The sequence below is a fragment of the Rhinolophus sinicus genome, chromosome X (genome assembly GCF_036562045.2).
Source record: "Rhinolophus sinicus isolate RSC01 chromosome X, ASM3656204v1, whole genome shotgun sequence".
Classification (NCBI taxonomy): Eukaryota; Metazoa; Chordata; class Mammalia; order Chiroptera; family Rhinolophidae; genus Rhinolophus; species Rhinolophus sinicus.
In genome coordinates this window covers 44288076-44432254 of record NC_133768.1, presented here as the reverse complement: position 1 = coordinate 44432254, position 144179 = coordinate 44288076, and the positions used below count along the sequence as shown (strand labels likewise).

General features: G+C 38.6%; 1 protein-coding gene across 6 annotated transcripts; it reads left to right on the top strand.

The window, feature by feature from the left end:
- The first annotated feature begins 33100 nt into the window (after positions 1-33100).
- Positions 33101-121126, top strand: HEPH (hephaestin). Of its 6 annotated transcripts, none has more exons than XM_019717518.2 (21): positions 33101-33266; positions 41983-42162; positions 43802-44046; positions 45368-45580; positions 46694-46876; positions 47943-48197; positions 50451-50619; positions 51889-52025; positions 66532-66663; positions 69481-69692; positions 70649-70799; positions 73218-73430; positions 80266-80479; positions 82165-82304; positions 83108-83239; positions 110039-110145; positions 111233-111458; positions 113890-114029; positions 115036-115198; positions 118138-118182; positions 120195-121126. In XM_019717518.2, exons 1-21 carry the CDS (start codon positions 33112-33114, stop codon positions 120425-120427), a joined length of 3645 nt encoding a protein of 1214 aa, XP_019573077.2. In that variant the 5' UTR covers positions 33101-33111; the 3' UTR covers positions 120428-121126. The 6 variants fall into 6 exon arrangements, with proteins under 6 accessions (XP_019573077.2, XP_019573080.2, XP_019573081.2 ...); XM_019717521.2 differs by having other exon boundaries at positions 33143-33266; positions 41957-42162; XM_019717522.2 differs by having other exon boundaries at positions 33148-33266; positions 41960-42162.
- The last annotated feature ends 23053 nt before the right edge of the window (positions 121127-144179 follow it).

Below are 144179 nucleotides of genomic sequence, written 5' to 3'. Positions count from 1 at the left end.
TACACTGTTGGTGGGAATGCAGACTATTGCAGCTGCTACAGAAGGCAGTGTGGAGGTTCCTCAAAAATTACGAATAGAATTGTCGTGTGACACAGCAATCCCTCTCCTGAGGATCTGTGTGGACAGAGCCAGGAGTGCAGTTTCCAGGCTCTCGGCCTCACGTGGAAAGGTGCTGGCTCAGATAGTAAATGGCCATCAACTGTGATTGGATGGCCATCAGCTGTGGCTAGTTGCCGTCATCTGTAACCAGTGAGCCATTGGACACTAATATAACTGTCGTGGCTACACTAGCAGCAAAAAGGGGGTAGCAAGAAGATGGTGTCTGAGAGCTAGCAAGAGTGGATTGCAATTGGCAGGGCGGATTGCAGCTAGCAAGTGAGTTTGCTTGGCAGAAAGAGGTAGACGGCTGGTTTTGTATTTTGTGGCTCCTGCTTCCTGTGTCTCCAACCCAGCCACCAGCGAGACTATAGTGGTATGACTCTATCAATGTATAGTGGTATGACCCTATCAATGGCTCCGTGGGCGTTCCTTTTTGGCTTCACCATGTCCTGCATTCTTATGTGGGGAGTGGGACCAGAGACCCCTCAGGACACCCTGTATGACAGTATCTACCCAAAAAGTCTGAACACAATTATACATAAAGACACGTGTGCACCAATGTTCATTGCAGGTTTATTTACAGTGGCCAAGACATGGAAACACCAAAATATCCTTCAATAGATGAATGGATAAAGAAGCTGTAGTATACATACACAATGGAATACTATTTGGTGGTAAGAAAAGATGAAATAAGTCCATTTATGACAACATGGATGGATAATTGTCACCCCATTAAACTTTAATTAAAAAGAAATAAGAAGAATCTTGATCCTTACTATAAAAGTATGTCTTTTTGTAACATCTTTATATCTATTATTTCATTTTTTTAATTAAAATTTATTGGGATGACAATTGCTAGTAAAGCTACATAGATTTCAGGTGTACAATTCTGTATTACATCATCTATAAATCACATTGTGTGTTCACCAGCCAGAGTCAGTTCTCCTTCCATCACCATGTATTTGATCCCCTTTACCCTCATCTTCAACACCCTCCTCCCTTACACTCTGGTAACCACTAAACTATTGTCTGTGTCTATGAGTTTTTGTTTCTCATTAGTTTGTCTTGGTCTTTTGTTGCTTTCAGTTTTACATGCCACATATCAGTGAAATCATATGGTTCTAGACTTTTTCTGTATGACTTATTTTGCTTGGCATAATAATCTAAAGACCCATCTATGTTGTAGCAAATGGCACTATTTCATCTTTTCTTATGGCAGAATATTACTCCATTGTGTATATACACCACAATTTCTTTATCCAATTATCTATCAAGGTACACTTTGTTTGTTTCCATGTCTTGACCACCATAAATAAAGCTGCAGTGAACATCAGTGCACATATATCTGTATGAGAAAATGTTTTCAGGTTTTTTGGGTAGATACCCAGGAGAGGGATTCCTAGGTCATATGATAATTCTATTCCTAATTTTTTGAGGAACCTCAAAACAGCGTTGCATAGCGGCTGCACCAATCTGCATTTCCACTAACAGCATATGAGGACTCCTATTTCTCCACAGCCTCTCCAACACTTGTTATTGTTTGTCTTGCTGATGATAGCCATTGTAACTGGTGTGAGGTGATATCTCATTGTGGTATTTATTTGCATTTTTTAATTTGTCTGTTGGCCATTTTTATGTCTTCTTCGGAGAAATGTCTATTCAGGTCCTCTGCCCATATATTACTAGGATTATTTATTTTGTTGTTGTTGAGTGGTACGTGTTCCTTATATATTTTGGATATTAGCCCCTTATCTAAGGGATTGTTTACAAAAATCTTCTCCCGTTTGGTTAGTTGCCTCTTTGTTTGGTCCATGGTTTCTTTTGCTGTGCAGAAGACTTTCAGTTTGATATAGTCCCATTAATTTATTTTAGCTTTTATTTCCCTTGCCTATGATGTGAAATTCATAAAATCCTCTTTGAACCCAAGGTCCATAAGTTTAGTACCTATGTTTTCTTCTATGCAATTTATTGTTTCAGATCTCATTTTTAGGTCTTTGATCCATGCTGAGTTTACTTTGGTACATGGTGACAGATAGCAGTCCAGTTTCATTCTTTTGCATGTGGCTTTCCAGTACTCTCCACACCATTTATTGAAGAGGCAGCATTTTGTACAGTGTATGTTTTTGGCTTCTTTGTCGAAAATTATCTGTCCATATTTTTGGTGTTTTTTTTTTCTGTGCTCTCAGTTCTATTCCATTGATCTGCGTGTTTGTTTTTCTGCCAAGGCGATACTGTTTTGATTATTGTAGCCCTGTAGTACAAGCTGAAGTGAGGCAGTGTGATCCCTCCAGTATTGTTCTTTTTTTCTTAGCATTACCTTGGCTATTCGGGGTCATTTGTGGTTCCATACAAATTTGATTTTTTGTTCTGTTTCTTTAAAACGTGCCATTGGAATTTTGATGGGAATTGCATTAAATCTGTATATTGCTTTTGGTAATATGGTCATTATAATTATGTTGATTAATCCACTCCATGAATAAGGAATGTCTTCCCATTTCTTTATGTCTTCTTCAATTTCTGTAAAAAATGTCTTATAGTTTTCAGTGTGTAGGTCTTTCACATCCTTGGTTAAGTTCATTCCTAGGTATTTTATTCTTTTTGCTGCAATTGCAAAAGGAGGTTTTTTTAAATTTATTTTTCTGAGATTTCATTGTTAGTATATAAGAATGCAACGGACTTTTGTATGTTGATTTTATAGCCAGCAAATTTACTGTATTGATTTATTGTTTTTAATAGCTTTCTGTTGGAGTCTTTAGGGTTTTTTACATATATATTATCATGTCGTTTGTAAAGAGTGACAATTTAACTTCTACTTTCTCAACTTCGATGATTTTTATTTATTTCTTTTGTCGGATGCTCTGGTGAGGACTTCCAATACTATGTTGAAAAGCAGAGGTGATAGGGGACTGCCCAGTTGTCTTTCTGAACTTAGAGCAAAGAGTTTCAGTTTTTCACCATTAATTATGACATTAGCTGAGGGTTTGTCATATATGGCCTTTATTATGTTGAGCTATTTTTCTTCTATACCGATTTTATTAAGTGTTTAATCAAATGGATGGTATATCTTTTCAAACACTTGTTCTGCATCTATTGATATAATCATGTGATTTTTGTCCTTTATTTTGTTCATGTGGTGTACCACATTGATGGATTTACCTATGTTGAACCATTCTTGTGCCACTGGGATGAAGCCCATTTGGTTGTGATGTACAATCTTTTTGATGCATTGTTGTATTCTACTTGCTGGAGTTTTGTTTAGGATTTTTGTTTCTGTATTCATCAGAGATATTGGCCTGTAATTTTCTTTTTTGTGTGTTATCCTTACCAGGTTTTGGCAACAGGGTAATGTTGGCCTCATAAAACGAGTTAGGGAGTATTGTCTCTTCAGTTTTTTGGAAGAATTTGAGTAGTGCTGATGTTAGATCTTCTTTGAATGTTTGGTAGGTTTCACTAGAGAAGCCATCTGATTCTGAACTTTTACTTTTGGGAAAGTTTGGATGAACTATTATATTTCCTATCGGTTGATCGATCAATTTAGATTTTCCAGTTGTTTGCAATTCAGACCAGGAAGGCTACGTGTCACTAAGAACATATCCACTTCCTCTAGGTTGTTGATTTAGGTGGCATATAGTCCTTCATAGAATTCTTGGATGATCCTTTGTATTTTTGTGGCTGAAGTGGTAAATTACCCTTTCATTATCATTTTGTTTATTAGTGTCTTCTCTCTTTTTATCTCAGTGAAACTGGTTAAGGGTTTGTCAATTTTTTTTTAAATTTATTGGGGTGACAATTGTTAGTGCAATTATATAGATTTCAGAACTACAATTCTGTATTACATCATCTATAAATCCCATTGTGTGTTCACCACCCAGAGTCAGTTCCCCTTCCATCACCATATACTTGATCCCCTTTACCCTCATTTCCCACCCTCCACCCCACTTACCCTCTGGTAACTACTAAACTATTCTCTGTGTCTATGAGTTTTTGTTTCTCATTTGTTTTTCTTGTTGTTTTGCTGTTTTTGGTTTATATACCACATATTAGTGAAATCATATGGTTCTCTGCGTTTTCTCTCTGACTTATTTCACTTAGCATCACACTCTCAAGATCCATCCATGTTGTCACAAATGTTCCTATATCATCTTTTCTTACTGCCAAATAGTATTCCATTGTGTATATATTCCACAACTTCTTTAACCATTCATCTATCGTAGGACACTTTGGTTGTTTCCATGTCTTGCCCACTGTAAGCAAAGCTGAAATGAACTTTGGAGCACACGTGTCTTTATGTATAAATGTTTTCAGATTTTTTGGGAAGATACACAGGAAAGGGACTGCTGGGTCATATGGTAATTCTATTCATAATTTTTTGAGGAAATTCCACACTGCCTTCCATAACAGCTGCACCAGTCTGCATTCCCACCAACAGTGTATGAGGGTTCCTTTTTCTCCACACCCTTCCAACACTTGTTACTATTTGTCTTGTTGATGATAGCCATTCTGACAGGGGTGAGGTGATATCTCATTGTGGTTTTGATTTGCATTTCTCTGATGATTAGAGATGTTGAGCATGTTCTCATATGTCTTCTTGACATTTGTTTGTCTTGTTCTTTTGTTGTTTTTGGTTTATATACCACATGTCAGTGAAATCACATGGTTCTCTGCTTTTTCTGTCTGACTTATTTCGCTCAGCATTACACTCTCAAGATCCATCAACGTTGTCACAAATGTTCCTATATCATCTTTTCTTATTGCCAAACAGTATTCCATTGTGTATATATACCACAACTTCTTTATCCATTCATCTATCGAAGGACATTTTGGTAGTTTGCATTTATTGGCCACGGTAAACAAAGCTGCAATGAACATTGGAGCACACGTGTCTTTATGTATAAATGTTTTCAGATTTTTTGGGTAGATACCCAGGAGAGGGATTGCTGGGTCATATGGCAATTCTATTCGTAATTTTTTGAGGAACCTGCACACTGCCTTCCATAATGGCTGCACTAGTCTGCATTAACACCAACAGTGTATGGGGATTCCTTTTTCTCCACATCCTCTCCAACATTTGTTACTGTTTGTCTTGTTGATGATAGCCATTCTGACTGGGGTGAGGTGATATCTCATTGTGGTTTTGATTTGCATTTCTCTGATGATTAGTGATGTTGAGCATTTTTTCATATGTCTATTTGCCATTTGTATGTCCTCTTTGGAGAAATGTCTCTTCAAGTCCTCGGCCCATTTTTCAATTGGGTTGTTTGTTTTTTTGTTGTTGAGTTGCATGAGTTCCTTGTATATTTTGGATATTAGCCCCTTATCGGAGGCACTGTTTGCAAAAATCTTCTCCCATTCAGTTGGTTGCCTCTTTATTTTGTCGATGGTTTCTTTTGCTGTGCAGAAGCTTTTAAGTTTCATATAGTCCCATTCGTTTATTTTAGCTTTTACTTCCATTGCCTTTGGAGTCAAATTCATAAAATGCTCTTTGAACCCAAGGTCCATAAGTTTAGTACCTATGTTTTCTTCTATGCAGTTTATTGTGTCAGGTCTTATGCTTAAGTCTTTGATCCATTTTGAATTAACTTTGGTACATGGTGACAAATAGCAGTCCAGTTTCATTCTTTTGCGTGGCTATCAATTCTCCCAGCACCATTTATTGAAGAGGCTGTCTTTCCTCCATTGTATGATTTTAGCTTCTTTGTCAAAATTATCTGTCCATATTTATGTGGTTTTATTTCTGGGTTCTCAATTCTATTCCATTGGTCTATGTGTCTGTTTTCTGCCAATACCATGCTGTTTTGATTATTGTAGCCCTGTAGTACAAGCCAAAGTCAGGAAGTGTGATACCTCCATTATTGTTCTTTTTTCTTAAGATTGCTTTGGCTATTCGGGGTCTTTTGTGGTTCCAAACAAATCTGATGATTTTTTGTTCTATTTCTTTAAAATATGCCATTGGGATTTTGATGGGGATTGCATTGAATCTGTATATTGCTTTGGGTAATATGGCCATTTTAACTATGTTGATTCTTCCAATCCATGAGCATGGAATGTCTTTCCATTTCTTTGTGTCTTCTTCAATTTCTTTCAAAAATGTCTTATAGTTTTCAGCATATAGGTCTTTCACATCCTTGGTTAAGTTTATTCCTAGGTATTTTATTCTTTTTGCTGCAATTGCAAAAGGAATTGTTTTTATTTCTTTTTCTGAGATTTCATTGTTACTATATAGGAAAGCAATGGACTTTTGTACGTTGATTTTGTAGCCAGCAACTTTACTGTATTCGTTGATTGTTTCTAATAGCTTTTTGGTGGAGTCTTTAGGGTTTTCTATATCTAGCATCATGTCATCTGCAAAGAGTGATAATTTAACTTCTTCATTCCCAATTTGGATGCCTTTTATTTCTTTCTCTTGCCTGATTGCTCTGGCAAGGACTTCCAACACTATGTTGAAAAGCAGAGGTGATAGGGGACAGCCCTGTCGTGTTCCTGAACGTAGAGCAAAGGGCTTCAGTTTTTCACCATTAATTATGAGATTAGCAGAGGGCTTGTCATATATGGCCTTTATTATGTTAAGGTATTTTCCTTCTATACCTATTTTATTAAGTGTTTTAATCATAAATGGATGTTGTATCTTGTCAAATGCTTTGTCTGCATCAATTGATATAATCATATGATTTTGTCCTTTATTTTGTTTATGTGATGTATCACATTGATGGATTCTTGGATGTTGAACCATCCTTGTGCCCCGGGATGAACCCCACTTGGTCGTGATGAATAATCTTTTTAATGCATTGTTGTATTCGATTTGCTAGAATTTTGTTTAGGATTTTTGCATCTGTATTCATCAGAGATATTGGTCTGTAGTTTTCTTTTTTGTTCTCCTTCTGGTATGCCCATTATTCTTATATTGCTCTTTCTGATGGAGTCAGAAAGTTCTTGTAGAGTTCTTTCATTTCTTTTAAGTCTCAAGTCTCTTTCTTCTTCCATCTGTGTCATTTCCAGGTTTCTATCTTTGATGTCACTGATTCTTTCCTCCATCTGGTCAACTCTACTACCTAAGCTGGTTATTTCATTCTTAATTTCTTCTATTGAGTTCTTAGTCTCCAGAAATTCTATTTGGTTCTATTTTAAAATTTCAATCTCTTTTGTGTAATGCTCATGCTGTTCTTTGATTGTGTTTCTGAGTTCATTAAACTGCCTTTCTGTGTTTTCTTGCATCTCGTTGAGTTTTTTCAGAACTGCAATCTTGAATTCTCTGTCATTTAAGTCACATATTTCCGTGTCTTTAAGTTCCTTTTCTGGAGACTTTTCACTTTCTTTCTGAGCTGTCTTGTTGCCTTGGTTATTCATAGCAAGTACTGATTTATTATTTCTCTTCCTAGACATCTACAGGAGTGACTTTTGTAACAGGTTGAAAGGAAGAGGTGTTTCTTTTGTTTTCCAGTACTTGTTGATAGAATGTTTTATTTTCTCTCTCACTGCAGCCTTTTTTTCTCTCTCACACTGTAGTGCTATGTTTTCTCTGCACTATTCCAGCTTCTCACACAATGGGGGATTTCCCTGGGAGATGGGCTTCTTCTCTGTTAATAGTTGGCATAGGTCACAGGGCGCAGTGTCCGTGTGGGTATGCAGAGAGCTTTTGAAGTTCCAAAGCTCTTCCTGCACCAGATTGAGAGCCGGTATGTTTCAGCAGTTCTGTTTACTCCTGCAGAGATCTTCCATATAGGTGGGGCCAGGGGCAGAGTGTGTTGTGAGAGGTCGCCCAGAGCAATGTCGGCGACCACCACCACAGCCAGTACTGCTTCTACAGCTCCCTTCCCTTTGCCGGAACTAGTTGTGCTGCGAATCTCTGTCTGCGGTCCATAGTTCTCAGAACAGCAAATATTCTGTTCTTTTGATCTGACACTGCTACTCTTCTGCTTCTAGCACCGGGCAGGTGGGGGCGGGGCGAACTCTGGGAGGGTATGGAGGGTCCGGCTAGTCTCGGTGCCTAAGGCTTCTGTTCTCTGCTCGGCATTGAATTCTCAAACCACCGTTTTCAGCTTTCTTCCCTCAGTCTTTTCTCCGAGGTCTCTGCCATGATTGTTCAGTTCAGCCGTGTTATATGCTGCCCCCTCAGCCCTGTGGGCCATAAGGGGAGCCCTAGCAGTCCGAATTCTTCCCTCTCCTGCAGCTATGGTAGTTCTGCGATTCAGCAAGTTGGAGTTCTGAGCTAGGTTTGCGTCCTGCGCCCGCATGTTTCCATCTCCGCACTTCTGCCTTCCCTCCTCCCTCGCTCGCTAGATTCGCCCACCTTTAGGTGAATTCAGTGGTGGGCCTCTTCGTCTTGCCTGTCTGCTGTGCAGGGTGTCCTTTGTGGAGTTATTTTTGTTTGATTAGCTGTAAATTCCAGGGGAACTTTACAGACGCTCACCTCACTCTGCCATTTTGATGATGTCTTGGGTTTGTCAATTTTATTAATCGTTTCAAAGAACCAGCTGTTTGTTGGATTAATATTTTCTCTTGTCTGTTTGTTCTCCATTTCATTTATTTCCGCTCTGATTTTTTATTATTTCCTTCCTTTTGCTGACTTTGGGTTTTATTTGTTCTTCTTATTCTAGTTCTTTAAGGTGTAACTTGAGGTTATTCATTGGGATTTTTCTTCTTTCTTGAAATAGGCCTCTGGTGATATAAATTTCCCTCTTAAAACTTTCACTGCATCCCCAAAATTTGGTAGGATGTGTTTTCATTTTCATTTGTTTCTATGTAGCTCTTGGTCTCTCCTCTTATTTCTTCTTTTACCCAGTTGTTCTTTAAAAGTATGCTGTTTAATTTCCACATGTTTGTAGTTTCTCTTGCTTTCTTTTTGCTGTTGATATTCAATTTCAAAGTCTTGTGATCAGAGAATATGTTTGGTATGATTTCAATCTTAAATTTGCTGAAGCTAGTTTTATGTCACACTATATGGTCTACCCGTGACAATGTTCCATGTACACTGGAAAGAATGTATAGTGTGATATTCTCGGATGAAGCACGCTGTAAATGCCAATTATGTCCATTCCATCTAATGTGTCATTTAAGGGAGATATGTCTTTATTTATTTTCAGTTTCAATGATCTATGCATGGCTTTCAATGATGTATTTAGGTCCCCTAGTATAATTGTGTTCCGGTCAATTTCTCCATTTAGTTTGGTTAGTAGTTGCTTTGTATACTTCAGTGATCCCTGACTGGAGGCATAAATATTGATGACTGTTAAGTCTTCTTGTTGTATGGTCCCCTTTATCGTTATGAAATGACCATCTTTGTCTCTTGTTGCCTGTTTTATCCAGAAGTCTGTTTCATCTGATATCAGTATTCGACATCTGCTTTTCTCTGAATATCATTTGGTTGGAGTGTCAATTTCCACCCTTTCACTGTGAGTCTATATTTGTCCTTGTAGCTGGGATGTGTCTCTTGGAGGCAGAATATGGTTGGGTTTAGTTTTTTGATCCAATCTGCTACTCTGTGCCTTTTTATTGGTGAGTTCAGTCCATTTGTATTTATGGTGATTATTGATATATGAGGATTTCCTGTTATTCTATCTTTGGTTTTCTGGTGTTTCCGTTGTTTCTTTGCCTTTTTCTTGTTGTCTATTATTTCTGTGTGGTGGTATTCTATGACTTGCTCCTCGGTTTCTTCTTTTATTATTATTGTTTTTATTAAGTTAGAGTAATCCATTTTTTTTAAAGATTTTATTGGGGAAGGGGAACCGGACTTTACTGGGGAACAGTGTGTATTTCCAACACTTCTTTTTTTTATTGGGAACAGTGGCGTGTTTTTCCCAGGACTCATCAGCTCCATCCAAGTCTAGTTGTTATCCTTTCAATCTTGGTTGTGGAGGGCACAGCTCAGCTCCAGGTCCAGTAGCCATTGTCAGTTGCAGGGGGCACAGCCCACCATCCCTTGCCGAAGTCGAAACGGCGACATCGTGGTTGAGAACACGTGCTCCAACCATCTGAGCCATCTGGCCATTCAGGAGCTCAGCGGCAGTTCATTGACTTTATTCTAGTTGCAGAGGGTGCAGCTCAGTGGCCATGTGGGAATGTAACTGGCAGCCCTGTTGCCCAGAGATCATGCTCTAACCAATTTAGCCACACATCCGCCCCCGGTTTCTTCTTTTATTATGTTGTGTAGTTCAGTTCTGGATTTTTTTTTGAGTGGTTACCATTAAGTTTATGTAAAAGAAAGTTTTATATTTAGAGTATTCCATTTTCTTCATCATGCTTACTTTCTCCTTTCCCATGTTCCATTTCAGGCCTTTGCTCTCCCCCCCCCCCCATTTTATGTTTTGGTTTTGTCAAGTTTTCCCTATTTATGCTAGTCGAATAGCCTCCTTCAGTATTTCTGGTAGTGCAGGTCATGTGTTAGAAAATTCCCTCAGCTTCTCTATGTCTGGAATTGTCTTTATTCCTCCTTCATATCTAAAGGATATCTTTGCTGGATATATTATTCTTGGCTCATAATTTCTCTCTTTCAATAGTTTGAATGTTTGATTCCACTCCCTTGTAGCTTCTGCTGAAAAATCTGGTGATAATCTAATGGGTTTTCCTTTGTTGGTTACAATCTTCTTTTCCCTGGCTGCCTTGAGGATTCTTTCTTTGTCATTAATTTTTCTCAGCTTCAACTCAATGTGTCTTGTATAAGGTCTGTTGGGATTGAGGTAATTAGGTGTTCTATTTGCGTCTTGGATTTGAATATCCTGTTCTTTCCACAAGTTTGGGACATTCTCAAGGACTATTTGTTTGAATATACTCTCTGTTCCCTTCGCACTTTTTTCTCCATCTGGCATTCCCATTATTCTTATATTGCTCTTTCTGATGGAGTCAGAAAGTTCCTGTAGAGTTCTTTCATTTCTTTTAACTCTCAAGTCTCTCTCTTTTCCATGTGTCTCATTTCCAGATCTCTATCTTCGATGTTACTGATTCTTTTCTTCATCTGGTCAAGTCTACTACCTAAGCTAACTATTTCAATCTTCATTTCTTTTATTGAGTTGTTATTCTCCAGAAATTCTATTTGCTTCTGTTTTAAAATTTCAGTGTCTTTGGTAAAATGTTCATTTTTTTCTTTGATTGTATTTCTGAGTTCATTAAACTGCCTCTTTGTGTTTTATTGCATCTCATTGTGTCTTTTCAGAACTGCAATCTTGAATTCTCTGTCATTTATGTCACACATTTGCATGTCTTTAAGTTCATTTTGTGGAGACTTTTCATTTTCTTTCTGAGCTGCCTTGTTACCTTGATTATTCATGCTAATTAGTGATTTATTATTTCTCTTCCTAGGCATCTGAAAGACTGCATTCTGCAACAGGTTGATAGGAAGAAATCTTTCTTTTGCTTTATAGTAGGTGTTGGTAGAATATTTTATTTTCTCTCTTTCTGCAGCCTTTTATCTCTCTTACAGTGTAGTGTTGTATTTTCTCTGCACTGTTCCTGTTTCTCACACAATGGGGGGTTTCCCTGGAAGGTGGGCTTCTCCTCTGTAATCAAGTTGCCTGTGTCTCACGGCACTCCTTTGTTGGGCAATGTGGAGAGTTTGTGACGTTCCAAAACTCTTCCTGCACCAGTTTCAGGGCCGGTGTGTTTCCTCAGCTCTGTTTACCCCTGCAGCAATCCACCAGATAGTTGTGGGCATGGGCAGGATGGGTTCTGAGAGGTGCCTCTGAGCAATTGTGGCGACCACCAGCACAGCCTATCCTGCACCCAAGGCTCCTTTGACTTCACTAGAACTAGTTGGGCCATGAATTTGGCTGCAGGCCACAGTTCTCAGAACTGTCAATACAATATTCTCTTCTTTTTATTGGACCTGCTACTGTTCGACTTTTAGCACTGGAAAGGTGGGGGTTGGGTGAGATCTTGGAGTGTATGGAGGGGGAGGCCAGACTCCGTGCCTATGTCTTCTCTGTCCTCTGCTGCAGTGAGGGCTTAAACTACCATTCTCACCCTTCTTCACTCAGGCTTTGCTCCATAGTCTCTGTCATGGGCGTCGAGTTCAGCCATGTTATATGCTGATCCTTAAGGCCGTTTGATGGCCAGAAGGGGAGCGCTAGCAGTCTGTATTCTTCCCTCTGCCATGAGTGCTGTAGTTCCAGAATGCAGTGAGCTGGGAGCTCTCGCCTGTGTCCCGCGGCCCTTGTAGCCCACTTCTTCACATTTCCACCTTCCCTCCAACCCCTCACATAATTTGTCCACCTTTAGATGATTTCAATTGCGTTTCTCTTAGTCTTGCCTGTCTGCTGTGCAGGGAGTCCTTTGTGGAATTATAGCTGTTCAATTTGTTGTAAATTCCAGGGGAGACTTCAAAAGGTTCACCTCATGCCACCATTTCTATGATGTAATCTCACAAAATATGTGTATTTTAAGCTAAGTGTTAGTACAAAAGCAAAAAGTTTAAAAAATTGAAATGTTTATAAAGTAAAAATGTTACAATTAGCTAAGGTTATTTTATTATTAAAAATATGTTTTTATAAATTTAGTGTACAGTGTTTATAAAGTCTACAACAATGCACAGTAATGTCTTAGGCCTTCACATTCATTCACCACTCATTGACTCATTCAGAGCAACTTCAAGTCTTGCAAGCTCCATTTACAGTAAGTGCTTTATACTGGTGTACTCTTTTTATATTTTATACCATAATTTTACTGTACCTTTTCAATGTTTAAGTATGTTTAGACACACAGACACTTACCACTTTTTTTTTACAATTGTGTACAGCATTCAGTATAGTAACATGCTGTACAGGTTTGTAGCCTAGATATACCATATAGCCTAGGTGTATAGTAGTCTATACCTTCTAGGTTTGAGTAAGTGCATTCTATAATGTTCACACAATGATGAAATCACCTAGATGCCTTTCTCAGCACTTATTCTCACTGTTAAGCAATGTATGACTTAGTGGAGGAGAGGAACAAATGAGAAACAAGAAAGTAGGCAGATGAAGAAGGAAGAGGAAAATATTTTTTTTTTAAGTAAGAAAGCTATGAGATATAAAAAAGGTCATCTAGATCCTTTATATTTTCATTTTTAAATGTATTTCAGATACAGAATTGTGAAATGAGGCACTGTATTTTGGTCAGAACCACAGCTATAGAATGACATTTAAGTGACTGGGAGATTTGAGCAGTGGAGGAATACCAACAAAAGTTCTTGTGTTTATATATCACTTTAACATATCCCTTTAAAAGTCAGAGGGACAGAGGCAGCATTCCAGCCTGAGTGGCTAGTCCATGTTTTGGCTGAGCCCAGTGACAGGGTCAGAGGTATGGCTGCTGCAGTCAGGTGCCATTACAAGAGAAGAAATAAAGTTACAGAAGCATGAACTTGCCTTCACTCAACTTCCCATTGCCAGCCCAGCTCCAGCTGACGTGGTGGCATTGGACATATTGAATTGCAACCCTTATTGGGCAGCCTGGAGAGGGGCAGAAGAAACATTCTGGTCTGAGTGATCAATACACATTGTAGCTAAACCCAGTAACATGGGCAGAGAAATGATACAGAGGTGTGGTAGCTATGGTCTAGCAGCGACCATTACCAGGGAACAAAACAAAGCTGCAGACATGTGAACCCACCTTCTCCACTGCCCATCCCTCCCCTACCAATCACATTAATCCAGTAGAGGCAGCTGGGACACCTCAAAGAGTACGTGTGGATGGAAGCCTCTGGTTACAGGAGTCAGCACCAGGAACTCACAGGCCTGGAATGCCATTGACTCATACATCCTACCACTAAAGTGGTACCCTGAGACTGAGGTGATCTGGAGACAGAGGGGATGCCCACTTCCTTGGGGAATATGAGGGATTTCCCCCAACCTAGGCAACACCACCCCAGGGAGATCCTGGAAATCCCAGCAGTGCAGGTGAGAAAAAACATAAACTTGAGTTATAGCACCATCTACTGAAAAACAAAAGAAAGAACTCTACATATAAAGATGCTGAATCGCTCAAAGCAAAATAGTACCTAAAAAATAACAGTTCAATACCTCAAATGCCCAGGAAGAGAAATAACCTATCAAGTGCCATGAATAAACAAGGTAACAAAGTAACTCAGAAAGAAAATGAAAAGTCTCCAGAAAAAAATCAAAGACAATGGAAGACTGATTTAAATGACAGATAATTCAAGATTGCATTTTAGAAAGAACTAAACGAGATATAAGAAAACTCAGGAATAACATCAATAAAAAAAGAAGTACTTTACCAAAGAATATGAAAGTGTAAAAAAGAACCAAACAGAAATTTTGGAGCTGAAAAACTCATTAAATGAGATGAAGAATGAATTACAGAGCATAGGAAAAACGGAAGCCAGGTGTAAAAGAGATTAGTGATCTTGAAGATATAAATGAAGAAATGATTCAGGCGGAAGAAGAGGGAAAATTGAGAGTGAAAAAAGAAAAGAGCTCTATGAGAACTACCATATCTAACTCGATTAGAAAGAGGAATATAAGAATAATGAGTTTATATACCACATATCAGTGAAATCACATGGTTCTCTGCTTTTTCTGTCTGACTTATTTCGCTCAGCATTACACTCTCAAGATCCATCAACGTTGTCACAAATGTTCCTATATCATCTTTTCTTACCGCCGAATAGTATTCCATTGTGTATATATACCACAACTTCTTTATCCATTCATCTATCGAAGGACATTTTGGTTGTTTCCATGTCTTGACCACCGTAAACAAAGCTGCAATGAACATTGGAGCACACATGTCTTTATGTATAAATGTTTTGAAATTTTTTGGGTAGATACCCAGGAGAGGGATTGCTGGGTCATATGGCAATTCTATTCGTCATTTTTTGAGGAACCTCCACACTGCCTTCCATAACGGCTGCACCAGTCTGCATTCCCACCAACAGTGTATGAGGGTTCCTTTTTCTCCACAGCCTCTCCAACACTTGTTACTATTGTCTTGTTGATGATAGCCATTCTAACTGGGGTGAGGTGATATCTCATTGTGGTTTTGATTTGCATTTCTCTGATGATTAGTGATGTTGAGCATTTTTTCATATGTCTATTTGCCATTTGTATGTCCTCTTTGGAGAAATGTCTCTTCAAGTCCTCGGCCCATTTTTCAATTGGGTTGTTTGTTTTTTTGTTGTTGAGTTGCATGAGTTCCTTGTATATTCTGGATATTAGCCCCTTATCGGAGGCACTGTTTGCAAAAATCTTCTCCCATTCAGTTGGTTGCCTCTTTATTTTGTCGATGGTTTCTCTTGCTGTACAGAAGCTTTTAAGTTTCATACAGTCCCATTCGTTTATTTTAGCTTTTACTTCCATTGCATTTGGAGTCAAATTCATAAAATGCTCTTTGAACGCAAGGTCCATAAGTTTAGTACCTATGTTTTCTTCTATGCAGTTTATTGTGTCAGGCCTTATGCTTAAGTCTTTGATCCGTTTTGAATTAATTTTGGTACATGGTGACAAACAGCAGTCCAGTTTCATTCTTTTGCACGTGGTTATCCAACTCTCCCAGCACCATTTATTGAAGAGGCTGTCTTTCCTCCATTGTATGTTTTTAGCTTCTTTGTCAACAATTATCTGTCCATATTTATGTGGTTTTATTTCTCGGTTCTCAATACTATTCCATTGGTCTATGTGTCTGTTTTTCTGCAAATACCATGCTGTTTTGATTATTGTTGTCCTGTAGTACAAGCCAAAGTCAGGAAGTGTGATGCCTCCATTATTGTTCTTTTTTCTTAAGATTGCTTTGGCTATTTGGGGTCTTTTGTGATTCCCAACAAATCTCATGAGTTTTTGTTCTATTTCTTTAAAAAATGCCAGAGGGTAAGGGGGGTGGGGGGTGGGGGGTGGGAGATGAGGGTAAGGGAGATCGAATATATGGTGATGGAAGGAGAAGTGACTCTGGGTGATGAACACACAATGGGATTTATAGATGATGTAATACAGAATTGTACACCTGAAATCTATGTAATTTTACTAACAATTGTCACCCCAATAAATTTAATAAAATTAAATTAAAAAAAAAATGCCATTAGGATTTTGATGGGGATTGCATTAAATCTGTATATTGCTTTGGGTAATATGGCCATTTTAATTATGTTGATTCTTCCAATCCATGAACACGGAATGTCTTTGCATTTCTTTGTGTCTTCTTCAATTTCTTTCAAAAATGTCTTACAGTTTTCAGCATATAGGTCTTTCACATCCTTGGTTAAGTTTATTCCTAGGTATTTTATTCTTTTTGCTGCAATTGCAAAGGGAATTGTTTTTTGTATTTCTTTTTCTGAGATTTCATTGTTAGTATATAGGAAAGCAATGGACTTTCGTACGTTGATTTTGTAGCCAGCAACTTTACTGTATTCGTTGATTGTTTCTAATAGCTTTTTGGTAGAGTCTCTAGGGTTTTCTATATATAGCATCATGTCATCTGCAAAGAGTGATAATTTAAGTTCTTCATTCCCAATTTGGATGCCTTTTATTTCTTTCTCTTGCCTGATTGCTCTGGCTAGGACTTCCAATAATATATTGAATGGCAGAAGTGTTAGGGGACAGCCATCTTGTGTTCCTGAACGTAGAGCAAAGGGCTTCAGATTTCACCATTAATTATAATATTAGCGGAGGGTTTGTCATATATGGACTTTAATATGTTAAGGTATTTTCCTTCTATACTTATTTTATTAAGTGTTTTGATCATAAATGGATGTTGTATCTTGTCAAATGCTTTTTCTGCATCTATTAATATAATGATATGATTTTTGTAATTTATTTTGTTTGTGTGGTTTATCACAGTGATTGATTTGTGTATATTGAACCATCCTTGTGCCTCAGGGATGAACCCCACTTGTTCATGATGTATAATATTTTTAATGCATTGTTATATTTGATTAGCTAGAATGTACTGTACGATTTTTGCATGTGTATTCATCAGAGATACTGGTCTGTAACTTTTTGGGGTTATCCTTACCAGGTTTTGGTAGCAGGGTAATGCTGGCCTCATAGAATGAGTTAGGGAGTACTGTCTCTTCTTCAATTTTTTTGGAAGAGTTTGAGAAGGGCAGGTGTTAGATCCTCTTTGAATGTTTGATAGAATTCACTAGTGAAGCCATCTGGTCCCAGATTTTTGCTTTTGGGAAGGTTTCGGATGACCTATTCAATTTCTTTAATGTTAGTCCGTCAATTTAGATTTTCCAGTTCTTTGTGATTCAGCCTAGGAAGGCATATATGTTTGTAAGAACATGTCCACTTCCTCTAGGTTATTGGTTTAGGTGTCATATAGTCCTTCATAGTATCCGTGGATGATCCTTTATATGTCTGTGTCATCCGTGGTAACTTCCCCACTTCCATTGCTGATTGTGTTTATTTGTGTCTTTTCTGTTTTTAACTTAGTGATTTTAGCCAAGGGTTTGTCAATTTTATTAATCTTTTCAAAGAACCAGTTCTTTGTTGCGTTAATTTTCCCTATTGTCTTTTTAATCTCTATTTCGTTTAGTTCTGTTCTGGTTTTTATTATTTTTTGCTTTCTGCTGATGTTGAAATTGAATATTGCATGAAAAAAAAGCAGGAAAAAACACAAATACATGGAGATTAAACAACATACTTTTAAAGAACGACTGGGTCAAAGAAGAAATAAGAGGAGAGATCTAAAGATACATAGAAACAAATGAAAATGAAAATACATCCTATCAAAATTTTTGGGATGCAGCAAAAGCAGTTTTAAGAGGGAAATTTATATCATTACAGGCCTATCTCAAGAAACAAGAAAAATCTCAAATAAATAACCTCATGTTACACCCTAAAGAACTAGAAAAAGAAGAACAAATGAAACCTAAGGTCAGCAAAGGAAAGGAAATAATAAAAATCAGATCAGAACTAAATGAAATAGAGAAAAAAAGACAATAGAAAAATTAATGTGACAAAGAGCTGGTTCTTTGAAAAGATAAACAAAATTGACAAACCCTTGGCTAAGCTCACTAAGATACAAAGAGAGAAGACACTAATAAACAAAAGCAGAAACGAAAAAGGGGAAGTTATCACGGATGCCACAGAAATACAAAGGATCATCCAAGAATACTATGAAGGACTATATGCAACCAAATTCAATAACCTAGAAGAAATGGACAAGTTATTAGAAACATATAACCTTCCTAGGCTGAACCATGAAGAACTGGAAAATCTAAACAGACCGATCACCAGTAAGGAAATTGAATCAGTCATCCAAAATCTTCCCAAATGCAAAAGTCCAGAACTAGATGGCTTCATTAGTCAACTCTACCAAACCTTGAAAGAGGATCTAATACCAATCCTGCTCAAACTCTTCCAAAAAATTGAAGAAGACACAGTACTCCCCAGCTCATTTGATGAGGCCAACATTACCCTGATACCAAAACCTGGCAAGGACAACACAATAAAAGAGAACTACAGACCAATATCTCTAATGAATACAGATGCAGAAATCCTAAACAAAATTCTAGCAAATCTAATGCAACAATGCATTGAAAAGATTATTCATCACGGCCAAGTGGTGTTTATCACAGAGACACAAGGATGGTTCAAGATACAGACATCCATCAATGTGACACATCACATAAACAAAATAAAGGACAAAAAACATATGATTATATCAAATGATGCAGAAAAAGAGTTTGACAAGATACAACATCCATTTATGATTAAAACACTTAATAAAATAGGTTTAGAAGGAAAATACCTTAACATAATAAAGGCCATATATGACAAACCCTCAGCTAATCTCATAATTAATGGTGAAAACTGAAGCCCTTTGCTCTATATTCAGGAACACGACCAAGCTGTCCCCTATTACCCCTCTTTTCAACATAGTGTTGGTAGTCCTTGCCAGAGCAATCAGGCAAGAGAAAGAAATAAAAGGTATCCATATTGGAAATGAATAATTTGAACTGTCACTCTTTGCAGATGACATGATGCTGTATATAGAAAACCCTAAAGACTCCACTGAAAAACTATTAGAAACAATCAATGAATACAGTAATGTGGCTGGCTACAAATTCAAAGTACAAAAGTCCATTGCATTCCTATATACTAACAATGAAATCTCAGAAAAAGAAATATGTAAAACCATTCCTTTTGCAATTGCAGCAAAAAGAATAAAATACCTAGGAATAAACTTAACCAAGGATGAGAAAGACCTATATGTTGAAAACTATAAGACAGTTTTCAAAGAAATTGAAGAAGACACAAAGAAATGGAAAAACATTCCGTGTTCATGGATTGGAAGAATCAACATAGTTAAAATGGCCATGTTACCCAAAGCAATATACAGATTTAATGCAATCCCCGTCAAAATCCCAATGACTTTTTTCAAAGAAATAGAACAAAAAGTCATCAGATTTGTTTGGAACCACAAAAGACCCCGAATACCCAAAGCAATCTTAAGAATAAAGAATGATGCTGGAGGTATCACACTCCCTGACTTTAGCGTGTACTACAGGGCAACAATAATCAAAACATCATGGTATTGGCAGAAAAACAGACACGTAGACCAATGGAACAGAATTGAAAACCAAGGAATAAAACCCCATAAATATGGACATATAATTTTTGACAAACAAGCAAAAAACATACACTGGAGAAAAGACCTTCAATAAATGGTGTTGGCAGAATTGGAAAGCCATGTACAAAATAATGAAACTGCACTGCTATCTGTCACCATGTACCAAAATTAATTCAAAATGGATCAAAGGCTTAAGCATAAGACCTGACACAATAAACTGCATAGAAGAAAACATAGGTACTAAACTTATGGACCTTGGGTTCAAAGAGCATTTTATGAATTTGACTCCAAAGGTAAGGGAAGTAAAAGCTAAAATAAATGAATGGGATTATATCAAACTTAAAAGCTTCTCCACAGCAAAAGAAACCATTGACAAAATAAAGAGGCAACCAACTGAATGGGAGAAGATATTTGCCAACAGTGCCTCCGATAAGGGGCTAATATCCAAAACATACAAGGAACTCATGCAACTCAACAACAAAAAAACAAACAACCCAATTGAAAAATGGGCAGAGGACCTGAAGAGACATTTCTCCAAAGAGGACATACAAATGGCAAATAGACATATGAAAGAATGCTCAACATCACTAATCATCAGAGAAATGCAAATCAAAACCACAATGAGATATCATCTCACCCCAGTCTGAATGGCTATCATCAACAAGACAAATAGTAACAAATGTTGGAGAGGCTGTGGAGAAAAAGGAACCCTCATACACTGTTCGTGGGACTGCAGACTAGTGCAGCCGTTTTGGAAGGCAGTGTGGAGGTTCCTCAAAAAATTACGAATAGAATTGCCATATGACCCAGCAATCCCTCTCCTGGGTCTCTACCCAAAAAATCTGAAAACATTTAGAGATAAAGACACGTGTGCTCCAATGTTCATTGCAGCTTTGTATACGGTGGCCAAGACATGGAAACAACCAAAATGTCCTTCGATAGATGAATGGCAATTGGTTCTTTTACTTTCTTTCTTATTTTCTTCTTCTTGGATTTGAGGTTCCAGTTCTTTCCACAAGTTTGGGAAGTTCTCATCAAGTATTTATTAGAATGTACCCTCTCTTCCCGTCTCACTTTCTTCTCCTGCTGGTATGCCCGTTATTCTTATATTGCCCTTTCTGATGGAGTCTGAAATTTCTTTTTTTTTAATTTTATTAAATTTATTGGGGTGACAATTGTTAGTAAAATTACATAGATTTTAGGTGTACAATTCTGTATTACATCATCTATAAATCCCATTGTGTGTTCATCACCCAGAGTCAGTTCTCCTTCCATCACCATGTATTCGATCCCCCTTACCCTCATCTCACCCCCCTCACCCCCGCCCCCCTTACCCTCTGGCAACCACCAAACCATTGTCTGTGTCTATGAGTTTCTGTTTCTCATTTGTTTGTCTTGTTCTTTTGTTGCTTTTGGTTTATATACCACATATCAGTGAAATCACATGGTTCTCTGCTTTTTCTGTCTGACTTATTTTTGCAAACAGTGCCTCCGATAAGGGGCTAGTATCCAGAATATACAAGGAACTCATGCAACTCAACAACAAAAAAACAAACAACCCAATTGAAAAATGGGCAGAGGACTTGAAGAGACATTTCTCCAAAGAGGACATACAAATGGCAAATAGACATATGAAAAAATGCTCAACCTCACTAATCATCAGAGAAATGCAAATCAAAACCACAATGAGATATCACCTCACCCCAGTCAGAATGTCGATCATCAACAAGACAAATAGTAACAAATGTTGGAGAGGCTGTGGAGAAAAAGGAACCCTCATACACTGTTGGTGGGAATGCAGACTGGTGCAGCTGTTATGGAAGGCGGCGTGGAGGTTCCTCAAAAAATTACGAGTCTGAAATTTCTTGTAGAGTTCTTCCATTTCTTTTAAGTCTCAATTCTCTCTCTTCTTCCATCTGTGTCATTTTCAGATTTCTATCTTCAATGTCACTGATCTTTCCTCCATCTGGTCAGCTCAGTAGAGCTTAGGTAGTACAGAAGCTGGCTATTTCGTTCTTCATTTCTTTTATTGAGTTCTTCATCTCCAGAAATTCTATTTGGTTCTTTTTTATAATTTCTGTCTCTTTGGCAAAATGTTCATTTTGTTCTTTGATTGTATTTCTGAGTTCATTAAACTGCCTGTCTGTGTTTTCTTGCAGCTTGTTGATTTTTAAAATAACTGCAATCTTGAATTCTTTGTCATTTAAGTCACACATTTCCCTGTCTTTAAGTTCATTTTCTGGATATTTTCATTTCCTTTCTGAGCTGCCTTGTTACCTTGGTTATTCATGGCAATTAATTAATTATTATTTCTCTTCCTAGACATCTACAGGAATGGCTTCTGCAACAGGTTGATAGGAAGTGGTCTTTTTTTTTTTTTTTTTTGCTTTCCAGTAGGTGTTAGTATATATTTTTATTTTCTCTCCGATCTCTGCCTTTTATTCTCTCTTACACTGTAGTGCTATGTCTTCTCTGCACTGTTCCAACTTCTCACACAATGGGGGCATTCCCTGGAAGGTGGACTTCTCCTCTGTCATTAAGTCACCTTGGTCTCTGGGCACAGCATCCATGGGGAGATGTGGAGAGCTTCTGACGTTTCAAAGCTCTTCTTGCACCAGTTTCAGGGCCTGTGTGTTTCAGTGGCTTTGTTTACCCCTGCAAGGATCTGTCCAGATAGGTGTGGGCAGGGGTGGTGTGGGTTGTGAGAGGTGGCTCTGAGCAATGGTGGCGACCACCAGCACAGCCAATCCTGCACCCATAGCTCCCTCCACTTCACTGTAACTAGTTGGGCCATGAGTCTGTGGCTGAAGGCCGCAGTTCTTAGAACTGCAAATATTCTGTTCTTTTGATCTGACACTGCTACCAGTCTGCTCTAGCCCTGAGAAGGGTGGGGTGTGGCGAGCTCTGGGAGGGTAAGGAGGGGGCAGCTAGGCTCCGTGCCTAAGCCTTCCATCCTCTGCTTTGCAGTGAGGGCTTAAACCACTATTTTCACCCTTCTTCCCTCAGTCTTTGCTCTGAGGTCTCTGCTGTGAGCATTGGATCCAGCCGTGTCATATGCTGATTCCTCAGGCAGGACTGTGGGCCATAAGGGGAGCACTAGCAGTCCAAATTCTTCCCTTTCCTGCCACTGCAGTAGCTCCGGAATGCAGGGAGCTCAGAGCTCCAAGCTAGGTCTGTGTCCTGAGGCCTGAGCGGCCCATGTCTCCACACTTCCCCTTCTCTCCTCCCCCTCTAGCCCAACTTGCCCACCTTTAGATGATTTCACTTGCACATCTCTTAGTCTTGCCTGTCTGCCCTGCAGTGATTCCTTTGTGGAATTATAGCTGTTCAATTTGTTATAAATTCCAGGGGAGATCAAGAGGCTCACCTCACACTGCCATTTCTATGACTGCTAACTTTTTTTTATATCAGAGGGATTATTCATTATGAATTTGTACCAACTGGACAAACAGTTAACCAAGTTTACTCTTTGGAAGTGCTGAAAAGGCTGCTGGAAAAAGTTAGGTGACCTGAACTTTTTGTCAACAATTCATAGCTTTTCATCGAGACAATGCACCACCTCACACGGCACTCTTTGTGAAGGAGTTTTTAGCCAATAAACAAATAATTGAATTGGAAAACCCTCCCTACTCACCTGATCTGGCCCCCAGTGACTTCTTTCTTTACCCGAAGATAAAGGAAATATTGAAAGGAAGACATTTTTATGACATTCAGAACATCAAGGGTAATACGATGACAGCTCTGATGGCCATTCCAGAAAAAAAGTTCCAAAATTGCTGTGAAGGATGGACTAGGTGCTGTTGTCAATGCATAGTTTCCCAAGGGAAGTACTTCAAAGGTGACCCTAGTGATATTCAGCAATGAGATATGTAGCACTTTTTCTAGGATGAGTTCTTGAACTTAATTATCCGACCTCGTGTGTGTGTGTGTGTGTGTGTGTGTGTGTGTGTGTGTGTGTTTGAATTTTCTTATACTATATACATTTTGGATAGTAATTCATTACCTGTTATATATGTGGCAGTTATTATTTCTGTTATATTGCTCATCTTTCCACTTTTCTTATGATGGTTTTATTGTACAGAACTATTCCACCTTACATTTCTATGGCACTTTTACTTTATTTGATTTTCAGGTCTTCTTGTGATATTAACAAGCAAGGTGGTTATTCCACATTTTACAGATGAGGACTCTAAATCTTAGAGAGGTAAAGAAATCTGCCCAATATCACATAGCTAGTATGTGACAACAGCAGGACTTAGTTTAAGGTCATTGACTATTGTATTATTTTCCTATTTCTGCTGCAACGAATTAGCAAAACTTGGTTGCTTAAAATCATACATACTTGTTACATTACAATTCTAATAGCTTAGATGTCTAAAATAGGCTAAAATCGAAGTGTCTCACAGGGCTGCCTTTTCTTTTTTCTTTTCTTTTTTTTTTTTTTTTTGAAGTCCCTTTATTTATTTTTTGCACCTTCCAGAGACTGGATTTCCTGGCTCTTGGCTCCCTTCCCCCATCTTCAAAGCCTACAACTTCCAGTTGAATCCTTCTCACACTTCATCACTCTGACCTTCTCTGCTTTCCTCTTCCACTTTATAGTACTCTTATGATAACACTGGGCCCACCCAGATAATCTAGGATAATCTCATTTTTAAAACTTATTTTTAATTTAAATATAGTTGGCATTTTTTTGTTTTGTTTTGTTTTTTCGAGGAATCACCACAGTTTTCAAAAGGGGCTGCACCAGTTTTCTTTCCCACCAATAGTGCACAAGAGTTCCCTTTTCTCCACATCCTCACCAATGCATGTTATTTGTTGACTTTTTGATAATAGCCATTCTAACTGGTGTGAGGTGGTATCCCTTTGTGGTTTTGATTTGCATTTCCTTGATGATTAGTAATGTTGAACATCTTTTCATGTATCTGTTGGCCATCCATATGTCTATGACAAAGGAGGTGAAAATATATACTGGAGTAATGACAGTATTTTCAAGAAGTGGTGCTGGGAAAACTGAACAAACACACGCAAAAAATGAAACTGGACAACTTTCTTAAACCATATACAAAAATCAACTCAAAATGGGTCAAAGACTTAAATGTAAGGGCTTAAACCATTTAAAAGAAAACATAGGAAAGAAACTATTTGACATCAGTCTGAGTAATATCATTTTGGATATGTCCCCTCAAACAAGGGAAACAAAAACAAAACTAAACAAATGAGACTTCACCAAACTAAAAAGCTTCTGCACAGCAAAGGAACCATCAACAGAAGAAAAAGAAAACCTATTGAATGGGAGAATATATTCAATGGGAAAATATATTTGTAAATGACATATCTGATAAGGGGTTGATATCCAAAATATATAAGAAACTTATACAACTCAATAGCAAAAAAATAACCAGATCATAAAATGGGCAGAGGACATGGAAAGACATTTCTCCAAGACAATCTCATTTTAGAAACAGCTGATTGGCAGCTTTAATTTCATCTGTAACCTTATCTCCTGTTTGTCATGTAACATATTTCTAGGTTCTGGGGATTGGGACCTGAACATCTTTGGGGGAGGCATTCTTCTGCCTACCTCATACACCAAATCCATTGTCTTTTCCATTGCAACAGAGTAACAAGTAGCCAAATGGAGAGATCAACTGGTTTTGAAAGTAAGGCTGAGAAGGGACCCATCTGGCACAGCCTGGGTTATACCTTGAACAATGATTATGCTCACATTTCCTGGAAGAGCAGTTTTATTGTCAGAATACCTGTGTTTTCTGTATGCTAATAGAGACCCAGGGTTTGAAGCTGCACACAGTTCATTTTTTCCAAATGGTGAACTCTTCAGAAAGCCATTCATGCAAACACAAAGTAGTTGTGTTCAGACACCTGCACATGCTTTCTGGATACTGATGGGATTTAATCCAAAAACCTGAATCGTAGAAATGTAGGATGTGAGAGCTGAAAGGGGTATCAAAATCCACCTAATACAAAGCTCTCATTTTACAAGTGAGAAGACTTAGGCCAGAGAAGTAAAATAGCCCACTCCAGGTGACACACAGGATTGTGTTGTAGTGAGGGTTCTCAATACTGAGTCTAATTTCACTAAGCTGTCATTTTTGTAGACAGGGAAGGTTTTTTTAGTTGTTGTTTCTTAAACCATATTATGTTGATCACCACTTCCTCCAGCCAGTGGTTAGGCCAGCAACCATTGTGATATTTTCTAACACAGTTCTCTGGGAATTAAGAAAGTATTGACATGAGAAGAACGACAACAACAAAAATGGAGCTTGAGAGCCATTGCTGAATTATAGGTGCTCAGGAGTAGAAAACTCCACAAGAGAGCTTGTTCTTTTGCAGTTAAAAATGGGTGAGATGGCATTGACTAGGGCGGGGGGTGGGGGGTGGGAGATGAGGGTAAGGGGGATCGAATATATGGTGATGGAAAGAGAACTGACTCTGGGTGGTGAACACACAATGGGATTTATAGATGATGTAATACAGAATTGTACACCTGAAATCTATGTAATTTTACTAACAATTGTCACCCCAATAAATTTAATTAAAAAAAAAAAAAAAGAATTTTTGCTCAGGAGTCCTGAATTCAATAATAAAAAAAGGGAGACGGCTGGTTGGTTCAGTGGTTGGAGCATAGTATTCATAACACCAAGGTCACCAGTTTGATTCCCACATAGACCAGTGAATTGCACCCTCCACAACTAGGTTGAAAAAAAAACAACGACTTGACCTGGAACTGAGCTGCACCCCCAACAACTAGATTGAAAACAATGACTTGACATGGAGCTGAAGGGTCCTGGAAAAACACATTGTTCCCCAATATTCCCTAGTAAAAAATTTAAAAAATAATAATAAAAACAAAGGAACCAATGAACATAAGACAGAAAAATGCAGATGTTTGATTATTGAATATAAAAAAAAAAGTGTCACACAGAGTTGCCTTGGCAGATCATGAGCTCTCAGTTATTGGAGGTATCCAAGCAGAGTTTGTATAGTCATTTGGAAAGAATGCTGTATTGGGAGTTTTCAGGTTTATTTTGTCAAGAATTCTTTCTTTGAATGAAAGTCTACATGGCTGCTTAAACCAGAATATAAAACTGGTAATTGCGGCTCCTGTAGAGCCCTGTAAATCAACCAAATCTGGAAGCAAACACCCTCTATGCCTTCTGGGGCCTCGTTTTGCTCACTGTTCTTATAAAACGAGGTAACCCAGGAGGATTCAGGGGTCAAGTGTTTAGAGGAACAGGGCTGGGCCAGTTATAATGGGTCATATATATATAGGGCCTGGCAGTGACATACACACAGGCCTTTTGGGAGAGGCTTGTTGGTCAAACAGTGAAAATATTAGATACAACTAAGTCAACCTTAAAACTAGAAGAATCCCGTCTAAGTCGTCTTCTCAAACATGAAGTTTACAAATACAGCTGTTTTCTAGCAGGATTTTGCAGGTCATGAAACCCAGCTCAAAGATTGTCTTATTCTTTCTTTTGCTCATAATTCATTGACCTAGCAAATATTTATTGAACAACAAGTCTGTATCAAGAGCTGTGCTAGGTTTTGAAGCTACAATGGGAAGCAAGAAATATGTGACCCCTGATCTCACAAAGCTTCCATTATAAACTGTGAAAACAGGCAGTTAAAGAAGGCATTTCAATAAACTGCGGTTAAATATACAGGGTGCATTGGGAACACATGGCAGGAGCACCTAACTGAGAAACACAGGAAATCCAGGAAGACTTCTTAGAGGAAGGGAATTCTAAACTGAGACCCTAAAGGTGAGTGAACGGAAGAATAGGGTATAGAGTGTTTGAGCCAGATAGAACAACATAATGCCCTTGAAAACTGACAGAACTCTGGCATGGGTGAAGTACAGAGTATGAGGTGAAGAAGGGCAAACTATGGGACAGCTGGTTGGCTCAGTTGGTTGGAGCGTAGTGCTCTGAACAACAAGGTTGCTTGTTCGATCCCCATGTGGGCTGCTGTGAGCTGCGCCCTCCACGACTACTTGACTTGGAGCTGGGTCCTGGAAAAACACACTTAAAATAAAAATTTTTAAAAAAGGGGCCGGTCCGGTGGCTCAGGCGGTTGGAGCTCCGTGCTTCTAATGCCAAAGGCTGCCGGTTCGATTCCCACATGGGCCAGTGAGAATCGACTCCCGCAAGGGATGGTGGGCTCCGCCCCCTGCAACTGAGATTGAACATGGCACCTTGAGCTGAGCTGCCGCTGAGCTCCCGGATGGCTCAGTTCGTTGGAGCGCTGGCTCACAACCAGATGGTTTCCAGTTACAAGGTTGCCAGTTCCTCGACTCCTGCAAGGGATGGTGGGCTGTGCCCCCTGAAACTAACAACAGCAACTGGACCTGGAGCTGAACTGTGCTCTCCACAACTATGATTGAAAGGACAACAAATTGATTTGGAAAAAATCCTGGAAGTACACACTGTTCCTCAATAAAGTCTTGTTCCCCTTCACCAATAAGATCTTTAAAAAATTTTTTTTAGAAAAGAAGGGCAAGCTACAAGCTAGAAAGATTAAGAGGGGCCTAATCACAAAGGGCCATATAGGCCATGTTAAAGAGTTTGACCTTTATCTTAGTGACAATGAGGCATCATTAATTTTCTTAATATAGCAGATATAAGTTTTTTCCATCACACATAGAAATAGACAGAAAAAAAACAAAAGTGAATTTATATGCACTTTCTTAATAATTGTTTTAAAATAAGAATGTATGAGGTTTGAAAATTCAAACAGTTCAAAATGAAAAATTAAAATCACCCTCCATCCTCCTCCCCACCAGACCATTCTCCCTAAAGAAACCAGTTAAAAATATTTTTGTGATGGTTGCCAGGAGAAAAAAATGTTTATCCTGCCATACTAGTATATACAAATAAGTGTGTGTGTGTGTGTGTGTGTGTGTGTGTGTGTGTGTGTGTAGCAAATACAAGATGCTCACTCTTATGTACTTTGCCTTTAACTTAATGATATATCTTGGAGATTCCATTTGTGTGTACACACACACACACACACACACACACACACGGAACATTTCACCAGTTTGAATGTCTTTCTTACCCAGGGGCCCTACTAATCTCTGCATTACTCTAATTTCAGTCTATAAGGCAAGCACTGCTGGAGGGTTTTAAGTAAGGGGGAGATATAACTACCTTTGGGTTTTGGGAAAAAACTAGCTTTGACTATTGTTTGAAAAGCAGATTTTGAGGAGCAAGAATAAAGGCAAAAAGAACAGTGAGGAGGTTATTACAGTGATCCAATTTAGAGATGAGCATGGCTCAGACCAAGGCTATGGCAGTGGAGATGTAGAAAAGTGGGTGGATTCAAAAGGTATTTAGAATATAAATATGATGGGATTTGACAATGGAATGGGTGTGGAAAGTAAGAGAGAAGGCAGGAATCTTGGATGACATTCAGGTTTGTGGCTCAAGACATGGGAGTGGGAGGGAAAATTATATCATTCTGTCATTCATGAAGATCCTGACGCCCACCCATTAAAAATGACCTCTCCCTTCTTCTTAAATGTTATATCACTTTGTATGGACCTCCCTTCTCTCACTTACCATGCCTTTTTATACTAGTGAAAAACTTGATTTCTACATTATGTTATGTTTCTTATTTCCTGCCAGCTCCTTAGTAGTAGGAGTGGAGGTTGGCAGGGATGAAGAAATTTGAGGAAGTAAGGAAAAAGACACTAGCATTTACTGATCACTTATTATGTGACAGGTGCTGCACTAGGCCTTTTTATGTACATTCATTCACTTTGTTTTCACAGCCTGACTTTACAGATGATAAACTGAGTCTCAGAGAAACCAAGTGACTTTCCCAAGATCGCACACTTTAAGTACAGGCAGAGTCAATATTCAAACCCAGACTGTGTGTGCCCAGAGCTCACAATCAGAAAACCACATGAGAATGTAGAGGAGAGTTGGAAGGAAGAGTTGATGCCATTCATAGAGCTGTTCAAGGAAGACATGTTAACTGAGCATGGAGGGTAAAGGGAGGATCACTGAGGTAGGCAGGAAGGGTCCGGAGCCAAGGGAGAGGACAAATAAGTGCTGGGAGGATGCTCAGGTAGATGCCACATGAGTGAGGTACCAGGAGACTGAAATAAATATACATTTTTTAAATTAAAGTTTATTGGGGTGACAATTCTTAGTAAAGTTACATAGTTTTCAAGTGTACAATTCTGTAATACATCATCTGTATATCACTTTGTATGTTCACCACCCAGAGTCAGTTCTCTTTCCATCACCATATATTTGATCCCTTTTACCATCATCTACCACCCTCCTTCCCCCTTACCCTCTGGTAACCACTAAACTGTTATTTGTGTCTATGAGTTTTTGTTTCTTCATTTGTTTGTCTTGTTCTTTTGTTGTATTCAGTTTTATATCCCACATATCAGTGAAATCATATGGTCCTCAAATTTTTCTGTCTGACTTATTTTGCTTAACGTAAGACTCTCAAGATCAATCCATGTTGTCCCAAATGGCACTATTTCATCTTTTTTTTATGGCAGAATAGTATTTCATTGTGCACCACTAATCATCAGAGAAATGCCAATAAAAACCACAATGAGATATCACCTCACCCCAGTCAGAATGGCTGTCATCAACAAGACAAATAACAACAAGTGTTGAAGAGGCTGTGGAGAAAAAGGAACCCTCATGCACTGTTGGTGGGAATGCAGACTGGTGCAGCCACTATGGAAGGCAGTGTGGAGGTTCCTCAAAAAAATAAGAGTAGAATTACCATATGACCCAGCAATCCCTCTCCTGGGCATCTACCCCAAAAATCCGAAAACATTTATCCATAAAGATATATGTGCTCTGATGTTCATTGCAGCTTTATTTATGGTGGCTAAGACATAAAAATGACCAAAGTGTCCTCTGATAGATGATTGGATAAAGAAGATGTATATATACACAATGGAAATAAATATACTTTTGACCTTGGGCCAAAGATTGGATACCTGAAGGCCAGGCATGGCAAGAGCTCAAGAATCAGTCTGCAGATACAAGTTAGCTGACATGGGGTGAGCTTCAGAACAAGAGTTCCTTCGACTTGAGCAGTGGTTCTTAAAGTGCAGTTCTCAGGCCAGCAGCATCAGCATCACCTGGGAACTGTCATAAATGTGCATTATCAGGCCTCACCCGAGATTTATTGAAACAGAAACTGTCTCCAAGGGATTCTGGTGCATGAAATCCAAGTATGAATTCCATTACCTTGGAGGACTGAAGAAAGCAGCAAATAGAATTCAGGAAACAGAATTCAAGAACGAGATAGTTTCCTCCCCAGCCAGCCCAGAACAATTACACATCACTGCAGTGTGTAATGATCCTTTCAAGGCAAGGCATGATGAAGCCTCCTGGTCAGAGTGGTGGTGGGGAATGAAAAAGGAGGGCAATGGCTTCAGAAGTGTGATCTCTAGGGGCCAATCTCTCCCCCCTGCACCCATCCACCAGAAGACTTCTTTTTCAGAACTGCTAAGGGAAGCTCATCAGAGGGTCCTGAAATAAAGCATGTAGAGTGGCTATGACAGGGTACTGCCCATAGCTTTTTATTCTCACCAGGTACCTGATACTGTCATTAAATTTCAGTTAGGAAAATGGGAAGGAAAGTAACATTAATTGAAGTTCCCTAAAGTATTGAGCACTGTGCTAAGTGTTCAGGAATTGACAGCTTATTTAATTCTCATAATATTCCAGCCATGAAACTGTTATTGTTCCTGTTTTACAGATGAGGAACCAGAGGCTCACAAAGCTTAAGTGTATCCCCAAGGTCACACAGTTCAGAAGGATACAAATCCTGGTCTTTCTGATTCCAGTGCTTCTCACACTAGACAGCATTGCTCCTAACCTGAGGATACCTGTGATCCTCTCATCTCAGCACTCCCAGGGCCATACCTTTGAGATTGTCCATACACAGATAACCTTGAAATATTAACTGAGTACATAAATAAATGAAGAGACGGGTTAGTGACAAAATTTAAGTCTTGATGGACTCTTAAGCGCATTCTGGTCTTGTGCTTCTCAAACATCCTTTCATTGACATTGAGGTTCTATGATGGTATTCAAGGGTTAACCACATTGTCTGGGTGGACAGGCACACAGGTCCCCTCAGTCCTGCTCATTTCCTTTCTTCCTCATAGCCTTACCAGAAGAGCACCACTTTCATTTTCCATACATAGTGGGTGTTTACTGTAAGATTCTGTTTAGGGAAATAGTTTTGCTGTCAAAAATAATTTTGAAAAATGGTAAGTCTTGATCATCTCCACTTTACAGGTGAGGGAACTGAGCCTCATAAAGGCAAACTATCTTGTCCAAAAATACTGTGTTTTCTTTAGTAGCATCACTAGAACTTAGAGTCAGGATTCTTCAAGCATTCTTCTTTTCATCATGAATTAATACAACTTATTTTCTAAGAATGAGGAGATAAGAATTTAAAATTATTTCTTTATTGAAAATTAAAAAGTGATTACTCCTTTTGGGCATTTACTATGTGCCAGTCACTGTGCTAAATATAGTTCATATGAATAATTTTATTTCAGTTCTCATAATGGCCTTATGAAATAGGTACTATCGTTATCCACATTTTACAATGGCAAAACTGAGTTTTAGAAGGATTGAAAGCATTTTTCAAAGTCGCAGAATCAGGAAGTGTCAGAGTTGATATTTTTCAATCCAGGATGTCTGCTTCTAGTTTCCATGCTCTTAATAACATTACCATATTGTAAATGTCTATATTGCAAAACCACTTTATAGTAGAGGTTTTCAAACTACAGGTCGTGGGCTAAATCTGGTCTGCAGCTTATTTTTGTAACTTAACTTTTATTGGTACATAGATATACCCAACATGCTACAATGGCCTATTTTAGTAGTTATGGCAGAGGCTGCATGTTTTGCAAATAAAATATTTACTAACTGTCCCTTTACTGAAACAGTTTACCAATCCCTGGTCTATAGGAGTCAATTTAAACTTTTTTTGGTTGATGCCTGATGAAAGTAACCAGAAACATATCCAGGATTTGCAGAAGAGGAAGACACTGTGTGCCCTCTCAGTGAATTGCTGAATGAATAATACAAACTCCGAAACTGGCCTAGCGGGCTTCCTGCAGCTTTTACTGTGTTGACTCAAGTGTGTCTATACAACCTGGCTCTTGTTGCCTTTCATGAGTCAGAGCAAAGACCTTATCCTTTCCCCTCCCTGTCATAAATGCCTTAGAGCCTGGACTTAGATCCTAGCTAAGAGGGTTTGATCTCCACCTTCCCCTTCTAGCTTCAAGGTCCACATTAGTGCCAAGTGGGGGGGAAAAGGCAGATAACTGCAGACGCTGCTATATCCTGATCCAGCTTCCCTTGATCACTGAGCATTTTTGAGGGAGCTGAGGCTGGTGGCTTCTCCTTTCTCCCTATTGGTTCTTCTACTTGGCTGGGTCTGGAGTGCAGTCTGTGGGGCAGCTCATAAGTGTCTAGGAACCCTTAAGCACCTCCAATGGTTTATGGCCTGGACTTTGCCCCACCAGCTCAGTCTTTGAAAGTCCTCCTCCCTGGACCCTGCCCCAGACACTTTAAATTCAGGAGAGAAAAATGTGTCGAGTCTGCGTGGAGAACCGTATCTGCTCCTAGCCAAGATCTCCTCATCACAAAGTAAGGATTCTAGGTGGTAGAACCGCCATCATACCTGTCTCCTTCTTATGCTTGGGTCTGGTGGGTAGATGTAGTCTTTTCCAAAGAGGTGTGGATTTCTCCATCTTTTCTCCACTATTTACTCTGCACTCATTCTTTCCTTGTACTTTGCATATTTGAAACCTATTTCTCTTCCACTCTTAATATCAAGAATGTGTCTTCTTCATGGAATGCTATATATGTAAATTTATACAGCCAAGTGGGTCCGTAGCTAGTTAGTTCAAGGCCTTCATACAAATGAAAAGACACTTGCCCTGAAAAGAGAAAAGCCCACATAGCTGATTACTGACAGAGCAAGCTGGGCTGGAACTTAGGTCACTTGACTCAGGCCAGTGATTTTTTTTTCTTTTTTTACTACCCCCTCTTTCCAGCAGAAACAAGGATGGCCTTTGGTCTTAAAGAAACCCAAACTCCAGTTTCCCTAGAAATTTTAGTGCCCATTTAAAAAAAATTTTTTGAATTTAATATTTCCAATTCTTCTGGGTCTTCTCAGTTTTCAGGATGCTGACCTATATTAATCCAGGCTATCTTCTAGCTGACTCCAGTCTCTTCTATGGAAAATATTAGTAATACAGCCCTGGAGTTTCACTCTAGAAGCTGTTAGAAATGGCAGAAGCAGAGTTAATATACATTTAAAAATATATTTAACAGGTGAACAGCAGGTACTCGATAATTGTGAAATCGCTTCCCTAATCTCAAAAGAGCTCTCTGTTTCTCCCCTGAGCAGCACAGTGTGGTAGTGTGGTAGCTAAGAGTCTAGACAGACCCAGTATAATTTCCCCCTTTTTTACTCCCTAATTGTACAACCTTGAATAAGTTACCTTCTCTCTTAGAGCCTGATTTTCTTCAGTTGTAAAGTAAGAATTAGAGTGTCCATTTCACAGCAGATCAGGAGACTTAAATGAGGGAATGCATGTTAAGTGGTTAACATAGGGCCTGGCATGCAGAAAGTTCTTTGTTTTATTCCTAGTTTAATTTTTCTTTGTCACCAAGCAACCATGGTTTCAGGATAACAGGCAAGGCTGATAAATGTGTTTCACAGCAAGAAGGGAAAAAATTGGGGATGGGGGCTCCTCTCATGTCTACTAACCCTTGCAAAGGGCCCCATTTCGGAAATGGGGCTGTTGGAATCCATCTGTGAGATTTGACTGGCCCCGCTGACAGTGCATTCTCCTCCCCCTCTCAGCAAAAGCCAACTAGCAAGCTGCGATAAGAAAATGCAGCCCACCCCCTTGTAATTCCTCCTGAGATCCTAACCAGGATTTGGAAAACACCCGGCTGTGTTCAAAGAACCATCCCAGGTTTTGTACCAAACCAGGCCGGAACAAGACATTCCAGTAGTTTAGTTTCTGGAAAGGAAGGCACCTAGCCCTACCCCCTCCTCCATTCACCCTGTCCCAGGAACACCCGCCAGATTGGAGCCTTGGACTTAATTTATGAGAAAGGCCCTGTAACCCAGGATACTGACTGAGCAGGGCTGGCAGACTCATGCTGGGGTCTGCAATTCAGCATCACTAGGCCGCTAACATGAATATGGAAGGAGTTTCTCTAGCAAAGGTAAGCTTTCTTTCCTCTCTTTCCAAACCCTACTTCACCTTATTTTCTCTGTAAAAGTCTTTATTCATCTGGCTTTTGGGGAGTCCTGGACCACTGGGAGAGAAATTCAGCTGCTGAGAAATTAGAAGAAGCTTGGCTGGGTGTGCAGGGAAGTTAAAGTGGACAATAGACTTCTTTTGTTCCTCTCTCCAAAATGGCCAGGAGCACACTGGCTTCACTGCTTCAAGAACAATCCTGGAGTTGTAGAGAGTAGTTAATAACGTGTTCATATTCCATTTCACAAGTTGAAGGGTTTGTTGAGGTGATGGATCTGGGGACTACATAAGTGGGAGGCTCAAACACTTTAAAACAACCACTGAGTTTAGTTTCATATTTTTGAGATCCATATTGGCATAGAGAAAGCAAATCAATGATAGCTGAACTAAGCTATCAACTCAAAATCTAAATTATTTCTCACACTGTCTAAATAACAGAAATATTTTAGAAAACATCAGTTCAAATTCTGGCTTTTCCAGTAACTGGCTGCTTGACTTTGAGTAAACCCCTTCACCCCTCTGACATCAGTTTTCTTTACATCACATTAAAAAGTTGAAAAAAGATGATTTCTAAAGGTTTTTATGGATATATACATCTATAATGCATTCAGTTTCTTACTGAGCATCTATTACATTCCAAGCCCTTTGCGAGGGGCTCAAATATCCATTTTTTTTTGAGCCTCAAAACAATTCTGTAAGATAAATATCATACCATATGGGGATAAAAAAATGAGGCTCAAATAGGTAAAAGTGACTTGAGATGTCACATAACTACTACAGGCAAGAGATAGCATTTGACTTTGGGTCTTGTAATTTCAAATTAATATGCTTTCTATGGTACCACAACTGGGGTGTGAGGAAATAAATCAGCTTTCTTAGTACAAATGCAAATGCAAAATATGTAGTAAAATCATATTGTCCCAGGAATGGTATGGTGATGGTATGATGGACATGATTGCTAGGCTGGGGGATCAGGAGTTAGATTCTAGTACTAACCTTCAGGACTTTAAGTGAGTCCTGTCCTCTCTGGGCCTCAATTTCATCATCTCTGACGTGCTAGAATACAGTGATAGTGATTCAAGAATAATATAAATTGCATTTGTATTATCTGGAATCTTGTGGGGCTTTCAACACTCTTGCTATTTTCCCTCCCAGTAAAGAAAGGCCTGTACTCACTAAAGGTGAGAAAATCCCCATTTGGGACCTATTTTGAGTCACAGGATGAAGAAAGAGCCAAAACGCATTAAGAAAGCAGAGGATCAAAATAGATGGAGGGTTTTATTATGTTGAGATTGAAGACAGGACCCCAAAGATAGCTCAGCATTCTTGTATTCAGTTGAGCAATCCTTTGCGTAGGGTGGGCCTGTCCAGCTCAGTTTAACCCAACTCAGAAAGGGAGATAAGGGAGATGGAGGGAAAGAAAAGAGCATTGTCACATTAAAGGAATGACTTGCAAATTATAGGGAAAGCAGTAATGCAAATTGTTATGAATGTTGGGATGACAGGAAGGTAAGGTAAAGGTGGGGCAGGCTTCATTTATTGTTAGCTGACTTTCTCCTCAGGCTAGTCTCAGTGTATATTAACTAAACTACATAGAGCAAAAATTCATTCATTCATTCATTCATTCATTCTTTATTCTCTCTCTCTCTCTCTCTCTCTCTCTCTCTCTCTCTCTCTCTCTCTCCCCCTCCCTCCCTCCCTTTTTACTTTTTCCTAAGATTTTGGCTCACCTTACCTATTTAATTTGTCCTTTTACCTTCCCCTTTTATTTTTCTTCCTCAGTCTGGCCTTTCTCTAAGACTTACTCCAGTGGGCTCAGCTGAAAGAAACTAGCCCTACCCAAGTGAAAAGTTTACATAGGGCTTTCACATCCTTCATCACATTTGATCTTCATAGCAAACTAATGAGGATCCCAAAGCAGAGATTATCTTCACTTATAAGATGAGGAAACTGAAGCTTAGGAAATTAGGTGACTTGCTCAATGTCATACAACTAATAAATGATTAATGCCGAACTAGAACCTATTTTTCTAGGGTCTGAAGTCTTTCAATTTTACCATGAAATACCGAAGTGAATCTAAAGGACTTTTATGGGTTTTCCTTTCTTCTGTTTTAATAGTTTATGATAAAACTAAATTAAAAATAACAACAACAATAATGACAACAATAGCAACAACAAATGCAGTTAGAAAGAAAGAAAACAAATATTTATCAGGTGCCCTGATGCTATTTCTTTCAAACACAACTGAAAAGAGTACTCAAACTTAAGTTTATCTGACTCAGAAGTTCTGGTTCCTTTCATTATATCATACTGCTTCCAAAGAGGCTAATCTGAGCCATATGTATGTACCTTTATGCTCAGTATGTGTTACTGTATACAGGAACTTATGAGTGTGTACATATTGTGGCTATCCACAAAATGCTAAAGCTTTGGGATCCTGGCAAGTTTCATTTCTAAAACTATTTCCTTATCTGTAATAATAATAGCCACTAATACTTTTTGATCACTGGTGCACTTGAACACCTATTTGTGTTCTGTGCACTTACAGATCATTTTTCTTTTCTTAATTGTTTTTAATTTTCAATTACAGTTGCTTTTTAAATTTTTTATTACAAAACCAATTATTACAACTACAAGCATTTATACAATGGAGTATTACTCGGTTGTAGAAAAGAATGAAATCTTACCATTTGCAACAACATGATGGACCTTGAGAACATTACACTAAGTGAAATAATTCAGACTGAGAAAGACAAATACTGTATGATCTCGTTTATATGTGGAATCTAAAGAATAGAATAAATGAGCAAACTAAACAGAAATAGACTCAGAGATATAGAAAAAAACGGTTGATTGTTAGATGGGAGAAGGTGAAGGGATTAGAAAGAGCAAATTAGTAGACACAGTATAGTCATGGGGATATGAAATACAGAATGGGGAATATAATTAACAATGTTGTAAAGATCATGTAAGGTGCCAGATGGGCAATGGACTTATCAAGGGGATCACTTCTTAGACTGTGCAAATGCATGACCAACGCACTGTACAGCAGAAGCTGAAGTAGAATGATATTGTATGTCAACTGTAAGAAAAAAAATATATATGTATATTCACGGGAGGTGGAGTAGAGTTGCTTTTTAAAAATATTTTTATTAAAATACAGCTAACATTCAATATTATATTAGTTTCAGGTGTACATTATACTTATTCAACAGTACCCACCTAGCATTTACATATCTTAGTTCATTTAATCCTCACACAACTCTGAGATGTAGCTAATAGTATTAATTCCGTTTCAAAGATGAAAACACTATGGCTAGAGAAGTGAAGCCGTTTATCAAGTTACACAACTAGGAAAAGTAGAGTCAGGATTTGTTTATATAGTCTGATTCCAAAGCTTATGCCCTAGATGCAAAGTGGGGAAGACAATACTTATCTCACAGGAGTTTGAGAATTAAATAAGATGGAAGATATGAAAAACACACTGTAAAGTGGAAAGTGCTAGGAAAACACTAGGTAGTACTCCCCCTCCCCCCCATATTCTATTGTTTAACTCTTTTGGTCATTAGTCACCACCTTTGAATGCTTACTCATTGTATACTTAAGGTCTGTGCTAATCTCTTCTGGGCATATTTCCAAGTTTACCACGGTTTCTCCAATTGTGAAACTTACCTGAGATAGTTTTTTCCCTAGGTAAGTGAGTTTAAGGTACAATGGCCTTGTTGGCACTTCTGTGAGAAGGAAGTTTGAAGGAGGTCCATGTTGCATTCAGACTTCCATTGAACTAAGGATACTCCCTCCCTGTTGAAGGTTCCAAGTCATGGCTATTTGTTTGCCCATATGTGGTACTATATGTAGGCGCATGTGAATGCACCTGTGTTTCATCAGTGAATATGAGTATTGGCAAAGTATGAGAGCTAGAAAGCTGCTTTGAGAGCTCTTTATATAAAACACCTTTTGTAGTTCCACATTTTTGCATTTTATTGTAGTCTCAAACATCCATGGCCCCAAAAATGTAAGAAAAAACTATGTAGTCCAGGTCTATTATTTTATGCATGGGGAAATTGAGGCTCACTAAGGTGAAGTAACTTCCTTAAAGTCACTCTGTGAACCAGTGGCAAACTTGAACTAGAGCCTACAGGTGGGAAAATGTATGTTTGTGTCACTTCATGTCACTTTAGCAGTAGCTGTTTATAGTACATCTATAGGGCTCCCATTACTATATCTGGCAATAGATGCACAGAGACTTCTGAGATATGACATCAACCATTAAGGAGTTTATAGTCCAACCTGGAAAATAAAGACAGTTCATGAGGCAGCTCATGAGACATAAAGGTAACAATAATACAAAATCTGACAATGCAATTGGGTGCTATAGAGAGTAAATAGTCCTTCAGAAGACAGTAGTATGGAGAAGCTAGAGGGGACCTGATGGGGCAGTTAGGATTTAAGTTATCCCTTAAAGTAGAAATATAGAATTTATGATGTGTGGGAGACAGAAAGGATAAATTAACATACTGTAGCTAAGAGGGAGGAGGAAGAGGAAGGACACCAACAGTTACTGTTACATTCTAAACATTAATTGTACTGGATCACTTTCATGTAAGTTTTCTAATTTATTTCTCCAAGGTGATATTATTATACATGCTTTATAGATGAGAAAACAGGTTCAGAGTAGTTAAGTATTACCCAAGGCTATACAACTGGTCAATAGGACATCCAGGTTTTGGAAGAGGAATTCGAGTACAGGTTTTCCCTATATCAAAAAGGGCTTTCTGCCAAATGTCATATGGAAATTGGGGATTAACACTTGCACTACTGCTGTGTGTGGAGGGGCCTGAGATTTTGTAGGGAAGTCTATAGTTCTGTTTATCAATCAGGGTAAATACCCAGGCCCAGCCAATGTAAATATCTGGGAATTTCTTATCCATATGTGAGTCTGTGCATATCTTTGATTTTCTATTTTTGATTAATCGTCTCTATCTCATCTGCTTAGGATGGGGATTTAGTGAAATAATTTATATAAACCACTGAACATGGTGTTTAGTATGTAGTGATCTCTCAATGAATGGTAGCTACCATTATTAGCATTGTTATGAATTATATTGATTAGGTGTATCTGCCTATATGAGTGTATGTGTCTGTTTCTAGAAGTGAACACAACTACACATGATTGCATATTTCAGACTGTATGGGGTTTTCTCAGATATGGTTATAATTATGGACAAATACATGTTCTCTATATATTCACATGAGTGTGCAAGTATTTTTTTTTTATTAAATTTATTGGGGTGACAATTGTTAGTAAAATTACATAGATTTCAGGTGTACAATTCTGTATTACATCATCTATAAATTCCATATGTGGTATATAAACCAAAAACAACAAAAGTATGTTTTATTGAAGGTAGTATAGCATGGTGATTAAGAATATAGACGCTGGAGCCATAATTCCTGGGCTTACAACCCAACTCTACCAATTGTTAACTATGTGAACTTGGGCAAATTACTTTACACTTTCACTGCAGTTCTTCCTTCTATAAGATGGGGATAATAATGGCATCTGTTTCATAGTGTGGTTGTGAGGATTAAGTCATTTAATGTATGTAAAATACTTAGAACAGTGGCTAGCATGCCGTGCACACACAATAAATACTGATTTATTATTATTGCTGTTATTATTCTGAAAGTGACAAAGGCTCTGTGTGACAGTATGGTTCTATATGTGGATGCAAGTGTGTCCATTTCTGCTTTTAGATCAGACAGCATGTGCCTATGTGTATGTGCATGTATATGTGTTTATGTTGTGTTGTCTGTGTTTCTAAGTTTGACTGTAGCTGTGTATTGTATGACTAAGTGCTTCATCACAGCCCCAAGAAGTCTAACCTCCTGGCTGATATACTGGAATGCAAGGCTACAGACTTAGTTCTGACTCTGACTCAGGATTGGACCCGTGAAATGGGTTTGTGCATAGCAGAGAAGCAGCAGAGAACATTTCTTCTGAGAAGTTAGTATTTCCCTCACATATTCTTATTTTTTTTTCCATTTTTTACTTTTTTTGAAGTATAACACATAGAAAAATACACAAATGCTAAGTTCAGAGCTCAACGCATTTTCACAAACTGAATACACCCATGTAACCGGTATATAGATCAAGAAACAGAACATTTTACCTAGAAGCATTCCTCCTCTTCCCTTCCCAGTCACTGATCCCTACCTCAGGGGAAAATACTGTCATGGCCACTAAAAGCATAGATTAGTTTTGCCTGATTTTGTACTTTACATAAATAATAGCACAGGGTATGCACACTTTTGTGTCTGGTTTCTTTCTGCAATACTACATTCATGAGAGGCATCTATATTTTCGTGTGTAGTTGTAGTTTGTTCTTTATCATTATATAAAATTCCATTGTATGAATAAAATACAATTTACTTATCCATTCCAGTGCTCATGGACAATTTTTTAAAAAGTTAAAGTTTATTGGGGTGACAATGATTAGTAAAGTTACATAGGTTTCAAGTGTACAATTCTGTAATACATCATCTATATATCACATTGTGTGTTTATCGTCCACAATTTTGCTGTTTCCATTTTCGGTCTATGAACATTCTAGTAAATGTCTTTTGATGATTTCTCATTTGTTTTCAAATACAATTCATCGAGGATGGAAATTGGCAACAATGAAAACAGAGGCACAAGGAAAATTAGTGACTTGACTCAGGTACCAAGTGAGTCAGTGGCACTATCAGAGGTTTCTGTTGCCTGTTTCCTGATTCTTGACCCAGCATACATTCTTCTTACACAGCTGAAGGAACTGGATTCAGATTTCTCTTCTGAGGGAAGTGATATGTAATTATCAGTGCAAGTGACTTTTTAACTTTGCCCTCAAGAGTCCAATGTGTATAGATCACTGAATGCTTGTTGAATTGAAAGGAATCAGTAAGGTAGAGATTCTAGGCTAATTCATTTCTTACTTTCTCAGTCACTCAGTCTGGCTCTTGTCCCTTCAGTTTTCCAGACACATGCAAAGCCCCTTTGTTCTCTTTCTTCCATACCAGCAGCTATTCATTTGCCTGTTTCCCAGTGTAATGTGGGCCATGGAGCCAGGCCATCTTCTCTGGGCTCTGCTGTTCATGCAACCCTTGTGGACACGACTGACTGATGGGGCCACTCGAGTCTACTACCTGGGCATCCAGGAGGTACAGTGGAACTATGCTCCCAAGGGAAGGAATGTCATCACAAACCAGCCTCTGGATGATGACACGTAAGTTTAATTTCTTGTGGAATTAGAGCTGGAGTTGGTGGGGCACCCTTGAGGTCAGGAGGTAGCCTCTTGAAAAGCTTTTCCCATGGTTTGGTAGCAACCAGTTCCTGATCTCTCTGGACCATGCCCCCAGTGGCACCTTTGGTTAGCTGACTTAAGAAACAGCATTCTATATGGATTCTGCTTTTCTACACTGAGGTGCCTCAACATCGTCAGGGACCCAATGGTAATTCCATATTCCCTTTATGCTAAGATCACATGCACAATGCTGTTTTAATAACAGCTGTTTAGCTTTACAAAACGAAAGGAATATGAAATATATACAGTGTCTGTAAGATGTGTGTGGGGAACTATGCTCCCATAGTTCAGTGGAACAATTTCATATATGTGAAAATGTGAAAAAATAAGGTAAGTCTTAGAATCAAATAAATAACAGTAATAGGCGTCAATTATATAGCACTCTGTCTGTGACAAGCATCATACTAGAAATTTACATATTTTCTCTCACCTAATTCTGATAAAAGCTCAAGGAGGTGAGTCTGAATATCCTCATCTTTTAGATGAGAAGACTGAGGGTCAGGGAGATCAAGTAATTTGCTCAAATCCCACAGCTAGAAAATTGAAGAGGTAAGATTTGAACCTGGGTTATGTGGATGCAAAACTGGTGCTTTCTCACCAGTTTGTCTCTCACAGATCCCACAGGATTAAACTTTCTTGATCTTAGAGCCTTGCAGATGCCCCACGAACATCTGTTAAAAATGAATTAACGCACTAAAGGATCTTTTGTGATCATGAATCACTTTGTCTCTCCAAAGCCTCAGAGTTTTCCAAAGTTGACTGTAACATCTCAGGGCTCACTAGGAAGAATTAAATAAGATAAACAGCTACCTTTTTTATTTTGACAAACCATATTCCTACCCATCTCGTTTTGGAGTCACTGAAGTATTTATCTAAAAGTTTCCTTGAGGGATAACTTTGTTATCCCCCACCCGCAATACTTGGAAGAAGTAGTAGTTAACATTTAAGAATTTACTATTTTCCAGGCACTGTTCTAACCTCTTTATATATTTTAATTATTTTAGCCACCAGTAACAACTGTCCAAGTTTGATACTGTGTTTATTTCCATTTTACATTTACAAATGGGGAAATTGGGCACAGAGAAGTTAAATAACTTGCTCAAAGTTCCACAGATTTGAAAGTGGCAACATTGGCATTTAATCAAACCGTGCTGGCTCCAGAGCTTGGGAACTTATCCACTATGCTATAAAACCTCCCATATAGCAGGACCATGCTAAGTCGGGCCATGTGGGTAGAGGGTTGATTACTTAAAAGGAGCCAGTCCATTGTTGGTTGTTTCCCCATTACTATACATTAGGTTGAACCACCTAAAATTGCCTTTTTTTAAGTTAAAAGTGGTCAAATATCAGCAACTTCATATGCTTTAACTTAATAGTTCCCATTGTCTAACAGTTAGACTCTAGCCTAAAGCTTTCATGTTTCGAACAGTAGAGTCGCATTTACTCTTGTTTTACTCTAAACAAAGATGAATACTTTTTTGTCAGGCTCCCCTGGAAAATAATGCTCCAAACGTTTGAAGATTGTGGCAAAATTGTGACTCTCTCTTTCCTTCCTTCCCAGAGTAGCTTCCAGCTTCTTAAAGTCTGACAAGAACCGGATAGGGAGCAGCTACAAGAAGACTGTCTACAAAGAATACAGGGATGGCTCATACATGCATGAAATGGCCCAGCCTGCCTGGTTGGGCTTCCTGGGACCAGTGTTGCAGGCTGAGGTGGGAGATGTCATCCTTATCCACCTGAAAAATTTTGCCACTCGTCCCTATACCATCCACCCCCATGGTGTTTTCTATGAGAAGGACTCAGAAGGTAAAACAGCCCATCCTTCCTTTCTTCTGCCCACAACAAATATCAGTTTTCCTTTATTGCCAAATGAGAGAGATGAGCGGGGATCAAGGACAGTCTTTTCTTCCTTATTGATCTGAGGTAGCAGGGGCTCTTCTCAGAGAAATCATGGCTGAGTATTGTCAGTTCTGCTATTCATATACTGTGTGACTTTGGGCAAGTCACTGCTCCTCTTTGGGCCTCAGATTCTTCATTAGTAATGTGGAGATTCAATCTGCCTTTTATCTATGGGTTTGTTTCCATTTGTTTGTTCTGTGATAAATACAGAGAACCAATTGATGGTTGCCAGATGGGAGGGGTATTGTGGGCTGGGTGAAAAAGGTGAAGGGATTAAGAAATACAAATTAGTAGTTAAAAAATAGTCATGTGGATATAAAGTACAGCATAGGGAATATATTCAATAATATTGTGATAACTATGTATGGTGTCAGGTGGGTACTAGATTTATTGGGGGCATCACTTTGTAAGTTATGTAAATGTCTAATTACTATGCTGTACACCTGAAACTAATATAATATTGAATGTTAACTATCATTGAAAAAAAAAAGTAATCTGCCTTTTATGACAAAGAATTACTTGAATGGAATTTCCATAAAATATTTGACTGTGCTTTGAAAAGAGAAGAGTGTTCTCTGAATATAAGGGAACATTATTCTGGTGTCATAGTCTTCCAAAAGGTCCATTTATTTTTTCTTAAGAGGTGGTTCAGTTTACACATCTGTATCTCTCATTATCCCTAATGGCCTATAATATTGACACAACAGTGACTGAGGGGAATAGAGAGGGAAAACAGAAAGTCCTGACTTGGCCACTAACTCTCTATACTTTTGGCAAGTTATTTTTCCTCAGTTTTCTCTTCCATAAAATGGGTAAGTAGACCAACTGATCATTAAGTTTCCTTTAAACTGAAATTCTGATTGTTTGCTTTCTATTTTCCAAAGTGAGTGCTTGAAGGGAAATAATTCTGTACTTTCCCTTGCCTCCATGCCACTGGCTTTGCACTAGGACACTACTAGATCAGGCCGTGGAGTAGTTTTCATGGCCACAGCTCCTTCCCTGATGGCTGATACCTCTCCACCTATTGTTGATGTGAGGTGTGGGGCTCTTTGGCTAGATATTACTTGAATCTGTGCCCTCCTCAAGTTGTGAAGAACACTGTGCTGGACCTTATCTTCTGTAAGACTGTACCTAGATGTTTTATATGTCAGCCCTATCTTGGTTTCTATATCTTCCTGGTTCCCTCTCTCTCACCCTGGGACTGGGCATGTGCAATTTCGTTTTCTAGGCTCCCTATACCCTGATGGCTCTTCTGGTCGGCTGAAAGCTGATGACTCTGTTCCCCCGGGAGGCAGCCACATCTACAACTGGACCATTCCAGAAGGCCATGCACCCACTGATGCTGACCCAGCATGCCTCACCTGGGTCTACCATTCTCATGTAGATGCTCCACGAGACATTGCAACTGGCCTCATTGGACCTCTTATCACCTGTAAAAGAGGTACAGGCCCGAAGGCTGAACTATGAGATGTAGTTTGGGATCTCTATGGGAAGTAGTGATATAGTTAAACCACCTACATATTGAGCAGAAGCCTGAGGAGTGTTAATTTAGAACCTTGTTTATTAGCAGAAATAAACCCTGCCAACCTCCCTTTACACTATTATTTTTCTATTTTTTCTACAAAAAATCCGTTTTCTACTTTTTAATTTTGTTTTCTAATTTCACTTAAAAAAAAAACTCTAATCAGTAATGACGGAAGTCAAGTCACATAAAAGTAAGATATGTGGCATATATACACAATGGCCTACTATTCTGCCATAACAAAAGATGAAATAGTGCCATTTTCAACAACATGGATAGATCTTGAGACTATTATATGAAGTGAAATAAATCAGAAAAAGTCGAGAACCATATGATTTCACTGATAATGTGGTATATAAAACTGAAAACAACAAGGGAACAAGACAAACAAAGAAACAAAAACTCATAGACACAGACAATAATTTAGTGGTTACCAGAGGGTAAGTGGGGAGGGGGCGGTAGATGAGGGTAAACGAGATCAAATATATGGTGATGGAAGGAGAACTGACTCTGGGTGGTGAACACATAATGTGATATATAGATGATGCATTACAGAATTGTACACCTGAAACCTATGTAACTATACTAACCATTGTCACCCCAATAAACTTTAATAAAAAAGTAAGATATGTGATAAGAGTTTAAGCGTGAATAGGATTAAAAGTATAGCCATCAGGATTTGGGACTTCGTTGGAGATAGGGTATGTTTTAGGTACAGTCAGGCCTGAAGATATGGGTGTTTCAATAGTTTGATCAGTTTAAGGCCCTGGGTTGAAGACGTAGGCAGGGATGGTGGGAGGGAATTATTTTAGATCCTATGTGCCTACCTTCAAGTCCTAGGCTCAACTGAATTGATGGTTTTATCTGAAGAGTTTGGAAATATAAATTAGTAGCAAAAGGTTCCATCTGCTTTTCTGTTGCTGACAGACTCTTAAGGCCTCCTGTCTTCCTATATTTTTTTATGAGTACCCCTGGCAGCTCACTCTTGCTAAGGATAAGAGGTTCTCAAGCAACCTTTCTTACTTGCACTAGGAACCCTGGATGGTAACTCCCCTCCTCGGCGGCAAGATGTGGACAATTATTTCTTCCTGCTCTTCAGTGTGGTAGATGAGAATCTTAGCTGGCATATCGATTACAACATTGCCACTTACTGTTCAAACCCTTCCTCAGTGGACAAAGAAGACGAGGCCTTTCAGGAGAGCAATAGAATGCATGGTGAGCTGGGAGGCGGGGGTCACACCGTGACAGTGAACCCTGATGAAGGGTCTCCCCTGGGCAGAGCAGATGGTGGGTGATTTCACATCTCTGGTCCTTTTCAATCCTCATGAGGACCAGGAGTAGTAGGTAGCTTTACCCTTTTTTACCTGTGAAGAAACTGAGGCTCCAGGATTACACAGCAGATAAGCAGCACAGCTAAAATTCCAACCTTGAGCTGTCTGACTGCATACTGTGCTCTTGTCATTAGGTGCCATGCCTCCTCAATGTGGAATACCCCAGACTGTTGATTCCAAAGTTATATACTATATGCTCAGTTGTCCACTGATATAGTTAGTTAACATTTCTTTGTTCTAAAAAGGGTGAAAGTTGGAAGAATTATCCACTTTGTGGAGAAAAATAAATATTGCCTATAATATGTCACTAACTAAAGGTGCAAAAGCCCTGAGGCATGGGCAGAGAAGTGATTTTGGGATAGAAACAAGTTGACTTTACTTTTGTTTAATTAAAGGAGTGACTTACTTACCTTTGGTGACAAAGGTGGGCTCAAAGCCAGACAGTCCCAAGGGGAAGTAAAAACTCAGAGGGAAGCTTACTGTGAGGGATGAGTTGGATAGCTCAAATTTCTCTTGAATTTTATACCAATTGCTTATAATAACCATAGTCATTAGTCAGCTAAATTGACACTTGTCCTGTGGAAATTTTAGAAGGAAACTGTCCTGGAAGGAAAGAATAGCATACAAAATAAACCCCATTCCTTACAAAGCTTCCTTGGATTGTTGGGTTGGAATCTTGGCTCTACCACTTAATAGCTCTGTGACTTTGAGAGGGAAGTAATTTTACCTCTCTGAGCCAGGCTTTTCTCATTTTTTGCATGATACCGTTGGTATCTGCCTATCTCCCAGGGTTGTTTGTGAGATTTAAATGAGATAATGTATATTGTCAGCACAGTGTGCTCTTTAAAACCTCATCTAAATGTTATATTTTATTATTGTCAAATTGTAAGGCTTTTCCTTTGGGCTGTCTTTCCCTAACTCTGATATTTTCTTTGGGTTTTATTTTTCAGCAATCAATGGCTTTGTATTTGGGAACTTACCAGAACTGAGCATGTGTGCACAGAAGCGTGTGGCCTGGCACTTGTTTGGCATGGGCAATGAAGTAGATGTCCACACAGCTTTCTTTCATGGACAGATGCTGACTATCCGGGGCCACCGCACTGATGTGGCTCACATTTTTCCTGCCACTTTTGTGACTGCTGAGATGGTGCCCCAGGAAGTTGGCATATGGTTAATTAGCTGTCAAGTGAATAGTCACTTGCAAGGTGAGATCCAACATCTCTGACCCTTGAGGTATGGGAGGAAGGTGGCAATACGGTCAACAGGAGTCTGGGCTTCTGACCTGGAGTCATAAGATAGGTCTTTCAGGTGAGACAGCTAGGAATAAAGGGTGAAACACTAGAGTTCTGGGAACCCAGGTTCTTTCCTGGCTCAGCCATTAAATTGTAGGGTGACCTCGGGTATATCTCTCAGGGTTTCATCTTCTTCATCTCTAACATAAGATGATATAGGGAAGGATAAGTAGACTTTTAAGCTGCTGTTTGTTTGTTTCTTTACTCAGAATCCTAAGGAATTAAGACATGGGGGTATTTGCAGCTGACTGAACAGGGAGTAAAGAAGAGATCAGTTAATGAAGAGTAAGGCTTTTGCAGGGGATCATGGAGTATTGTGGGCAAGTGGTGACACTCTGGGGGATCCAACAGAAATAGGGATAGAAGGTTTGGTTTTCAGAGGGAGAATGGTTGGAGCAATGGCATAGCACATTGAGGAGCATCAGCAGAGAGGAGGAACATATGAGGCAATGGAAAGAGCAGATAGGTGAGTAGATGGTTTCAGTTGTTATCTCAGCTCTGTGAAAAACTCACTTTAATAACTTTGGAAAAGTCCCTCCCATTTCTAGGCCTCATTTGCCACATTTATGAAATGGGAGATTTGTTCTAAATAGTCTCGAAGATCATCTTCAGCTCTCCCTTTCTAGAATTATTTGATATATGGTAAAGTAGGTGGATGTCAAGAAAGTGATATGTGAGTATGTGAAAATGAATTTGAGTAGGTGAGGAGTTATTTGAGTAGGTGGGATAATGAGTCTGGGGTGGAAGGCTTTTCCCAATAGGGGCCAGTTACCCATGCTCCATAACCAGGGTCTTCCCTTGGTCCCAAAGTTACCTAGGTAAGTGAGTATGAATCCAGATGGAGGTTAGGAATCCAGTGCAAAGTAGAACAAGCATGGGTCTTAGAGCCAGACAATCCTGGATTCAAATCCTGGTCCCACCAGTTGCTGAGTTAACTTTGGTAAGTCATATCATTTCTCTAAGCCTCTGTTTCTTCATCTGAAGATTACAACAATGATTCCTACCTCATTAAGTTGTAACAGGATTTCAGAGCAATAATGTGATTTTGAATCTTAGAGACCAGGGGAATGATGAGACCAAAATAGTAGATATCAGAGAAGAAAATGAGCACTCAAATTTGCAGTTAAAAGATAGGAGCTTAAATCTCAACTGCACCACTGACTAGCTGTGTTATCTTGGGAAAGATACTTAACCTCTCTGATCCTTAGTTTTTTTCCACCTGGGAAAGAAGATATTAAAAGTCTGTTTCACAGGGTGATTATGAGGATTGAAGGAGACAACATATGTAAAACACCTGACACAGGGCCTGATATATATAATATATATATATATATATATATATATATATATATATATATATATATCAGGTATATATATATATATATATATATATATATATATATATATATATATTCAATAAAGATGAATATCCTTTCCTCATCTTTTTTCATATCCCAGATTTCTATTTTACAATTTCAAATATCCTTGGGATGTTGTGAGACTCAAATGAGATAATGTATTTAAATGGCCTCTATAAGTTGCCAAGCAAATATAAGGCAGTATCATCGATTACCACTATACCTCAATGTAACATTTTCCACATTTTGGAGACACTACTTAGAATCGATGTTTTCCTGACAGTTCTTTCTAAGTCTGCAGCTTAATTTCCATGTATAGAATATGTTCCATTATTTGGGAAGAGTCCCTCTTTACAAATCACTTACTCCTCTTTATTTTATTTGATGCTCCCACTAGCCCAGTGTGGCAGATTTCCTATTCTCCTCATGTACAAAACAGGGATTAAAGTTCAGATATAGGAATTGACTTGCCTAACGTCCTATTGATAAGGATGGGACTTATACTCAGGTATTCAGACTTCCAAGCTCTGTGATATCTGTACAATGTAAGCCTTTTGCAGAGGCAGAAGTAAAGATCTGGTAAATGAGTCAGTGCTCGTGAGCAGGTGGAGGTACTTGAATTCCCACCTGGGGCTCCCTCTGGCCCAGTCAGGCTCTTAAGGAGTGAAAGAAAATGGTCCATTTGGAGGCAGGGGTAAAGAGCCTAGTGAAGAATGGGAGGAGGAAACATTAGGAGAAGGAGGAAAGTGGGATGTCTGTAGCAGACCTGTTGAATGAAATGGGGCCAGCCACGATGTTCTTCCTCCAGATGGCATGCAAGCACTCTACGATGTCAAGTCTTGCTCCATGCCCCCCACCATGAACCTACTAACAGGGAAAGTCCGGCAATACTTCATTGCGGCCCATGAGATTCAATGGGACTACGGCCCAATGGGGCATGACGGGAATACTGGGAAGAATTTGAGGGAACCAGGCAGGTAAGAAGTAGTGGGCTTTATTTCCCTATACCTGGGCCCAGCCCCAAATACCTATTACTCCCTCTCAGAAATCTCTCACTTTTACTTGGGTATCACAATCATTGTCTGACTGGAATTATATGACACAACTGTTAACCAAATTATTTTGCCCCCCTGAACAGCTTCTTTTTGGGGAGCTACAAAGCTTGCTGTAGGGTTATGTCATATCCCCAGCAAAAGGTTCTAGCTGTGTTTGTAATTAGTCTTGCTATAATCCCAAGCAACATCCAGAAAAGGAGGCCTGGGTGGGACAAGATCAGCTGAAATGGCATTTCTCAAACTCCTCTTTATTTTACCCATTATTCACCTCCTTGCTCCTTTCTTTCTTTCCCATACTCTGAAGGAGGCATTTAAACAGGAGTGTAAAAAGCACTCTCAGAAATGTGGGAAGAGGGGAAGCAACCTGCCTTGTGCTTTTCCAAGCCCATCCTTTTGGAGGAATTTCTCCAAATTCTCCTTTCTAATTCGTGAGTCAGATTGGGCAAGATAGAGCAAGTTAGTACCCTATTCAGTTGCTAGGCCGTAAGTTATACCTACTCACTGGCCTATCAGTGATTTCAGGTCTTTGGCTGAAGAGGCATTTGGTAGATGTCTAAGAGAGTTTGGGGGAATATCCTACAGCACCCATCATGTTTATTCTTCCAGCAAGAAATAATGGAATGCATTTGCAGAAAACATAAGAAAGTAGGCACTTGGGTCTCACCATGGCTTCTAGAATCTCCAGCTGGTTTTGCTAAGTTAGTGGGCTTTCATTTTGGAATTAATGGTACTTTTTAGTAGGGGGAGAAAGGATCTCGAGTACCTAAAGATGATTCAGGACAGACGTAAGGCTAAGTAACTCAGGAGGACAGAACTGGTGTTAGTGTCTGGAACTTACAAGCAAGAATATTTCAACCTATTATAATAAAAACAACAATGACAACAAAAAACAAAACAAAATAAAAAAATAAAAAAAAACAAACTCCAATCATTAAAACTATTCAACTGTAAGAGGGATTGGTTTCTCTGAAAATTATTTCCCTGAACTTGGAAAGGCTGAAGCACAAGCTGCATATTATTTATTAGTGGTGTCACCAGAGGAGACAACCTCACTGGGTGGAAGCTAACCCTGGATGATCTCTGAGGTCTTTTCTAACCATAAAGATCCATAACTTGATGAGACCAAGGGTGAGATGGGACTCTGTTTGATACATCATTATATCATGTGACATTTGCCTCCTTGTATGCCAGTGGTTCAGAAAAATTTTTCAAGAAGAGCTCCAGCCGAATTGGGGGCACTTACTGGAAAGTCCGATATGAAGCCTTTCAAGATGAAACATTCCAGGAAAAGGTTCACCTGGAGGAAGATAACCATCTTGGAATCCTGGGTGAGGAATCTTTAACTTATGGCATTCATTAACTAGAGCCAGAGAACTAGGGAGGATTTAGAAACTGGAGCCTGGGGGCAGCTCAGAGGCACACTCTAGATCAGCATCTCCCGAAGTGAGTACCAAGAGATGATTTTATGAAGAAGGGTTATGGGTCTGAATGTGTTTACAAAACTCTAGGTTAAACATAGTCAAATAAAACATAGTCAAATAGTGTTCTTTGCTGCAAGGTTACTCAGAAATTTGGATTTATTTTTGATCATGAATCTCCAAAAGAATATGTAGCATTTTGCATACTTACTTTACTACTGAATCTTTTTTCAGTGAGCATCTTAGAATTTCCAGTAATACATGTATGTTGAAAAGAAGTGGTGAAAGCAGGCAACCTTGCCTTGTTCCTGATCTCAGAGGAAAAGTTTTCAGTCTTCCAGCACTGAGTATGGTGCTTGCTGTGGGTTTTCATTATGTTTAGGCAGTCCCCTTTTATTCCTAGTTTTTAAAATGTTTTTATTATGAAATGGTGAATTTTGTTAGATGCTTTTTCTGCATCAATTGAGATGATCGTGTGTTTTTTTCTTTCATTCTGCTAATACGGTGTATTACATTGATTAATTTTCATATGTTGAAACATCCTCGCATTCCAGGAATATACCCCATCTGGTCATGGTATATAATCCTTTTAATATGCTGCTGAACTTGTTTTGCTTGCATTTTGTTAAGATATTTTCATAAAATCCTCTTTTTACTCAAGGTCCATAAGTTTAGTACCTATGCTTTCTTCTATGATGTTTATTGTTTCAGGTCTTATATTTAGGTCTTTGATCCATTTTGGGTTAATTTTGGAAAATGGTGATAGATAGCAGTCTAGTTTAGTTCTTTTGCATGTGGCTTTCCAGTTTTCCCAGCACTGTTTATTGAAGAGGCTGTCTTTTCTCCATTGTATGTTTTTGGCTCCTGTATCAAATATTATCTGCTACATATATGTGGGTTTATTTCTGGGTTTTTAATTCTATTCCATTGGTCTGTGTGTCTGTTTTTCTGCCACTACCATGCTGTTCTTATTATCGTTGCTTTGTAGCACAAATTGAAGTCAGGGAGTGTGATACCTCCAACATTGTTCTTTTTCTTAGGATTGTTTTGGCTATTTGGAGTCTTTTGTGATTCCATACAAATCTGATGATTATTTGTTATATTTCTTTAAACAGTGCCACTGGGATTTTGATGGGGATTGCATTAAATATGTATATTGCTTTAGGTAATATGGTCATTTTAACTCTGTTGATTTATCCAATCCATGAACACAGAATATTTTTCCATTTCTTTGTGTCTTCTTCAATTTCTTTTCAAAATGTCTTATAGTTTTTAGTGTATAGGTCCTTCACATCCTTGTTAAGTTTATTCCTAGGTATTTTATTTTTTTTGTTGCAATTGCAAAAGGAATTTTTTTTATTTCTTTTTTCTGAAATTTCATTGTTAATATGTAGGAATGCAATAGATTTTTGTACATTGATCTTATGAATCTGACCTCAAAGGTAAGGGAAGTAAAAGCAAAACAAACAAAAAAAATGAATGGGACTGTATCAAACAAAACAGCTTGTGCACAGCAAAAGAAACCATCAACAAAACAGAAAGGCAACCAACCAAATGCGAGAAGATATTTACAAACAACGCCTCAGATAAGGGACAGATATCCAAACTATATAAGGAATTCAACAACTCAACAACAACAAAAATAAACAATTGAATTAAAAACTGGGCAGAGGTCCTAAACAGACACTTTCCCAAGAAGAGATACAAATGACCAACAGATATGTGAAAAAAAGCTCAAATTCACTAGCTATTAGGGAAATGCAAATCAAAAACACAATGAGATATCACCTGACACCTGTTAGAATGGCTATAATCAACAAGGCAAATAATAACAAGTGTTGGAGGACCTGTGGAGAGAAAGGAACCCTCATACACTGTTGGTAGGAATGTAAATTGGTACAGCCACTATGGAAAACAGTATGGAGGTTCCTCAAAAAATTAAGAATAGACTTACCATATGACACAGCAATCTCTTTCCTGGGTATCTACCCCCAAAATCTGAAAACATTTATCCATAAAGGTATATGTACCCCAGTGTTCATTGCATCATTATTTATGGTGGCCAAGACATGAAAACAACCAAAGAGTCCTTCAATAGATGATTGGATAGAGAAGATGTGGTATATATACACAATGGAATACTACTCAGCCATAAGAAAAAACGAAATACTTCCATTTGCGACAACATGGATAGATCTGGAAATTAGTATGCTTAGCAAAATAAGCCAGACAGGAAAAGCTAAAACCATATGACTTCACTCATATGTGGGATTTAAAACTGAAACCAACAAAAGAATAAAACAGGCTTTTAGATCAAGATGGCACAGTAGAAAAACACTGTCCTTACCTTCTCTCACGAACACATCAAAATTACAACTAAACTACAAAATAACCATCATTGAGAATTGCCTAAAATCTCACTGAACCAAAGTTCTCCAACTAAAGACGTGCAGAAGAAGCCATCTCAAGACTGGTAGGAGGGGCAGAGGCATTGGAATGGGCTGGTCCCACATTGGCGTGAGACCATTAAAGATCGGGAGGGATATTTTGGCTGTGGAGGTCCCCTCCCCCACTGCCCAGAGCAGCGAGAGGTCCAAGCCCCACCCCAGCCCAGGGTTCCAGTGCCAGGGAGAGAACTCCCCATAATTTCTGGTTATGAAAACAAGCAGGAATTGTGACTGAGTGAGAGAGAGGGTGGTTGCACTCCAAGCTCCTCCTCTTAAAGGCACCGTGCATGGAGACTTACCCACCAATGGAATCACTTGCTCTGAGCTCCAGCTCTGGGGCAGCTGCTGGAAAGGCGGCAGGGACATATGGTGGAAACTGAATTGTCTAACTTGGGACAGGGGCTGGACAGGCGGTTTTCTCCTAGATGGAGGAACTGGGGGAGCCCTCCCCCTTCCTGGCATACAGATTCAAGTGGTGCACATTCCCCATGCCCTGGCAATTTGAGACCCTGCCCTGCCCAAATTTCAGGCATGCCAAAGCCACTTCCAGTGGCTTTTTCATACAAACCACCTGCCTTAGCTCAAACTGCAGACTTTCCTAGGGTGTCTCAAAGGTTCGTGGAATCCAGATAAGTAGCATCTGGTTTGAACATATCTTGTACCTCTGGTTGAGCAGCCCTTCGCTTGGCACTAGCAGAAGCTAGCCTTGGTTTGTGGCTTGGCCTTTCAAGGCATATCCAAGCACTGCACAGGTGGAAGCCATCTGCTGATTTCTTTGTGGCTCCTGCCGGGTGGCCCCGAGTGGGGCACAGGCTGTGGCTGAACTTAACCTTTAGCAGATCCCCTCCAAGAGTGTCCTGGGGCTGGTACTCCCAGTGGCCAGCTTGAAAGCAAGCTGGAGCATCACGTAGCCATGTCCAAGTACAACACACCCAAGGGACAAATTCGGCAGGCATCTGAGGCCTGTTGAGGTACATACTGCTCTGTAGGGTCAACCCCTGCACAACAACTTTTCCACTGTACTCAGGCCAGTCCTCACAACAAGTGAGCGCAAGGGTCAGTGCCTCCCATTGATGTGCAGTTATTAACCAAGGCTCAACTAAAAGAGGAGGGCACACACGACCCACACAAGGGATACATCTGGAGTGCATGGCTGAGCTCACCAGAAAGACTGAGCCCCACAGCACACCTATTACATAAGGCCACTCTACTAAGACCAGAAGACATAGCAGCCCTACCGAATACACAGAAACAAACACAGGGAGACAGCCAAAATGGGGAGAAAAAGAAACGTGTCTCAAATAAAATAACAGAACCAAGCTCCAGAAAATTAAGTAAACAAAATGGAATCAAGCAATCTATCAGATGCAGTCCCAAACACTGGTTATAAGGATGCTCACTGATCTCAGGGAGAACTTTCACAAAGAGACAGGAAACATAAAAATGGAGATAGAAAACATGAAAAAGAACCAGTCAGAAATAAAGAATACAATAATGGAAATTAAGAATATATTACAGGGAATCAACAGTAGATTAGATGAAGCAGAGGATCAAACCAGCGATGTAGAAAACAAGGTAGCAGAAAACACCCAACCAGAACAGCAAAAAGAAAAATGAATAAAAAAAGTCAAGGAGAGTTTAAGGGGCCTCTGGGACAACATCAAGAATGCTAACATTCACATTATAGGGATACCAGAAGGAGAAGAGAGAGAACAAGGAATTGAAAACCTATTTGAATAAATAATGACAGAAAACTTCTCTAACCTGGTGAAGGAAATAGATATACAAGCCCAGGAAGTGCAGAGAATCTCAAACGAGATGAATACAAAGAGGCTAACACCAAGGCACATCATGATTAAAATGCCAAAGGTTAAAGTCAAAGAGAGAATCTTAAAAACAGCAAGAGAAAAACAGTTACCTACAAGGGAGCCCCCATAATTATGTCAGCTGATTTCTCAACAGAAACTTTGCAGACCAGAAGGGAGTGGCAGGAAATATTCAAAGTGATGGAAAGCAAGGACCTACAACCAAGATTAATCTACCCAGCAAACTATCATTTAGAATTGAAGGACAGATAAAGAACTTCCCAGATAAGAAAAAGCTAAACCAGTTATCACCAAAGTCATCACCAAACCAGTAGTACAAGGAATCTTAGAGGGACTTCTTTAAGATTAGAGGGTGTTAGCGATGGGTGAAAAGGGGAAGGGATTAAGAAGTACACATTGTTTGTTGCACAGTAGTCATAGGGATGTAGGGTATAGCATAAGGAATATAGTCAATAATATTGTAATAACTATGTATGGTTCCAGATAGGTACTAGATCTATCGGGGTGATAGATGGGAATGGGGTTGGGGAAGGGTGAAAAAGGTAAAGGTATTAATACAAATTAATAGTTACAAAATAGTCATGGGGATGTAAAGTATAGGGAATATAATCAATACTGTGGTAAAAACTATGTGTAGTGCCAGGTGGTACTAGTTAGGGGGATCACTTCCTAAATTACATAAATATCTAACCACTATGTTGTACACTTGAAACTAATATAAAATAATATTGAATGTCAACTCTAATTGAAAATTTCAAAAATGGTGGGGGAAGATAATAGTGTGATAGTATGGTAGTGTGTCAGATAGTTGCTGGACTTATCGTGTGATCACTTATTTAGCATAGGGAATAAAATCAATAATGTGGTAATAAAACTGCATAGAGCTAGATGGATACTGTTGAATAACTATGATGTACACCTGAAACTAATATAATATTGTATCTTAGCTGTATTTTAATAAAAAATCTTTTAAAAACACCGAAAGGAACAAAACAAACCATCAAAAACTCATAGACACAACAGCTCCGTGGTTTTCAGAGGGGACATGGGGAGGAGTGGTGTCAGGAGAGGGAAAAGGGGATCAAATATACGGTGATGGAAGGAGACCTGATTCTGGGTGTGAACACAATGCAATATGTAGATGAAGTATTATATAGAAATGTACACTTGAAATCTATGTAATTTAGTACCCAGTGTTGCCCCAATAAATTTAATAAAGAAGAATTTTTGCATCAATGTTTTTAAGTGATATTAGTGTGTGATTTTCTTTAATGTCTTTGTCTGGCTTTGATAACATGGTAATGCTGGCTTCATAGCATGAGTTGAAAAGTATTCCCTCCTCTTCAATATTTTTGAAAAGTTTGAGAAGTATTGGTATTAGTTTTTAAATGTTTGGTAGCAATCACCCGTGAAGCCCTCAGTTCCGGTGCTTTAAAATTTTGTGAGATTTTTTTGTTACTAATTCAGTCTCCTTACTACTTACAGACCTATTCAGATGTTCTATTTCTTTATGTTTGAGGCTAAATAGGTTTTCTGTTTTCAGAATTTGTACATTTTCAACTAGGTTAATCAATTTGTTGGTGCAAATTGCTCATAGTACTCTCTTATAATCTTTATTTCCCTAGGAGTGGTATTAATGTTTGCACTTTCATTTTTGATTTTAGTAATTTGAGTCTTCTCTATTTCTTTCTTACTTCAACTAGCTAAGTGATTGTCAATTTTGTTAATTTTTTTGAAGAAACAACATTTGGTTATGTTGATTTTCTTTGTTGTTTTACTGTTCTCTATTACATTTATCATTAATATACTTTTTTTCTGCTACATTTAGGTTTAGTTTATTTTTCTTTTGCAATTACATATGTTGTAAAGTTAGGTTGTTGATTTGATATCTTTCCTTTGTTATTGTTGTTTTTAATGTAAGTGTTTATAAATTACCCCTTACCACTATTTTCACGGCATCTCATATTTTGGTATATGATGTATTGTTTTTTATTTTTTTATTATTATTTTTTAAAATTTATTGTGGTGACAATTGTTAGTAAAATTACATAGATTTCAGGTGTACAATTCTGTATTACATCATCTATAAATCCTATTGTGTGTTCACCACCCAAAGTCAGTTCTCCTTTCATCAACATATATTTAATCCTCTTTACCCTCATCTCCCACCCCCACGCCCCTTATCTTCTGGTAACCACTAAACTATTGTCTGTGTCTATGAGATTTTGTTTCTCATTTGTTTCTCTTATTCTTCTGTTGTTTTTGGTTTATATACCACATATCAGTGAAATCATATGGTTCTCTGCTTTTTCTGTCTGACTTATTTAGCTCAGCATTATACTCTCATCCATCCATCCATGTTGTCACAAATGTTCCTATATCATCTTTTGTTACCGCTGAATAGTATTCCATTGTGTATATATACCACAACTTCTTTATGCATTCATCTATCAAAGGACATTTTGATTGTTTCCATGTCTTAGCCACCATAAACAAAGCTGTAATGAACATTGGAGCATACATGTCTTTATGTATAACTGTTTTCAGATTTTTTGGGTAGATACCCAGGAGAGGGATTGCTGGGTCATATGGTAATTCTAGTCACAATTTTTTTCAAATTTATTTTTTAAATTTATTGGGGTGACAATTTTAGTAAAATTACATAGATTTCAGGTGTACAATTCTGTATTACATCATCTATAAATCCCATTGTGTGTTCACCACCCAGAGTCAGTTCTCCTTCCGTCACCATATATTTGATCCCCCTTACCCTCATCTCCCACCCCCACCCCCCATCCCCCTTACCCTCTGGTGGCCACTAAACTGTTGTCTGTGTCTATGAGTATCTGTTTCTCATTTGTTTGTCTTTTTCTTTTGTTGTTTTTGGTTATAAACCACATATCAGTGAAATCACATGGTTCTCTGCTATTTCTGGCTGACTTATTTCGCTCAGCATTACACTTTCAAGATCCATCCATGTTGTCACAAATGTTCCTATATCATCTCTTCTTACCGCCGAATAGTATTCCATTGTGTATATATACCACAACTTCTTTATTCATTCATCTGTCGAAGGACATTTTGGTGGTTTCCATGTCTTGGCCACCGTAAACAAAACTGCAATGAACATTGGAGCACACGCGTCTTTATGTATAAATGTTTTCAGATTTTTTGGGTAGATACCCAGGAGAGGGATTGCTGGGTCATACGGCAATTCTATTCGTAATTCTTTGAGGAACCTCCACACTGCCTTCCATAACGGCTGCACCAGTCTGCATTCCCACCAACAGTGTATGAGGGTTCCTTTTCTCCACAGCCTCTCCAACACTTGTTACTATTTGTCTTGTTGATGATAGCCATTCTGACTGGGGTGAGGTGATATCTCATTGTGGTTTTGATTTGCATTTCTCTGATGATTAGTGATGTTGAGCATTTTTTCATATGTCTATTTGCCATTTGTATGTCCTCTTTGGAGAAATGTCTCTTCAAGTCCTCTGCCCATTTTTCAATTGGGTTGTTTGTTTTTTGTTGTTGAGTTGCATGAGTTCCTTGTATATTCTGGATATTAGCCCTTATCGGAGGCACTGTTTGCAAAAATCTTCTCCCATTCAGTTGGTGGCCTCTTTATTTTGTCAATGGTTTCTTTTGCTGTGCAGAAGCTTTTAAGTTTCATATAGTCCCATTCGTTTATTTTAGCTTTTACTTCCATTGCCTTTGGAGTCAAATTCATAAAATGCTCTTTGAACCCAAGGTCCATAAGTTTAGTACCTATGTTTTCTTCTATGCAGTTTATTGTGTCAGGTCTTATGCTTAAGTCTTTGATCCATTTTGAATTAACTTTGGTACATGGTGACAAATAGCAGTCCAGTTTCATTCTTTTGCACGTGGCTATCCAATTCTCCCAGCACCATTTATTGAAGAGGCTGTCTTTGCTCCATTGTATGTTTTTAGCTTCTTTGTCAAAAATTATCTGTCCATATTTATGTGGTTTTATTTCTGGGTTCTCAATTCTATTCCATTGGTCTATGTGTCTGTTTTTCTGCCAATACCATGCTGTTTTGATTATTGTAGCCCTGTAGTACAAGCCAAAGTCAGGAAGTGTGATACCTCCATTATTGTTCTTTTTTCTTAAGATTGCTTTGGCTATTCAGGGTCTTTTGTGGTTCCAAACAAATCTGATGATTTTTTGTTCTATTTCTTTAAAATATGCCATTGGGATTTTGATGGGGATTGCATTGAATCTGTATATTGCTTTGGGTAATATGGCCATTTTAACTATGTTGATTCTTCCAATCCATGAGCACGGAATGTCTTTCCATTTCTTTGTGTCTTCTTCAATTTATTTCAAAAATGTCTTATAGTTTTCAGCATATAGGTTCTTCACATCCTTGGTTAAGTTTATTCCTGGGTATTTTAGTCTTTTTGTTGCAATTGCAAAAGGAATTGTTTTTTGTATTTCTTTTTCTGAAATTTCATTGTTAGTGTATAGGAAAGCAATGGACTTTTGTACGTTGATTTTGTAGCCTGCAAATTTACTGTATCCGTTGATTGTTTCTAATAGATTTTTGGTGGAGTCTTCAGGGCTTTCTATATATAGCATCATGTCATCTGCAAAGAGTGATAATTTAACTTCATTCCCAATTTCGATGCCTTTTATTTGTTTCTCTTGCGTGATTGCTCTGCCAAGGACTTCCAACACTATGTTGAAAAGCAGAGGTGATAGAGGACAGCCCTGTCGTGTTCCTGAATATAGAGCAAAGGGCTTCAGTTTTTCACCATTAATTATGAGATTAGCTGAGGGTTTGTCATATATGGCCTTTATTATGTTAAAGTATTTTCCTTCTATACCTATTTTATGAAGTGTTTAATCATAAACGGATGTTTTATCTTTTCAAATGCTTTTTCTGCATCATTTGATATAATCGTATGATTTGTGTGGTTTATTTTGTTTATGTGATGTATCACATTGATGGATTTGCGGATGTTGAACCATCCTTGTGCCCCGGGGATGAACCCCACTTGGTCGTGATGAATAATCTTTTAATGCATTGTTGTATTCGATTTGCTAGAATTTTATTTAGGATTTTTGCATCTGTATTCATCAGAGATATTGGTGTATAGTTTTCTTTTTTTGTGTTGTCCTTACCAGGTTTTGGTATCAGGGTAATGTTGGCCTCATAAAATGAGTTAGGGAGTACTGTCTCTTCTTCAATTTTTGGAAGAGTTTGAGCAGGATTGGTATTAGATCCTCTTTGAAGGTTTGGTAGAATTCACTAGTGAAGCCATCTGGTCCTGGACTTTTGCTTTTGGGAAGGTTTTGGATGACTGATTCAATTTCGTTACTGGTGATCGGTCTGTTTAGATTTTCCAGTTCTTCATGGTTCAGCCTTGGAAGACTATATGTTTCTAAGAACTTGTCCATTTCTTCTAGGTTGTTGAATTTGGTGGCATATAGTCCTTCATAGTATTCTTGGATGATCCTTTGTATTTCTGTGGTGTCCGTGATAACTTCCCCTTTTTCGTTTCTGATTTTGTTAATTAGTGTCTTCTCTCTTTTATCTTAGTGAGTCTAGCCAAGGGTTTGTCAATTTTGTTAATCTTTTCAAAGAACCAGCTCTTTGTCACATTAATTTTTTCTATTGTCTTTTTGTTCTCTATTTCATTTAGTTCTGCTCTAATTTTTGTTATTTCCTTTCTTCTGCTGACCTTGGGTTTTACTTGTTCTTCTTTTTCTAGTTCTTTAAGGTGTAACATGAGGTTATTTATTTGGGAGTTTTCTTGTTTCTTGAGATAGGCCTGTAATGAGATAAATTTCCCTCTTAAAACTGCTTTCGCTGCATCCCAAAAATTTTGGTAGGATGTATTTTCATTGTCATTTGTTTCTATGTATCTTTTGATCTCTCCTCTAATTTCTTCTTTGACCCAGTCCTTCTTTAAAAGTATGTTGTTTAATCTCCATGTATTTGTGTTTTTTTCCGCTTTCTTTTTGCAGTTGATATCCAATTTCAAAGCCTTGTGATCAGAGAATATGCTTGGTATGATTTCAATCTTCTTAAATTTGTTGAGACTGATTTTATGTCCCAATATATGGTCTATCCTTGAGAATGTTCCATGTACACTAGAAAAGAATGTATAGTCTGATGTTTTAGGATGAAGTGCTCTATAAATGTCAATTATGTCCATTTCATCTAATGTGTCATTTAGGGCTGCTATTTCGTTATTTATTTTCTGTTTGGATGATCTATCCATAGCTGTCAATGATGTATTTAAGTCCCCTAGTATAATTGTGTTTTGGTCAATTTCTCCCTTTAGTTCTGTTAGTAGTTGCTTGGTATATTTCGTGCTCCCTGATTGGGGGCATAAATATTGATGACTGTTATGTCTTCTTGTTGTACAGTCCCTTCACCATTATGAAATGTCCATCTTTGTCTCTTGTTATCTTTTTCACCTTGAAGTCTGTTTCATCTGATATCATTATGGCTACACCTGATTTTCTCTGGGTACCATTTGCTTGGAGTGTCAATTTCCACCCTTTCACTTTGAGTCTATGCTTGTCCTTGTAGCTGAGATGTGTCTCTTGGAGACAGCATATGGTTGGGTTTAGTTTTTGATCCAATCTGCTACTCTGTGCCTTTTTATTGGTGAGTTCAGTCCATTTACATTTAGGGTGATTATTGATATGTGAGGATTTCCTGTCATTCTATCTTTAGTTTTCTGGTAAGGCTGTGTCTCCATTGTTTCTTTGCCTTTTGTTGTTGTCTATTATTTCTGTGTGGTGGTATTCTATGATGTTTCCTCTGTTTCTTCTTTTATTACAGTATATATTTCAGTTCTGGATTTTTTTGAGTGGTTACCCTTAAGTTTATGTAAAAGAAAGTTTGATATTTAGAGTATTCCATTTTCTTCAGCACGCTTACTTTCTCCATTCCCATATTCGGTTCAGGCCTTTACTCTCCCCTTTTTGAGTTTTGGTTGCCACAAATTGTCCCTGTTGATGGTGGTCGAATAGCCTCCTTTAGTATTTCTTGTAGTGCAGGTCGTGTATTAGAAAATTCCCTCAGCTTCTGTATGTCTGGAAAGGTCTTTATTCCTCCTTCATATCTAAAGGATATCTTTGCTGGATATATTATTCTTGGCTCATGATTTCTCTCTTTCAATAGTTTGAATATTTGGTTCCACTCGCTCCTGGCTTGTAGAGTTTCTGCTGAAAAATCTGATGATAATCTAATGGGCTTTCCTTTGTAAGTTACCGTCTTCTTTTCCCTGGCTGCCTTGAGGATTCTTTCTTTGTCGTTGATTTTAGACAGCTTCAATACAATGTGCCTTGGAGAAGGCCTGTTGGGATTGAGGTAACTAGGTGTTCTATTTGCTTTTTGGATTCGAGGGTCCAGTTCTGTCCACAAGTTTGGGAAGTTCTCATTGACAATTTGTTTGAATATATTCTCTGTTCCCTTTTGTCTTTTTTCTCCTTCTGGTATGCCCATTATTCTTATGTTTCTCTTTCTGAAGGAGTCAGAAAGTTTTTGTAGAGTTCTTTGATTTCTTTTAAGTCTCAAGTCTCTTCTTCCATCTGTGTAAGTTCCAGGTTTCTATCTTCAATGTCATTGATTCTTTCTTCCATCTGGTCAACTCTACTGCCTAAGCTGGTTATTTCATTCTTAATTTCTTCTATTGAGTTCTTATCTCCAGAAATTTTATTTGGTTGTTTTTTTTAAATTTCAATATCTTTCGTGAAATGCTCATGTTCTTTGATTGTGTTTCTGAGTTCATTAAGCTGCCTTTCTGTGTTTTCTTGCATCTCGTTGAGTTTTTTTCAGAACTGCAATCTTGAATTCTCTGTCATTTAAGTCACATATTTCCATATCTTTAAGTTCCTTTTCTGGAGACTTTACACTTTCTTTCTGAGCTGTCTTGTTGCCTTGGTTATTCATGGCAATTACTGATTTATTATTTCTCTTCCTAGACTTCTACAGGAGTGGCTTCTGCAACGGGTTGATAGGAAGAGGTCTTTCTTTTTTTTTCCTGTACTTGTTGGTAGAATGTTTTGTTTTCTCTCAGACTGCAGCCTTTTTTTCTCTCTCCCTCACAGTAGTGCTATGTTTTTTCTGCACCATTCCAGCTTCTCACACAAGGGGGGGATTCCTTGGGAGACGGGCTTCTCCTCTGTTAATTGTTTGCCTGGGTCACAGGGCGTAGTGTCCTGGTGGGTATGCGGAGAGCTTTTGAAGTTCCAAAACTCTTCCTGCACCAGATTCAGAGCCTGTATGTTTCAGCAGTTCTGTTTACTCCTGCAGGGATCCGCCAAGATAGTTGGGGCCAGGGGTCAGGTGAGTTGTGAGCGGTGGCCCAGAGCAATGGCCGCAACCACCACCTCAGCCGGTCCCGCCTCCACAGCTCCCTCCCCTTTCGTGGAACTAGGTGGGCTTCGAATCCGTGTCTGCGGTTCACAGTTCTCAGAACAGCAATTATTCTGTTCTTTTGTTGTGACACTGCTACAGTTCCACTTCCATCATCGGGCCAGTGGGGGCAGGCCGAGCCCTGGGTTTGTAGGAAGGGGGCGGCCAGTCTCATTGCCTAAGGCCTCCATTCCCTGCTCGGCAGTAAGGGCTTAAACCACCATTTTCCGCTTTCTTCCCTTGTCTTTTCTCCGAGGTCTCTGCCGTGAGCGTTGAGTTCAGCTGTGTTATATGCTGCCCCCTCAGCCCTGTGGGCCATAAGCAAAGCCCTAGCATTTCGAGTTCTTTCCTCTCCTGCATCTGCGGTAGTTCCGGGATGCAGCGAGCTCGTATCCCCGAGCCAGGGGTGTATCCGGCTCTGACGCAGCTCCTTCACGGCACTTCTCCCTTTCATCCTCCCGGGCTCGTGCGATTAGCCCACCTTTAGGTGAATTCAGTAGTGGGCCCCTTCTTCTTGCCTGTCCACTGTGCAGGGAGTCCCGTGTGGAGTTATTGTTTTTGGATTAGTTTTAAATTCCGGGGGAGCTTTACAGAGGCCACCTCACGCTGCCATTTTGATGATGTCAATCTCTATTTTTTTATTTTCATTTTTGTTTGCTTCTAAGTATTCTCTAATTTGCCTTGTGATTGCTTCTTTGATCTATTGGTTCTTTAAAAATGCATTGTTTAACTTCTGCAATTTTCTAAATTGTCCATTTTTCCTTCTCTTATTTATTTCTAACTTCATCTCAATGTGGTTGGAGAAGACGATTCATATAGTATCTTTATAAATCTATTGAGTCTTAATTTGAAGCCTGATGTATGGTCTATCTTGGAAAGTTTCCCATGTGCACTTGAGAAGAATATGTACCCTGTTGTTTTTGGGTACAGTGTTCTGTATGTGTTAGATCTAGTTGGCCTAGTGTGTTGTTTAAATGTTCTATTTCCTTACTCATCTTCTGTCTGGTTGTTTCATCCATTATTATGAGTGGGGTATTGGTCACCAGTCTTGAACAGAGGTCGATCATTAGGTGTGCGCATTTAGTAGAAACCAAGCCAGAAACTCTGAGCTAGGGTTAGATTCAGCATAAGTGCTGAGGGTATTGTATTGGTATTTCTGGTTGGTCTCAAAGTGACCTAATCTAGGTCAGAGGTGGTGGGTAGTGGAGCAAGAAAAGTACAGTAGTCATGGCCAGACTACCTAGTTCAGAAACTGGATGGAAGATATCAATTTTATCTGTTCAGAATTGGTTTAGGATTCAGGCAAGCTCAGATATTTAGATTGGTCCTACCAGGAAATGCAACTATGGGAACTGGGGCAATAAAGGCAAGGGAAATGTAATTAGACCTGGCAGTGGGGTGGGAGAAAGCCCTGTCTTTAGGCCCTGTCTCTTTCCCTAATCAGTCATTCAAATTTGAGCAGATCAATTCCACCTCTCTGAGCTGCACTTTCTTCATCTGTAAACTGAAGATATCCCCTGCCCTGTATACCTTAGAATGATATTTGAGGATGAAAATGGTACAATGGATTTTAATGTGTTTTTTATAGCTGTAAATTGCAATATACTTGCAAAAGATTATTCTTATCATTGCAAAGACAGGAGCTCTCTTTTTCACTTCCCTTTTCTTTCCTTCCCTCTTTTTCTGTTTCCATCCTCCCTTGCTATCCCTGTTTTCATTTTTATTGTCTCTTCTTGCCATTTAACAGGGCCAGTGATCCGGGCTGAGGTGGGCGACACCATCCAGGTGACCTTCTACAACCGGGCCTCACAGGCATTTAGCATACAGCCTCATGGGGTCTTTTATGAGAAAGACTACGAGGGAACTGTGTACAATGATGGTAAGCAGGCAGGGTTTCCAGCTAATGTGGGCTGCAGGTAATAGCAGGTAGCTCTAAAGGACCAATAAATAAGGGAGGGAAGGAGGGAAAAGGAAATAGAATTAACAGCCATGTGTGGATGTTGTTGAATGAATATATGATATTATAGCAAGGCAGAGCTGGACTCAATAAGAGACCACTTTTAAATATATTTTGATTATAAAAATAACATATATATGTTATGGAATTTTGAAAAATGTGGAAAATTATAAAATAAATAAACATCATTCCTGGATAAAATGCCCTTACATTTTATATACCTTTTAATATGTTATCTGTGCTTATAAAATATATATATATATATATATATATATATATATATATATATATATATATATTTATGGATTTGTGATCATGTGGTTTGCATAGTTTTATATCACACTATTTTCACTTACCATTATATTTTGTCCATTTTCCAATTACATAATAATGTTATAAATATTTTAATGACTATATAATACTCCGTCATATGGATTTGCCGTAGTTGTTTTATCTTATCCTCTATTGTTTGTACAAGTAAATTAGTTTCCATTATTGTAGAATATTGTATATCATGTTGCAATGAATGAATACACACATATGGTTTGGATTTCTATCTCTGGAGGGAATCCTAAAGTGGGATTATTGGGTAATTAATTTTTTGTTTTCTATGAGAATATTAACACATGCTAATCCCAAGCCAAAAATATTAAAAATACTGAAAGCATAAAGGGCAAAATTACAGTCAACTCTATACTAAAAGAACTTTCTACAAGGTAACTGATCTAATCTCTTCAAGAAGTCAATGCCATAGGGGAAAAAATTAAAGAGACAACACCACGGGCAACATGTAAAACTTATCTGATTCTAGTTATAAAAAATAGCCTTAAGAGACATTTTGGAAATAATTTAGAAATTTTTTTATATAGGATGGATATTAGATGATATTAATGTATTTTTTAGGTGTGGTAATGTTATTGTGGTAATACAGGAGATGCTTACTGATATATTTAGAAATAAAATATCATGATGCTTGCATTTTACTTCTAAATTATTTAGCAAAAGCAAACAAACAAAAACTATGTGTGTGTATATATGTGTGTGTAGATATACATACACATAGATGTAGATGAATTAAAGCATGCAGAAAATTAACAATCAACTCCAGGTGGTAGGGTGATTATTGTTCTAACCTTTAAATTTTTCTATATGTTTGAAATTTTCAAGTGAACAATGAATGAATAAGGAAAGGTAAGTTAATAGCATACTAAGTTATACCATCCTGTTACAGGTTATACTACAAATATCTTTGTATATGCTTCTTTGCACACTTTTATGATTATTTCTTCAGAATATATATATATGTATGTATGTATATATGTATATATATATACAATTTTTTAAATGAGAAACAAAAACTCATAGACACAGAAAATAGTTTAGTGGTTACCAGAGGGTAAGGGGGAGGGGGGTGGTAGATGAGGGTAAAGGGGATCAAATATATGGTGATGGAAGGAGAACTGACTCTGGGTGGTGAACACACAATGTGATTTATAGAGGATGTAATACAGAATTGTATACCTGAAATTTATGTAACTTTACTAACAATTGTCACCCCAATAAACTTTAATTAAAAAACCAGAATATATTTTTATGATGTGGAATCACTGTGTCTGAGGGTACACACATTAAAATTTTGGGTAACTTCATCCAAATTGCTCTTTGGAAAAATTTGCGGTCCCATCAATTTTGAGTTCCGTCACTAGTAACTGAAAGGGAAGACCCATTTTCTTAAAACCTCACCAAAACAGGGCAGCCATTTTAATCTTGGTCAAAATGTCAGTCTTGTAGGCAAACAACAACAGAACTCCCTGTTGTTTTGATTTGCATTAGGTTGAATATTCCTTTTAGTATTTATTGTATATCTTAACAGTTTTTGTGGATATGAACCTTTTTAAGGCTTTTGATACATTTTGCCAACATTTTTTCCCCCAAAAAGGTTATTTTCATGTACCCTTTTTATAACTGAGTGAGAGGGGTAAGTGCCATCTGAATCATTTCTCACTGACACTGACTATTTTAATTTGTAAAATATTGCTAATTTGACGGGCAAAAGTTATCTAGCTATTTTATTGGTACTACTATGATTACTAATAGGTTTGAAAATTTAAAATAATTTTTATGTGCTTAACCATGACTTGTGTTCATTTAAGAACTTACAGCCTTAGTGTTTTTCATATACACACATATACGTCCACTATATATATATATATATATATATATATATATATATATAGATGTATAGATGTATATATATATATATATATATATATATATATATATATATATATATGAAGGAAAAAGTGTTCAACAATCGTAACTATTAAAAGATGAAACAGGCTATGATAACAGGTAGTTAATCTCCCATCTCTGGAAATTTTTTGACAGAGGTAGGAATATAAGAGCAGATAAATATATGTTTTCAAATGAGGGGTATTCCAAATAAGTTTTAAAGACACTTTTTGGGCCTCATAACTCTTAGGTCCTATGAGTTTGGAAAAGTTTGGGGAAGTTTAAATTTCTCCAGTTCATATAACAAGATGTGGCAGAACCAGGAAACAAACTCTAGTGTCTTGACTCCTACCCAGGATTCATTCCAATATTTAATATTCAATGTTACTGCTGTTCCTGCTGCTGCTCCAAAATGCCTTTGTAGTCTAAGATCTTTACCTCACTGTTTGAAACTGATGATCCTCACTTTAGCCAATGTGAGTAATGAGTCCCATGTTTCCCCTGCAGGTTCATCCCACCCTGGCTTACTGGCCAAGCCTTTTGAGAAAGTAACATACCACTGGACAGTACCCCCCCACGCCGGCCCTACTGCTCAGGATCCTTCCTGTCTCACCTGGATGTACTTTTCTGCTGTGGATCCCATAAAGGATACAAATTCTGGTCTGGTGGGCCCCCTGCTAGTGTGCAAGGCTGGTGCTTTGGGTGCAGATGGCAAACAGGTATTGGCAGGGGTTCTAGCTAGAAAGTCTGTTGAGGGGAGGATAAAGCTGGGTTGCTGACTAGGAGTTAGGCACGGAACTGGGTTCTAGAGATGAGGGAATAGAAAACATTAACCGAGGTTTGAATCAGATATTAATAATTGGTGACCTCATGGTATCTTGCATGTTATTTTTTCACTCACAAACACACATCTTCCTTAGTCTCTGTTCCTTTCTACTTTATATCCTCTCATCTCATTTTTTTCATCTCAGTGGCCCCTAACCCTTGCTCCAAATTCCTAAATCTGCTTTAATATTTGGTTGTCTTCTTTCATATATATCCAGCTCACCATTTCCAGCTGTGTAGCCTTGTGTAAGTTACTTAATCTCTCTTTGCTTTAGTTTCCTCATCTGTAGTAAAGGGTTCACAGTGGAAGAAGATATCTTGGGTTTCTGTGAGGATTAATTAAAATAATCCATATGGTGCTTAGCACAGTGTCTGGTACTTAGAAAGCACTCAGTAATGTTAGCAGTAATAATAATAATAAATAGCATATTAATAATTATTATAATTACTTTTTTCTTATTTTCTAATCCCACCAGAGTCCTCCCCTGATCTCCTAGCCACTTTTCCTCACTCCTCCCCAAGTGACTATAGGCTCTCTTCTACGTCATCATACTCTGTAACTCTTCTCCATAATCCTCATCTTGTGCTTCTTCCTTGCTCCCTTTCACAATTCCTCTCCCCAAGTCTTGTCACTTTATTTGGACCTCCTGAACCTACTTGCAATTTGAAGTTACCTGAGGAAAAACTGTCTAGTGACAACTGCAGTTCTAGGCAGGAGATATGGGCTCAACTCTGTGTTTGGAAAAGGAAATGGGAAAGAATCAGGGATCATCGTGTCTGGAGCATCACAGTCTACAATTGCTGAAACTGTTGTCATTTATCTCTCTCTTCTCTTCTGCTGGGCCTACAGAAAGGGGTGGATAAAGAATTCTTTCTCCTTTTCACTGTGTTGGATGAGAACAAGAGCTGGTACAGCAATACCAATCAAGTAGCTGCTATGTTGGATTCCCGACTACTCTCAGAGGATGCCGTGGGTTTCCGAGACTCCAATCAGATGCATGGTATGGGGACTGAGTGCTTTTGTTCTCAGCTACAACTGAGAGGTTATAAATAAAATCTAACCTAAACTTAATCATGACCCATTCCTGAAAACTGTGATTCCACTGTTCAGCTCTGTCCAAGGGATGAGCTAGCTTGAGGGATTACATCTGACAAAACATCTTATACTTAGCACCTTCTAGTGAGGTGTCCTGTGTTAACACAGTATGGGAGATACTAGATAAAGGTACTGTGAAATGAGGATTGCGCACAAGGAATCTACTATAGATCGAGAAGAGTAAGCTGGCATGACATCTTTCCAGTTTTATCTCCTCCCTTATCGCCTACTACCCTTGCCCCACAACCCTATACTCCAGCCAAAAAAAAGGCTACTTTTCTCTGTGTGGATTTGGCTTTTCTGACTTCATGCTTTTGCAATGTTTTACCCTCCACTTAAAAAGCCCATCCTTACATCTTTGCCCCCAGCCTGGGAAAATTCTCTCCATTCTCTAAGGCCCTACTCAAAAGTTATTTCCTCCATGTAACCATTTTTTATCACCTAAACCCAGGATTATGACACCCTCTTCTGAACTACTACTATTGCATTTTTATCAGACTATTTTAATAGCAAGTTCCATACACTCCCCAATATTATTGTTATTTGTTATACGTTGCTTTGGACTTCTGCTAAAGTGTAGTATTCTTAAAGGTGAGTATTGTTTATTGCTTATCTCTGTATCCTCTACACTGTCTAATACACAGTAAATGCTTATGAACTAGTGAACTACCAAATTAATGAAATGGGTTGGTGTGTGAGTGAACGAATGGAAAAACACGGTCCCAGTTTGCAAGACTCTCCCAGCATTTTGCAATGAGATGAGACTAATAACACCCATGAAACAATTATACAACAATCCAAGATGGACTATAATTAAGTACTAAATTGTGTGGAACAGATTTTAAGTGACATAGAGTTCAAAGAAGGAAAACATTAATGAAGAGCAATACAATTAAAGGATTCCTGGAAGAAGGGAAGCCTTGAGCTGGGGCTTGAAGGCTGAATAGGTCTGCAATCAGACATTATAGGCAGGTGAAGCAGAATCAGGATGTTAGCAATGTTCTCATTAGCATCCCAGGGGATTACCAAATAGGGTTATATTAAATATAGTTCCATTGGATGTGGGGACATTGAAGAGAGATCAGCTTCAAGCAGGCCTCCCTATATTTCTGAGGGGAGTGTAGAGAGAGTGTAGAGGGTACAAGTGTGTTGTCTTTTGGCTCCATGTCTTGGTTCCAATCACCAGTCAGTTATATCAGCTGGAAAAACTAAGACACTCCTGCAGACCAAGTTCATTCCAGTGGGAATTTATGGAGCACCTGATTAGTATTAGGCAACATGTCAGGTGCTTGGGCAGCCACACGTATACAGAAAACAACAATAGGGGAAAAAATGCTTCCTGCTAGGTCAATATAGTATGCATGATAGATTTGTAACTAAATCACTGGATTCTGTGGTAAGTGATATGGCAGAATTTTGTGAAAAGTTTTATGAAAACCAGAAATAGAATAACAACTCTGCTTCATAAGGGAGGTACCATTCGAGTTGGAGCATGATGGATGAGTAGCAATTTACTGTAACAGAGACCAAAGGAAAGTACATTCCAGGCGAAGGGAACAGCATGTGAAGTCAACAAGCGTATTATAAGTACCTACCATGATTAAGGCTTTGGGCTTGCAGAGGCAAATAGAACTCACAGGATAATGGTGTGTGTGTGTGTGTGTGTGTGTGAGAGAGAGAGAGAGAGAGAGAGAGAGAGAGAGAGAGAGAGAGAGAGAGAGAGAGAGAGAGAGGATGGGAGGATAAACTGCAGGCAGGGGTACCAGGGAAGAGACTTTTACAGGAGTTCAGGCCAGAGATAATGAGGGGTAGAGCCAGGGCAGTGGCAGTGAAGATGAAGAGGAGGAGACAGATTGAAAGGAGAGTATGAAACCTTAGGAAACTTAAACACTTTACAGAGGGACGGAGAATAAGAACAAGACAGAGGAGAAACAAAGACTTTGTAAGAGAACCAGGAAAATGTGGTGCTACAGAAGCCAAGGGAGAAGAGCTTCAAGGGAGTGGGAAAGGGAGAGGTTGGTACTTTTGTGTGTCTGTGAAGGATTGTGGTAATGGAGAGTAATTCAGTTTTGTAAGAATGTGGGGTGTGATGGAGGAGGGGCAGTAGGTGAGGCCAGAAAGGCTAGATGGGCCCTCATCCCAAAGAGGCAGATCTTCATATATAGAACTAAATTGGTTTAGGGAAGAAGGCTGAGGAGTTGAGGATGACTCAGAAATTTCAAGTTATGGGAAACCATAGTTCAGAGTTGATGCCATGCTGCTGGCCAGTGCCTGAGTAGTCTGGTTTCATCTCCCCATTTTGTCTTGTGTTTTTGTTTTCCAGCCATTAATGGGTTTCTGTTCTCTAACCTGCCCAGGCTGGACATGTGCAAGGGTGACACAGTGGCCTGGCACCTGCTCGGCCTGGGCACTGAGACTGACGTGCATGGGGTCATGTTCCAGGGCAACACTGTGCAGCTTCAGGGCATGAGAAAGAGTGCAGCCATGCTCTTTCCTCACACCTTTGTCACGGCCATGATGCAGCCCGACAACCCCGGTAAGTGCCTTTGCAACTGGCCCTAAACTAAGAGGCTTTGTTGGGTATCGGGCTGGCTGAAGGGGGCTGATGAAGAGAAAAGAAGAGTCTTATTGAGGGTACTTAGGAAATTTTAAAAACACTTGTCTTTTCCCCTTTAATGTGTACTCCATGTGTGGTTATTTGAATTCCCTTCTCAGCTGCAGGAATAATAGAATGAAAAGCTGAGGAAGCTCTTTTCTGGAACAACAGGAGAGGTATAAAAATGTTTCCCAGGGTCAGAGCAATTCTTATATAGGCACAGGGTGGACTTAGCCACGTAACCCTTTGGCCATATAGAGATTCTATAGGTACAGTCTCTGCATGGGGAGGGAAGCCCATGAGATGTACCTATAAGCACTTCCAACTCTGATATTCTGTCAGAATTTCTGCAAACTTCTGGTGGGAATGAGGTAGGGATGTGCTGTAACAGTTTCGCCCAGGAATTGGGACACAGAAACTTCTAGTCCAGGCTCTTTCATTAACTTGCTGTTTAATTTTGGTCTAATCACTCCCCCGTCTCTGTGTCTAGATTTCTTTCTTATTTTCTTTCTCTCTCTCTCTCTTTCTCCTTCTCCCTGTCTTCCTTTCATGAAGAAATTTGACTAGAATGTTTCTCCAGTTTTCATAATGTAGCAATAATTTCTCTTTGCAGATCGTAGGGTATATCCTTTTTTTAGGCAGTAGATGGCAATAGTGTTTGTAAGGAAAAAAAAATATCTGTCAGTTCCAGGTATTTCCAACTAAACTTTATTTCAGTTCTGTAAATTCCATTCATATTTGAAAAAAAATCCCTGAATAAGTCTCCTTGATAATTTAATAATTTCAGATTGACACTGGGCTCAGGAGAGTTGTTAGCAAATTAGAAACAACAGTTAATGGAGCTAAAAGGAGCAACAGAAACAAGTGTTTTTCAAGAGACCTCAGGTAGGGAATTTCTGAATAAAAAAGAACTTTCTCTCTACTCTAGCCTTGGTCTCAAAGCCAAAACCTAGGTTTAATCTCCTTGCTACAAAATTAGTCAGGTTCCCCAGCGATGTCTATATGCTTCCCCAGGGTTCACCCTTACTTTGGAAGAATGAAATTATTTTTGTGCCACACTGAGTCCCAAGGAGGGTGACTGTAGATGGCTTTAAAACATTCTGATCTGGTATGGGAAGAGAGGGAGTAAATGGGTTTATATGAATAAAGGCTTGAAAAGTTACTCTGCCTCAAGTTTCCTGAAATTTCTTACTAGCAAAAGCCCAAACTCATTTTGCTTTTTCATTTTTTCAGAATTTTCAAACCCTTTCCTCTTTCTGAAGATTTCTAAAGTCATAGACTGTTGGAGCTAGCAGAGCCCCTTTGAGATAATCTCAATTCACTTATTTTACTAATGGGAGGAAGAGATAGAGTCCTGAAGCAGGGAAATGCTTTGTTCAGATTACACATGTTGGCTCTATTCTTTCTTCTTTTTCTACTTGCCCATTCTCCTTAAACTCCTATTGATTCTTACTCTTAGATGATATCTTGAATCTGAAGCATCCTTCATTCTGCCTCTGGGGGTTGCCAACAATATTGTAATAACTATGTATAGTTCCGGGTGGGTACTAGACTAATGGGGGGGTCACTTAACAAATTACATACATGTCTAACCGCTATGCTGTACATCTGAAACTAATGTAAAATACTATTGTATGTCAACTATAATTGAAAGTAAATAAATAAATAAATAAATAAATAAATAAATAAATAAATAAAATCTACGGAAAAAATTACTGAGAGAGACCATTATGTGTAGCTCTCCAAAGCACAGGGCAAAAGTGCAGAGTTAATGGAAAAGCCAAGACCAGAATTTGTCTTTGGGATTCTAGATTAGAGTAGTAGCAATGGGAATTGGTAAATATACATATGTAATTAGGCAGCTTTGTGGATGACTTTTAAAAACTTCACTAGGGAGATTCAACATGCTGTGTGCTGGAGGGTTATAATTATTTTTAACAAAATAGAGAAAAAAATGCCCAGAAAAAAACAGCAAAATGTTAAAAGTGCTTCAATCGTGTGGGTTTATTGGTAATTTTTATCCTCTTTTTATTGTGCTTTAAGTTTTAATAAGCCTATATTCATTTAACAGAAATTACATATTATATTTAAAAATATCATCCTACATAATATACTTCAACTCTTCCAATAGAACTACCGATACTAGAGCTTTAATAGCCAGGAAAAGTGGCAGATAAAAATGCTAGAGCAATGTGTTATTTTCTACCAAATTTATGTTAGATTTCTCAGCAGCAAAGAGAAGAATATTTATGACTGCCCTGATCCCTCAGGGTTTCTTTCCTCTTTCACCATTAGAGCTCTTTCCTTATTCATTATTCCCCTCTTTCCACCCCCCTTTCCCACCCTCTATACTTTCTCCTGCTTGTTCTTGCTCTGGTCTCTCATTTTTCCTCTCCCTCTTTAATCCTTTCCTTTTTTTTTGTTTCACTTTGTTCTTTTTCCTCTTCTTTCCTTTTCCTTTCATCTGTTTTTCTCCCATCTTGACCCTTGTTTTTTCTTCTTTTTTATTCCCCTCCCTTCTTTAGTTTTGTATATCTTCTTTTCTCCTTTTTTCATTACTTCTTTTTTTAAAAAATTTTATTTTATTAAATTTATTGGGGTGACAATTGTTAGTAAAATTACACAGATTTCAGGTGTACAATTCTTTTCCCTTCCTCTTTTATTCTTTTTCTTGTCCTCCAATCTGTATCTTTTCTTTCCTCTCCCATTGTCTTTCTCTCTGTTTTTCCTTCTTTTTATTTTTATTTTCTGTTACAATTATATTTCCCCAAAACAGAGTAAACATCTGTTTTCTTTCAGTTGTTGATCTAGATGCTAGGGATGTAAGGATGTATGAGGCAGCTAACAGTGTGAAAGGGAGGTACGTATGTAAACAATATTCATAAGGTTACGATAATGCTATCTGCCAAGAGCGATGGAAACACATAGGAAGCTATACTAAATTCTTCTTGACTTGTGGAGTGAAGCTTTCCTAGGAAAGCAGACATTCAAACTGACCTTTTAAGTATGAGTAAACTGTCACCAGGCAAAGAAAGGGGATGGGTGTGAAGAGGGCATAAGAAGCAGTAAAAACCATATAGACAGTGATTTGGAAACAATGTATACCTGAAGAATATTGCATAAATTTATTTAATTCAATGTTTTTTCAACTCAAGGTAGTATGCTAAAATGTGTTTGGAAATGTGTGGATGTACTTTTATTTGTCATATGACTGGGAATACGAAGAGGGTTATACTGTCATTTAGAGGGTGGGAGTCAGAGATGCTGAAACTTTCTGCAATGTGTAAGATAATCTTAAGCAATGAAGAATAATCTCATGCAAAATTGTAATAGCAGCCCTGTTAAAGAACACCAAGAAGGGAAGTTTAAGGGGAGGCAAAACAGGAGGCTCTTGCAAGAGTTGATTAGAGCTCTTCCAATGGATGGGAGCAATAGAGATGGTGAGGAGGGGCAGAGTTAAGGGATATTTGAGAGAGAAATGACAGGACTTTGCTGAAATGCTGTGCAAGAAGAAAGGATGCCTGAGGTTTCCAGCTTGTGTACTAGATGGATGGTGGTATCATTAACCAAGTGAGCAAATACAGAAGCAAGAGCAGGCAGGGTAGTAAGGCTTTAGTAGAAAGCAATCATTTGGGGAGTATGTTGAGTTTTAAGTTCCTGTTGAAATCCAGGTGGGTGGATTTCACATTAGATAGTTGTGGTTAGAAATGTAAAGCTTGGAGGAGAAGTCCAGGCAACAAAGAGAGATTTGGATGTTCTCATAGTTCAAGTACATACACATGTAATGTGATAGGAAAGAAAACTTAAGGCACAAATGAACATTTAAGAGGTAGAAGAAAGACGAGTAGCCAGAATAAGGAGACAGAAAATAATTTGTCAAGGAGTTAGGAGGAGACTCAGACACTAAGGGCAAAAGAGTGTTAAAAAGGAAGTCGCTTGGACAACAATGTCCATATGAGAAAACTCAGATAATGTTCTAGTCCAAACTCACATGCCTCTCCCAGAATGTCTTCTATTTGTTTCTATCCCTTCCAGTGAAAATACTTTCTTATCCACATCAATCCATAAGGTATGACTTTTGGACAATGTATATAATCATTCATTTGCATGCATATTCATTCACTCAACACATATGTATTGTACATCGTTCATGTTCTAAGACAAGGGTAGAGAGGGGAAAAGATAGTCAGGATCTTTACTCTGAGGGGAGATCTGCAATAAACACATAAAATTAATGCATAAAACAATAGTGATTTCAGATCATGATATATGTCAAGAAGGAAATAAAATACAACAATGTGATAAAATAATAGGGGCATTACTTTAGAGAGGTTGTTTAGGGAATACCTGTTTGAGAATGTAACATTCACAGAGACCTGAATAATAGGGAGAAAGTAGCTATATGAAGATCTCTGAGCAGACATTCCAAATAGAGAGACCAGAAAGTGGAAATGTCCTAAGGTAGGAATAAGCCTGGCTTGCTCATGGGTGAGAAAGAAGGCCAGTATGTTTGGAATGTAGTGAGATAGGAGAAGACTGACATGGCATGAGGTCAAAGAGTTTGGTGAGAACCTTGTCAAGATGTGGCAGGGTCTTGTAGACCATAGTCAGGAGCTTGGATTGTATTCTGAGTATGACTGGAGCATTTAAAGCAAGGGAGCAATGTGCTCTGGATCATACTTGTTAAAGAGGATCCTGGATCCTGTGTGGAAAATTGTTGAAGTAGGAAGGAAAAGAAGCAGAGAGGACAGTTGGGAGACTATTGAAGTGTTCCAGGTAAGAGGTGATAGTGGCTTTGACTAGGGAAATGAGAGTGAAAATGAAAGGATAATTGTGAAGGAAGAGCTGACAGAACTTAATGGTTGAATAGATGTGTGGGTAAGGGAAATAGAAGAGTTGGGAAGTAGATATGGAAATAAAAAGAGTAGATTCCTTCAAGAGTCTATAAACTAGTGGAAAGGACCATTTTGTGGAATCTAAAAATCAAAACAAACAAAACAAAACAAAAACAGACTCATAGAAACAGAGACCATAAGGATGTTGCCAGAAGGGAGAGGAATAGGGGAATGGGCGAAAAAGATGAAGGGGAATATAGTCAATAACACTGTGACAAGTTTACACAGTGACAGATGATTACTAGAATTAGTTGGGTGATCATATTGTAAGGTATAAAAATGTCAAATCACTATATTGTACATCTGAAACTAATATAACAAATAAAATATTGTATACCAACTATACTTAAATAACAAATAAGAGGAAATATAGAGGAAAAATAAAGAGAGGAGCACTTAATGCTTAGCTATATGGTTTAGATGTAAAATATGTTAGGAATAAAGAGGTCAACAATGCAGTGGTCAATGTAGGCTAGAATAGCCATAGAGGGCTTCCTGGAAGAGAAGAAACAACAGTTGGTCTTTGAAAATGAGTGAGGTCTCATAGATATTAGGTGGTATAGGCAGGAACATTCCAGAAAGGGAATAACAACATAAGTAAAAATTCCAACAAAATAATGAGATATGTAAGAAGCGCAGTCAGGGACAAATTTAGTTGTAGCTCTGGTTGAATCTCGAACACAGTAAGCAGTGGGATTAGGTTTATAGTTTGGAGCCAACTTGTAGAGGCCTTTAAAAGCCAGGAAGAATAGTTTGTAGTCATGAGATAGAGCCTTACTGTCCTTGACATAGAAACCTGGGGCTTGAGATCAGGTCCAGGCAGCTCCACAGCTCAAATATTTAAGACTTATATCCAAATATTTCATTGTAAAAAGCTAAAGAAGGCCATTTCAAAGCTCTCTGAAGTAAGCATCTTTGTAATCAAGAAGTTCTTTTTATTTTAATTAATTTTAGTGGGGTAACATTGGTTAATAACTTTATATAATTTTCAGGTGTACAGCTTAATAATACCACATCTGTATACTCCATTCTGTACTCATCACCCAAAGTCTAGTAGCCTTCTGTCACCATATATTTGACCCCCATTATCCTCTTTATCCTCCCTCCACCTCTTCCCTTCTGGTAATCACCATTCTGTTGTATGTTCTATGAGTTTGTTTGTTTTGTTTGTTGCTTTTTGTTTTATATCCTATATATGAGTGAAATCATATAGTTCAAATCCTTTTCCATCTGACTTATTTCATCTAGCAAGAAGTTCCTTTTTAATGTATCTATTGAAGCCCACGTTTATTTTGTTGCTATGTGGTAGGAAAGGCAGACAACTGGTCAATGCCTTCCTTGGAATAATAATTATTACAGCTTTATTTATTTATAGCTTCACTTATTGAAAGTTTACTATATACTGTGCTAAGAAATGTGTATATATTATTGTGTTTAATTCTAAACTAACCCAATGAAGTAACTAAAATTATCCTCATTTTACCATGAGGGAACTGAAACATACAGAGGCTTAAAAATTGCCTCAAGGTTACATAGCTAATGTGTCAAATAGGGTGACCAACTATCGTAGTTTGCTTAGAACTAAGAAGTTTCCAAAGATATGAGACTTTCAGTGCTAAAACTGGGAAAACCCTGGGTAAAGGGAGGAGTTGGTCATCCTAGTGGCAGAGTTTAGTGTTAGACAGTGTAGCTTTGGAGTTAGAACCCTAAACTCTGTGCTCATTGCTCTCAATAAACCTGTAATAATCTTATATATAATGCATAGAAGACTCTAATCTGAAACTACCCTCTCTGAAGTATGCCTAGAAAGAGGCAGGAAATCCCCCAGGCACTACACAGGGGTACTCTGATTCAGGTTTTGCTCTTTCTTCCTTTCTTAGGGATATTTGAGATTTACTGCCAGGAAGGCAACCATAGAGAAGCAGGAATGAGGGCAGTCTATAATGTCTCCCAATGTCCTGGTCGCCAAGCCACCCCTCGCCAACACTACCAGGCTGCAAGAATCTATTACATCATGGCAGAAGAAGTGGAGTGGGACTATTGCCCTGACAGGAGCTGGGAACTGGAATGGCACAACCAATCTGAGAAGAACAGGTAAGGCTTCAGAAAAGAAGAGGTAACACTTTCAGAGACTCTGTACCACTTTACAGATAAGGAGGATATTTAAATTCTGAAAGAAGGAGGCACTTCTCTAAAGTCACCTAACAAGATACCAACAAGCCTGGCTCAGGTAGAATGCAGGTAAAGTGGAACTCAGTGCTTCTTCTATATTACTATACTGTGGGGCTGAAGTAAAAGACCTTACCCACACCCTCATGTTCATAATCTTTGCCTCCTTTCTTCTGGTTAGCCACAAGCACGATAACTGTGACTTCAATTTTATAGAGAACTTACTCAAGGGACTGAATACCTCAAGGTCAGCTGTCCCTTGACAAAATGTCATTAAGGTACAGGCTAAGTTGTATAGCAGGAAAAAAATAGAGTGGCTTAAATAAGTTAGAATTTTAGTGTTTGCTCACATAATAATACAAAGATGAGCAGTCCAGGGCTGGTAGGTGAACTAATCACACATAACACTTGCTTTCATCTCTGGAACTAAGATGACTACTCCAGTTGTAATGATTCCCAGCTATCAAAAAAGGAGGAAGAAGTCCAAGACAAACAGCATTGTCTGTAAGGCGATGACCTATAAGTTGCATACACCACTTTCTCTCATACCCCATTACCCTGAACTTATTCATATGGTCATACCTAGCTGCTAGAAATTTTGGAAAGTGTAATTTCTGGTTAGGTAGCCATATGCTCAGCTAAATCCTAGGTGATTCTATTACTATAAAGGAAGGAGGGGAGAATAGAAACTGAGGTACAGTTTAGCAATTTTCCACTATAGTTTATTTTTGGTAGTCTCACAACCCTTTGTCACTTCTTGCCCTTTATGTTGGTTATTGAAGGTTGAAGCCTATTGCTAACTTCTCTGCAACCTAGAAAAAGTGACTTGCCTTTTCTGGGCCTTGGTTTACTCTTCTTTAAAGTGAGGTAGTACAGTTCAAAGAACTTGACTAGAAGTAGATAGGGAAGAAACAACAGACTTGAATCCAAGTTCTGGCTTCCTTTCTGGCTGACAGTATCAATAAAGATATATCCTGTCACCTGTGAACCACTGATTCTATCTCTGGGACATACCTACCTCATCAGCCCATTGGGAGTGTCAAATGATAAAATGAATAATAAAACTTTTTGTAAACAGAAAAGCATCCCATAAAGAGAATTCTTTTTTTTCTTCTTTTTTTATAATTAAGAGAAATAGCTTTATTAAAGCAATTTTTACCAAAAGTATAACATATTAATATGTATTAAATAATGTTTTCTTTATGATTCCATTTTCTCCCTACCTCTCCCAATCCCTTACCTTCCAGGAGAAGAAACAGTTAATACTCTCCTGTCACTTTGTACCTTATCGTTTTGTCAACTGAATTCCATCTAAGACATGAATGTTGGAGCTAGAGACAAGGGCTTCTGATTCTTATCCCAGTGCTCTTGCCATCTAAATTGTACTAAAAATTCCTATCTGGATGATGGCAAACAATAAAACATAAATAGATACTGAAATCTGTCATATATAATTGCATGTATGCAGCCAATGTGGTGAGTAATCTGACATAAGGTATAGACACCCTCCTTCTATCTGTGACATGAGCTGAAATCTGATGTGGCTTCCTCATATCTGAAAATGAGTAGTTCAGGGCCAGGTGCTGATACCATTGTTTGGATTCCTCTAGTTATGGTCACATCTTCCTGAGCAACGAGAATGGGCTCCTAGGTTCCAGATACAAGAAAGCTGTATTCAGGGAATACACTGATGGTACGTTCAGGATCCCTCGGCCAAGGACTGGACCAGAGGAACACTTGGGAATCTTAGGTAAGGGAATTCCACTTCCCTCCTAGTGTCTAGAAGCCTGTGCTCCTCCTAGAGAGGCTATGTCATATCAGGAAGACTTCCCACTCCCCATTACCAGTTTTTCCTTATGATATACTGGAACTATAGTAATATTTTATAAATAAGCCATGAAAATAAGCAGTCAAAGTGGGGGAATTAATGAATTTTCCTGCAATCTGAACCAGGTTTTTCCAGGCCTCTATATCTAGGAATCTCTGAAGGTGATAGATTTTTTTTTTAATGCTAAAGGCAGGAGAATGTAGGAACATCAAAGAGTGGGAAACTATTATACAGGGAACCAGTATTACCCTTGCACCCCAGTTTAATTATTGCTGCTGTTTCTTCACTTTGGTAGGGGCCAATGAATTTCCTCATTCTTGTCTTTGCACAGAAGGGATCCACTGGGGCCCTTTAAGACAGCCCAACAATTCTGTACTCTGTGTCAAACTCTAACTCCTTATTAACAATTACTACACAGAGCCATGATTCTCTAGAACCTCGGGGTATTATATAGAGAGTATTGGGTTGGGGAAAGTGGGGGTAACTGGAGGTATAATTATAATTCTATTGTTGAAGTACCCTCATCCTATAGGTAGCATTATTAGTTTAAGGGCTTCTGAATTTAAAAATGAAGCCAATCATGACTTTCAATCTCATTAGGATGCTTTCGCAGGGCAAACCCCTAATTCTAGGGAGCTCCTGTGTATCTCTCTTTCTTTGATGCCTTTTATGTCCCTGTTCCACTACTCCACTAATGAAACTTTTCCTTCTTTTGCATATATTAGGTCCACTTCTCAGAGGAGAGGTTGGTGATATCTTAACTGTGGTGTTCAAGAATAATGCCAGCCGCCCCTACTCTGTGCATGCCCATGGGGTGCTAGAATCTAGTACTGGCTGGCCACTGGCTGCTGAGCCTGGTGAGTGGGAATAATTAGTGAAGGGGAAAAAGGTTTTGCAGCACTTCTTCTTCAGCCCTCTGTCTTGCTCCTAAAAAATATGCTCTTAGAGGACTGAAACAGGAATATTATCCAGGCCTAAGCCACACCCTGAGTTTGTCTCTATGAAATACTCATTTGCTCAGTTTTAGAACAGGCTACCTTAGGTTTTATGTTTTTTTGTTTCAAACACTCTTTTTTGTTTTGTTTTGTTTTGTTTTAACGCTGGTTACACATGGAGGCTTATACTAGTCTTAACTCTGAATAGAGACTGAGCTTCTAACCCTTCCCAGATCTGAAATTAACCTTGGCTATAGTATGAGCTCCTAATCATGGATAGAGAGTTACCTGTCTCAGACCACAAATTGATTCCTAACCCCAGCCGTAGATAAAGTTGTTGTCCCCTTAGTATAGACTAAACCCTAACCCCAGTCACATACTAAGCTCCTGATACTAAATTTAGAGTGACCATAATCTTGACCACATGCTATTCCATGCACTCATCCATTCATTCATTCGTTCATTCATTCTTCATTGAATAAATACTTACTGGAGGCCTAATGGTTGCAGGAACAATTTTAGAACATATGGATGCAGTGGGAAATAAAAGTTGTTTCTACCCTTAAAGAATTCGGGCTATTATCATAGAGAGACAAGTAAACTGGTAATTATAATGCAGTGTTTTAAGTGTTAAACAAGGGTTTTAAAGTGTGCTAGGGAGGTGTAGAAGAGGGTTTTTAATATAATGTTTGGATGGTCGAGGATGGCTTCCCAGAGTAAGTGATATCTCAAGTAAGATCTAAATCAGCAGTTCTCAAATTTTAGCATGCATCAGAATCACCTAGAAGGTTTGTTAAACAACAGATTTCTTGGATCAAACACCAGAGCCTCTGATTCAGTAGGTGTGGGATGGGGCTCAAGAATTTGCTATTTCAAACAAATTCCCAGGTCATTTGATGTTGCTGGGTCAGGAAGTACACTTTGAGAACAACTGATCTAAAGTTTGAGAAAGAAGCCAAGAGGTAAAGGGATCCTGTGAAAGAAAAGCAAAGAAAGGGAAGTTACAGATGTAGAAAACACAATGTGAAAAGACTCAGTAGAAAGAGAGATGAAAGTTGGAGTAGAGGAAAGAGGATAGGTTTTAAAAGATCGATGAGGTAGAATCAACAGGATTTGGTGATTAATTGGGTATTGAATGTGAGAAAGAGAATAATTCTTAAATAAAACCCATGTTTTTGGAGGAAAATTCTGAAATGTTGTCCCAGTTTTTGGCTTGGAAAACCATGTAAAGTTGTGATGCCATTCACCAAGATAGGGAACATGGGAGGGAGCTAGGTTGAGATCGGGGAGATCAGATGATGATGTGCTCACTTTTGAATTGGTTGAATTTGAGATGTCTGTAAGACAATCAAATATAGATATCTAACAAATATAAAGCTCTGGAGCTCAGGAGAAAGGTATGATCTGAAGGAATGATGTAAGAAGCATCAACATTTAAGTAGTAACTGAAGGCAAAGGTGTAACACAGTCACCTTGGAAGAGTATACTAAATGAGGCAGTAAGATCCTAGGATAAGACCCTGAGGAAGACCAATATTTAAGGGAAGTACTCATTGAAAAGTAAGCCTGAGAAAAAGTAAGCAAGATGTTAGAAATAAAACCAGAAGAATATGGTATCAAAAATGTTAAAAAGGAGATCATTTCAAAAATGAGGTCAACAGTTTTAGCTGCTTCTGAGAGGTTAAATAAAATCAGAATGGAATATTTCCCATTGGATATAGCAACAAGGGAACATTTCCCATTATATATTGCAACAGGGGAGTGGCTGGAAATTTTAATAAGTTGGTGGGAATAGAAGACAGGTTAGAATGGACCAAAGATTAATTGGAAGATGTGGGAGTAGAAACAGTGAGTGTGGTTTAATTTTAAGATTTAGGGGGAACAATTTCAGGTGATGAAAAGGTTTGGGGCTTTACACTGGTACTGGGATCAAGGAGCTTATAGGCTAGAATGTTGGATGAGTCATCCACATAGACTTTGATGTCACTCAGAAGAATGGGGGAGATTGGGGTGAAAGGAATATGGTGATTTAGGCACTAAAATAATCAATATATTACTAAAAGCATAGAAGGGATACATTGGAAGCAAGGAAACCAGTTAAAAGGTTGTTGTAGTAATCCATAAAAGTGATGATAATAACAGAAGTGGTAGACATGCGGATTGAAAGAATTAGCTAAGTCTGAGAGATGTTAAGGGAGAATCAATAGGATATGATGATTAAATAAGTGTGTAGGATATAAGAGAGATTGTGGAGTTAAGGATAACAAACAAATTTTTGGATTAAGCACCTGGATGCTAGTACCACTCACAAAAAAGAGGGTAAGGGGGATCGAATATATGGTGATGGAAGGAGAACTGATTCTGGGTGATGAACACACAATGGGATTTATAGATGATGTAATACAGAATTGTACACCTGAAATCTATGTAATTTTACTAACAATTGTCACCCCAATAAATTTAATAAAATAAAATTAAAAAAAAAAAAAGAAATGCAGGGAGCAGGGGGTGTTTCTGTTTGTTTACTTAGAGGGGAAATATATTAAGTTTATTTTTTAACATCTTGAATGTGAGGTACCTGTAAGACATCCATATGGTGAGTTGACCTGTGCCTGTAACTGGGTGAAGTGGTTATGTGAGTTAGGAAAACGTCTGCACTGAAGATATAGCTATCTTACTTTCAAGGGGCTAGAAAGAGGAAGCCTTGCTCAGGCCTTTAAGTCAATGCTTTATTTTCCAATTCATCTGTTATCAGAGTTCTGCAACATGGGCTTATGGACACTGGCTCATCTATTACGTACAGAAGTACTTTGATTCTCATTTGGCTACTATCTTTTTTTATATTAATTTCAGGTGTACAAAACAACATAATGATTAGACATTTACACCCCTCACAAAGTGATAACCCCTCACAAGACTACTACCACTCTGACATTGTACAGTGTTTCCCCGAAAATAAGACCTAGCCAGACCATCAGCTCTAATGCATCTTTTGGAGCAAAAATTAATATAAGACCTGGTATTATATTATATTATATTATATTATATTATATTATATTATATTATATTATATTATATTATATTATATTATATTGTATTATAGACCCAGTCTTATAGTAAAATAAGACCAGGTTTTATATTAATTTTTGCTCCAAAAGATGCATTAGAGCTGATGGTCCGGCTAGGTCTTATTTTCAAAGAAACGGTATATTGCTGTTGGAATACCATTGACTATATTCCCTATGCTATACTTTATATCCCGTGATGGTATATGCATATAAATAAGAAGGTGCCAAAAAAATGCATACACATTTTAAGAAAGGAAAAACTGTATTAAAATTGTAATAGTCAATATTCACTAATAATTAAAGATGAATACAAGTTACGTCTGACTTCTGCAATTACAAGAGGTGCTTAAAGTGGTTACCATCAGTGTCTAGATACTTCTGATTATGGTGAACTACTGCTTGAGCAACATTGACCAAAGTGTCCCCTTGTATACATTTTTTGGCATCCCTGGTGAATGTGTGTGTGTGTGTGTGTGTGTGTGTGTGTGTGTGTGTGTTTATTAATTATAGGTCACATTCAATATTATCCTACTTCACCTTCAGGTGTACAACACAGTGGTCAGGCATCTACATAGTCTATGAAGTGCTCATTCTGACAAGTCCAGTGCCCATACATAATCTTTACAACATTATTGATTATATTTCCCATACTGTACTTCATATCCCCATGACTATACTGTGACTACTAATTTGTACTTTCTAATCCCTTCATCTTCTCCCTCATCCCCATCCCCCTCCCATCTAGCAACCATCAGTTTTTTTAATTTTATTTAAATTTATTTACTTATTTTATTTTATTAAATTTATTGGGGTGACAATTGTTAGTAAAATTACATAGATTTCAGGTGTACAATTCTGTATTACATCATCTATAAATCCCATTGTGTGTACACCACCCAGAGTCAGTTTTCATTCCATCACCATATATTTGATTCCCTTTACCCTCATATACCACCCTCCTCCCCCTTACCCTGTGGTAACCACTAAACTATTGTCTGTGTCTATGAGTTTTTGTTTCTCATTTGTTTGTCTTGTTCTTTTCTTGTTTTTGGTTTATATACCACATATCACTGAAATCATATGGTTCTCTGCTTTTTCTGTCTGACTTATTTCACTTAGCATTATACTCTCAAGATCCATCCATGTTGTCACAAATGGTCCTATTTCATCTTTTCTTAACACCGAATAATATTCCATTGGGTATATATATCACAACTTCTTTACCTATTCATCTATCGAAGGACATTTTGGTTGTTTCCATGGTTTGGCCACTGTAAATAAAGCTGCAATGAATATTGGAGCACACGTGTCTTTATGGATAAATGTTTTCAGATTTTTTGGGTAGATACCCAGGAGAGGGATTGCTGGGTCATATGGTAATTCTGTTTTTAATTTTTTGAGGAACCACCACACTGCCTTCCATAGTGGCTGCACCAGTCTGCATTCCCACCAACAGTGTACGAGGGTTCCTTTTTCTCCACAGCCTCTCCAACACTTGTTACTATTTGTCTTGTTGATGACAGCCATTCTAACAGGGGTGAGGTGATATCTAATTGTGGTTTTTATTTGCATTTCTCTGATGATTAGTGATGTTGAGCATTTTTTCATATGTCTATTTGCCATTTGTATGTCCTCTTTGGAGAAAAGTCTCTTCAGGTCGTCTGCCCATTTTTCAATTGGGTTGTTTGTTCTTTTGTTGTTGAGTTGCATGAGTTCCTTGTATATTTTGGATATTAGCCCCTTATCAGAGGCACTGTTTGCAAAAATCTTCTCCCATTCAGTTGGTTGCCTCTTTATTTTGTCAATGGTTTCTTTTGCTGTGCAGAAGCTTTTAAGTTTGATATAGTCCCATTCATTTATTTTAGCTTTTACTTCCATTGCCTTTGGAGTCAAATCATAGAAAACTCTTTGAACCCAAGGTCCAGAAGTTTTGTACCTATGTTTTCTCCTATGCAGTTTATTGTGTCAGGTCACATGCTTAAGTCTTTGATCCATTTGGAATTAATTTTGGTACATGGTGATAGATAGCAGTCCAGTTTCATTCTTTTGCACGTGGCTTTCCAATTCTCCCAGCACCATTTATTGAAGAGGCTGTCTTTTCTCCATTGTATGTTTTTTGCTTCTTTGTCAAAAATTATCTGTCCATATTTATGTGGTTTTATTTCTGGGTTCTCAATTCTATTCCATTGGTCTATGTGTCTGTTTTTCTGCCAATACCATGCTGTTTTGATTATTGTAGCCCTGTAGTACAAGCTAAAGTCAGGATTTGTGATACATCCAGCATTGTTCTTTTTTCTTAAGATTGCTTTGTTATTCAGGGTCTTTTGTGGTTCCAAACAAATTTGATGACTTTTTGTTCTATTTCTATAAAAATACCATTGGGATTTTGATGGGGATTGCATTAAATCTGTATTTTGCTTTAGGTAATATGGCCATTTTAACTATGTTGATTCTTCCAATCCATGAGCATGGAATGTCTTTCCATTTCTTTGTGTCTTCTTCAATTTCTTCTAAAAATGTCTTGTAGTTTTCAGAGTATAGGTCTTTCACATCCTTGGTTAAGTTTATTCCTAGGTATTTTATTCTTTTTCTGCAATTGCAAAAGGAATTCTTTTTTGTATTTCTTTTTCTGAGATTTCACTGTTAGTATACAGGTATGCAATGGACTTTTGTACGTTGATTTTATAGCCTGCAGCATTACTGTAGTCGTTGAATGTTTCTAGTAGCTTTTTGGTGCAATCTTTAGGGTTTTCTATATATAGCACAATGTAATCTGCAAAGAGTGACAATTTAACTTCATTCATAGTTTGGATGACTTTTATTTCTTTCTCTTCCTTGATTGCTCTGGCAAGGACTTCCAAAACTATGTTTAAAAGCAGAGGTGATGGGGACAGCCCTGTTGTATTCCTGAAAGTAGAGCAAAGGGCTTCAATTTTTCACCGTTAATTATGAGATTAGCTGAGGGTTTGTCATACATTGCCTTTATTATGTTAAGGTATTTTCCTTCTATGCCTACTTTATTAAGTGTTTTAATCATAAATGGATTTTGTGTCTTGTCAAATGCTTTTTCTGCATCAATTGATATAATCGTATGACTTTTGTCCTTTATTTTGTTTATGTGATTTATCACATTGATAGATTCGCACATGTTGAACCATCCTTGTGACTCTGGAATGAACCCCACTTGGTAGTGATGAATAATCTTTTTACTGCATCGTTGCATTTGATTTGCTAGAATTTTGTTTAGGATTTTTGCATCTGTATTCATCAGAGATTTTGTTTTTTTGTGTTGTCCTTACCAGAATTTGGTTATGTTCACCTCACAAAATGAGTTAGGGAGTACTATCTCTTCTTCAATATTTGGAAGTGTTTGAGCAGGATTGGTATTAGATCCTCTTTGAAGGTTTGGTAGAGTTCACTAGTGAAGCCATCTGGTCCCGGACTTTTCTTTGGGGAAGGTTTTGGATGACTGATTCAATTTCGTTACTGCTGATCGGTCTGTTTAGATTATCCAGTTCTTCGTGTTTAGGCCTAGGATGGCTATATGTTTCTCAGAACTTGTCTATTTCTTCTAGGTTATTGTATTTGGTGGCATATAGTCCTTCATTTTATTCTTGGATGATCCTTTGTATTTCTGTGGTGTCCGTGATAAATTTCACTTTTTCATTTCTGATTCTGTTAATTAGTGTCTTCTCTGTTTTTATCTTAGTGAGTCTATCCAAGGGTTTGTCAACTTCGTTGATCTCTTCAAAGAACCAGCTCTTTGTCACATTAATTTTTTCTATTGTCTTTTCGTTCTCTATTTCATTTAGTTATGCTCTGATTTCATTAATTCCTTTCTTCTGCTGACTTTGGGTTACATTTGTTCTTCTTTTTCTAGTTCTTTAAGGTGTATCATGAGGATATTTATTTGGGATTTTTGTTGTTTCTTGAGATAGGTCTGTAATTATATAAATTTCCCTCTTATAATGCTTTTGCTGCATCCCCAAAATTTTGATAGGATGTGTTTTCATTCTGATTTGTTTCTATATATCTTTTGATCTCTCCTCGAATTTCTTCTTTGACCTGGTCGTTCTTTAAAAGTATGTTGTTTAATCTCCATGTATTTGTGTTTTTTCCTGCTTTCTTTTTGCAGTTGATATCCAGTTTCAAAGCCTTGTGATCAGAGAATATGCTTGGTACGATTTCAATCTTCTTAAATTTGCTGAGGTTAGTTTTATGTCCCAATATATGGTCTATCCTTGAGAATGTTCCATGTACACTAGAAAAAAAATGTATAGTCTGATGTTTTAGGATGAAGTGCTCTATAAATGTCAATTATGTCCATTTCATCTAATGTGTCATTTAGGGCTGCTATTTCATTATTTATTTTCTGTTTGGATGATCTATCCATAGCTGTCAATGATGTATTTAAGTCCCCTAGTATAATTGTGTTTTGGTCAATTTCTCCCTTTAGTTCTGTTAGTAGTTGCTTGGTATATTTCGGTGCTCCCTGATTGGGGGCATAAATATTGATGACTGTTATGTCTTCTTGTTGTATAGTCCCCTTTACCATTATGAAATGTCCATCTTTGTCTCTTGTTAATTTTTTCACCCTGAAGTCTGTTTCATCTGATATCAGTATAGCTACCCCTGATGTTCTCTGGATACCATTTGCTTGGAGTGACAATTTCACCCTTTCACTTTGAGTCTATGCTTGTCCTTGTAGCTGAGATGTGTCTCTTGGATACAGCATATGGTTGGGTTTAGTTTTTGATCCAGTCTGCTACTCTGTGCCTTTTTATTTGTGTGTTCAGTCCATTTACATTTAGGGTGATTATTGATATGTGAGGATTTCCTGTCCTTCTATGTCTTGTTTTCTGGTAAGACTGTGTGTCCATTGTTTCTTTACCTTTTTGTTGTTGTCTATTATTTCTGTGTGGTGGTATTCTATGATGTTTCCCTCTGTTTCTTCTTTTATTACAGTATATATTTCAGTTCTGGATTTTTTTTCTTGAGTGGTTATCATTAAGTTTATGTAAAAGAAACTTTGATGTTTAGAGTATTCCATTTTCTACAGCACGCTTACTTTCTCCATTCCCATATTCCTGTTCAGGCCTTTATTCTTCCCCTTTTTATGTTTTGGTTCCCACAAATTGTCCCTGTTGATGGTGGTCGAATAGCCTCCTTTAGTTTTTCTTGTAGTGCAGGTCATTTATTCGAAAATTCCCTCAGCTTCTCTATATCTGGAAAGGACTTTATTCCTGTTCATATCTACAGTATCTCTTTAGTCGATATATTATTCTTGGCTCATAATTTGTCTCTTTCAATAGCTTGAATGTTTGGTTCCACTCCCTCCTGGTTTGTAGAGTTTCTGCTGAGAAATCTGATGATAATCTATTGGGCTTTCCTCTGTAGGTTATCGTCTTCTTTACCCTGGCTGCCTTGAGGACTTTTTCTTTGTCGTTGATTTTTGACAGCTTCAATACAATGTGCCTTGGAGAAGGCCTGTTGGGATTGAGGTAATTAGGTGTTCTATTTGCTTCTTGGATTCGAGGATCCAGTTCTTTCCACAAGTTTGGCAAGTTCTCATTGACTACTTGTTTGAATATACTCTCTGTTCCCTTCTCTCTTTCTTCTCCTTCTGGTATGCCCATTATTCTTATATTGCTCTTTCTGATGGAGTCAGAAAGTTCTTGTAGAGTTCTTTCATTTCTTTTAAGTCTCAAGTCTCTTTCTTCTTCCATCCATGTCATTTCCAGGTTTCTATCTTCGATGTCACTGATTCTTTCCTCCATCTGGTCAACTCTACTACCTAAGCTGGCTATTTCATTCTTAATTTCTTCTATTGAGTTCTTAATCTCCAGCAATTCTATTTGGTTCTTTTGGAAAATTTCAATCTCTTTGGTAAAATGCTCATGTTGTTCTTTGATTGTGTTTCTGAGTTCATTAAACTGCCTTTCTGTGTTTTCTTGCATCTCGTTGAGTTTTTTCAGAACTGCAATCTTGAATTCTCTGTCATTTAAGTCACATATTTCCATATCTTTAAGTTCATTTTCTGGAGACTTTTCACTTTCTTTCTGAGCTGTGTTGTTGCCTTGGTTATTCATGGCAATTAATGATTTGTTATTTCTCTTCCTAGACATCTACAGGAGTGGGTTCTGCAACAGGTTGATAGTAACAGGTCTTTCTTTTGTTTTCCAGTATGTCTTGGTAGAATGTTTTATTTTCTCTCTGACTGCAGCCTTTTTTTTGTCTCTCACACTGCAGTGTTATGTTTTCTCTGCACTATTCCAGCTTCTCACACAATGGGGACATTTCCTGGAAGGCAGCCTTCTCCTCTGTTAACAGTTCTCCTGAATCATAGGGCGCTGCTTCGTGTGGGTATGTGGAGAGCTTCTGAAGTTCCAATGCTCTTCCTGCACCAGATTCAGAGCCCGTATGTTTCAGCAGTTCTGTTTACTCCTGCAGGGATCCGCCTAGATAGGTGTGGACAGCAGCGGGGTGGGTTGTGAGAGGTGACCCAGAGCAATGGCGGCGACCACCAGCACAGGCGGTCCTGCTTCCACAGCTTCCTCCCCTTTGCCAGAATTAGTTGGCTTGCGAATCTGTGTCTGTGGACCACAGTTCTCAGAACAGCAAATATTCTGTTCTTTTGATCTGACACTGCTACTTTCTTCTAGCATGCGGCATGTGGGTGTGGGGTGAGCTCTGGGAGGGTAAGGAGGGGACGGCTAGCCTCAGTGCCAAAGACTTCCATTCTCTGCAGTAGTGTGGGCTTAAATCACCGTTTTAAGCCTCCTTCCCTCAGTCTTTGTTCTGAGGTTCCGCATTGAGCTTTTGGTTTAGTCGTGTTATATGCTGTCTCCTAAGCCTTGTTGGCCATAAATCGAGCCCTATGAGTCCGAGTTCTTCCTTCTCCTGCATCTGCTGCAGTTCTAGGATGCAGCAAGCTTGGAGCACTGAGCTAGGTCTGCGTCCTGTGCTGCGCAGCCCGGTCTCTGCACTTCTCCTTTCTCTCCTCCCCCGCTTGTGCAATTTGCCCACCTTTAGGATAAATCAGTAGTGAGCCTCTTCGTGTTGCCTGACTGCTGTGCAGGGAGTCCTTTGTGGAGTTATAGTTGTTCAATTTGTTGTAAATTCCAGGGAAGATTTCCAGAGGCTCACCTCACACCGCCATTTTGATAACATCACTGAGCTTATATATTCCATATTTCAATGGGTTAAAATGATGAATTTCTGCCAGTTCATCTAAGAACCTCAACCGCTTTGCCAAAACATTACTAATATATTATGTAACACTTATGACAACCCTCCAATGATTTCTGGGTAATACAATTACCTATTTAAGACTTAGTGAACTTATTAGTAGAATTATGTTTGTGGACGTAACTCAATGAACCTGCAACAATCAAGGGCTGTAATGTAAGGTAAAAAAACTAAAATATGTTAAAGATGCTATCTGAATTGAACAAGAGTTTGGTAGTGCCTCCAGTCACCTGGCAGAAACAAACACTGGAGTTCATGAAGAACTAAACCTTTAGAAATTTACTGTACAATGTGGTGGACATAAGCCATGTGTATATTTAAATTTAAATTAGTTGAAATTAAATAGAACGAAAAATTATTTCATCACTCTGACTACATTTCATGTACTTAGAAGTCACATGTGGCTATTGGCCACCATATTACAGTACAAATATAAAACATTTTCATTGTCATAGAATGTTCTATTGGACAGTGCTGATTTATGAAAAAGAATGGGGAAGACAGTAGAGAAGATGCACCACAAATTTATACAATAAGAACAAGCTGAGCTATGCTTACAGTACAATCTATATTCTCTTGGAATTAGAATGAAATTAAGCTCTTTTTATTGCCACATACAAGTAAATTATGAGTCTTTCATTTAGATAGTGAACTCTGGGTACACATTTTTGCAAGTCTTTAGAGGAATATTCTGATGGTGATAGTTCAGATAGCAGGTACCTATCTACTAGCTTAAGGTTATAAATTTCACTTTTTTTTAACTTTGATATATTGGCTTATTTTGGTTCTGCTTTATTTAGCAGTTTCAGAGAAAGATGCATTAAAATACACAGCTATAACTGTTGTTTCAATTTTATACTTCCTTAAGTTCTGTCATGTGTTGCTTCATATATTTTGGGCCTGTATCATTGGATGCATGTATGTTTCTAATGGTTATATCTTCTCACACTGTTCTTTCTTTTCTTAGTATACACCCAGAGTGACTTTTAGGTTTTCTGATTTGATCAAGTGATTAATTTATTATGCCATTCACTGAAATGGTAATAAGTGTTGGGGGTTAGTGTCTGACTAGGTTTGGAAGGAGAAACAAGAGGTTTGTGAACAAAGGTGAGTTTGAGATGTCCATAAGAGTAAGGAATAAGATACATATATACATCTGAATCATGGAAGTGGGGGCAGCTTGGTATGGAGATACATATTTGGGAGTTAACAAATATAGATGATATTTAAAGACATGGGATGGTATTAAATTACCTAAGTGGAATATGTGGAGCACAGATGGTCCAGAACTGAGTTCTAGAGAACAGCAACACTTAAAGGTCAAGCAGGGAAGGTGACTAGAAGGTAGGAAGACTCCAAGGGAATGTGGTTTCAAGGAAACAAAAGCAATTGTTTAGAAAATGAAGTTGTTGTCAAATATGTCATATGTGGCTGAGAGGTAGAAGGAGTTTGGAAATAAAAAATGACCATTGGATTGTATGATAAGCCAAAAAAATGGTCTCTCAATGATGTCTACATTCTAATCCCTGGAACCTAGGCATATGTTATGTTAAATGGCAATGGTGAATTAAAATTGTAGATAGAATTATAGTTGCTAATCAGCTAATTATAGATCGGGAAATTATCCTAGAGTACCCAATGGACCCACGATAAACACAAGGGTCCTTATAAGTGGAAGAAATAGGCAAAGAGGTGAGAATGATGAAGTATGAGAACTTGACTGACGGTTGCTGGCTTTTAATATGGAGGAAGAGGACATAACCTCTAGAAACTAGAAAAGGCAGGGAAATGGATTTTCTTTTTTTAAATAATTGTTTTATATTTCAATTACTGTTGACATACAATATAATATTAATTTCAGGTGTACCACATAGTGATTAGACATTTACATAACTTACGAAGTGTTCACCCCAATAAATCTAATACCCACCTGACACCAAGCATAGTTATTACCATATTAGTGACTATATTCCCTATGCTAGACTTTACATCCCCATGACTATTTTGTAACTACCAATTTGTACTTCTTAATGCCTTCACCTTTTTCACCTACCCCCTTCACAACTGGCAACCATAAAAGTGTTCTTTATATCTATGAGTTTGTTTCTGTTTTGTTTCTTTAGATTCCACATACAAGTGAAATCATATGGCATTAGTCATTCTCTGACTTACTCCACTCAGCACAATGCTCTTTCGGTATATCCATGTTGTTGCAGATGACAAGATTTCATTCTTTTTTATGGCTGAGCAATATTCCATTGTATATATGTACCACCTCTTCTTTATCTATTCATCTAACTCATGCTCCAAAACTATTTTAAAAACTATGATTCTAATTTTATAAAATAGGAAAATATGCATACGCATACATACATATACATGTACCTAACTGTCTACATATATATTCCTTTTAGCAGTAAAAGGAAATTCACTTAAATATGACAGAGTACTGATATCTATATAATGTGATAAGTGTCTTTAATTTTCTTTTTTATACTTTTCATAGTTTCTAAAATATTCAGCACTGAACACGTTTTATTTGTATACATGTTGAAAAGTTTACTTTTAATCATAGAAGTAATACATGAATGCATTTTTGTTTTAAATATTCAAGTGGTACAGATAAGCAAAATCCCCTTAGTCCTACTCCCAATCTCAGCTCTCTTCTCTAAAGTAACCCATCTTACTAATTTTGTGTGTTTCCTTCTAGATTTCTTTCTATGCATTTACACACACTCTATATACATACACTTTATATACATGCATTACTTTACTAATCAGAAATATAATTATTGATTACTTTTATTCTAGAATGAAAAAAAAGAGATGTGTAGAGAAAGATAAAGTAATGAAAGGGACCAAAAGGGAAATTAGATTTGTGAGTGAACCAGGAGAAAGTGGTATGTAGACGTCAAACAGAGTTTTTAAAGAAGGAGTTGTGTAAGATGACAGATACTGCAGAGGGTAAGAATAATGTCTGAATCCTAGTCTCGTACCCAACTCCCACCCTCAGGAAACTATGCAGTCTTCATCTAGATGGCCAGCTAGAAGGGCTATCTTTGGACATTGTTTTGACATGCTAAAACTAAAAGAGGTAGGGAAGAAAGGTTTTATTGAGGCAGTCCAATGTGAAATGTGCCAGAGAGAATATGGGTTTGAAGTTACTTGCTTTAATTAACCTCTCATTCTTCAAAGAACTAGCATAAGCTCTTTGATCTATGAACAGCAAAGCTTAGCTGTAATAGTTATTCTAGTGCAGCTTGACCCATAGTGTCTCATTGGCTCACAGGTTTTAGCTACTTTTTTTGATGGGGAGATGGATGGAGATATTTACAGCAGGTGACTCACAAAGTTTATTCGGTTAACTTCCTAATTTGGAGCTCGTCAAAGTAGAAGCTTAGAGCAAAAGAAGGAATGAGGTCAGGTTTGGAGCCTTTGGAGGACATGGGAAGGATCAGACATTCCCAGTTCCATTCATGTAGCTGTCAAAGCTGGATTCCAAAGTGCAGAAACCAAGCTTCAATGGAAGACAGGAGTGAGGTGGACAAAGAGGCTTGGAACAGACATGAAGGGAATCAGGAGCTAAATGAGGAGATTCCTGGGCAGTTTCTGGGAACATCATCAAATTGTCAGACACTTGCATATTTTTGGGTGATGGTAGGTTAACATATTGGTTTGGCTTAAGCTTTGAGACATGAAACACAATGTCAGGACAAACACCTAAGGGCTCTAAAGTATCTACTGGCTTTGATAGTATGGAAGTTATTGTAGTTTGCATTAGTTTGCTAGGGCTGCCATAATGAAGTACCAAAAGCTGGGTGATTTAAACAATAGAAATGTATTGTATCATTTTGGAGAATAAAGTCCAAAAAAATTGTGTTGGCAGGGTTGGTTTCTTCTGAGGACTGTTAGGGAAGGCTCTCTTCTGGGCCTGTCTCCTTGGCTTGTAGATGACCATCATCTCCCTATGTCTCTTCACATTGTCTTCCCTCCATTTGTGTCTCTGTGTTAAAATCTCCCTTCCCCTGTTTTATAAGGATACCAGTTATATCGGATTAGGGCCCTGTTGTGCGGGGCGTCCGGCGGGGTCTCTGCTCCCGCTCCCCACAAGAGAATGCAGGATATGGTGAGGCCAAAAAGGAACACCCACAGAGCCATAATAGGGGAGTCATATCACTATATTCTCTCTGGCGGCATCTGCCTCTCTGCAATCCACTCTTGTTAGCTCAGCCACCATCTTCTTGCTAGCCCCCATTTTTCTGCTAGCCTAGCCACAGCAGTTATATTAGTGGCCAATGGCTCACTGGTTACAGCTGATGGCCAACTAGCCACAGCTGATGGCCATCCAATCACAGTTGATGGCCATTTACTACCTGAGCCAACACCTTTCTATGTGAGGCCGAGAGCCTGGAAACTGCTTTCTGGGGCTCTGTCCTCACAGGCCCACACTAATTACCTCATTTAAACTTGATTACTTGTGTAAAGACCCTACTTCCAAATAAGGTCACATTCTGAGGCGCTGGGGATGAGGACTTCAACATATGGGGGAGGGCACAAAAATCAACTGATAACAGAGGTTATGATAAGAAGAATTCTGGTGGAGTGGTAAAAGTCGTAGAAGCAAAACTGTGAAAGATTGAAGAGTGAATAGAAGGTGAGGAAGTGGAGACAGTAAAGCTGACAAACTTTCAAAAAGTTTAGCTGTAAGGGAAGACAGGGCTGGTGAGATAGTACCTTCAGGGTAACAGAGGAAAGGAGATACTTGAGAATATTTTATATGTGGGAAGAAACCAGCAGGGGAGAAGTTGAAGATCCAGGAGGGAGAGGAGATCTCAGTCTGCCAAGAAATGGGAGGGAGTTGCACTAGAGCTCTCATGGAAACATTAGCTTTGAATTGGAATAGTAGTGCTTCTTCCTTTGAGACTGCAGAGCTTAGTGGATATAAATATTGATATACTTACTGATGAGATGGAAAATGGGAATATGAGAGATGAGAGCATTCATAGAGTGGTGTGGGGACAGAGCCCCAGAAAGCAGTTTCCAGGCTCTCGGCCTCACATAGAAAGGTGTTGGCTCAGGTAGTAAATGGCCATCACCTGTGATTGGATGGCCATCAGCTGTGGCTAGTTGGCCGTCAGCTGTAACCAGTGAGCCATTGGCCACTAATATAACTGCTGTGGCAATGCTAGCAAAAAAAGTGGAGGCTAGCAAGAAGATGGCGGCTGGGCTGGCAAGCGCAGATTGCAGTTAGGATGGTGGGTTGTAGACATTGTGGATCCAGCCTCCAGTGAGAGTATAGTGCCGCCAGAGAGAATATAGTGGTATGACTCCCCTACTTATGGCTCCGTGGGTGTTCCTTTTTGGCCTCACCATGTCCTGAGTTCTTATGTGGGGAGCGGGAGCAGAAACCCTGCCTGACTCCCTGCAAAAAAAATGGCGCAGCGAGCAGTGTCTCCCGCATGACACATGGCGTAGTCGGCAGGATATGGTGCCGGCCAAAGCTCTCCAAAGGACGGTGGAACAGTTTGTGTGTATGAACACTCAGTCTCTAGAAGACCAGGAGGAGCAGCTGCCAGAGAGCTGGACCCCCGTGGAGGGGTTGGAGGACGTGGACGGTTCTCCCACCAGCACAGGAAAAGCCATGCAGCTGCTGGAGAGATGGAGCCCCGTTGAGAGGTGGAAAGATGTGGATGGTTCCCCAACCAGCACAGGCCAGAGAAAGCAAAGGTCGTTGCGGCCCTGTGGGCCGGGAAGTTTCTGCTCAGGCAGCTGGGATGCGGGACTTGTCCCAGGAGGAAAGGCTTGCTGAGTCCTCCATGGGAAATGAGGGTGAGGTCAAGGTTGTCCCTCACCCCCAGGACAGCCCTTGCGAATGACTATGGACTATGGGGAATTGCCTTCCATCCCTAATTTAATGGACAGCTTGACTGTTTGTTTGGGAACATAACACCATGTAGTGGAACTGGCGGATATTTGCTTTTGTGTCTTGACTGGCCACCATTGAGAATATGTAAGCACCTTGATTGTGAGTCTCTGTTGTTCCAGCATGGTACCCTGAGAGGCCCAGAGAGAGTGGCAGTGCCCTGAGATACCCTGGCTGAGTCCAGGAAGTCTGGCTGTGTCCAGAGAGAGTGGCAGTGCCCCAAGAAACCCTCTCTGTGCCCGGGGAGACTGGTGGTGCCCTAAGAAGCCCAGGAAGTCTGTCCTCACCCAGAAGTACTGGTGGTGCCCTGAGAAACCATGGCTGTGTCCGGGAAAACTACTGGTACCCTAAGAAGCCCAGGAAGTCTGGCTGTGCCCAGAAGGACTGGTGGTGCCTTGAGAAACCCTGGCTGTGCCCAGAGAGCCTGGTTGTGTCCAGGATATTGCATTCACCTCAGGCTCCTCGCACAGGGCCCCTCACGGAAGACGCTTGTCATGTAGATTGTGAGGCGAGAGCCTATAGGGGTGGAGTGTGGGAACAGAGCCCCAGAAAGCAGTTTCCAGGCTCTCAGCCTCACATAGAAAGGTGTTGGCTCAGGTAGTAAATGGCCATCAACTGTGATTGGATGGCCATCAGCTATGGCTAGTTGGCCGTCAGCTGTATCCAGTGAGCCATTGGCCACTAATATAACTGCTGTGGCTACGCTAGCAGAAAAATGGGGGCTAGCAAGAAGATGGCGGCTGGGCTGGCAAGCGTGGATTGCAGTTAGGATTGCAGGTTGCGGACAGTGTGGATCCAGCCTCCAGTGAGAGTATAGTGCCGCCAGAGGGAATATAGTGGTATGACTCCCCTACTTATGGCTCCGTGGGTGTTCCTTTTTGGCCTCACCATGTCCTGAGTTCTTATGTGGGGAGCGGGAGCAGAAACCCTGCCTGACTCCCCGCATGACAAATGGCGCAGCGAGCAGGGTCTCCCGCATGACAAGTGGTGATAACAAGCATTCTGGAGTTCGATTTCATGAATTCAAATTTCACCTATGAAGTGTGACCTTTGGAAACTTTTCAACATCTGTAATCTTCAATTACTTCATCTACATAATGGAATTAATAATACTATTTATCTCTAGGGGTTTTGTGAGGATTGAATGAATTATAGAATTATACATACTATACAAGTGTGTCGTGCCGGGAGTCCGGCGGGGGTCTCTGCTCCCGCTCCCCACATAAGAACGCAGGATACGGTGAGGCCAAAAAGGAACACCCATGGAGCCATAGGTAGGGGAGTCATACCACTATATTCTCTCTGGCGGCACTATACTCACTGGAGGCTGGATCCACACTGTCCGCAAACCGCCATCTTCTTGCCAGCCCCCATGTTTCCTCTCTTCTCTCGCGTAGCCACAGCAGTTATATTGTGGCCAATGGCTCACTGGTTACAGCTGACGGCCAACTAGCCACAGCTGATGGCCATGCAATCACAGTTGGCCATTTACTACCTGAGCCAGCACCTGTCTATGTGAGGCCGAGAGCCTGGAAACTACTTTCTGAGGCTCTGCCCCCACAAGTGTTTGCCAACATTATTATTATTTTGTGGAATTTGAGTTAAAATTGACTGCTGAGATTGAGGAGATGGGGCTTGAGTAGTATAGTGAAAATTTGGAATTGTCACCAAGGGGGGAACAGAATAGGTAGTTATAAAGAACAAGTTAAAAGAAAAATGTCAGGCAGCACTGAGGACAGAGCTGAGACTATAAATTATGAATTTGAAGAGGTAGCAATACGCAGGGTAATTTTCTCCGGCTGTGTTCAGCAATCCCTGCTCTAATATCAGGGGAGGCAAATTGTAAGATAGATTTAAGGAGGGCAGTGGTACTCAAACTTTAGTGAACATGAGAATCACCTGGAAAGCTTATTAAACCATAGTGACTGAGCCTTCTCCCAGAATCGCTGATTCTGACCCTGCTCGTCCAGGAACTACATTTTGAGGACCACTGATTTAGGGGAAGGTATCATAAATGGGGGGTGAATTGGTGGAAGAGATGCAGTATGTGGAACAGAGTAAGTAAAAGGATATGAGAGTTGAAGATATTAGTAAAAGAATTGTTTAACTGCTGACCAAGGTGATGGGGGCATTCAGGCTATATAGGGAAAAGTGTAGTATCAGGATAAAAGAAGATGGAGAAGGGTAAGGATCTTTGCAAGTTCATAACCATTACCTCACATTGTGACTCCACATGCTTTTGTTTGTTTACTGATATATTGTTTCCCACCTCTACTAGATTCCAAGAGGACAGGAATCATGTTGTTTTTGTTCACTTCTTTATCCCAAACACCCAGTGCATAATATATGTTCAGTAAAGTTTGTTGTATGTATGAGTGACAAAAGTGGATGCTTTCCCTATGACTCTGTTTGCCTAAGCCCTTCTCATTCCTTGAGATTCAAGCCAAGCCTCAAATTTCCTATAATACCTTCTCTAGTGATCAGCACCTCTGAAATCTTGTAGTTGCTTTTTATTAATCCTACAGTAACACTGATTTTTTTTGGGGGGTGTATAACTGTATGAATTCTAACAAATGTATAAATTAGTGTAACCACTACCATAATTAGGAATTAGAACAGTTACATTCTCCTCTGCCATCCCTGACAACCACTGATCTGTTCATCTCCATAGTTTTTGTCTTTTTTATTTTATATGTGTGTGTATATATATATGTAACATTTTGTTTAACCATTCACAGTTAAAGGACATTTGGGTTATATCTAGTTATGGCTTTTATGAATAAAACTTCTATGAGTATCTGTGTACAAACATCTGTGTGAACATAGTTCTCATTTCTCTATGACAGATACGTATGCTGAGCCACACAATAAGGGATATTTAACTTTTTAAGGAACTGTCAACTTGTTTCCTAGAGTTTCTATGCTATTTTACATTCCCACCAGCAATGTATGAGTGATCCAGTTGTTCTGCATTGTAGTTGGTATTTTGTGTTATTGCTATTTTCTTTTATTTTAGCAATTCTGATAGACAGGTGGTAACATGTCAGTGTAGTTTTAATTCTCATTTTTCAAATAATTTAATACCTTTTATGTGCATGTTTGTCATTCTTGTATCCTCTTTACTAAATTGTCTTCTCAAATTTTTCCCATTTTAATTGGATTTTTGTTTACATATTACTGAGTTTTGCGAGTCTTTATGCATTTTGGATACAAAGGTGAAAGCTTGGATACTATGGTCAGAACAGGCCTCTGTGAGGAAGTAATATTTACACTGATACTTGAAGGATACATAGGAACCAGCCATATTCACAAGATTTCAAAAAAGCTTGAACCATAAATAAAAATACCTGGAGACAGGAATGATTCGGTGTGTTTGAGGAATAAGGAGGAGACAGTACAGCTGCAGCATACTGAGCAGGATGGAAAAGAGTAGGAAATGAATTTGGAGAGATAAACAAGAATCAGAGAGCTCATGTAGAGCTTTTCAATTCATGGTAAGGAGTTTTTATTTTATTCTAATTGCAATGGGAAGCTGTTGCAGGGATATAGCATGGTCTACCTCATATTTTTTTAAAATTACATTTTTTTATTTGGAGCATGTATTATGAAAAGAACCAGTTAGGTGGCCGTTGTAGTTGCCTAGGTGACAGGATAATGGCATAAACTAGGGTAGTAGCAGTGGAGATCAATAGAAGTAAATGAATATGGAATATAGTTTTCAAGTAGATCCCTCAGAACTTGTTGGTGGATATTAGATATGAGGGGAGTGAGAAGAATCAAAGATAACTCCTTTTTTTAAATAAAATTAAATTTAAAAAAAAGAAAAAAAGAAAAGCCATTCAAAAGAGGCAAATAAAATTCAAAAAGAAAAAAAAAATAACTCCTGATTTTAGGCTTTAACAACTGGTGGTCCTATTTACTAAGATAGGACAGACTAGGGGAGGAGTAGATTTGGGGGAGAATTCAAAGATACATTTTGGATATGCTGAGTTTGAGATGAAAATTAGACAAATGGAAGTATCATGTAGGCAGTTGAATAAAGGAGTCTAGCGTTCAGTGTAAAGTTTGGAGAGAAGTTTAGGTAAAGAGAATAACATAATCAAAAGCACAGAGGTATGAAATTATGGGGTATGCTCAGCAGTGAGTAAGTAATTAAGTTTGGCCAGTGTATATTTTGCAGAAGTAGGGAGAGTAAGAGAAAAGAATGAAAAGGTAGGCCAGGGCTGAATTACGGAAGGCTTAGATGCTTGCCTGAAGAGTTTGGAATTTATTCTTTGGATATGAGGGAGCCATTAAAAGTTTTTGAACAGAGGAATGATATGAACAAAGAGAGGGTTTGGAAAGATTAATATCACATAGCAAAAACAATTTTTAAAAAGAGCAGCAAAGTTGGAGAATTAACACCGATTTCTTTTGTTTCACACTTACCAATTTCAAAACTTACTACAAAGCTACAGCAATCAAAACTGTGTGGTACTGGAATAAAGAGATATATCTCAGTGGAATAAAATTGACAGTTCAGCAATAAACACTCACATTCATGGTAGGGGTGGGGTCATCTGAGAGGAGCAACTGGTGTGTTTGTGGCTTTGTTCTCCCCCCAGTAATGGCGACTGCCACACCTCAGCTGCCTCACCTGTGTATCTCCACCTTTGTCACTGGGATTAGCCACAGTGTGCATCTGCTGCTCAGGAACTGTCTCTCTAGTTCTCAGAGATGTAGATATTCTGTTTGTAACCTGACAATCTTAGCTGCAGTTTCTTTTTGGGTCCTATGCTAACTCTGGGAGGGTCCAGGGAGGCGAACTCTGGGAGAGTGCAGGGAGGCGGCCATGCTCTGTGGTTTTGTTTTCTGCTTGGCATTGACTGCTACTAGAATACAGCTGTTGCACTTCTGTGTTCCGTGTCTGCCCAGAGGCCTCTGCCCATCACTGAGTTCAGCCATATTATATGCTGGTCATTCAGGCAGGAATGCTGGGGGCCACAAAGAGTGCACCTGTAGCCTGAATCCTCCCCTCTCCCACAACTGGCAGTGAGCACTGGTTTGTGTCCACAGCACTTGTCTCTGCTCTTCTCCTTTCCCTCCTCCCCTGTTTGCTCTGATCATCCACCTTCAGTTGTTTTGATGCGTAGGTCTCTCAGACATGTTTGGGTGTTGCACAGGGAATCCTTAGTTGAATTATAGCTGTTAAACTTGTTGTAACTTCAAGGGGAGAGCTCATGGGGACCCCTTACACCACCATGCTTTGGACATCACCAAATTGTGTTTTAGTTTTTGTTTGTCTTGAGATACTTTTAAAATTCTCTTTTGATTTCCTCTTTGACTCGATGGCTGTTCGAGAGAATGTACAGTTTTCACATATTTTTGAATATCCATTTTTCTTGCTGTTATGGATTTTTAGTTGTATTTCATTGTGTAAAAATATTAATAATATACTTGGAACTATTTAGACCTTAAATTTATTAAGACTTGTTATGTGACTTAACATGTAATTTATCTTGAAGAATGTTCTGTGTGCACTTGAAAAAAATGTATGTTATTCTGATGCTGTGTGCCAAGTTTCTGTATATGTCTGTTAGGTCCATTTGGGTATAGCATTTTTCAAGTCAGGCATTTGTTGAGTTTCCATCTGAATGTGCTATTATTTTAAGTGGGATATCGAAGTGCCATACTATTATTGTACTGCTGTGAGTTTATGTCTTCAGATCTGTCAGTATTTGCTTTATATACATAGGTACTCTGATGTTGGGTATGTACTTATTTATCATTGTTAAATCTTCTTATTGAATTGACCATTTTATTGTGGCGGCTGGCCCGTCACACTTGGGGCAGAAACCGAGCCAGTCTGCAAGGTTCAGGGTTGCAAGAAACCATGGCTCCCCACATTTTATCATTATAGAATAACATTCTTTACTTCTAGAGACAGTTTTAGACTTAAAATCTTTTTTATATGATATAAGTATAGGCACTCCTGCTTTCTTTTAGTTACAATTTGTGTGAAATATAATTTTCCCATCCCTTCAGTTTCAGCTTATGTGTGTCTGTAAATCTAATATGAGTGTCTTGTAGACAGCATATAATTGAATATAGTTTTTTATTTATCCAGTAAGCTATCTATTCTTGTTGATTGATAAGTTTAATCTATTTATATTTAAGGTAATTATTGAATTTTGAGAACCTACTATAGCGATTTTGTTAATTGTTTTTGCCTGTTTTTCAGTTGGTCAATCTCTTCCTCTCTTGCTATCTTCCTTTATTATTTGATGATTTCTTGTAGTGATTTGCTTTGGTTCTTCTCTGTTTATCTTTTGTGCATTTATTATTGATTTTTTTCTTTGTGGCTATTTTATACATAACATATTTGTAGTTATAATCTTCTACTTTAAGTTGATAACAACTTAAATTTATTTGCATACAAAACAGTACACTTTTGCACTCCTCTATTCCACACTTTGTTTTTCTGTTGTCAATGTTTACTTCTTTTCATGTTGTGCATCCATTAACAAATTTTTATCTTTTAACATTTTATTAGGGTTAAAAGTAATGTATACACCATTATTACAGTAGCATATTATTTTATATATGTCTATATACTTTCTTATGCTTTAGTGTTGCTGTTTAGCATGTTTCCATTTCAATTTGAATAACTTCCTTAAGCATTTTTTATAAGGCATATCTAGTAATGTTGAATTTCCTTAGTTGTTTGTCTTATAAAAATGTTATCTCTTCTCCTTCATTTTTTAAAGTATAATTTTGCCAGGTATATATATTATCCCACTCTCTTTGACCAACAAGTTTTCTGCTGAGTAATCTGCTGATAGTCTTAAGGTTTTCTTATATGTGAGAAGTCACTTTTTCCTTACTGCTTTCAATACTCTCTCTGTGTACTTGACTTTTGGAAATTTGATTATAATATGTCTAGGTGTAGTCTGCTTTGGGATAATCCTGTTTGGGAAATGTTGCGCTTCATGAATTTGTATGTCTGTTCCACTTTTATCATTTGGGAATTTTCAGCCATTATTTTTTAAATAAGCTTTCAGCTCTGTTTTCTCTCTCTCTTTTTCTCCTTCTTCTTGTTCCCCTTCCTCCTCCTCCTTCTTTTCTTTTCCTCCTCCTCCTTCTTCTCCTTCTTCTTCTTCTATAACTCCCATGATGCATATATTGATTGCTTTTATGATATCATGTAAATCCCATAGGCTTTCTTCACTCTGTAATTTGTTCTGCTTTTTTCTTCTGTGACTGGATAATTTCAAATGAATTGTATTCAAGGTCACAGATTCTCTCTTTTGTTTGATCAAGTCTGCTTTTGAAGCTCTGCATTGTATTTTCCATTTCGTTAATTATGATTTTAAGCTTCAGAAATTCTGTTTTGTTCTTTTTCTATTATTTCTATCTTTTTGTCGAACTTTTCATTTTGTTCACGTATTGTTATCCTGATTTCATTGGGTTGTCTGTGTTCTCTTGTAACACACTGAACTATGTTAGAACAACTATTTTGAATTATTTGTCATGCAATTTGTAGATCTCCATTGCTTTGGGATTGGTATTTAAAAATTATAGTTTTCCTTTGATGGTGTCATGTTTCCTTAATTATTCATGTTTGTTATAGCCTTGCATTGATGTCTCCACTTTTGAAGGATTAGACACCTTTTCCAGGCTTTGTAGACTGGCTTCCATGGGGAAAGACCTTCACCTATGATTGGGTGTAAGGGTGCCAGCTGGGTGGGGGAAGAGCAGCTTTGGCCCTGTAGGTGTTCAGCATTGATTTTTGGCTCTAGGGAGGGCACAGTGGTATAGTCTCCATGTACCTCCATCAGCTGAGGTCAGTGTCAATGAATACTGTAGTGGTCCTCAGTGTCCACGTCTGAAGGTGTCCACAGTGGCTATTGGAGTCCTCAGTGGTGAAGGCTACTTGGAGTCTCCTGTTCACTTTTCCCCCATGGGGCAGAGTCATGGCTGAGGATATTCCTCTTGGCACCATGTCTAATATGTGGGTGCACATGCAGCAGCTCTGGTTAACATGTAGGATGCACATAAAATATCAGTGGCTCCAGAATTCTGTGGTGTGGGCCCACTCACTGTTTCAGTGGTGCTAATGTCTTGAGGGAGGGACAGCACTTGTTGGGGGAGAGGTGCCAAGTTGCAGCTAATTCTGATGGGGAGGGAGCAACAGTGGCTCTTTCTGGATAGGGGAGCTAGATCAGAACTGGCTCTTGTTTGGGGGGCTGAGTATCACCACCTCCTTGTGCATGGGGGTTCAGTGCAGCAGTGGCTCCTTCACTGGGGGAACAGAGGAGTGGTGGCCCCTTGTAGGGGAGGGCATCAGCAGCTCCTTCTTGGGGAGGTTGGGATGTTGATAACTTCTTCTGGGGGAAAAGTGTCAATGGCTCTCTTGTTGGGGAATGGAAGCAGTTCCTTCTCAGGTGTGTGTGGAACAGTCACAGCTCCTTCTGGGGAAGGACAGAACATCAATGGCTCCTTCTTCTGGAAAATGCAGCATTGATGGTTCCTTTTCATGAGGAGGATGTGGAGGGACAGCAATTCCTTTTTGGTAGGGTAGGCAAGGATTGGCATTGGCTCCTTCTGAAGAGGATGCAGTGATGATGGCTCCTTCTAGGGATGTAGAATGGTGGCAGCTCCTTCTCAGAGAGGGGGAGGAGGGGGCGACACAGCAGCTGTGGATCCTTAATCTGAAAGCAGAGCATGTGTGGCACCATGTGGGGAAAAGAAGATTGGCAAGTGCTCCTTGGGTAAGGTACAGGGAAGTAGCTCCTTCTTGGGGAGGGGGAAGGGCAGTGGAGAATCCTTTTTGGTGAGCAAGGTGATGGCAGCTCTTTCTTGGGGAAGGCAAAGCAGTTACAGCTTCTTCTAGGATTGGGGAAGAGTTGTGGTTGCTCCTTGTAGAGCTGGCAGAGGAGCATGGACTCCAGGCAGCTCAATCAGCTGGAGTCGGCATCAAGAAAGACTTCCTGGTGGTGAGGGCTGCTGGGATCCTCCTGCTGTCCTTTTCCCCAGTGGGGGTTCCCTCTTGGTGCCTAGCTGTGCCAGATTGAGGTGATATAGTAAGATACTTCCTACACTTTATTATATGGCCATTTTCATTTTCCTTCCTTCCTTCCTTCTTTCCTTCCTTCCTTCCTTCCTTCCTTCCTTCCTTCCTTCCTTTCACTCCACTGGTTTGCTACAGGTTCCTTATTTTATTCTGGAGTGCTCTCAGAGCTATTTTTGTGGGCATATAATTTATTTCTTATTTTTGTTGTTATTGTGGGAGAAAATGAGCAACGGGACCGCCTTAGTCTGCCATCTTGTTTATGTTATTCCTGTAGTATTCAATTTGTATAAAATGTTCATAATGGGCAAGTCTACAGAGACATAAAGTAGATTGGTTGCTCAGGGCTTGGGTGAGTGTATGGATTAGGGAATGATGGCTAGGGAGTGCAGGGATTTTTCTTTCTTTTTGGTGACAATGATTCTTTCTAAAATTGATTGTGTTGATGGTTATTAAGTTCTGTAAATATACTAAAGAATTGAATTATATACTTTAAATGGGTGAATTTTATGGTATGCAAATGATATCTTGATAAAGCTGTTATAAAAATTAATATGGCATCAATCAGAAGATAAATAAGAGAGGGCAAAACTTGGAGGCAGAGAAACATGTTAGGATGTTTTGTAATAATAGTCCCATTGAGAAAACAAGGGTCTATATTAGGGCAAGAATATTAGGAATTGAAAAGAAAAGAGTATAGCTGAAAATATATATTGTAGAGTTACAATCAGTAGGACTTTCCATTTGGTTGGATGATTTATGCATGAAGGTAGTAAGACTAGAAGACTAAAGTTTTAACTCTGGGTAGCTAAGATGATTTTGATGTCTTTACTACACACTGGGAGCACAGAATGAGTAACAGAATTCTGTGAAGTGAGTTCATAACAATTTTCAGTTTTTGATGTGCTGTCAGGACAATCTTCAAAAGATGCCCAAGTATCTTACTGAAAATGTCAGATTGGAGCCTAGTGAAAAGGGAAGTCTGGCTAAATATTTAAGAATCATTAAATATGTAGAATATAATTGACATCAGAAAGGTGGCTGAAAGCTTCCTTGGAGAGAGTGTGGAAAAAGAGGAAAAGGGAACTGGAGACAGAGCCTTGGGAAAACAGATCTATACAGGAGGCAGCAGCAGGAAAAGAACAAAACAGAACCAAGGAAGGGAGTACATTAAAAGCAGAGAGAACAGTAGCAGAACTGCCTTACCAGGATTAGGCCTGGACTTTTAATGATAGGGTTAGTAGAAGACAGGCTGAGGGTGTCCCAGAAAGGAGAAGAACAAAGTCACAAAAACAAAATGGAGACTGGTATGAAAGTGATGAGGAATGATCTTAAAAGTCTTAGGAATCACCCACCACATTGTCTTGGGAAGGCCTGGTAGTTGGGAGAAATTTCTGACCTCGTCCAACTGGAGATCCCTGTCACCCTTCCTAGGTGAGGTTCTCACTTACAAATGGAACATCCCAGAGAGATCTGGCCCTGGACCCAATGATTCTGCTTGTGTTTCCTGGATTTATTATTCTGCAGTAGATCCCATCAAGGTAAATATAATATTGACTTCCTGGAGGTAAGTCTAAAAAGTGAGCAGAATGATCAGCAAAAAGAACCTATTAAATAGGTGTAATAAGAAGCCCATCCCTGAAATACTAAAGCCTAGGATTTGGGGAAAATTTCTTAAATGCTTGGCTTATTTTAATAGACAGGACGAGGAATGAAGGAAATAGGTAGCACCACTTGTTTGCCCTAAGAATTTTCTTCCTTGTTTCTTCTTGGATCCTATAAGGCAATATGATGTAATTTAAAAAGCCTAGGATTGGTTGTCAAGAGATTGGGGTTCTAGTCCCAAATTTGGTTTTATCTTACCTTTGGAGTGACTTCAGACAAGTCATTCTGCTTCTGTTTTGTCATCTGGAAAATTAGTTTATCTCTCTATCCACCCATCCACAGCCAGATCTCAGCAATCATTTACTGAGTGCCTACTATACTTTTGGCATTTCACTTGGTTCTTTAGATGATACAATTGTAAGACAAAGTTCCCATCCTCAAAGAGTATGATCTAGTTGGGGAGACAGATAACTATAAACATAATGTTATTTATATATATCTATCTATCATCTATCTCTCTATTCATCTCTGTTAGCAGTTCTTTAAAACCACATAATAGTTCTATGGGGGTCTCTGAGAGTGATTACTTCTGCTTGGATAAGGGTATGAATGAGAGGGAAGCAGGAGAAAGCCTCACAGTAAATGGAAGATACATGTATTCTGAGACTTAAAAGATGAAAAGCAGTATGCCATAAGATAAGGAATATGGTAGAGGGGAGGACATTACAGGAAGGAGAAATAGCATGAGAAAGGTACTGGATTGTGAAAGTTCTTGGTGGGTTTGGAGATCAATGAGTAGTCTAGCCTAGCTAAAACATAGGTTATATAACACATCTTACCTGTGTCCCAAGATGATTGTGAGGATGAATTCAGCTAACATAGTGGAGGTGCTTATAAATATACGATATTATGATGAAGTTCTGAGGGCAGAGTGGGCTTGGATGTCAGCCTGGCTTCCCGTAGAACACTGCATGCAGGTCAACCTCATTTTTTTTACTCTCTCCCCCTTCCTCCCATTCTCAGGACATGTATAGTGGCCTGGTGGGGCCCTTGGCCATCTGCAGGAAGGGAATCCTGGAGCCCCATGGAAGACGGAGTGACATGGACCAAGAATTTGCCTTGTTGTTCTTGATCTTTGATGAGAACCAGTCATGGTATCTAGAGGAGAATGTGGCAACCCATGGACCCCAGGAGCGAGGACATGTTAATCTACAGGATGAGACTTTCTTGGAGAGTAATAAAATGCATGGTCTGTAGAAAATAATCTACCCACCTTCCATAGAAATCCCACATGGGGATATCTGATGGATCCATTACTATATGAGGGAGCATAATTCCAGAAAGGATGGGAAGGTAGAAAGTTGGAATAAGGACAAATTGGAATAAATGTCTCCAACTATTGTACATTTGTTTATATACACAAAACATATATTTGGTCCATATTAGATCAGGTACCCAGAAAATAGAAAGCTGACTCTGTAAAGTTGCTGTAATGACACCAGCACATTTTAACATATTACAGAAGGCAAGGTGGACATTCAATGTATTTAATGACCCTCAATGTATTTGGTGAGCTAGCTGCTCAGGGCTCCTCTGCTTCAAAATCCTGAGTTTAGCCTTTCAATATCATTTATTTACCACTCTAGATCTGATATCTAGTTTTTCAATATAGACAGATGGACAGCTTGTCTTTTAGTCTATTTTTTAAAACAAAGTTCAAATTACAGATGGAATAATTGGAGAAGAGAGACTCAAAGAGTAGTATACTGTGTTTATATAATATACAAGGAAGAGTTTTTTGATTCTTGAATAGGTTTTGGAGGGAAATTGCACATCCAAACCTTCCTTTGTTATAAAGATATGTGTATCTCTTCAAAAATGAGAGAAAATCTCAAATAAGAGGGAGAACTTAAATGCAGTGGAATGGATGAAATGATTTCTCACTATCCCTTCTAACATAATATTTCTTTGATCTGAAGATAAGGTGTGACTTTGATAATGACTCTAATGAAATTCAAAAGTAGTATCTCATTGTCACACAGATTCGTTATTTTCCCCTTGATGGAGATATGAGTGGTTCACACTGGAACATGATTCACAAACTTTATTAAGTGAACTATTTAGCTCCTGTCAAATCAGAGAAATAAATTTCCCAGGACAAAAAGGGAGTGAGTCCAGTTAGATCTTGCTAGTGCAGGGCTTGGGCTAATGCCCATCTCCAGATCTGATTGTTTATATGTTCATTCATCCGAAGTCTTCGGGTATTAATCCATCTACCTATTTGTCTATCAGATATTTGTTGAGCACTTTCTGAGTGCTGGCACTGGAGATAAAAAGTTAAATAATGTTGAGGTCTGGGGACAAATAAATAATACCCTTCTCTTCCCTTCCTGACTCCTGAACCAATTGAGAAAGAGAAATAGATTAAATGTGATCTTACTGAGAAGGCTAATTGGAAAACTGAGTTTAGTTCTGCAATTAAATAGGCTTGCTAATACTCCTTCTGTAATAGATAGATTTTCCACTTTGTTATTGACAAAGTGGGCAGGATCTTTACCACAATGGAATAGTAAATCTATTTGCACCCCTTTCTGTGGTCAGACTGATCCAAGAGAGAGCAGATTCAGAAAAGGCTGAGTTGTGTATGTTTATTTCCTTTTATCAAATTCATAATTTGGTGGAGGTAAATACAGAGATATGCTATAAGTGTTCTTTCCATTATTTCCCCTTGTGGTGTAAAGTAGAAATGACCTTCCCTCTATGAGAACTTGAGAAGTGACGGATTATGTCCTGGGCATAATCCTGGCAGTGTTAATTATCATGGCAATGAGTAGTTTGTGGACTTCGAAGTATAGGATATAGCCTGGGACAGGCAGATGATGAGGCCCATGCATTAATACCATGATTAATTCCAGATAAGTGACTAGTGTTTTTTGAAACATTTATTTTAGGTTCAGGTGTCTGTTGGGTGTTCTGAAGAATACAAGTGAACTATAGTGCTATAGTATATACACTCATTTCCTGGTTACTAGGAACCTAGGGTCTGATTGGGGATATGAGCTCCCACAAATTAAAAGATAGGTAAATCTAGAAGGCAATTTCTGGTGAGTTCCAGAGTGGTAAGACAGTACTGGATAAGTTCAAAGGTGGAAGGGGATGCAGAGAATGAGAGATACTAAGGGAAACTGATTAAAGATATGTTCTTGAAGGAGGTAAAAGTTTGAACTTTGAAAAGATGAATGAAAGGAGGCAGGATTTCTGGGAGGGAAAATTAAAAACATGAGGATGGACACAAAGAACATGCAAATTAGGCTATATGGGTGGTGGTGAATAAATCACCCTAATTAGAATAAGTGTGTTGGATAATGGGAGATGAGTCTGGGGAAATGTTTGGGAGCTATATTTTGAAGGATCACGTTGACTGAGCCATGGACTTAATCTTTTCGGCAGGAGGGAGCTAGTAAAGTAGTTTAAGCAGCAGAATGACATGGTCATATTTGTTATTTAGAAGACCACTCTTATAACACCAAAGTGGAAGGTAGACTGGAGGGGGACAAATGGAATAAAAATGAGAGAAGTTAGGAGACTATTGCTATCATCAGAGATGATAAGGACTAGTCTTAGGGCAGTGGCAATGGGAAGTCAAAATGAGAGATATGAGACTTTTTATTCTTTTACAGCCATTAATGGAAAGCTCTATGCCAACCTCAAGGGTCTTACCATGTACCAAGGAGAACGAGTGGCCTGGTACATGCTGGCCATGGGCCAAGATATTGACCTGCACACTGTCCACTTCCATGCAGAGAGCTTCCTCTATCGGGTGAGCTGGAAAGAGGACTGAGTCCCTTAGGGGTGATTAGAGGAGTGTTTAACAGCTATTGAGGAGGAAGGGAATAGCAAAGAACAAGATAAAAATCAGTCGTGGTGAACACATAATGTGAGATATAAATGATGTATTACAGAACTGTACACCTGAAATCTATGTAACTTTACTAACAATTGTCACCCCAATAAGCTTTAATTTAAAAAAATCAGTTAAAAGAGGAGAGGTCTTGTACATGGAGCACTGACCTGGGAATTCTAGTTTGGCTGTGTATCCCAGGGTCACTTCTCTCTAGGCTTAGCTTTCCACTCTGATATAGAAGAAACAAGTGGCTTGTTTATGGGGTAAGAATATTGAAGGAATCATTGTAACTGAGTCTCAGTCAAGGACTTGAGACACAGTGAGTAGTTATCCTAATATATGGGAATTTCAGAGGGTGTCTCAGAATCTCTGAAATTTCTTAATCCATTGTAAGAAGAGCTTGAATTCAGGAGCTACATGGAAAAACATACAGTTTTTGAAGAAGATTTAGTCTTAGAAAAGGGGACAGAATTGGAGGCATTCATATAAATATGAAGATCTAGAAGTGCTGATGAAGGTGAGGGCAAGAAAGATAAGCTAATTTGAGTTCCATTGCTAAAGTAAATATGTGGCTCCTTCCCAGGGGTCAAGGCTTAAGATGAATTACCCAGATTTCAGCCTGCTGAAAAGTGCGGAGATACTAGTTTTTAGCCCCCTAAAGGAAGTTGCAATGTCTTTTACTTTGGGACACTTTAAGAATAAGTAGTAGAAGAGAGAGTCCCCTCTACTGATTCAGTGTGTGTGTGTGTGTGGGGGGGGTTCATAAGGAAGATGGATAAGGTGGATTCTTTAAGCTCCTCTCTGGTCTATGAATTGGTCCCATGTCCCTGATGTGGACATCCAAGCCTTTTAATTTCTATAAACTCTGAAATGCCCTTTATACCCTTCACGTCCTCTCTTCTACCCCCAATCTCTCTTGCAGAATGGAGAGAGCTACCGGGCAGACGTGGTGGATCTATTCCCGGGGACATTTGAGGTTGTGGAGATGGTGGCCAGCAACCCTGGGACATGGCTGATGCACTGCCATGTTACTGACCATGTCCATGCTGGCATGGAGACCCTCTTTACTGTCTTATCCCAAAGAGGTAAGGCCTAACTACCCAAGATGTGCCATCTTCTAGCACTTTGTCTTGCCTATAGAAACCAGATAATCCCAAGAAGTCTTTTACCTGTCCTTCTAATCCCAGAATAACCAGGACTTAAGACAGAGCATGCCCCTAGGTGTTCTCCCATGCAATATTTATCATTCTCCATTGCTTCCTTGCTCCTGCCCCCTTCTAATTTCTTTGACACCTGTTGAGCTCACTTCAGTTGAACGAGCCTGAAACTGGTTGGACTCTAGTCATTGATGCTTAGTGTAGATTTTCTTCCTTTCAAATATATTTAATTTGTATAAAGATGTATTATTTTAGAACTCATTAGAGTCACTGACTATTTCAAGGAATTTTGCTAATGAATCTGTTTATGAAAAAGAAGAAATAATTGTAACAGTCACTCCTTAATTGATTTGTCTTGTAGGGCTTATGAAAGGCAGTTCTTTATTTCCTGGAACAATACTGTCTAAAGCTAAAAATAGATATTGGCTTTCTATTACAGCTTATCCCAGACAGAGTTGCTACCAAGAGTAAAACAAGGTTTTTCCTTTTTTTTTTTTTTTTAATATGGAGAGAGAATACCTGGGCTAGTTTCTTGGACGTGGGGGATAGTTTCTTTACCAGTGAATCTTTGTTAGTCACCAAGAATGTAGATGGGTAGGCTGTGTTGGATTTTATGCTTTTGACTTATTAAAGGGTTAAGTGTCTCACTTCTTAAGCCTTTGACCTGAGTCCAGTCTACAGCATCATCCCCCTTCCAAGAAGCAATGTGAAACTTCCTGGGGCCCACAGGAATCCAGAAATATTTTTTCTCCTTTGCTTTTTAAAAAAATGTAATACTGCTTTGAAAAGTGGTGGTATTGAGATAGATATTCTGCAATTGCCAGCCATTCGCACTCTGTCAGCAAGAATAAATAGTGGTAGAATGTCTTCAGATGTTCAAACAGGCTTAGTAAACCAGGGTAGAGATTACAACTCTGCTGTTTACCCCCAGCAAGGGAAACAAATAATTGTACATCATTTCCTGTATGTTTTAAAAAGCTTTCTTTTTGGTAATCCATACTGCTAGAATGTGGTTTCCACTTACTACTCCAGTACTATTCCCCATCACCCACATAAGCACACAGAATTCTTTGTTATGTTCTGTCAGTCCTTAGAATCAAGTCAAGTGATGAATTGATGTGTCATCAAGATGCTGTAAATCTAAGATAACAGGTTGTCTCCATGTGTAATAATAGGTCATCTCAAATATGGACCATTTAATAGATAAGAGACTATCTCAATTCCTATAATCAGGAAACTTCCATGAACAATGATAGCTCATATCTATGACACCAAGCCAGCCTATAAACCTTACTTATTTGCTTTTTTGTTTGTTTATACCCCACTGTGGCCAAATTCTATATTGCTCCAACCACATACGTGTTAACAGGCCAACCAGAGGGAAGGTTGAAGAGAGACAGGGAAGACAGAACTAATTGTTGGAAGAAGGTTCCTGGTGAGGAGGCATAGGATGAAAACAAGAGCTGAAAAGAAAGATTAGACTGTAGTAAGGTCATTGCTTCTACTCAAAGAAGAGAGTCAACAGAAAATAAAAGGATCAATATATAGGTTTGGGTGTGGGGCTTACCAGAGGTAAAATATTTCTGTCTTATGATCTCTGTTTCATCTGTGATGGAGGAGCCAAAGTCATCTGAAGAGCGTGAAGGATAGGTGGTCAGGTAAGGGGCTTGAAGAAATTGGCCAAAGTTTTGAAATAACCACTCTGGGAAATAGGGGGGGGAAGTTTACTCTTAGCGATGGGAAATAAATTCATTATTGCCAGCAGCATGAGAGCTTAATTAATGTTGTACACAAAAAATACTGATCTTCACAGTTGTATGATTTTTCTCCACCAACATTCAGCATACCAGACAAAATACAGGAAAATTATAGGTACTGGGATTTTTATAGATGGTTATAACACTCCTGGTAAGTCAGTAGTTGAGGTGACATACCATGGAATTTAGCCTGACCTGGAATGGAAGAAGCAATAGGATAAAGCTGGTAGGTTGGGGAGAAAATGGAAGGGTACAGGAGTTAGCAGTCTTCATGAGAGAGAAAGCAGGTGAAACGGAATAGATAGCATTAGAGCATTGAAAGGGTAGAAGGCTCTTTTTAGATTTTAGATTTCTGAGATGGAGCAGTTCTGCATAACAAGTCCTCTGTGATCATGGGAATGGTTGATAGAATTGGAGTAGATGTGAAAATTGTTGGAGTTAAGAGTTCCAGAAATTGTGAGGCTTGAGTGTTAGATGGGTCAATACTGAGGAAATGGTAAGAACTGAGGAAGAGGAAGACAGAACCAGATATGAGTGAAAAGAACCGCAAGGTAACAGTGACAAGAAGTGGTTGTGTGTTTTTTTTAGCCAAATAATATGAGCCTCAAAAAAGATAGACTTTTACAAAAAGGAGAGAAATAATAATCTTAAAGCACTATTGAGAGGCTGTAAAAGAAGCATAGTCCTCAGAGAAGAACCCATCGTCATTAAAGCAAGAAGAGGAAGAAGTATTCTGAGAAGAGGTTGAACATGTAGGGATGTAAATTTGACAAGGAGCAGGTGATTCCTGAATGGAGGGTGTAAAGAGTGGCAAAGAGAGGAATAATGGTGATAGAAGAAGTGACAATAAATATGCAAATAATGCTGTGGTATGGCTTATCTTTTGTTCTCCTAAGCCTATGCTCTTGCTCATATTTTGTGTCACTACTCAAAATCAAATTTACATACCAATATTGACTTTGACCATAAGTTATTTAATTCCAGGTACCTTCACTTTGGTTACTATACCACAGGGAAATTCCTCCAACCAATGCCAAACTCCAACAGTGAGCCTGTGGATTGATAGGAAGAATAATAGGACTAATGTCTTCTCTTTTTTTTTCTCCCCAGAACACTTAAATACTATCACCACCATCAACAACAAGGTTGGAAAAGGTAGGGTGAGTAATGAACAGAATGGGTAGTTATGTGTGGTGTGCATTTGTGGGGAGGTGCAGTATCTCTAAAATATGGTATTCACATGACTGAAACATGGGCCACAATGCTAGCAGGAAACATCCTGAGATTACTGCAAGATTTCAGAAGCCAGGAATCTAAGGTTCAGCTTCCCTCAGTAAGTTTATTCTCTCTGGTCCCCACCCCCCAGCCTCCTGAGTTGAGGAAAACAACCTCATCCCCAGTTGAAGGCTGCTATCTTAGTCTCCCACCTAGTGTGTGAGTGAGAAGAAAATTCAAGGTCTTGCTGAGTTGGACATGAAGAAGATGTAGCACAGACATGAATTCTCCATAGGGACACTGTGAAACTAGAACAAATACCATGGTGTTGGCACAAGGTATTTTTGTTTTTACATCTATGGAATACCAAATACTTGACTCTTTGGAACCAGCCATTTCTGCCCTTCAATAAAATACAGATTATTGTTCTATCTAGCCTAGATCCAAATAGTGCTTTCACTATCCACCCCATTTGTACCTGAACTGAGAAAGATTCAGAAAGCTATGAGAGCTAGAAGAGACATTGGAGGTCATCAATTTAGTCTGGAGGTTTTAAAGCTGTGTTTGGAAAATTCCTAATGATCTTCCTAAGTATCTTATAGACTGTCAACCAGGGGACTCAGTATATCCTGGAAGGGTTGGAAAGAGGTAAGGTGAGGCTGAAAGAGTGAAGCACTATGCATACATATGTATGTATTTCATTTTCTGTCAGTTCTGTAAGAACATATGTTCATCCAGTTATACATTCATTAAACAGGTGCTGAGTGTCAGGAATGCCAAAACAAGTAAGACATAGATACTACTTGCCAAGAAATTTGTTTCTAAAAATGAAACGAGACACAGAAACAATAATTGCAGTGCTGGATGCTGGATGTTGTAAAAAAGGCAAATGATAATAACAGCTATCAATTATTGTACATTTGCTATATTTCAGGTGCTATGCTAAATATTTATGAATATTAACTCACTTAAACCTCACAATAAACCTGTGAATTATGTATGGTTATTATCCACTTTTTTAAAAAAGAGGTGACTGAAGTACAGAAGTAAATAGGTCACTTGGCCCAAGCAAGTAAATTGTGGGAATAAAAACAGTACAGATATTTGAGAACACAGAATAAAAGACCATTCATTAACTGTCCAGTTGAATTGAATAAATCTTTAGAGACTTATAACATTTAAGCTGGAGAAAAATGGTGAGTAGGAAGAAAGTGTGTTCAGGCAAAGCAAACAGCATGAGGAAGTCATGGAGGCCTTAAAAAGGAACACCTATTCTGGGAAACAAAGAATGAATTGCTATAGCTGAAGAGTAGTAGATAAGACTAGAAAAGTACATTAGAGCCTGGAATGCCTGGCTTGAGTCCGAGCCTTACTCCATAGGTAAATTGGAGATCATCAAAAGCTTGCATACAAGGAACTAATACAATCAAGAATTTCACCTGAAAAGATCATAATATCAGTGTTTACCATGGCTCAAAGAGGTAAGAGACCAGACAGCACAGTGGCAGGCTATTGTCATGGTCCAATAGTCCAAGTGAGCATTGATAAGCTGGATCATTTTGTCAAACTTCTTTCTTGGAGTTTCTACTTACTGCTCTCAATTCTCTACTCTGGAACCATGCAACCAAAACCAATTCTTTTGTTATTATTTTTTCTACATCATAGGCCTTTATATATTTAAGAAATATATATTTCTACTCTGATTCTTAGTTCTTTTCATAGGGAGATTGAGGCCTTAATGATTGCTAAGTACTTTCTGAGCTGTGAAATCATGTTACTCCAATTCCCTGTAACTTCTGAATCTGTTTTAATCAGCTAGTCTTTTGAGGGATAGGGACAGTTCCTCTGTTTTATTTTGGTGGACTTATTTCTCCTCTTCCAAGACTGCAAAAGGTGCCCATTTGGAGTACACTCCAGGACAAGGTGCCCATTTTCTTTTTGTTCCATTTCAGCAACAATCCCCAGAGACATTGGAGAAGGCAATGTGAGGATGCTGGGCATACAGATCCCTGTAAAGGATATCGAGATACTGGCTTCAGTCTTGATTGCCATCGGTGTCATTCTCCTGTTTGTTGCTCTTGCTCTTGGTGGTGTAGTCTGGTACCAACATCGGCAGAAAAAGCTACGGCGCAACAGAAGGTCAATCCTGGATGACAGTTTTAAGCTTCTGTCCCTCAAGAAGTAACATCTGGATCCTAGAACTGCACATCTGGAATACACTCCCAGTAGGCCGAGGACTAGAAGCTGACCCCACAGTCAAAGAGGCATGGGTAGTAGAGAGGCAGAGGAGGGAGGAAATCAAACTTGTCTGGGTATTTTTTCACTTATTTATTTACATGGAAATGGTGTACTTTCTCTTATTCTTTAGTTTATTTGCTCCCCTTGGGCACTTGGGGGTGTGTCCCCTAGCATCTTATATCACAAATTTCAACAGCTAGATTATATCACCAGTGACATTTGGAAGGTCTATAAATTCCTAGCAAACTGATCCTTTTCACAAAGTAGATGCCAAGAGTAAAACACATTAATTAGGTTTCTACTGCTTTCTATGACCTAGGCAAGTTCACTCTGAACCAAGCTTAAGTGAGCTGTGACGGTAATCCACATCTGAACTAAAGACTAAGAACATGGGCATAATAGGGGAAAGGGTGGGGTGAGATTTGAAGATCCAAATTGTAGTTTGATTCTTCTTGGAAGTGAATTACTTTAGAAAAGTAGGTGGATGGTAGTTGCCATGAGCACTTGTAACCTCTGAATCCAGAAGCTCCTCAGCAAGCCATTCTCCAAGTTCCTGGCATAGTCACGCTGAAAGGAATGCTGAGTGTCTTTTCCATATTTTATGCAGAAATCCCTGTCCATTAAAGTACTTGTTAGAATACTGTAAGAGTGAACTTGGTGATTTTGATGGTTCCTGTGGCCTCTGGAAGGTTGTGACTGTGATTGAAACAAAGAGCACTCAGTGGTGGAGGAGATGGGTGGGTGTAGAATGGGTCTACTTATCCTATGTGGAGCCTGCAGGTTTGTGTTTTGGAAATTAAAACCTGTCCCAGAGGAAGTCTCAAATTCAGAGCAGTGGGTACCATCTTTTGGCCTATAGATACCAAAAGTCTTCTGAGTGCCAAGAAAAGAAAAGTTGGCAGAGGAAAATAGAAGGCTGAGATCGGGCACAAACCTGTCCATTGGGCAAGAAAAGATGCGCACAGAGCTCTTTTTGCAGTTGGGGGTATGAAAGGCCTACTTGGGGACCTCTTTATAACACAGAGTCCATCCCTGTGGTACCATAAAACAATATTCCTTTGTCATCTGCAAGTTCAAGCCTATCTGAAACCTTGGTCACAGAGCACAGACAAGATATAGAGTAGGTATGAGATAAGATGGCCCACACTGGCTATAGTATCCATATTACCATTTTACATGGCAAATGGAGAACAGAAGAGGCATCACAGACAGTTAAGATGACAACTGAACTACATAGTGCTTTATCTGATATCTGATTTAATATCTGATTGCATTTGACTCACCTTAGTTCTATCAGGGTGTTATTTTATTTTATATTTGAACAAAGGATCAGAGAGAATAAGTGATTTTATATAAGGACATTCAGGTAGAAGTTGAGCAGGAATTCAAGCCTTCATCTATTTGGCTCCAAATACCCATTCCACCCTGCTATAGCATGGAAATTTCTACTAATCTCTGTCCTTTGTGTTAGAAGATATTGACTCCAACTTTCCTGTCTTCCTGGCCAACTTGTCCCCTAGCTAGCAACCCCTTGCACATCAAATGTAGAAACCACAGGGCTGGTGTTCAGTTGCCATATAATGTTGGAGTTTTAAGGGGTAAACACAGGCCAAGGACTATCATTCATCTTGGTTTATTTGTGGTCAGTGGCTTTCTGGAGAGCTTCACTGGAAATATCAGAAATATAGCAAGGGGTGGGGGAAGGTTTAGATTGCTGGTTATAAAATCAACTGTTGGAGTATTTAAGCCATTGCACAATCAATGCACTTAACGGAAGAACTCGTTTGGCCTATTGTTAGTGTGTAAATTTTTGAAAACCCAGTGCACTCTGGGGACTCCAGTCAATAGTTATAATTTGCATGCAACTGGGAGGTTGTTAGGTTGGTCATGAATCTGAGAGAAGGAGAGGTGGTTGGGATGAGGGTACATGTCTTTGGTGTGTAATTCTGCTCTGGATTGAGGAATGTAAGCTCAAGCCCATGTATTTCAGAAAGAGATGTATTTTTTGTGTGTCTTGGGTTTGCTCCCAGTGGGGATGTAGAAGATTTTTTTGACAATTAAGTTTGACACTTCCATGCATTTAATTGCCAAAGCCAGAAATTCCTAAAGTCAACATATCAATGAGTCTTATATGTTTTACCTCCAAAATATCTTTAACTGATTCCTTTGTTTCTATCTTCATTTCTACCACCCAATTCTAAAACACCACCATTTGTTACCTGGACTAGTGTGGTAGCCTCCTGCTTACTATCCTCACATTCACTCTAGCCCCATACCATGGATTCTCCATGCGGAAAAGTGATGCTTTCAAAATATAAATTAGGCTTCCAATTCAGATTAAAGGCCACAGACACACTTCTCCATGGAGATAAATATACCCTGGAAATAATGAAAGAGGAAACAATAGAAAGACACAAAAAGACTTCTGGTCATAAAAGTGATGGCATGAAGTGAACCTCTTGAAATCTCCCCCGATATTTACAACAAATTGAACAACTATAACTCCACAAAGGACTCCCTGTGCAGCAGACAGGCAAGACTAAGAGGTGCACCACTGAAATCATTTAAAGGTGGGCAATTGGGTGAGCATGGGGAGGAGAGAAGGGGAAGTGCAGAGATGTGGGCCTCACGGGTGCAGGAGCAGGACAAAGCTCGGAATTCTGAGCTCCCTACATTCCATAGCTATTGCAGTCATGGAAGAGGGAAGAATTTGGACTGCTAGTGCTCTCCTTATGTCCAACAGTCCCGCCTGAGGGATCAGTATATAACATGGCTGAATCCAACGCTCACGGAAGAAACCTCGGAGCAAAAACTGAGAGAAGAAGGGTGAAAATGGTTTATGCCCTGACTCTCCATTAAAGGATGGAAGGTTTAGGCACAGAGCCTAGTTGACTCCTCCCTCCCCTCCCAGAGCTCACCCCACCCCCACCAGCCCAGGGCTAGAAGCAGAACGGCAGCAGTGTCAGAGCAAAAGAACAGAATATTTGCAGTTCTGAGAACTGCAGCCCAAAGCCATTTACTCACAGCCCAACTAGTTCCAGCGAAAGGGAGGAAGTCTTGGGTGCACAAGGGGCTGCGCTGGTGCTCCATTGCTCTGGGCCACCTCTCACAACCCACCAAACCCCTTTCCCCACCTATCTGGGCAGATCCTTGCAGGAGTAAACAAAGCCACTGAAACACACAGGCTCTGAAACTTTTGCAGGAAGAGCTCTGGAACTTCAGGAGCTCTCCATATACCCCCACAAAGGCATTATCCTGTGACCCAGGTGAACTGTTCACAGAGGAGAAGCCCACCTTCCAGGGAATCTCCACACTGAGTGAGAAGCCAGAACAGTGCAGAGAAAATATAACACTTCAGTGAGAGAGAGAATAAAAAGGCTGAAGTTAAAGAAAATAAAACATTCTACCAGCACCTACTGCAAAACACAAAAAAGACCTCTTCCTATCAACCTGTTGCAGAACTCACTCCTGTAGATGCATAGGAAGATACAAAATAATTCATTCATTGCCATGAATAATCAAGGTAACAAGACAGCTCAGAAACAAAATGAAAAGGCTCCAGAAAATGAACTTAAAAGACATGGAAATATGTGATTTAAATGACAGAGAATTCAAGATTGCCGTTCTTAAAAAACTCACCGAGCTACAACAAAACACAGACAAGCAGTTTAATGAACTCAGAAACACAAAGAACAAAATGAACATTTTACCAAAGAGATTGAAATTTTAAAAAAGAACAAAATTGAATAAAAGAAATGAAGAACGAAATAGCCAGCATAGGTAACAGAGATGACCAGATGGAGGAAAGAATCCGTGACATGGAAGATAGAAATCTGGAAATGACACAGATGGAAGAAGAGAGAGACTTGAGAGTTAAAAGAAATGAAAGAACTCTACAAGAACTTTCTGACTCCATCAGAAAGACGCATAAAAGAATAATGGGCATACCAGAAGTGTAAGAAAGGGAGAAGGAAACAGTATATTCTGACTAATAGTTGAGTAGGATGTCATAAGAATGGTGGCAGTGAGGTGGTCTTCTTGAGTTCTCCGCAACTTACCACAAATTGAACATCCATAACCCATCAAAGGACTCTCTGCTCATAACACAAAACAGCTAAGAGACTCTTATGAGGATTAGTTGAAGGTGGGAAAACTGGGCAAGCAGGGGAAGAGGGAACGGAGCAGAGGGGAGATGCAGCCCACATTCCTGGCTGTGGAGATGCAGGGGTACCAGGACAGAACAAGGACCACAAGAGCCAGGAGGTGGGCTCTTTCCTGGCATCCCACAGCTGATCCCTCCTGCCGAGAGAGCAGCATATCCAGCCTTTGAGGCAGTAACCTCCGCTGAGACCTCCACCTGGGCCCTAGGTCAGACCAAGGGTGTAAATACCTTATCTGGGCCCCTCCCCACACTCTCCCAATCCTTCCGCCGCCCTTGCAGACACTCATAATGGCCCCTGAATTGAGTAGTGTCAGACTACAGAGCAGCCCTAGCACTCAGTATCTGGGAAGACCTGGTTTGCAGCTGTGACTCAGGAAAGAGTCTAGGAAGAGTGTGACGCTCCTGGTATGGGAGAGAAAAGACTCCTCCATCACCATCCCCACCCTTTCTGACTGCCTAGGGCAGGGCAATTAAAACTGCAGTGACACTCCCAGGGGTCAGCAGCAGGTGGCATCGTGAATTCCAGGCTCTCAGCAGCTCAGAAATCTCACGCCATCCACACAAACACACCCACGGAAGAAGTACCCTAAGACTCAGGAGACCTGGGCACAGGGCTGGTTGGGTTAATCTCAGTGAGAATATGTGCAGCCAAGAGCAGAAAATTCACTGACTGTAAAAATTACCATCGGAGCGCATAGCCCCACTCATCTATAACAGGTACCCAGGGTCACTCTGGGCACCAGGTGACGAGCTCTCCCTGCAAAAAATACAGAGGACTCTTTGCTCCAGCAGAGGACAACCTGGAGATTACTTGATGGGCTTAAGCCAAGACTAGCGATGCTTTTATTTTGTTTTGTTCTGTTTTTCTGTTTTTTATATATTTTCCTGTGTTGAGTGTGGATTATTGGTTGTTTTTACATGTGAGTGTATTTGGATCTGGATCAAAATGGTGGTGTGAGGTGAGCCTCTGTAAAGCTCCCCTGGAATTTACAACTAATCAAACAACAATAACTCCACAAATGACTCCCTGCACAGCAGACAGGCAAGAAGAAGAGGCCCACTACTGAATTCACTTAAAGGTGGGAGAATCACCCAAGTGAGGGGAGGGGGGAAGAGAGAAGTGCTGGGATGGAGCCGCGCGAGTGCAGCTTTGGACCTAGCTCAGTGCTCCGAGCTCGCTGCATCCCAGAACTACCGCAGCTGCGGGACACGGAAGAACTCGGACTGCTAGGGCTCTGCTTATAGCCCATAGGCCTGAGGGGGCAGCATATAACATGGCTGAACCCAACGCTCACGGCAAAGACCTCGGAGAAAAGACTGAGGGAAGAAGGCTGAAAACAGTGGTTTAAGCCCCCACTGCCTAGCAGAGAATGGAAGCCTTAGGCACTGAGACTAGCCGCCCCCTCCCTACCCACCCAGAGCTCAACCTGCCCCCACCTGCCCGGTGCTAGAAGCTGAACAGTAGCAGTGTCAGATCAAAATCACAGAATATTTGCTGTTCTGAGAACTGTGAACCGCAGACACAGATTCGCAGCCCAACTAGTTCCAGCAAAGGGGAGGGAGCTGTGGAACCAGGACGGCTGTGGTGGTGGTCGCTGCAATTGCTCTGGGCCACCTCTCACAACTCACCCCGTCCCTGGCCCCACCTATTGGGGTAGATCCCTGCAGGAGTAAACAGAACTGCTGAAACATACGGGCTCTGAATCTGGTGCAGGAAGAGCTTTGGAACTTCAAGAGCTCTCCCCATACCCACACAGAAACTGCGCCCTGTGACCCAAGCGAACGATTAACAGAGGAGAAGCCAGTCTCCCAGGGAATCCCCCCATTGTGGGAGAAGCTGGAATAGTGCAGAGAAAACATAGCACTACCATGTGAGAGAGAAAAAAAAAAGGCTGCAGTCAGAGAGAAAACAAAACATTCTACCAACAAGTACTGGAAAACAAAAGAAAGACCTCTTCCTATCAACCTGTTGCAGAAGCAACTCCTGTAGATGTCTAGGAAGAGAAATAATAAACTAGTAATTGCCATGAATAACCAAGGCAACAAGACAGCTCAGAAAGAAAGTGAAAAGTCTCCAGAAAAGGCACTTAAAGATATGGAAATATGTGACTTAAATGACAGAGAATTCAAGATTGCAGTTCTGAAAAAACTCAACGAAATACAAGAAAACACAGAAAGGCAGTTTAATGAACTGAGAAACACAATCAAAGAACAACATGAGCATTTCACGAAAGAGATTGAAATTTTAAAACAGAACCAAATAGAATTTCTGGAGATTAAGAAATCAATAGAAGAAATTAAGAATGAAATAACGAGCTTAGGTAGTAGAGTTGACCAGATGGAGGAAAGAATCAGTGACATCGAAGATAGAAACCTGGAAATTACACAGGTGGAAGAAGAAACAGACTAGAGACTTAAAATAAATGAAAGAATTTTCTGACTCCATCAAAAAGAGCAATATAAGAATAATGGGCATACCAGAAGGAGAAAAAAGACAGAAGGGAACAGAGAATATATTCAAACAAATTGTTGATGAGAACTTCCCAAGCTTGTGGACAGAACTGGATCCTCAAATTCAAGCAGCAAATAGAACACCTAATTACCTCAACCCCAACAGGCATTCTCCAAAGCACATTGTATTGAAGCTGTCTAAAATCAACGACAAAAAAAGAATCCTCAAGGTGGCCAGGGAAAAGAAGACGGTAACCTACAAAGGAAAGGCCATTATATTATCATCAGATTTTTCAGCAGAAACTCTACAAGCCAGGAGGGAGTGGAACCAAATATTCACACTATTGAAAGAGAGAAATCATGAACCAAGAATAATATTTCCAGCAAAGATATCCTTTAGATATGAAAGAGGAATAAAGACCTTTCCAGACATACAGAAGCTGAGGGAATTTTATAACACACGTCCTGCACTACAAAAAAATACTAAAGGAGGCTATTCGACCACCATCAACAGGGACAATTTGTGGCAACCAAAACATAAAAAGGGGGAGAGTAAAGGCCTGAACTGAAATATGGGAATGCAGAAAGCAATCGTGCTGAAGAAAATGGAATACTCTAAATATCAAACTTTCTTTTACATAAACTTAAGGGTAACCACTCAAAAAAAATCCAGAACTGAAATATATACTGTAATTAAAGAAGAAACAGAGGGAAACATCATAGAATACCACCACACAGAAATAATAGACAACAACAAAAAGGCAAAGAAACAATGGAGACACAGCCTTACCAGAAAACTAAAGATAGAATGACAGGAAATCCTCATATATCAATAATCACCCTAAATGTAAATGGACTGAACTCACCAATAAAAAGGCACAGAGTAGCAGATTGGATCAAAAAACTAAACCCAACCATATGCTGTCTCCAAGAGACACATCTCAGCTACAAGGACAAGCATAGACTCAAAGTCAAAGGGTGGAAATTGACACTCCAAGCAAATGGTACCCAGAGAAAATCAGGTGTAGCCATAATGATATCAGATGAAACAGACTTCAGGGTGAAAAAGATAACAAGAGACAAAGATGGACATTTCATAATGGTAAAGGGGACTATACAACAAGAAGACATAACAGTCATCAATATTTATGCCCCCAATCAGGGAGCACCGAAATACACCAAGCAACTACTAACAGAACTAAAGGGAGAAATTGACCAAAACACAATTATACTAGGGGACTTAAATACATCATTGACAGCTATGGATAGATCATCCAAACAGAAAATAAATAATGAAATAGCAGCCCTAAATGACACATTAGATGAAATGGACATAATTGACATATATAGAGCACTTCATCCTAAAACATCAGACTATACATTCTTTTCTAGTGTACATGGAACATTCTCAAGGATAGACCATATATTGGGACATAAAATCAGCCTCAGCAAATTTAAGAAGATTGAAATCATACCAAGCGTATTCTCTGATCACAAGGCTTTGAAACTGGATATCAACTGCAAAAAGAAAGCAGGAAAAAACACAAATACATGGAGATTAAACAACACAATTTTAAAGAACGACTGGGTCAAAGAAGAAATTAGAGGATAGATCAAAAGATACGTAGAAACACATGTGAGTGTATTTATTTTTTTTTCTTTTTTGTTGTTGTGCTTTGTGATTTGCTTTGTTCTAAACTTGCCCTACGCCAGGGCCCAGCTCAAAAGGCACAAGATTCAACACACCCAGAGGCCAACTCCAGAACAAACCAGTATGACCGGGTCTGACCTACAAGTGACACACCCAGAGGGAATTCTCCACAAGGACAAGAGCCCATAGGGGCCAAGCCTCATTTGAGCAATCAATCTTCTTGCAGCAGACCATAGACTGTGGGCAGAGCCAAGTCTCACAACTAGTTAACCTAGGAGTCAATCCCACATACTGACAATCCAAAAGCAATTAAAGTTCAACTTTAACAGGACAATATACACAACACAAGGATCACCTATGGAGCACACACACAGGAGAATAGGGAAGGGGTGCAAGTCAAATAGAAAGGACACATACTACATAAGATAACCCAGCAAGAACTAAGAACTCTAGGGGATCTACCTAATACATAGGAGCAAACACAGAGAGTCAGCCAGAATGGGGAAACAAAGAAACGTGTCCCATAGAAAAGAACAGAAACAACCTCCATCATTGGAACAAAATGAAATAGAGGTAACCAACCTATCAGAGACAGAGTTCAGAACACTGATGATAAGAATATTTAAGGAGCTTAGTGTTGACATAAAGAAGGATAGAGAAATCACAATGAACAAACCGTTAGAACTAAAGAATACAATAACTGAAATAAAGAACACACTTGAAGGAATTACCAGTAGGTGAGATGAACCAGAGTATCGAATCAGCGACTTAGAAGACAAGTTAGCAGAGATCACCCAAACAGAAGAACAAAAGGGAAAAAGAATAAGGAACAATGAAAATGGTTTAAGAGACCTCTGGGATAACATCACGCGCAACAACATGTGCATCATAGGAATACCAGAAGGTGAAGAGAGGGAGCAAGGGATCAAGAACATATTTGAAGTAATAATGTGAAAACTTCCCTAACCTGTGAAGGAAACCAACATACAAGCCCAGGAAGTGCAGAGAGTTCCAACCAGGATAAACCCAAACAGGTCCACACCAAGACACATTATAGTTAAAATGGCAAAGGTTAAAGACAAAGAGAGAATCCTAAAAGCAGCAAGAGAAAGACAGAGGGTTACATACAATGGAACTCCTATAAGACAATCAAATGACTTTTACAGAAACATTGAAGGCCAGGAGGGAGTGGCAGGAGATTCTCAAAGTGATGGAAAACGAAGGTCTGTAATCTAGATTGCTTCATCCAGCAAGGCTATCATTTAAAATTGAAGGAGAAATAAAGACCTTCGCAAAAAAGAATAAGCTAAAGTAATTTATTACCACAAAGCCAGCATTGCAGGAAACATTACAAGGACTTCTGTAAATAGAAGAAAGACAATCTAACTACAAATTTAAATATGGCAATAACTATGTACCTATCAATAATCACTTTAAATGTAAACGGATTAAATGCTCCAATCAAGAGACATAGGGTGGCTGAGTGGATAAGAAAGCAAGACCCTTGTATATGCTGTATACAAGAGACTCACCTCAGATCAAAAGACACACACAGGCTGAAAGTGAAGGGTTGGAGTAAGATATTTCATGCAAATGGAAATGAGAAAAAAGCTGGAGTTACAATACTTATATCTAATAGACATTAAAATGAAGAATATATTAAAAGACAAAGATGAGCACTACATAATAATAAAGGGATCGATCAGACAAGAACACATAACCCTAATAAACATCTATACACCCAACATTGGAGCACCTAAATATATAAAACAGATATTGACTGACATAAAGACAGAGATCAACAGTAACACTATCATAGTAGGGAACTTCAACACACCTCTGACAACAAGGGACAGGTCTTCCAGACAGAAAATCAATGTGGAAACAATGGCCTTAAATGACACATTGGACCACTTGGATTTAATCGATATTTTTAGAGCATTTCACCCCAAAGCTGCAGAATACACATTCTTTTCCATCACACATGGAACATTTTCTAAGACAGACCACATGTTAGGCCCTAAACAAGTCTTGATAAGTTTAAGAAAATTGAAATCATACCAATTGTCTTCTCTGCCCGCAGTGCTATGAAATTAGAAATCAACTACAGGAAAAAAAAAACTGGAAGACACACAAATATATCGAGGCTGAATAACATGTTACTAAATAATGAATGGGTCCACAATGAGATCAATGAAGAAATCAAAAGATATCTCGAGACAAATGAAAATGAAAACATGACCCAAAATCTATGGGTTGCACTGAAAGCAGTCCTAAGAGGGAAATTCATAGCAATGCAAGCCTACCTAAAGAAACAACAAAAATCACTAATCAACAGTTTATCTTCACACTTAAGTGATCTGGAAAAAGAACATCAAAATAAGCCCAAAGGGAGTACAAGGGAGGGGATAATAAAGATCAGAGCAGAAATAAATGAAATAAAGACCAAAAAAACAAGACAAAAGATCAATGAATCCAAGAGCTGGTTTTTAGAGAAGATAAACAAAATCGACAAACCTTTAGCCAGATTCATTAAAAAAGAGAGAGAGGACCCAAATTAATAAAATCCGAAATGAAAGAGGAGACACGACAAGAGACACCACAGAAATACAAAGAATTCAAGAAATTACTATGAGCAACTATATGCCAACAAATTAGATAATCTGAAAGAAATGGACAAATTTCTAGAAGCATACAACCTTTCAAGGCTAACTCAAGAAGCAAAGGAAAACCTGAATAGACTGATTACCACCAGGGAAATTGAATCAGTAATCAATAATCTCCCAACGAACAAAAGCCCTGTACCAGATAACTTTACAGGTGAATTTTACAAAACATTCAAAAAAGAATTACCACCTATTATCCTCAAAATATTCCAAAAAATCCAGAAGGAGAGTAGGCTCCTAAACACTTTTTATGAGGCCACTATCACCCTGATCCCAAAATCAGACAAAGAAATTACAAAAAAATGAAAACTGTAGGCTGATATCCCTAATAAACGTAGATGCAAAAATCCTAAACAAAATTCTAGCAAATCACGTAAAACAATTCATTAAAATGATTATACATCATGACCAAGTGGGATTCATCCAACCACAGGTATGGTTCAACATATGCAAATTGATCAATGTGATACACCACATAAACAAAATAAAGGACAAAAATCATATGACTATATCAATAGATACAGAAAAAGCATTTGACAAGATATAACATCCATTTATTATTAAAACACGTAACAAAATGGGCATAGAAGGAAAATGCCTGAACATAATAAAGGCCATATTTGACAAACCCTCAGCCAATGTCATAATTAATGGTGAAATCTGAAGCCCTTCACTCTACATTCAGGAACAATACAGGGTTGGCCCCGTCACCACAGTTGTTCAACATAGTATCGGAAGTCTTAGGCATAGCAATGAGACAAGAGAAATAAATGAAAGGCATATGAATTGGGAATGAAGAAGTTAAATTGCCACTTTTTGCAGATGGCATCATGCTATATATAGAAAACCCTAAAGATTCCACCAAAAAGCTAACAGAAACCATAAACGGATACATTAAAGTTGCTGGCTACAAAAATCAACATACAAAAGTCCATTGCATTCCTATAGATGAACAATGAAATCTCAGAGAAAGAATTTTTTAAAAAATTCCTTTTGCAATTGCTACAAAAAAAAATAAAATATCTAGCAATAAACTTAACTAAGAATGTGGAAGATCTATACATTGGAAACCATAAGACATTTTTTAAAGAAATTGAAGAAGACACAAAGAAATGGAAAGACATTCCATGTTTTTGGATTGGAAGAATCAACATAGTTAAAATGGCCATATTAACCAAAGCAATAGACAGATTTAACAAAATCCCCATGAAAATCCCAATGGGATTTTTTAAAGAAAGAACAAAAAATCAGATTTGTATGGAACCACAAAAGACCCCGAATAGTCAAAGCAATCCCAAGAAAAAACAATAATTCTAGATATATTACTCACTCGCCCTGACTTCACCTTTTACTACAGAGCAACAATAATCAAAACAGAATGGTACTGGCAGAAAAACAGATACACAGACCAATGGACTAGAACTGAAACCCCAGAAATAAACCCACTTAAATATGGACAGGTAATTTTCAACAAAGGGGCCAAAAACACAGTGCAGAACAGCTAGACTCTTCAATAAATTGTGCTGAAAGAATTGGAAAACCACATGCAAAAGAATGAAACTAGACTGCCATCTGTCACCATGTTCCAAGATTAACTAAAAATGGATCAAAGACCTGAACTTAAGACCTGAAACAATAAACTGCATAGAAAAAAACATGGGTACTAAACTTATAGACCTTGGGTTCAAACAGAATTTTATGAATTTGACCTCAAAGGTAAAGGGAGTAAAAACTAAAATAAATCAATGGGACTATAGCAAACTAAAAATCTTCACAGAATAAGTAATCATCGACAGAAAAAAGAGGCAACCAACCAAATGGGAGAAGATTTTCGTGAACAACGCCTCTGATAGGGGGTTAATATCCAAAATATATAAGGAACTGATAAAACCTAGCAACAAAAAAAGCAAACAATCCAATTAAAAAATGGGAAAAGGACCTGAATACACATTTCTCTGAAGATAACTTACAGATGGCCAATAGACATATGAAAAGATGTTCAACATCACTAATCATCAGAGAAATGCAAATAAAAACCACAATTAGATATCACCTCACACCAGTTACAATGGCTATCATCAACAAGACAAATAGTAACAAGTGTTGGAGAGGCTGAGGAGAAAAAGGAACCCTCATACACTGTTGGTGGCAATGCAGATTGGTTCAGCTGCTATGGAAGTCAGTGTGGAGGTTCCTCAAAAAATTAAGACTAGAATTACCATATGACCCAACAATCCCTCTCCTGGGTATCTACCAAAAACATCTGAAAACATTTATCTGTAAAGATGTATGTGCTCCAATGTTCATTGCAGTTTTATTTATGGCGGCCAAAACATGGAAACAACCAAAGTGTCCTTCAATAGATGAATGGATAAAGAAGTTGTGATATATATGCACAATGGAATACTATTCTGCCATAAGAAAAACTGAAATAATGCCATTTGTGACAACATGGATGGTTCTTGAGATTATTATGCTAAGCAAAGTAAGTCAGACAGAAAAAGTCGAGAACCATATGATTTCACTGATATGTGGTATGTAAAATGGAAAACAACACAGGAACAAGACAAACAAATGAAGAAACAAAAACTCATAGACACAGACAATAGTTTAGTGGTTACCAGAGGGTCAAGGGAAGGGGGTGGTAGATGAGGGTAAAATATATGGCGATGGAAGGAGGGGTGAACACACAATGTGACATATAGATGATGTATTACAGAATTGCACACCTGAAACCTATGTAACTTTACTAACAATTGTCACTCCAATAAACTTTAATTTTAAAAAAATACTATGAACTAAAGGAAAATATAGTATAACAAAATCTGTGAGATGCAATGAAAGCAGTGCCTACAAGGAGATTTACAGCATTGAATGCATATATTGGAAAATAATAATGATATAAAAATCAGTAATCCATGTCAAGAAGCTAAAAAAAAAATTTCATGCAAATTAGGAAAAAAGTAAATAGTAAAATTCAGTCCATAAGATAATAAAGTTGAAAACAGGAGATGAAACTGATGAAACTAAAAGCTAATTATTTGAGATCAATAAGCAAGCCAACTAAGAAAAAAAAAGATAATGGTTAAATATTTATATAATTTATGAAATGATCCCCATGTACACCACAAACTAATATAAAATAATATTGAATGTCAGTTATAATTTAAAAAATAGTCACAGGGATATAAAGTACCACATAAGGAATATACTCAATAATATTGTAATAATTATGTACAATGTCAAATGGGTAATAGACTTATCGAGGTTATTTAATTGTGAAGTATACAAATGTATAACCACTATGTTATACACCTGAAACTAATAAAAAAGAAAAAAGATGAAATGCAAATTATTAATATCAGAAATAAAAAAGGGACATTACTTCATATCCCATGTATAGCAAAAGGATAATAAATACTATATATAAACAAATCTATGTCCACAAATTTGATAACCTAAATGAAATGGATCTCTTCCTTGAAAGACACAACCTGACAACACTAACACAAAAACAATTAGTCTGTCTGAACAGACATCCCTCTAATAAAGAATCTAAATTAAAAATTGATAACAGTCTTAAAGAGAACATACCAGGCCCAGATGATCATACTGGTGAGTTATACCAAATATTTAAGAAAGAAACTATACCGATTGTGTACAATCCCTTTCAGAAGATAAACGCAAAGGGAATACAGCCTAACTCATTCTATGAGGCCAGCATTACCCTAATACCTAAACGAGACAAAAAAAAAAAAAAAAGGGAAATGACAGACCAATATCCCTGATGAACATAGATGCAACAATCCTTAACAAAATATTATCAAACCAACATCAACAATACATTAAAAGAATCACGCACCATGATCAAGTAAAATTTATTCCAGAAATGCAAGTATAGTCCAACATCTGCAAATCAATCGATATGATACACCACATTAATAAAATAAAGGATAAAAATCATATGACAATCTCAATAGATGCAGAAAAAACATTTGAAAAAATTCAACATTCATTTATGATAATATAAACTCTCAATAAACTGGGTATACAGGAAATGTACTTAATATAATGTCACATATAACAAGACCACATCTAACATCATACATACTCAAATGTTAAAAGGTAAAACCTTTTCTTCTCAGATCAGAATCAAGTGGTGCACATTTACACCATTTTTATTTAACAGGCATTGGAAGTCCTCATCTGATCAATTAATCAAGAAAAGGACATAAAAGACATATGAATTGGAAAGAAAGAAGTAAACCTGTCGCTATTTGGGTATAACATGATACTATATATAGAAAACCCTAAACACTCGAACAAAACCCGTTATAGTTAATAAACAAATTCAGTAAAGTTACATGATAAAAAATTAATATATAAAAGTCAGCTGTGTTTCTATACTCCAATAAAAAACTATTGGAAAGAGAAATTAAGAAAACAATTCTGTTTACAATTAAATTAAAAAAAAATCTAGGAATAAATTTAACCAAGGAGGTTAAAATCTGTACACCGAGACCGACTGACGTCATCAAAATGTCTGCATGAGGTGAGCCTCTGTAAAGCTCCCCTGGAATTTACAACTAATCAAAAAACAATAATTCCACAAAGGACTCCCTGCACAGCGGACAAGCAAGATGAAGAGGACCACTACTGAATTCACATAAAGGTGAGCAAATCGTGCAAGCAGGGGAGAAGGGAAGGGAGAAGTGCGGAGACGGAGCCGCGCAGGCTCAGGACAGACCTAGCTCAGTTGTCCGAGCTTGCTGCATCCCAGAACTACCGCAGCTGCGGGAGAGGGAAGACTCCGACTGCTAGGGCTTCGCTGATGGCCCATAGGGCTGAGAGGGCAGCATATAACACGGCTGAACCCAAAGTTCACGGCAGAAACCTCGGAGAAAAGGCTGAGGGAAGAAGGCTGAAAATGGTGGTTTAAGCCCTCACCGCTGAGCAGGGAAGAGAAGCTTTAGGCACTGAGACTACATGCCCCCTCCCTACCCTCCCAGAGCTCAACCTGCCCCCACCTGCCCGTTGCTAGAAGTGGAACAGTAGCAGTGTCAGATAAAAAGAACAGTATATTTCCTGTTCTGAGAACTGTGCACCACAGACACAGATTCACAGCCCAACTTGTTCCGGCAAAGGGGAGGGAACTCTGGAAGCAGGACCGGCTGTGGAGATGGGCCCATTGATCTGGGCTACCTTTTACAACTGACCCCGCCCATGGCCCCACCTATCTGGGTGGATCCCTGCAGAAGTAAACAGAACTGCTGAAACATACGGGCTCTGAATCTAGTGCAGGAAGAGATGTGGAACTTCAAAAACTCTCCGCATACCCACCATGACACTGCGCCCTGTGACCTAGACAAACTATTAACAGAGGAGAAGCCCGTCTCCCAGGGAATCCCCCCATTGTGTGAGAAGCTGGAATAGTGCAGAGAAAACATAGCACTACCGTGTGGGAGAAGAAAAATAAGCTGCAGTCGGAGAAAAAATAAAACATTCTACCAACAAGTAATGGAAAAGAAAAGAAAGACCGCTTCCTATCAACCTGTTGCAGAAGCCACTCCTGTAGATGTCTAGGAAGAGAAATAGTAAATCAGTAATTGCCATGAATAACCAAGGCAACAAGATAGCGCAGAAAGAAAGTGAAAAATCTCCAGAAAAGGCACTTAAAGATACAGAAATATGTGACTTAAATGACAGAGAATTCAAGATTGCAGTTCTGAAAAAACTCAACCAGATGCCAGAAAACACAGATAGGCAGTTAAATGAACTCAGAAACAAAATCAAAGAACAACATGAACATTTTACGAAAGAGATTGAAATTTTAAAAAAGAACCAAATAGATTTTCTGGAGATTAAGAACCCAATACAAGAAATTAAGAACGAAATAACCAGCTTAGGTAGTAGAGTTGACCAGATGGAGGAAAGAATCAGTGACATCGAAGATAGAAACCTGGAAATTACGCAGATGGAAGAAGAAAGAGACTTGAGTCTTCAAAGAAATGAAAGAACTCTACAAGAACTTTCTGACTCCATCAGAAAGAGCAATATAGAATAATGGGCATACCAGAAGGAGAAGAAAAAGAGAAGGGAACAGACAATATATTCAAACAGATCGTCGATGAGAACTTCCCAAACTTGTGGACAGAACTGGACCCTCGAGTCCAAGATGCAAATAGAACACCTAATTACCTCAATCCCAACAGGCCATCTCCAAGGCACATTGTATTGATGCTGCCTAAAACCAACGACAAAGAAAGAATCCTCAAAGCAGCCAGGAAAAGAAGACGGTAACTTACAAAGGAAAGCCCATTAGATTATCATCAGGTTTTCCAGCAGAAACTCTACAAGCCAGGAGGGAATGAAACCAAATATTCAAACTATTGAAAGAAAGAAATTATGAGCCAAGAATAATATATCTAGCAAAGATATCCTTTAGATATGAAGGAGGAATAAAGACCTTTCCAGACATACAAAAGCTGAGGGAATTCTCTAATACACGACCTGCACTAGACGAAATACTAAAGGAAGTTATTCGATCACCATCAACAGGGACAGTTTGTGGCAACCAAAACATAAAAAAAAATCAGGTGTAGCCATAATGATATAAGAGGAAACACATTTCAGGGTGAAAAAGATAACAAGAAACAAAGATGGACATTTCCTAATGGTGAAGGGGACTATACAACAAGAAGACATAACAGTTATCAACACTTATGTCCCCAATCAGGGAGCACCAAAATATACCAAGCAACTACTAAGAGAACTAACGGGAGAAATTGACCTAAACACAATTATACTAGGGGACTTAAATACATCATTGACAGCTATGGATAGATCATCCAAACAGAAAATAAATAATGAAATAGTAGCCCTGAATGACACATTAAATGAAATGGACATAATTGACATTTATAGAGCACGTCATCCTAAAACGTCAGACTATACATTCTTTTCTAGTATACACGGAACATTCTCAAGGATAGACCACATATTGGGACATAAAATCATCCTCAGCAAATTTAAGAAGACTGAAATCATACCAAGCATATTCTCTGATCACAAGGCTTTGAAATTGGATATCAACTGCAAAAAGAAAGGACGAAAAAAAACAAATACATGGAGATTACACAACATACTTTTAAAGAACGACTGGGTCAAAGAAGAAATAAGAGGAGAGATCAAAAGATACACAGAAACCAATGACAATGAAAATACATCCTACTAAAATTTTGGGGATGCAGCGAAAGCAGTTTTAAGAAGGAAATTTATCTCATTACAGGCCTATCTCAAGAAACAAGAGCACTCCCAAATAAATGGCCTCATGTTACACATCAAAGAACTAGAAAAAGAAGAACAAGTGAAACCCAAGGTCAGCAGAAGAAAGGAAATAACAAAAATCAGAGCAGAACTAAATGAAATAGAGAACAAAAAGACAATAGAAAAAATTAATGTGACAAACAGCTGGTTCTTTGAAAGATTAACAAAATTGACAAACCCTTGGCTAGACTCACTAAGATAAATAGAGAGAAGACACTAATTAACAAAATCAGAAATGAAAAAGGGGAAGTTATTACGGACACCACAGAAATACTAAGGATCATCCAAGAATACTATGAAGGACTATATGCCACCAAATTCAATAACCTAGAAGAAATGGACAAGTTCTTAGAAACATAAAGCCTTCTTGGCTGAACCATGAAGAACTGGAAAATCTAAACAGACCAACCAGTAACAAAACTGAATCAGTCATCCAAAACCTTCCCAAAAGCAAAAGTCCAGGACCAGATGGCTTCACTAGTGAATTCTACCAAACCTTCAAAGAGGATCTAATACCAATCCTGCTCAAACTCTTCCAAAAAATTGAAGAAGTGATAGTACTCCCTAACTCATTTTATGAGGCCAACATTAGCCAGATACCAAAACCTGGTAAGGACAGCACAAAAAAATAACACTACAGACCAATATGTCTGATGAATACCGATGCAAAAATCCTAAATAAAATTCTAGCAAATCGAATACAACAATGCATTAAAAAGATTATTCATCACGACCAAGTGGGGTTCATCCCCGGGGCACAAGGATGGTTCAACATCCGCAAATCCATCAATGTGATACATCACATAAACAAAATAAAGGACAAAAATCATATGATTATATCAATTGATGCAGAAAATCATTTGACAAGATGCAACATCCATTTATGATTAAAACACTTAATAAAATAGGTATAGAAGGAAAATAGCTTAACATAATAAAGGCCATATATGACAAGCCCTCTGCTAATCTCACAATTAATGGTGAAAAACTGAAGCCCTTTGCTCTACGTTCAGGAACACGACAGGGCTGTCCCCTATCACCTCTGCTTTTCAACATAGTGTTGGAAGTCCTTGCCAGAGCAATCCAGCATGGAAAGAAATAAAAGGCATCCAATTGGGAATGAAGAAGTTAAATTATCACTCTTTGCAGATGACATGATGCTATATATAGAAAACCCTAAAGACTCCACCAAAAAGCTATTAGAAACAATCCACGAATACAGTAAAGTTGCTGGCTACAAAATCAACGTACAGAAGTCCACTGGGTGATGAACACACAATGGGATTTATAGATGATGTAATACAGAATTGTACACCTGAAATCTATGTAATTTTACTAACAATTGTCACCCCAATAAATTTAATTAAAAAAAAGATAAACAAATGAGAAACAGAAACTCATAGACACAGACAATAGCTTAGTGGTTACCAGAGGGTAAGGGGGGTGTGGGTGTGAGAAGAGGTTAAGGGGGATCAAATATATGGTGATGGAAGCAGAACTGACTGGGTGGTGAACACACAATGGGATTTATAGATGATGTAATACAGAATTGTACACCTGAAATCTATGTAATTTTCCTAACAATTGTCACCCCAATAAATGTAAACAAAAAATTTAAAAAAGAAATGTAAAAAGAAAAGAAAAGAAAACATTCCTAACCTGGTGAAGGAAATAGACATACAAACTCAAAGCACAGAGTTCCAAACAAGATAAACCCAAACAGGCCCATACCATCAAACATTACAGTGAATATGGCAAAGTTTAAAGACAGAGAGAACCCTAAAAGCAGCAAGAGAAAGGCAACTAGTAAATTTTAAGGGAGCTCCCACAAGATTTCCAGCTGATTTCTCAACAGAAACTTTGCAGGCCCCAAGGTTGACAGGAAATATTCAAAGTGATGAAAATTAGGATCTACAACCAAGACTACACTATACAGCAAGGCTATCATTTAAAATTAAAAAACAAATAAAGAGCTTCCAAGACAAGAAAAAGCAGAAGGAGTTCATCACCACCAAATCAGTATTGCAAGGAATTTTAGAGTGACTTCTTTAAGACAAAAAACAGACAAAATATATGAATGATAAAATGTCAATAGCTATATATCTGTCAACACTTACTTAAAATGTAAATGGATTAAATGCTCCAAACAAAAGATAGGGTGACTGAATGAATGGATAAGAAAATAATACCCTTACATATACTGTCTACAAGAGATTCTCTTCAGATTGAAAGACAAAGAGAGACTGAAAGTAAAGGGATAAAAAAAAAGTTATTTCATGAAAATGGAAACCAAAACAAAAGCTGGGAGAGCAATACTTACACCAGACAAAATAGACTTTAAAACAAAGGTTGTAACAAGAGACAATGAACGACCCAGTAATCCCACTTCTGCGTATTTATTCAAAGAAACCCAAAATGCTACTTCAAGGGGATGTGTACATCCAAATGTTCATTATTTACAATAGCCAAGATATGGAGGCATTCTGGGTGTCCATTGATGGATGGATTAATTAATGAAGAGGAGTTGGTACATATGTACAATGGAATATTGCTCAGCAATGAACAGGAGTGGGTTCTTGCCATCTGTAGTGGCATGGATGAACCCGGAGGTTATTATGCTGAGTGGAGTATTTCATACAGAGAAACACAGATGCAATATGATTTCACTTATATGTGGAATCTAAAGAACAAAATAAAGATACATACTCATAGATACAGAGAGCATTTTGATAATTGCCAGATGGGAAAGGGATTGAGGGGGTAGATGAAAAATGGGAAGGAATTAAGAAGTACAAATTCACTGTTACAAAGTAGTCATGGAATGTAGGGTACAGCACAGGAATATAGTCAATAATATTGTAACTACGTATGGTATCAGAAGGGTACTACATTTACTAGGGTGATAGGTTAGAGGGGAGATGGGGGACAGGGTGAAAAAATTGAAGGGATTAAGAAATACAAATTGGTAATACAAAATAATCAAGGGGATGTAAAGTAAAGCATAGGGAATACAGTCAATAATATGGTAAAAACAATGTATTACCTAATAACAAGGTGAGTTCTAGACTAGTCAGGGGGATCACTTATTAAGTTATTCATATGTTTAACCACTATTCCATAGACCTGAAATTAATATAAAACAATATTGAATGTTAATTGTAATTGAAAAAAATTAAAAAGTGGGGAAAGTGTGAAGGGGAATAAATACAAGTTCAGATTCCCAGGTATAAAACAAATAAATTATGGGGATGTAATGTACAGCATAGGGAATATTGTCAGTAATATTTTGATAGCATTGTATGGCATCAGATGATTGCTGGACTTATGGTAATCACTTCTTTAGGTATATAAATGTTGAACAACTATGGTATACATCTGTAACTGATATAATGTATGTTAGCTATGACTTCACTCATATGTGGGATATGATTTTCAAAATGGAAAGCAACAAAGGAACAAGACAAACAAACAAACAAAAACTCATAGACACAGACAGCAATTTAGTGGTTACCAGAGGATAAAAGGGGCAGGGGGTGGTGGAAGAGGGAAAAGGTGGAAGAAGGAAGAGGGAAATATGTGTTGATGGAAAGAGAACTGACTCTGGGTGGTGTGGTGAACACACAATGCAATATATAGATGATGTATTATAGAAATGTACATGATACCTATATAGGTTTACTAACCAATGTCACACCAATAAATTTAATTTTAAAAATCTTTAAAAAAAGAAAAACCTAACTTTACATCTAAGGAAACTCGAAAAGAAGAACAAATAAAGCCCAAGTTAAAAGAAGGAAGGATATTATAAATATCAGAGTAGAGATAAACAAAATAGACTAAAAATAATAGAAAAGATCAATGAGGGTAAAGGGGATCAAATATATGGGGATGGAAAGAGAAATGACCCTGGGTGGTGAACACACAATGTGATATATAGATGATGTATTATAGAATTGTAAACCTGAAATCTATGTAACTTTTCTAACAATTGTCACCCAATAAACTTTAATTAAAAAAAGAAAACATCAATGAAACTAAGAGATGGTTCTTTGAAAAAATAAACAAAATTGATAAACCTTTACACAGACTTGTTAAGAAAAAAAAGATATCCCATATCATTAAATCAGAAATTAAAGCAGAGAAATTACAATCAATATCACAAAAATGCAAACAATCATAAGAGACATAGGAACAATTATACACTAACATATTGGACAATGTAGAGGAAATGTATACATTTCTAGTAATATACCGTTCGAAGACTGAATCATAAAGTAATAGAAAATCTGAATAGACAAATTACTAGTGATGAAATTGAATCGCTGATCAAAAAATCTTCCAACAAACAATAGTACAGGTCCAGATGGCTTTTTACATGTGAATTCTACCAAAACATTTAAAGAAGAGTTACTAACTATTCTTTTCAAATTATTCCAATAAATTGAAAATGAAAGAACACTTCCAAATTCATTTTACAAAGCCAACATTATCCTAATACCCAAAGCAGTAAAAGACACTACGAAAAAAAATTACAGGCCAATATCCCTGATTAACAGATGCAAAAATCCTCAACAAAATGTTAGCAAATAAAATCGAACAATACGTTAAAAGAATTATGAACCATGATCAAGTGGGATTTATTCCAGTTACTCGAGGATGGTTTAACATCTGTAAATCAATCAATGTGGTACACCACATTAATAAAATGGAAGATTAAAAACCGTAATCTTAATAGTTGCAGAAAATGTATTTGACAAAATTCAGCATCCATTTATGAAAAAAAAATCTCAACTAAGTGGGTATAGTGAAAACCTATGTCAATGTAATAAAGGTCATATACAATAAACCCACAACTAATGTAATACTCAATGGTGAAAAGCTAAAAGCTTTTTCTCTAGGGTCAGGAACAGGGCAAGCATTCCCACTCTCTACTTTTATTCAACATAATATTGAAATTCCTATGTCAATTAGGCAAAAATAAAAATAAAAAAAATCCTAATTTGAAAGGAAACTGTGAAACTCATTATTTGCAGATGACATGATGCTATATGTAGAAAACCCTAAAGACACCAAGAAATAAATTACTTAAACTATTTAAATGAATTCAATAAAGTGACAAGATACAAAATGAATATATAGAATTCTGTTACATTTGTGCATACTAATACCAAAATGTCATAAAAAGAAATTAAGAAAAAAATTCAATTTACAGCCTCATCAAAAAGAATAAAATTCCTAGGAATAAATTCAAACAAGGAAGTGAAAAACCTGTATTGGGAAAAGTACAAGACATTGGTGAAAGAAATTGAAGGTGACACAAATAAATGAAAGGATACAGTAACCTACTGAACATGGGGCCATATTGGACAAATAGCCCTAATCCCAAATATCCTTTAACTGGGGATGTGGTGGGAAAGACAAGAGGCACTAGATAAAAGAAAGG

Coding starts and splice junctions, on each gene's coding strand:
- HEPH (XM_019717518.2), top strand. CDS start 33,112: ATGGTTTATGGCCTGGACTTTGCCCCACCAGCTCAGTCTTTGAAAGTC. Junction 110,146..111,232: donor CTGCAGTAGATCCCATCAAG/GTAAATATAATA, acceptor TCCCATTCTCAG/GACATGTATAGTGGCCTGGT. Junction 111,459..113,889: donor GGAGAGTAATAAAATGCATG/GTCTGTAGAAAA, acceptor ATTCTTTTACAG/CCATTAATGGAAAGCTCTAT.